We start from the raw sequence: 142,799 nt of genomic DNA on the forward strand, positions 1-142,799 counted from the left end.
GTCTTCGAAGAAACTCAATGATTTTTTTAAAATCAGTTCATCAGGAAAGTCACCCAGCAAAGCCACAAAATAAAAAGCTCTCAAATAAGTCTAGAGATGAAGGAGGAAAGCATGTGTTTTCCCAGCTGTTGATTATTAGAGCCATGAAACTTCATTTTTACTAAAACCACCGAGTAGATCCTCCCTTACATGCTGTTTGGGAGCTTGGTGGGTATGAGCACGGGCACACATGTGTGGGTATAAAGAGAGAACTTTCCCCTCTCCTGTGCACCATGGCCAGGTGAACAGAACCCAAGAATGTGTGGTTTGGAATAGCTGCATTTTCTGCTCACACTCAGGGTTTTTTGACATTGAAAGCTTCCAGCCTAATCCTCACAGAACCTCAGTTTCCTCCTCATCCTGTGGCTAAGTATTTATTTAAATGTGGCCCAGCTCTGCCTCTCCCATAGATGGAGAAGTACATCAGGAGAAAAAGGTGTACAGTTTTGCTAGATCCACAACACGTGGAAAGCAGAGTAGTACTCAGTAAAGACCAAGTTTGCAAGTTTTTGCTCTTGAAATGTAGCAAATTAATCAAAACCATGCATTTTAAACCTAAACCAGCCTGTCACCAGCTTTACATTATAAACTTTAGCTCAGGGGGTGCATTGCCAGAGGAATAATTCAACCAGAATGGCCCACGAAGCAGGCAGGCTCTGGCTCTGTGGGAGGTTCACTTCTTCAGGCTGTGCAGAGTTTGTAGCCAAAAAAGACAGTTCATGCACACACATCTCACTCTTCTTTGACCACACCACCAAAACCAGTGGCTTCCCCTATCGCATCTGTGGCCTTGCTGGCAGCTACAGATAAAGGAGTTAACTGAACAGGCTCCTCTGAAGGGATCCTCAGGGTTCAGTTAAGAGGAAAGTCCCTGTAGTTGAAGCTGCAGAGCAAGGTTAAACCTTTTTCACAGAATTCAGCATTTTTTTTCATCCCTTTCAGCTTTGCTTGGCACTTTTACTGCCAAGCTCTCAGATGCCTGCCTTCCCTCACTGCTGTGACCAAAACAGGAACTTTTACTGCAGGAAACTAAACTGAAGGCTGTACAAAATCTGCCTCTCTCTGCTGGGATGAGCTGTCACAAATAGAAGAAAAACCAAGAAACTTCAGTGTCTCAGGAACAGGCTGCCCAGTTCCCTGCTGTGTCGCTTCCTATGGAACAGTCATCAGCAGCTTTACCATTTCTCTGGATGGTTTTTGCCATAGCTTTGCAAGGATATAAAGACATGGCACAGATCCCAGGCACAGTCCAGCAAGAGATTCATCCCTGCCTTTGGTTAACAGAAGATTATTACTATTCTTAATAACAGCAGTAACAGTTCCTATTAAAACATCCTGCTGGCTTCGGAGAACAGGTTTCTATTTTCCTCAGGTTCTAATTTTAGAAGCTTCTGGGGACTATGTAAACATGGGAGCTGGAAACAAGGACCATATAGATTATTTGCTGAAAGCTTGGGGTGGGTGATCAGATCCAAATATCCTGAAGTCACTGCCCTGGACTTTTCCAGAGTAGTGTAGCACAGGATTATCGTGGGTCTGGCTGGGCCACTGTTAAAAAGAGGAGTTTTCCCTTCTGCTTCCCTGGGAAATGGCAAATTTGGGACAGATGGGGATATACTCAGGGCAACCAACACCAGGCAAACGCTCTCAGGACTGGGGAAAGGCAATGAAAATATGCACAGCCCTGTCTGGAAGCTCATCACAGTAAGAGAAACCCACTCCTGTCTGAGGCAAAACTCCTCAGCTCTCTCTGCCGAGCTGGTTGTGGCCCCATTCTGCATCTGCTCTGCCAAATCTTCGTGCCCACTGCTATGTTTAGAAAAAACTGTACTGGTGAAATGCTAATTTCGCATTCGTAGTAACAGTTTTCTTCAAAAGATAAAGCAGCTTTTCACACACTGAAATGAATCTCTAAATTCAAGCTTGTTCACATCCCATTCCTTCTCATTAATCCAGAGAAAAAAAAATAATCAAAAACTACATGACAATTTTCATCACACTTCTAACAGAAAAAAAGAACTGAAAAATCTTTGCAAGTTGGGTTTTTTGGCTCTTGATCTTACAAAGCACTTAAGCAGGAGCTTAATTGACTGTGTGTAAGCAGTACATGGCTCCAGTGGGACTATGTATCTGATTAAAGAATAAATGTAATTGTCTCTACAGATCAATGCCATAATTTATTCCTCATTGAGTATCAAATGCATCCTTATAGTCTCTTTGATAAACTCATGCAGTGCAAAATAATAAGTGATTCAGCTTATGAAACCAAGCACACACTACTGGAAATCTACAGCTAGATGCATATTAACATTATTGTTTAAGTGTTTAATTCCTATTACATTTCCTAGTTAAACAAAGTCCTTGCTTTTTTCAGAACTCTATATAAAGAGGTCATAAAAGCAAGCCCTCACCTTGTTCAACAGTGTCCACAAATTTTAAACCAAAAATTAATTTACAAAAATCCCACTAATCAGGTCAGACCCTACAGCAGGGACAGGCTTTCGAGACCCCAGAAAATAACTGCAGGTGTTTAAAAGAACACAAGGAATTTGTAAGCCAGCTATAGGGCATAAAATCTGATACTGGAGTTGCCTTTGTTGGTAGCTGGTGCTTTGGACACGTGTTCCTTCATCTGCACTCGAGGGACCCTCATTCACTCGACTCCCAAAGTTAACACATCCATCAGAGGGATGATTTAATGGCCTTCACAGCCAACAGTGACCCTACAGGAAGAATAAATGAGTATGTGTTGTTAGCTGAAGGCGAAGGCATGTTTTGCACACATGATGTCACTCTTGCAACTCAGGAAGAACTAATTGCTCGGCTTGTTGTAAAGTCTCCTACTCCTTGGGTTCACTTGCAAATTATAGTCGTCTGGAGAGCTCCAGCGTGTCATCAGCACACAACAATGTTGTCTGAAGCGTAATTAATATCTGCCTTTCTTTTCAAGTTCCTTATTTACCCTCTTTCCCCCATGACAAATATGTTAATGGCCTCTCCAAAACCCACAAGTTGTCATTTTCAAAGAGCCCCTGTCTTTCTGCCTTGAGCTGAACACTTGAGATTAAATCACAGAGAGCCTGTTCTTGCCCCCATTAAAGCTGTTGAGGGTTTTGTCAGTCACTTCAGTGTAAGCAAACTCTCACAGTCTGTGATGGCAGCGGGACCACAGACCTATTTGGTTTTGCACCTTCAGCTAGAGGAAAAAAAAACAACCAGCACACCAACCAAACAAAAGGCAGGGATTGCCTTACAGTTTTGCAGGATTTGGAGCTGAATCAGGTGCAGGGATTGCCTTACAGTTTTGCAGGATTTGGAGCTGAATCAGGTGCCCAGAGCAAAGTAAGGATTTTTAGAACATCCACTCTCATGGGCTGAAAAGTCTTTGTTGGGTTACAGGGTCTTAAGGCCACTTGTTTTGCCTTTCATTCTGATTTTATATATCTGAGGCTATTTTCAGCAATATTATCTGCTTGCCTGATTCTCTTTAAATACTTACTTGCAACAGGTAAAATACTGCCCAGAGTCTAATACTGTTACATAGGAAAATAAATATACAGAAGATATAAATGTACTGGTAGCCCAGACATAACTGAGGGACATTTTGATATCAGCTTATGAAGCACAGCTCACACTCATAAAGGACTTGGATAATTCTGAATGTGTGCCCATTTTTTTGGTGTGTCTTTACAAATGAGTCAGGTTTACAAATAATAAATGCATTTACACTAAAACCAGAAATAGGATCTCCTGTATTTAATTACTCACATCTACATTCTGCTTTTCTTTCTTATTAAAAAAAAAAATCCCCTTATTAAATCATCTGCCATACAGCAGAAAACTCCATACAACACACAAAAAAGTCCTATTTCCACCAGAGCATAGCTGTTAGTTTCAGATGTGAATAAAGCATTTCCCTTTCCAAGATTTAAACCCGTGGCAAGTCCCCATCCTGCATTTATCAAGTTTTCACACGTTTCTATCCTTCCACAATTAGCAAGGTGGAACTTCTGGAATTCTTACTGTATTACTGATATGAATGTACCTCAAGGTGGGAACTACAAGATACGTTATAAATTTCTTCTTTTGCACACAGAGCTGGAAAATAGAGGTTCAGACACCCCCTTTTATTTTTCCAAAACACTTGGTTGTTTTGTAAGTGTAAAACACCCACACAGCCCACACCTCCTCCTTACACTTCAGGCTGTGGTACAGAGCCTCAGTCCTGCTGACCATGAGAAGGAAGCCCATGGTCTGTGAGCACTAAAGCACAGTATTTTACAAGCCTCCTGCCATTTACATTTAAAAAAAATAATCTCCTATATTACACAGGTAGAGCAGCATAAAGGGAGCACAGTGTATAAACAATGCTGAGTGACAGGCAAAATCTGCTTCAGCAGAATTCTTTTTAATGACCTATATTGATTCTCATTCCATCATGGTTTAATGTGTTTCTTCAGCATTATGTTAAAACCCTCCTACATTCATCATTTAATAACGATAACCCCGCTGCATTTAACAGCATGCATAAGTTTATAGAGTCTGCCAGACAAGCCCAGTGGATTTTAATGATCTCCTCTCCTAGCAATAAATGGGCAGCTCATGGAATAGGGGCTGTGATTCAGGATTCTTGGGTTCTGGTCTTCATTTTGCAATACCAGTGCTGCCAAACTACACTTGACACCTCTGTGCCTCAGCTTGCCTGGTTCATAAATGGGCCCAGCAACACCTGTCACATGGTGTTAAAAGGCTGAGTTAATTGCTGCTCATAAATCATATTGAGAGCCTTGAAAAAGAGAAATATATATTATATATATGCAAAGCAGGTACGATGTTGTAATAGAACTGCATTGCTTTCAGATACACTGTTTAAAATTAACTTCTTGGGGATTCATACCTCTGGTATCACTGTGCTCCCCATTAGCATCAGGAATTGCTTCCAGGACATTCAAAACCTGCCCACGATATTTGTGCAATTCCAGCCAACACTGCCATGACACTGGAAGAGGAACAACATTCCCTATCCATCTCCTATTGAAGTGGAGTGAGTTCTGCATTCATTTCAAGGGCTGTGGGACCCAAATCCAGTCACCATTTCTAATCAGCCTGGAAAAGCAACACTGCCTCTTCATAAGACACAAATCCTACATTTAATAGCTCTGTCACAAACAAACGCTTCTCCTCCCTCCTCTGAACAAGCACACTGGGTGGCTGAAGGATTTAAAATTAGGCACCTTCACTTTGGGAAGTATTTCGAGATCTGCCAAGTACAAAGTAGAGTGTTAAGATTACCACTTTCACTTCATTTTTTTTCCCCCTCCCCTCTCCATGATTTACTTGCCATCAGCTCCAGCTGCTTTGTGGACAAGAAGCAGATCAGGGGGTTAGGAATGAATACTGGACCTTTCAGAGTGTCAGGAGTGAACACTGCACCTTTCAGGGTGTCATACACAGAAATGGAGTCTGCAGTAGCAGAAATAGGGTCAAGCTATGAAATTCAGATTAGATGAGAAATTCTCTAGTTAGACTTCAATTATTTTCAAAGCATCAGTTTTCCTTCTTCCCACTAGAAAGACAAGGGAACATTACAAACTTTCAATCCATGTCCAGAATCCTACAGAATCCAGTAGAGCTGTCTGTATTTGGGTTCTGAGATAGAGCCAAAGCCAGTCATTTCTGTGCCTTTTCCGTGTTGAAGTGGCACACAAAGCAATAAGGATTTGGGGATGGAGGTGCCCACAGAGACATGACTCCACTCCTCCACATCCCTCCCAGTGCTCCCGTGGCTTGGACACTCCCTGTGCTCCGGGCACTGCACGGGACCACAAGTGGACCTTGGGAGGAGAGAGGACTCGGATCCCTGCTGAGCTGTTCCATCCTGGGACGATTTCTAACCACACAACTATGACAAAACCCCAGACAGTGAGACCTTCAGAGCCTCCTCCTTCACCCCTACCCGGAGCACCAGGGATCTCCAGCTCAATTCCCAGAGCAGCTCATTCACTCTGTCCTACAACCCATGTTCAACAATCAGGTGACAGATGAGTATTTTCTTTAACCCTTTCAAATTGAACTATTTCTGGTTCTTTCTTGCTTACCAAGGAAATGTGAGGTTTGCTCTGGTGTCCCTGCCCATGGCAGGGGGGGTTAGAACGAAATTATCTTTAAAGTCCCTTCCAATCCAAACCATTCTGTGATTCTATGACTTTTTTTTTGTTTTCTTAAACGTTATATGTGGGGGAAAAATATTTACTGACAAGCTGGAAATACTTAGTAGGCTTCCCAAAATGAACCTGATGTCTTGGTGCTAGTATGGCAACTTGCCCCTGGTGCTAAATTTCAGTTTAGCAGAAAAAAAGCAAGTGAGGGCATCTTAACATTTTAGTAGCCACCTACCACCATATGAACAAATCAAGCTACGAGAACTCACTGTAATTTATTTCTTGCTTGAAATCAAGAGGAGCATCAGTTACCCAGATAGCCCAAATTCTGACCCAGATCTGAAGCACCCAGATTTTACAAGGGGCCTGGATGCTGAATAGAGCCATCAATGAGCTAGAAAATGTAAACAGAGAGGCAGGTAATATAAATAATCCATGACTGGAGGATTCAGCCCTCATTTGGGGGCAGAACACTGAAACTATAATTGTCCTTACGATGAATAGCTGATGAATGAAAACAATTAGTCATTTTATTTAAGCTGTTGTTAGTTCTGCCAGCACAAGTTTACAAAAGTCATTAGTCAGACTGCACGTAGAAAAAAAAAATAGAGATTTGATTTTAAAAAATGATGAGATTTAAAAGAAGCCCCACAACTGATAGAGATGTTGAGGCATTCACCTCCTCTCTGGTTGAGACAACAGGGACTGAGAAGAGGAACAAGGGCAGGTCACAGACTGAGTCCAGAGAAACAGTTTAACAGGGACATGGCAAAAAGACAGTGGCATTAACACCTGTGAGCATCTGAGCCCTCCATGGCAGATACATGTTTGAATGTGACAGATGCCAGGCAGAAAGGGGGCTGATTTGTTTGGCAGATCACAAGTTGTACCAACAAACACACACATTCAATAATCTGGAAAAAAAAAAAAAAGGCTTTTTGAAGGGGAAAATTTCACTCAAATTCTTTCTTCAGCTCACAGGTTAGAATATTGTTGCACTTCAAATGCTACTCCATATGAACAAAAATACATTGTACAGAATCCAGGAAGGTTCACACTGAGCTCAGGAAACGCTGTGCCATTAGCAATGGACAAACTCAACTTTCCCTTGCTTTCCAGTGGTGTGATCAAGTGTCAGACTGAAAGAGAGGCGAAAAAGCTCAGTTTTCTGCCTAAATTTATACAAGCAGTATCTAAGCTTCACTTTTTCAATATGTAAAATACTTACAATACCTTCCCTGCAAAGTACCTGAAGAGCCAGTGGGTGTGAAGAGCATCGTGGATGTGCAATTGAGGGAAAAACCCCAAGACTTGGACTGAAGCCTCATACACCACCTTGGCATGTGGAGAGGATCACGTAGTTCATCATAAGAGGTAAAAAACCTGGGATCCAGTTGTTCATTCAGCAATTAAAACTGCTGCTGAGGAAGAGGCATTTCTCCACAGCCATTAAAAATTAGCACCTGGATAGAGTCTGCATTCAGTACACTACGAGATATTCCTGATCTCCCTGACCCTCATGCACACATTCTTTTTGTGCTTCTCTTCAATGTGCCTCAAACTCCCATAACCTAGATATTTTTAATTCTTTTTAAGTAAAAGTTACAGTTAAATAGAATTAATAGCATGGAAAATTTAATGTGTTGAATGGTTCTAAAGAAAAGTCTTTGACAGAGTCTAAACAAGACTAAGTAACAAGTAAATGCAACTCATGAGTCTTTGCTTCAGCTAGACCATCTCAGATACCAGAACAAATGTTTTTCTTAAAGATGCTTCATGTTGTTCCAGCATTTCTAAATGGTGCCTAGTGCTCAGGAAAGTCACTCCACAGGTAATTTCCCTGGCTGGATATCTGTATGCTTAGAAGCAGAGAGGAGCATTTCTGCCACCCCTCTGTTTGAGTAAATCCCTGTGAATCTCTTTTGTCTGCTTGGATTGCCAGGAAGAAGCGTTGAATCTCCTCAGCAGTGTTTTAATTGGCACTGTGAGAACATGCTCTCATCACTCCCCTTCATTTTCTAATGTATCTTTCCAAAATCATAATGCCTATTTCTCTAATTACTTTATTTGGCAGCCTGAAAATAAGGGTAATTACAGTGTTCACTGTTAGCTTGTAAGGAGGACAGAGGAGTAAATCATTTGGAGGAAGGGAATAAAAAAAAAAAAACAAAAAACAATCAGACCAGTAGGTCCTGGTTATACTCAAATAAGGATCTCCAGAGGAAATGTGTGGTTGTCCCTGAAGTATTGCTGGCAACTTTGAGAGCAATTTTCCTTGAAACCAATACTGAACCAATACCCCAGCATGACAGCAGAGGCACAGAGACAATGCCCTATTCCCAAATGAGATGTTGAACAAATGTCTTTACCACATGTGGTCATTAAAGATTTGATGTCAAGATGAAAGGTGTTAACCTGGGAAGCCTGGCCAGACTCCAAAGTGGGTAATTACATTCTGCCTCCCTAAGCAGTTCTCTGGAGAGTTTCAGGTGGACATTTTGGATCTTGAACTGTTATGTGGCCTTGCCCTGAGCAGCTCAAGGAAAGGACTGTGACAACTCAACAAAATCTTGTGTCAATGACTCGTATTATGGAGCTGCAAAGCTGAGAGCAGTGACAAATCACAGCACAGAAGAGCTGCTCAGGTCACTGTGCATCACCTTTTACACCCAAGTAGCTCCAGGAATGCCATGAAACCCACTGAGCAGATAACTCCCATGGGACAAGGACCTTTGGAAAAGGAGAAAGGAAAATGTGTCTTCACCCACAGTGTCTGCCTTGGAAGAAGCTCATAGGTACAGACTAGGGTTGTGTTCTCGTGGAATGAACTGTTAGAGTTTGCATTGTGTCACAGTTTCTCATGGAAGCAATCCTGCTGGGATCTGTGAGTGCTGGGAGAATTTAGCACCACTGCCAAGTGTGAGCATGGCATTTGCAGCCTGGCCACTGGATGTACCAGCACATTAAGTGCTGCAGCACCAAGACCTGCTCTGCCAGCAGAGCATTTACAACACCAGGCACTTCTACAGGAGGGTTCCCAAGAGGAAGGATCCACATGGCTGGGCTGGGCTCCCTGCAATCCATGTCCCTGGGTACATTTGCCATGCACTGTCTCCGTTTCAGGAGGGATCTGCAAGCACAGCCAACCCCACAGGCAGCAGTTCCCTTTGGAAAGATGACAGGGCATGGCTAGGGATGGGAATGGAGCTGCACCCCAAGAGGTGCCCAGTGGGTTCAGACTGGAACCAGGGCAGCAATGAACTGCAGCACTGACACCATCACTCAGAGGGGAAGCAGAAAACAGCACTGAGGGTATTTTGCACAAGTTTCCCAAATGTTAACAAGGCTGTTGGTATTGCCATCCTTGTTATTACCAGATGCATCTTTTCCTTACAAAAGGGAATCATATTTTGGCTCGAGCAGACATGATTCCTGCAAGTCCCACACCAAAAACCATGGGCTCCATGCAAAACCCTGATACAGAGACTCAGTGGAGTCTTTCAGATTGATTTAAATGCAGGGGACTTCAAGGACTGCAAACTCAGACATATCACGGGAAGTTGTTGTAAAGGGGAAATTATTGACCATCTTACAAATACAGGAGTAGAAATAAATCCTTATTTATGTAAAAAACCCTAGGCCTGTCTGATTTCATATTGATTACCATTCTCTCTTAGATAGATTCATTTCATAAGACCTTTAATATAACTGTGCAATAACCAGAGCCAGGGATGAAATCCTTTCTATGTTAAGTTTCTGACACCGCAAAGAATAACATGGATCATATTCAGAAATTTTCCCAGTGCTCAACATGCCACTTATCAAATTCCCTTCAAGTATTCATCACACCCATGCAAATAATTTATTCTTCCCCACAGAAGCTTTGTGTTTGATCACAATGACAACTTGCTGCTGGTGCTGCTCTGCATCACAGACATTATGGAGCTTCAAACCCCAGAGCAAGAGCTAAATCACATCGAGGAAACCTATTGAGGGGACCTTCCTATTCCTGCTGTCCTTGCACAGTCACACCTCAGGAACTCACAAAGATTTAGTTGTGTCAACAAGGTCTGCAGAACCAAAGACCAGGCTTTTGAAAAAAATCAGTTGTTAGTCCTGAAAAGGATTAACACATTGGGAGATAAGCAAATGCCTCGCTCAAGATGATTGTTACAAGAAAGGCACTTTGATTATGAACTACATTTTTATCATTTAGGAGTCACCTGTCCTGCAAATACACACACATACTAATAATTTGTCTACGAAATCCCTGGGAAACCACAAACAGGTTTTAGAATCTGCTGATCAGGGTAAGTAGTCTGTCAGAATAGCTTAAGCAAATAAAAGAAATGCAAAATACCGAAACGTACCTAGAGGACAGAGTCTCCTGGCTGAGCAGGATTGCAGGCTGGGACCCAAATAGCTGGTAATTTGGGATGGAACGGCTCTACAAATCAATCAGTACAGAAAGCCAACATCACACAAGCTACACATTTACCAGGCAGTGTTTGACAGCAAGAAACAAGCTACAGCACAGAAAATTTCTGTGTATTTTAAGCCTCCATCCCAAACTGACTCCTCATACAATTCATCTGCAGGCTGTAATTTACTAAATCCATCTGTTGTTCCTACAGCTTGCTTTCTGGAAATGCTGCATTTCAAGGGTCTGCTTGTTAGAGAAGGTCAAAGAGTAAAGCAGGCCCTTTCATTTTAAGTGACTTGAAAGAAAAGGAAAGGAAATTTATATTTAGAAATAGCAATGATTAACTAGGGGAAATATATTAGAGTATTAAAATAAACTACATAGAATAGCTTTTACTTCCAATTAGGATGACTTTACTTCAAGAAAAATATTTATATACAAATATAAAAAGCTGGGGAATGCTAACCTACACTAAGATGAAAGCATCTCATAACATAATTCATGTTTAGCCATTAAAATGGGTGATCACATTTTTACATACTTTTTCTTCTTATCCTTCTAAAGTCTCTACTCCTGTGCTTTCTTCTCTAATCACCAAAACTTTTCACAGCTCCTCTTTGTCTCTTACCAGACTGCCTATGGCAACTGCACACCTTCCACATCTCCATAGCCTTCAGAAAGGCATCATCTGCTGCTACTGCATCATTCTAGATCAGAATGGACTCACCTCAGAGTTAAGGACATAAAAATTCATACAGTTCAAAACTGAGGGTCTTAAGAGCTAAAGTCTGGACAAGGGTCCACTAAGATGTACCCTGACTGCACTCAGCTTCTGTTATCAGCCCACTTACTGGGCAAGATAAAGAGCACCAAAGCCACTTAAGAAAAACAGAGGAGAGCTGTAGGTAACTCCTGAGTGTGCCCCATGGACAGAGGAGTGCTGGTGGGACAGTGCAGAGCCACACAAGACAGCTCCAGTCACCCCAGAGTGGGTCTCCAGCCCCCATGGACACACACAACAAGTGAGCTCACTCACCACCAGTGCTGCAGCCTCGCCAGGGAGAGGAGGGAGCTCTGAGCCCCCTGCTTAAATACTTAAACTCTGAGCAGCTGATGCTGGAGTCACCCAGGTGTTCCCTTTCAACTGATGAGTTAAAGGATCAGCACAACCAGCTCCAGAGACACTTCAGGGCTGTGGTACTGACCATGGTCACAGCTTAAAGGGGGCAATAATTAACACCAGGCAAAGTAGATGCAGGGGGAAAACAAAATTAATACAGCTGGACTTTAACCAGGAGACTAAAATCACCACCTGTGTGAGTGCAGAAGTCTCCAGGACCCTCACTGGCATGAGTAGTCAGGCTATCAGTCTGAAACACGTCCTAAGCTGGGGTGTGCTAACGTCAGGCAAGAACACTGGTTCAGTCCTGACTCAGAAGAACCTGTGTCACCTACTGAGTCACCAAAACCATCCCTTGCAGCATGGGTTTCCTTGGAGTCCCCTTTGTAAGCCCTGCTTAGGCCTGACCCTGTTTTGCCTGTAAGATTTAACACGATGGGAGCCAAAAGTCATATGATGCAATGAGCTGCAGTTTGTTTGTTTTCTTAGGGGCTTTCCCTCCCTCCCTCCGACTGCAACCCTACCAAAAGGCCTTTGTCTAAGGAGTAGAATAAGGAGCATAACACAGTGTTTGCATTTACTTATGGAAGAGCTACTCCAGCAACTCCTCTCAAGCCTCTGAAGTCAGCTCCAGTACAGTTACTTGGCCTAAGTTCATCTAAACTAAATGGGCTGACTTGGTTCAAATGTGTTGCACAACCAAATGATAAAATTGGAGGGGGGGGAATGACTGGTGATGACACATGTACTTAACACTGCATGTCTCCTCTTTCCAGATTAGGAGGAGCTGGCAAGCTTCACTCTGTCCACATGCCAGCAGCGGATGTCGGCACATATACAACACTTTTCAGAACAACATACTGTTGAAACATGTAGTTCAACTCCAAGGCACCCCTTCTGTTCAGCTAGCCCAAAAAGAGCTATTAGATTTGTCTTGCTTAATATGGTGGGATTTGTAACACAGCTTTTAATGCTGCTTTAATCTGGTTTCTTTATAGCCATTTCAGAAGCACAGAGAAGGAGGTAAGAGCAGCCCTGCCGTGCTCTGCACAAGGACCCCCACATCCAGTCAAACTGGAGGAAGAGATGAAACTGCTGGCAAGAGGGAAGTGGCAAGGATGGAGGGGATGGCATAAATGATACAGGAATATAATCCTCCCTTCCGCTTTTACACGTCCTCACTTTCCTTTCATTTTGCAGCCTGAAGTGCAGAGAAGCAGGATGCTGACAGGCTCACCCCGGCTTCTTGTCAGTGTGTCTCCAGAAAGTCATCAGTAAAGATCTGAAAGAAATAATGTCTGCAAAATAAGTAAAAATATATTCCAAGTAGTAAGGGAAGTGTTCTACATTCAGTAGCAGAAAGCTCTGCCTTGTTGGATTCAGATTTTTAAATAAGTTCAGTTCTTACCTCCTTTCCCTTTCGCTAATTTTGATGGGAACATTTATAAACTCAGCATCCCCCCTCATCCCATATTCTTTTCTATGCTTCACTTTCCTCCTCATCCTTTCAGTCATTTTATTCTTTCTCACAACAGGTAAAAATCATTAGGAAAAAAAAAACCCGCAAAATAAGGCAGGGGAAAAAAAAAACAAAATAATGCAGGAAAAACCACGCTAATAAGTGCAGAGAAAGGTGTCTTTTGCCATGGGGAGTGATGCAGGATGTACCTGAAGTGATCAATACCCCACACATCACATGGGTGGCTTTTAGACATTGGAATAATTTTCCTTTGGTTTCTGATCTGGCCCCTGTATCCCACCAGCACTATCCTGACAACTTCTCTTTAGTCTCACTTCCTACCAGCTGTTTCCATTTCATCCCCCTTTTCTTCCTGCGTGGCTCCAGCACTGGGAAGGAGTTGATCTGACTGCAAAGACTCAGGGAGGGCTTCCTGCCATGAGACCCAACTGGGTGTTGGTGTAAGGCAGGAGCCTGCCAAAGCCTCCAGCTCTGCTCTGCACAGGTTTGATGTGCTAATGTGGGGATCACAGGGAGAGCTGCAGCCAAGGCTGTCGTAATAACCCTAAACTCTTTCCCTTTTCCTCAGCAGCACCAGTCCCCACAGGTACCTCTTGGTGAGGCAACCTCTAGTTTGGGTCTTGTGCCTTTCACTGCCCTCTCAAGCATCCAGAGGCAGCAGTTCAGATGTCCCAGGTCCCCACGGCCAAACCCAGTGTCACTGTCTGCCACTCAGTCCAGCAGTTCATTGCTGCCACCCAGGCCCATTGGCAGCAACGCTCCTCATTCTGAACCACATAACCCAGACTTTCCAAGATGATTCTTAGAATCACAGAATCACAGAATCACAGAATCAGCAAGGTTGGAAAAGAGTTCCAAGATCATCAAGTACAACTTTCAACTGAATATCCCCTTGCCCACTAAATTATATCACAAAGTGCCATCTGAGCTTGTTTTTTTTTAAACACTTCACCATTTCCCTCCACTAACTTCTTGTTCATTCCCTTTTAACAGTAGGGCTGTCCTTTAGAAATGAGCTCATTCAGACAGAAGCAGGGTGGGGAGTGCCTACATGTGAAATTATGCTGCCCTGTCTGGTGGAATATGATCACCTTCAGTGGGAGATACACAAGGGAAGAAGCAGCTGGAAACTGGGTCTGGGTCACAACCTCATAGCCAGGCTCAACTGCAGCCTGGACAGCATGTCTGAGCAGAGCCTGAGCTAAAAGAACAATATTTGGATTTCTGCTGTACTTTGTTCCATTCAATGTTCAAACAGGAATCCCAGGACAAAGTGTACTTTATGTGAATTGTACCAAATGCACAGCAAGAGGCACCCGGCTTGGAAGGATTTGGTTAAAATGTCAAGGACACTGTCAGAGGAAAAAAGGAGCCCTGTACTTTGGTTTGGTAAAAAATAAAGCTTTATAGACCTGAAAATCAACATATTTTTCCCTATAGTTTACGGAAAAACGGTTGTGGAAGCAGTGAGTATGATTCTGCAAATCCATCTTCATGGATCCTTTTAATTTAGAGACATGAGTCATCAGAGCAGGGACTCCTTGGATGATTGTGTGACCACAGGATGCAGCCCTGGAAAAGTGTTTTTGTAAACAAATAAACATAGTCCTTCCTGTTGGAAACTCAGATCTTTCAGCATTGGGAAAGTGCCTGAGAACCCGACAGTGAGAGTAATAAGAAATATTAAATGTGATGCCAGTTGCTTGGTCCAGTTCCAACACCAAGAGGTGAACAAAACACACAGAGTGAAAAATAGATTAGTCTTTTAAAGTCCTTTAATAATCTGAAGTGTTATTGGTATCAGGAACAAAGAAAAGCCTTGTTAAGTGAAAATTGCTTGAAGAGATGGTCTCACAGTCTGACAAAACCAAAACAGAGGGTAAAAAAAAACCCAAAATTGGGGGATTTGATGATGGCTTGTGCCACATCGTGCCGTACACACAGGGCAAGATCCGAAGATCATAGGCTCCCAAATGGATTTCACACTGTGGCTTTTGACATCTGATGAAGTCTTTTGAGAGAGATTATCCTCTTTTCCTGGAGAAGGCAGGATGCTGGCCCCAGCCAGCCGACTGCAGTGCCTTTGCTACTGAACTCCCAGAGGGGAAAACCAGAGTCTCCAGTCCCAACAGCTGGAAACATTTCCAGAGAAGCACGTAGATATTCGAAAGCAACCGAAATACTGCAATGTCAGGGAGTCAATTTTCTGTTGGTAGTTTAAAAGCAAACTTTTGGCAGCTGTCAGGGAATCCTCTAAGTACATTTAGATCAATGTATGAAGTCAAATAAACACTTAAAATCCTGCAAGACTGAGATGGGCAGAGTGAATCCAGCCAGGAAACGGCTGAGAGGCTGCTTGATCCTTTTTGCTGTCACAGACCAACAGAACTGGAGGATGCTCCAACCCAACCCCAAATCCTGCTGTACCTGGGCACACACCAGGGAAGGAGGGCGACATGGGAAGGAGGACACGAGGCTTTGCTCCTGCCTCAGCTGGGTCGAGATGTTTCAGTTGCAAACGATAGATCTATTTTATGTATTAGAGCTTGTCTAGACTAAGGAAATGTTCCTGCTATGACTATGCTGAGGTAATTACACCAGTGTAAACCCCTTTGGGCAAAACAGAGCTTTCAGTGGCCTGATTTACGCTGGTCACTTGCCAGGATTAGTTCAGCTGGTACCAGCCTGTCCTCCAGGAGCTCCTGCTCCCAGCTGGAATCCTGCACAGGAGTTTTCATCCGTCTCATCTGAAACGTTGGCACTGCCAATCTATCAATCAAACCATCCTTATGGGATGGTTGTGCAAATGTTTCTCTCCAAAAGAATGGTAAGTATGTAGAAGACTCCTCTGTTAGTAGGTAACTGATTAATGTAGGCTACAAAAAACGTGCTGAAATAAATCTGAGTTTAAATTAAAGCATATTTGGATTTGTATATGGATGTCAGGGAAACATATTTGCTGCAAATGAAATAGGAAGGCTGACGTGGGATGTTCAGCCTGCCAGGGATAGATGTGTCCCTTACCCACATTAAATGAAAATGTGTCCAAAGAGAGTAAAATGGGAGCCACTCCAAACTGATTAATGTAAATGAACAACAAAAAAAATTAAACTAAATTAAATAACTCCGAGGAAGCCCCTTTTAAAGCACAGAAAGAGGAGAAATTTCTCCTTGTCTAGGAGAAATTAGTGGCAATATTTACACTGAATTTAAAGGAGAGGCTTCACTTACCATAACGTGTAAAGCCACACAATGCTGCTGTGCATGGCACAGTATGAAATACATGTGCTGAGTTTCACACACGGCATTCAGGGAACATGTTGATAAATGCAGGATGAGGTACAGGCAGACTAATAGACAGACTTGGTTATATTTTAATCTGGTTTACTGTTACCTGCAGGTGTTACAGTTAAAATGTTCTAAAAAGTTACCATACACCTTTAATTCTAAACAGTTACTGGAAGGACAGCTAGAAACTCTAATAGTAAAGCAAATATGCTCCTTTAAAAGTTTCCTTATTAAAAAAAAAAAAATAAAAAAGGGGGGGGAAAATATGTCTGAAGCACCAAGATGACATCAGAAAAGTTCCTCAATTCACAGATGGCTGCACCTTTCAAAAAAAATTAAAACAGGAACCCTGGATTGATTTAATCACCCATACAAGCGAAAAAACGTAATGAAGATATTTAGTGCCAAATTGGTTTCTTGGGACCTTTTCCATGTAAATAATACAAATCAAACCTTGAAGTTCAGCGCAGATATGATCTGACAAGTAAGCCAGGCTTTTTGTTTTCCTTTGATCCAGCTCCAGAAATATTTTATCCAAGGTAAAGTTGTTTTTAAGTGTTTTCCATTTCAGTTTTTAATTTCGGATATTCATCATATAGGAAACTCGCTTATAATGCTTCAGACCTCAGTCTGGCTGCACTGACTCACGGCACCAAACATAAAGATTTCCTTGTATTTGGCCCTAAGAGTGGGACCATCAAGAGTTCCCGATGTGACACGGGATCGATTTCCATTGCTCGGTTATTTTTAATGGTACAGGGAACATGGACAACCCCAGCTGAACGTTTCCAGTATTGTTTGCACTGTTCCACTTCTCACAGCTGTGTTGGGGAATAATACTTTTGAAAATAATAAGATACACAGGCCTTTGCTTTCTAAGTGATTGCCCAAATTCCCCACGTGATGCCGTTCCCTCAGGATGCCGTGTGGGAGCAACAGTGCCTTCTCTTGTTAGGTTTACTTTGATTTATTTTTTTTTTAGTGTTTTACTTTTATAATTCTGTTAAAAATAAAATTTAATTTTTTTAAAAAATCTCTTTCTACTCCATTCTAAAACTAGGATGAAGATTCTGCAGTTCAGAAAACTAGATATATATATATCAACCTGATGTTCACAATTTTCTGTGTTGTGTGCCTAAATACAGATTTAGGCACCTTGCTGAAGGCACCCAGTTTTCAAAAATTCAGCTCTTGTGAATAATGTAAAATCCTCTGGATTCTCTTCCTTCCACAAATTGGAATGTAGTATATTTAGAATTAACAGGGCCCATTTTCTCTTCTGACTCGAATATGTGGTGTAAGGTTAATGAAAATAAGATGGATCTTTTATTTTGGGTCTTAAATATAATATTATTAAATGTGCCCACCAGAAATGTAGGATAAAATATTTGCTCTGCTTGAAGATTATGTGATATTTGTATTCTAAGCCTCACCACAGTGGGTTTCTTTAAATAGAAGCTATACTTTACTCCTAAATTGCTTAAGGCAAAGGAAGCAGAGATGATGTTTTTATGAATGTTTAAATGCAAATGGAACTGAGAGTGAATGCTATGCTAGCTAACATCAAAGGCTCACCAAAGTCTCTGCATTAATGAGGCTCTTTGTTTCCTGGATCACAGATTACAACAGGTTTCCAACTCATTGCCAAGGCTTTATCTCCATTTGGGAGGGCTGTAAATCTCAGACGATTTTTTTCACATGCAAAACAAGAGGATCATCTGAAAGAAGAAGGGGGAAAAAAAAATCTTAAAGTAGCAAATATTTCATTCAAATGATTATTCCTCAAAGTGGCTGCATCTTGTTTTATTTTTGGGATGTTTAAAAGAATGGAAATTTGCAGACGGAGTTTCCTATGGGGCAGCTCATTCATTTGGAGGGGAAAACCGAGCAGGAAAAAAGCAAACAGCATCCTTCCCCCCTCTCATCTCCTTCAGCCCTGCATCAACTGTGCCCCTGAAATCAGAACAATAATTCTATGTCATGCAAAATCAGCAATTAGCAGAAAGACGGATTTTGCTTCATTTAAATATATTCAAGTACTTTTCAAAGTGGCTCCAACTAGTTCTTCTCCTCCCCAAAAAGTAATGAGATTATATCCCTAGTAATAATACCCTAATTAACAAGAAAAATAGGGGCCGAGATTTTTAGCTTCCTATTCAAGGGCTGAATGTGACAATATGTTGTATATTGGGTCATAAAAAACAATTTACATGGCGTCATTACAGTCTGTAGCAAAGTCTCCAGGACCCAGGGCTATCTTATGCAATCTTAATTAAGGAAAATAAATATCGGTGTGTTGTTTTAAGCTACCGGAGACATGCACAGGACCTGTCGTATGTGATCAGAAGAGATGGGGAGTTTCCTTTTCCATGGGAACTGCTTGAAAAACCCTCCGACGCCGACACACAAGTGTCTAGTGCCTCCGAAATTGGCTGCGAAGATGGTAATTTCGTGTTTCCTGACCCTCGGGGCCAGTCAGGAAAACTAATAATTTTCTGCAGCCCCACGTCACGTCTGTGCTGCCGAGGGGCCGGGGGGCGATGGTGTGCCCGCGGGTGGGCAGGGCACGCTCGTGTGACCCGCGTGTGTGCACACGTGTGTGGTCTGTGTGTGTGTGTGCACACGTGTGATCTGTGTGTGCACCCATGTGTGACCTGTGTGCCTGCACCCATGTGTGATCTGTGTGCACCCACGTGTGATCTCTGTGTGTGCACACGTGTGCTCTGTGTGTGCACATGTGCGATCCGTGTGTGTGTGTACACATGTGGTCTGTGGGTGCACACATGTGGTCTGTGGGTGCACACACGTGATCCACATGTGTGTGTGCACACAGTCATGTATGACCCATGTGTGTGTGTGCACTCATGTGACCCATGTGTGTGTGTGTGCACTCATGTGACCCATGTGTGTGTGTGCACTCATGTGGCCCATGTGTGTGTGTGTTTGTGTGCTGTGTGTGCCTGTGTCACATGTACATGCCCTGATGCGTATCAGCGTGTGCACACATTTGTCCTGATGCCACAGTGTGTGCATGTATGTGCTCATGTGTGTCTATCTGTGAACACATACGTGTCCTGATGTCTCTCTGTGTGTATGGGTACACGCCCTGATGTGTCTCAGTGCACACATGTACATGCTGAAGTGTGTTTGTGTGTGCACACACATACATGATGACGTGTGTCTGTGTGTGCACATGTGCTGATGTAATAGTGTGCACACATGCATGATGATGTCTGTATGTGCACAGCTATATGTTAATATGTGCATGTGTGCACACATGCATGTGTTCACGTGTGTCTGTGTGCCCACATCCTGATGTCTTACTGTGTACATATGTACATGTGTTCATGTGTGTCTCTCTGTGCACACACACATCCTGATATCTCAGTGTGTGACTGTGTACACATCCTGATGTGTCTCAGTGTGCACACACATGTGCTGACGTGCGTGTGCACACATATATGTCCTGGCGTGTCTCAGTATGCACACACGTATGTGCTGATGTGTGTCTGCAGTCCCATGTACGGCCTTCTGTCCTCTGTATTTGTCTGTGTGCTGCTGACCTGTGTTTGCAGACTCACGGGCAAATGTGAGCGTGCAGATGTGTGTGTGTGTGTGCAGATGTGTGTTTGTGTGCAGGTGTGTGTGTGCAGATGTGTGTGTGTGTGCAGGTGTGTGTGTGTGCAGGTGTGTGTGTGTGCAGGTGTGTGTTTGCAGATGTGTGTGTGCGCAGATGTGTGTGTGTGTGCAGATGTGTGTGTGCCAGACTGTAGCTGTGCACCCTGATGGGTACAGTTGTGTGTTCCTTTCTGCTGGTGTGTTTGGGGCTGTGTGTCGATCCCACTGCTGTGCACACATGTGTGGGATCACTCCCGTGTGCCAGCTGTGTGTGCTGATGTGTGTGCACAGGTCTGTGTAGCTGTACACTGACACCTGCAGGGACAGTGTGGGCACGAGCAGTGTGTGCAGGTTGAGTGTGTGCCAAAGTGTGTGTGCAAGCACGTGTGCAGACAGAGGTGTGCACAGGCGTGTGTGCAGGTGTGTGGGCACAGGTGCACGTACAGGTGTGTGTACACAGAGGTCTGCATGCAGAGATGTGTGTGCAGGCACGTGGGTGTGCAGAGATGTGTGTGAGGGCCTCTCTGTATGTGCACAGAGGTGTGTTCAGGTGTGTTCATGTGCAGAGATGTACGTGCAGCACATGTATATGCACAGATGCGTGTGCAGGCCTGTGTGTGTGTGCACAGAGGTGTGTTCAGGCATGTTCACATGCAGAGATGTACGTGCAGCACATGTATATGCACAGATGCATGTGCAGGCCTGTGAGTGTGTGCACAGAGGTGTGTTCAGGCATGTTCACATGCAGAGATGTACGTGCAGCACATGTATATGCACAGATGCATGTGCAGGCCTGTGAGTGTGTGCACAGAGGTGTGTTCAGGCATGTTCATGTGCAGAGATGTACGTGCAGCACATGCATGCACACAGATGTGTGTGCAGGCCCGTGTGAGCGTGGGCTTGTGCGCACACGCGGGCACAGGTGCGTGTGCCCATGTGCGAGCAGACACGCGTGTGCACACCTGTGCGTGCAGCACACGTTACACACACCCGGGGGGCCGCACCGAGCCCGCCAGCGCTGCCCACGCGCCGGCAGCCGGGCCGGGAGGGGGGTCACCCCGCCGCAGCATCCCTTTAAGGCAGGGACTCGGCGCGTGTGCGGCGGAGCATGTGTGTCCGTGTCCGCGCGTCTGTGTGTCCCTGTGTGTGTGTCCCCGCGTGTGCCGCCCCGGCCCGGCCTCCCGGCGCTTGCCAATCCACCCGGCGGCGCTTTGATGTCGCAGGCATCGCCCGCGCGCCGCCGCGGCTGCGCAGTCGGACGCGGGCGCTCCGTGCTCCGCCAGCCGCCGGCGCCCGCTGCTTCAAGCCAATTCCGGGCTTCGGGAGGGCGGGGGGGCGCGGCGGCACGGGGGGGCCCGAGCCCGGCATCCCGCGACTCCCTGCCGCCCGCAGGCTGCCGAAGCGCCGCCCGAAGAGCGCCGGAGCGGGAGGGGAACGGGGGAAAGCGGGGAGGGGAGGAAAAGACTGAAGAGGGGGGTAAGAAGCGATTCTGATTTGTTTGTTTTTTTTTTTTGTACTCAGAAAGGGGTTTCGAAGGGAATTTTGGAAAAGGCGGGGAGGCGAAATTAAAGGCAAAAGTTTAAAAAGTTCAAGAGGAAGGCGAGAAAAAACTTCTGGAAGAAAAACAGAAATTCAAGAGGGAGCAAGTTTTTTTACATATAGGTTTGGTTTTTTTTTCCAAAGAGGAGGAAAAAAAAATAATTGAGGGAGGGGGAAAAAAGAATAATAATAATTGCGGAGGGCTTGAGCCGGGAGAACAATACTCGCCGGGAAAGTTGCTGCGCGGCGGGGAGGGAGCGGCGGGAGGAAAATGCCGCAGCTGGGCAGCGGCGGCGGGGACGACCTGGGCGCCACGGACGAGATGCTGGCCTTCAAGGACGAGGGCGAGCAGGAGGAGAAGATCCCCGAGAACGCTTTCACCGAGCGCGACCTGGCCGACCTCAAGTCCTCGCTGGTGAACGAGTCCGAGGGCAGCGGCAGCCCGGCCGCCGCCGCCGCCGACCCCGAGGTGAGTGAGCCCCGGCCCGGCCCCGCGCGCCCCGCGCCGGCCCCGCGCCCCCTCCCCACCGCCCCCGCGCTGCCCCTCTCTCTCCTCCCCATGCAGGCCCTCCGGCGAGTGCAGGATCCGCAGAGAGTTTACCAGGAGAAGCTCCCGGACCACATGGATGATGGTTAGTCACGGCAGTCCCCGCGTGTTTCCGTGTGTCCCCCTCTCCTCGTTCCCGGTTCCCGCTGGTCTTCCCCCGTGTGCCCTGTCCAGTGCTCGCCCTCCCCGGGGTGGTGATCCCCCCGGTCCCCCAGCCCATCACCCTGTCATCCCCCGGGAGGGAGGGATGTCAGCCTGGCCACCACAGCCCCCCGTGGGAAAGCTGTGTCTGTCAGCACCGAGGCTTCCCAGTGTCCCCAGTTTGGGATCCCACACCCATGGGGTACCTTGGCACCCCTCAACACCTTCTCCAGGGAGTCCAGGACAAAAAGACTCCCACAGTATGCTTTAACCTCTTTGGGGACCCCCGACAGGCAGGGGAATCACCTGTCGTTAGGCCAATTTTGACAGGGCACGTTGATTTCAGCAGGTATGAAACATCAGGACCCAGGGATGTATAAAGGATCTGCATATTCCGGCTACCCTTTCCTGATGCTCTCAGATCCGTATCTGCCCAATGGATCTATGTCACCTCTGGTGAGTTCCTCCTCTCCTCGTGGAGAATTTTCATGGCCTCTCTCACTGCTGAAGTATGTTGTGGGTATTGTGCAGGCACCTACATGTGCTTTTTTCCCAACAAATGGGAGCCCGGTTTCTGCAATACCTGGGCGCTGTTCCGTCCGAGCCGAAGGGAGAAGCCATGGGAAGGGGCAGAGATGCTCGGCAGGAAGCGCCTGCTTGGCTCCGAGTTTGCTGGAGGAGCTGCTTTCCCGACCTCCCCATCCTCTAGGTTTGCCTTTACTCTTCCAGCTCAAACCCTGATGTCTAATGGAAGAATGCCCCTTCGTTTTTCTGGGTCACAGGCTTTGGAAGGAGCAGCTCCTGGTGTTTGTGTTCAGGGATATGTCCCGCAGCTGAAGTTGAGCTCGATGTGTCTGCTTGTAAAACAGCCAGGTTCTGGTGTGCTGTGGGTTAGGGCTCTGTGGTGGATGATGGCCCAAAAAGTGGGTCTTGTGCTTCTGAAATGGCAATAGAGGTTTTTAGGAAAAGGCTTCACGCTGCCGGAGGACTATTCCCGTCTTCTTGCTGTAAAGTTTTTCCCTCTGGGTTTAAATCAGCTTTAGTAATTCTGTGTGTCGTACTATTTCTAAGTTTTGCTACGTGAGTGATTAAACTAAAGGCTTCTCTACACAAGCTGTCTTTTCCCATCACCACCTCTATCAGAACTTCAGCAAACACTGTCCTGACTTTGCAGCAGTCGGTTGGGGCTGGTGTGGCTCCTGGGGAGCCAGCACTGCTGCGTTTGTTTCTGCTTTATTCTGCATCAGCCGTCGGCAAGGGAGGACAGAACGTAATTTGGTTTATTTCAGGTTTAGATTTTTAACCTTTAAAGGGGTGAGGTTTAAAAGGATCTATAAAACCGTCCTTAATTCCAGGCATTTGTTCACAAGAGGGGGAGGGTGTTAAACTGGTGTTATTTAAAATTGGTGGACTGTGGGGTATGGAACTCAATATTTTTTTGTGGGAATCAGTGCCGTACCCTCACACCCGACCCAGCTGGCCTGGGCAGCAGGAGACGGGTTCCTGCGAGACCTTCCTGCACCCAGCTCAGCTCTTCCCAGGGAATCAGTTTCTCTGGCTGCAGATTGCTGTGACTTTGCCAAAGTTTGCAAATACTGAGGCTCTGTCCCTAAATTTTGAAGTCTTCCTTCAGTTTACAACAGGAAAAGATGTGTTTGCAAGGCAGGACCAGTGTAACCCAAATAAACATTTCTTCTGGTACTTCTCACCTTGTTTCCCTTCATCCAGGTATCAGGTACTGCCCCATCCCCTAAAATATGAAACTGTTCACTTCCTGATAAATTTTAAATTATGTTAAATTTGTCTTATTGAAACACATTTAGTGTGCTCCCTGGGATAGAATCTGGGTGAGTTCAGAGTTACGTTAGTCCAGCAACTATTTGTTGTAGTGGAATATTTCTTTTAATCTTAAACTCTTCCTAGATGGGCAGCAAAGTGCAATAGCCTATTTATTAGCAGTTAGGCTGAAAAGTAGGTTGTGGTTTGGGAATCGCCTCTCCCCTTGATAATGGAATAAAATCCAAGTGATTACTGTCAGAGCAGCAGGCAGGAGTAAGTAGACTGTGCAGAACTCAAAGGGGAGAAAACTGAAGTAGCAGAGGAGGAATGATCCAGTCCCCTTGAGAGCCACTCAAATCATCCAGTGCCTCAGCCAGCTGCCCTTGGGCCTGCTCAGGTCCTGCCGTGGCTTATGTTGTATGACTTAAAGAGCTGATTTGATGTTTTCAGCTAAAAGTCTGTTACCTAACAGACAGGGGAAGATTTCTTCCTCAGATGAAGGCTGGTCTTGTGGTTTTTCAATTTATTGCAATAGCTATTCCAGTGTATTATTCTGGGCAATTTTGTCTTGTGTTTCCATTGACTGTGCAAAGGTTATCATGGTAAATTATGGATTGCTCTCATATAGATTTATTGCTGCTGTGTACATTATGTGAAGTGTGGGCTATAATCTGGTGGCTGCTTCCAATAATTGGGGAGGTCAGATCTGTGACCGAAGATTGCAGATACTTAACCATCCATAAAAGTGTGTTTAATTAACACTTTAGCACAAGTAGAGTCGGGGAGGAAGGCTGTGTGAGTGAATGGGATTACATATCACAGCCATGCGTGCTCTTGATAGTGGAGATTGTATTTTGGTTAATGAGGCTTCCTGGAAACGGTTGTTTGCAGTTGGGATTAATTTTAGAATCTTAAAAAAAATATATATAAATTAAAAGATTAACCCAAGAGTACTCTGGCAAACTTTCAGGGCTTTGCATTGAAAATAGTAATTTCCCTGATTGAGAACAGAGTATAACTCCCTGAAAGGCGAGGGGCAGCCGAGGCTGGGGCTGAGCCCCTGCCCTGCAACGCTCTGTAAAACCACACTTTTTTCGGTGGGCTCCCCACGAACCCCATCAGGGCCCTGCAAGCACTGCTGGAGCAGCCCCGGTGCCTGCCTGGGTGGGTGTGTTGCTACCGGCAGTGCTGCTTTCCTATTTGCTTTCTGATTTTCTCAGCAGCATCACTTCTGCTTTGTTTCCCTCAAGGTGGTTGTAGCCACTAACTGTTAGGCTGCTCACCCCAGCATCCTGCTCGGCTCCCCGCATCTCCCAGCCAAAATTGCCTCTTTTTACCAAAACACACCCACTCGTGTTATTTACGAGCTCTGGTGCCGCTCCAGAGCGATGCTCTGAAGGTGTCTGGGTACCTGCCACCAGCAGCAAGGCCAAGCCCAGCTGATGGTCCCTGGAGGGCCAGCAGCAGCAGGAGGGTGGCAGGAGCTCCCTGCAGCAGGGTGGCCACCTCGGCCGCAGGTGGCAAATGCCAGTGGGGGATAATTCAGCTGGAATGATGCTGCTTTGAGCAGGCACAGGTTTCCTGGACTGGCAGTAGAGCTTTCACAGGGGGTGCAGCCAAAGTGCTCCCGGAGCTGCTTCAAGGCAGTGGGCCCAGCCTGGGTTTTGGGAGCGAGCTGTGAACCCCATCAGCTGCTGGGCTGGGGAGGTCAAGGGTGTCAAGAGCCTCTCAGCACAACCCGTGTGCACCTGAAATCCCAACATTCTGCCAGGCCCCAGCAGAGCCAGCTCTCACCTGGCTCTCAGGTACTGTGTGTATGGTGCTTTATGGCTCCACTTTCACTCTCCCATCTCATGCAAAGTCCAGTTTTTTCCAGGAGTGAAATATATGGGATTTATGGGTTAAAAACCTGCGAGAAACTTCCAAAGAATATGAGCAAGTTGAGGAACTGTTTTTCTAAATTAAATATAAAATCATAAAACTATATCCTTTTTTAAATAGTACAAATGACTTTAAATCAAATTAAGGTACATCCTTAGTAAGAACATCAGCCTTTTAGGTGGTTACAAACATTAGAGGTCAGACATGGTCAAACATGTTAACACTTTGATCAGATTAAAATATTTTTCTTGCTACAGTTGTATAATTGAGTTTAGACCTGCGGGGGTTTTCTGAACATTGTTATATCTTGTACCATGTGGTAGTTAAATGGTAGAAGGAGCACTTATAAGTTCCTTTAAGTTCCTTTTGTAAATAGGTTTATAAAATAGGGGAATGAGCCATGCTGTCCTGTATGTAGGGCACAAGTTCTCCCCACTCCCATTGATGGAAGAGATCCCAGGGGTGCTCCTCACACCTTCTGTGTACCTCAGGTGTGTGTGCTGAGCATGTGAGGTGAAGGCAGGATTAAAATGTTCTATATGTGAAGCTGAGGCGCTGGGCTTTCTGTCTGTATGAAAAACAGAAGTCCAAGAGCCTCCATTTCTTTGGAAAACAGACACTGCCTCATTTTCTTAATTATTAAGTTGTCTAACCAGAGCTTACGTGGGAGCAGAAGGGTGGGGGGACCTCCCCAGCCCTGCATGGCTCAAGTCCCCAGATTAGACAGCAGGACTCACAAATAGTGCCCCTGCTCAGAGCCTGGTCCCCGTGGTCCGCTGGGCTCCTGGAGCTCGTTCAGAGGGTTTGAAATGTCCCCTTGGGCAGGGCAAGATGAAAGTGCAGTTACTGCTGGCCTGGGGCCACGGGCCCCAAATGTCTAACGCGAGGTCAGAAAGCACAGAGCTGCAGTCTGGAGCTGCTCTTTGCCGGACAGAAGCTGAGGCAGCAGCCCCTGAGCCCCGGGACACGGCTGGTTCTGCTGCATCCCCTTCCCCAGGGCTGCCCCATCCCCGGGCAGGAGGAGGCTGTGGCCCCCGCAGCAGCTGGCGGAAGGAAATCTGCAGCTCAGCTGCTTCTCTGCGAGGTCTCTCTGTCCTGACTTGCACTGTCAGGGCAATAGTTTAGTATTGCTTTTTCCTGTGTTGGGTTCTGATCTTGTTGAAACCAGTGGGAAAACTCCCCGGAACCGCCGTGTGACGGGGATTTGTCGCTGCGAGGGGACTGCTGCATCCCTCTCCAGATGTGCGTGGAGGGAGGGAGGGAGGGAGGGAAGGCAGCTGGAAGCCAACAGTAGCTCGGTGTGTTCCCAGCAGTGCCTGTTGCTGTGGGAGAGCAGCATCCCAGCCAGGTTCCCTGGCAGCAGGGTTTGCACTGCGGGACCTCGCCGGGACGGTGCTCTGTCCCCATCAATTGTCACATTCCCGGCAGAAAGCGTTAGGAGCGCGGCGGCTGCTGATGGACCTCCTGGCACACAGACAGATGAGTAATTTGTTCCCTCCTGACCAAAGCAAATCCAAATTCTTTCAGCTCCTCTACCTAGCTTGAAATAAGATAATAATGAAAATAATTTTTTACGTTAAAGCATAATGTTGGATAGGTGGATGTACCAAGGCACAGGGCTTCCAAGGTCATTTATTGCATGTCTGATTCAGTCTTGGTTCCCCCCCAAGGAAAATTCTTGTGTTAATTTCTGAGTTCATATCACACCCTCAATTTTGAAGCAGAACTTCCCTTTGAAATAAATTAGAGAGTTCTGCTTAAGAAGCAGTGACATGATACAGCACTGCCTGTGTGTGGTCTAATATAACCTTATTTTTAAAATTGTTTGGAATGAAAAAAAGAGAAAGAAAAATGTCACAGGGAAACAAAAGCAAGTTTTATGTAAATCTGTGCATGTGAATAAGTGTGTACGTGATTCAGACAGTTCAACAGTATCTGCTCTCCCACTGGGATTCCTTCACAGGCTACCCTGGAACTGGCTTCCCAGGCATGGGATGCTTTGGGGGGGGGAGTTGCTATGAGATGTGTATGGTAAAGGCACCGTTCCTGCAAGCTTCCAACTGTTGCTGTTTGTGAAGTGTTATGAGCTCAATTGGCTGAGAATTTGGAGAGAAAAGCAAAAACTTAACATCAGCTCAAGTTCTTGAAGCTCATCCATGTTAATGATTAGTATTTTTGAAATTTTAACTGTGAAGAACAAAGTGATTGGGGTTTGAGTGGCACGTCCGAGATGAAAGTGCAGAACTGGTCTGGTATGTGGAGCTGTAACCCAGAGAAGGGAGAGCAGGAGGAGCTCTGCAGTGCACTCACATTTTCCTCAGTCCTGCCATGGCTCCACAGACACCATTAAATTCCTGTGTTGGGGTGAAGCCCCTGACCAATCCGTAGGGTGGGATGTGCTGTTCCCAGGTACCCAGCCCAGTAACCCTGGTGTGTTCCTGTGACTAAACAGACATTGCTGGCTCCGTAGGGATGACTCCCTTGCCTGCTGTCAAAGATCATCTGCAAAGGGCCAGATCCTAATCACAGGCTGAACCCTCTCTATCTGTGGTGTGATCTGCAAGGGAAGCAGGATTTCGGGATTCAGGTGGTGTGAGCTGCACGCCTAAGATCCCAATCTGGCGTGGACTGTGTGTGTCTGTGTGTGCATGGCATGGTGGTTATTGGGAGAGCAAAGTCTAGTGCTGAGAAACACCACCAGTTTTGCCATTTTTGCCATTAATTTCGTGCCTGCAGTTCTGCCTTTTGGCTGTGGTTCATCAAGGCCAAATTTAGTCTTTGTTTCATAGGGGTTGACCTTTGAGCCCCCTTGGCAATTCACAGAGGAGGGGAGGAAGGACCCAAGCACCTGTGAGCACAGGGAGGCTCTGCTGGACAGGTTGGAGTTGGGTGAACAACAGTCAGGCACATGCTGCTCTTCAGTTACTAAAACCTCCTGCACCACGTCTGAGTCACGAGAAAATTTCTTCAACAAATCCTCAAGGATTGTCCTCTCCTCTCTGTTCTATTGATCTGAAGAGGGACTAGATGACAGACGTCCTCAGCACTGTCTTCTTGAAGGCATTGGCAATGTGGGAGCTTCTCTTCATCCCACTCCTCTGAGGTTTTGGGCTGGCCACAGCCACTGCAACTCCCTCTCCTTTCGTTTGCTGCTCATTTCATAGAATCACAGAATGGTTTGGCTTGGAAGAGACCTTAAAGCTCATCCTGTTCCAACTCTCTGCCATGGGCAGGGATGCCACCCACTGGGTTGTTCAGGGCCCTTGGTTTCCCATGCCTTTGCCACTCCACCTCATTGCTCTGGGAGCCAGGAGATGGCTTAGGTCAGCATCTCTCCCAACCTGATGTACACATGCTCTTACCTCATCCTTTACCAATGGTGGGTGGAGGGCACAGCAATAGGAGAGTAGGTACAAGTTGCTTCCTGAGCTCTTTGCAGAGCCACTGTGGCGGGGAAAGCTGCTCAGCCTGATCAAATCCCAGGCTGGTGCTGAGCTGGGACGTGAGTCCCCCCCCCCCCCAGGCTCTTTCATGTGCTATTCTTCGAATTTCTCTTTAAGAAATAGGCTATAACATGATCCTTGCTCATTAGACTCTGTGTCTGGAGGATGAAACAAAGGTTTGGTAGGAGGACGGGTGACTCAGAGGGTTGGTAACAGGATGCAGAGCTGTTCTCTTCCTACTTTCCAGTTTCAATCCAGCTGAATCAGTGGAGACTGTTCCGCCTGCTGGCTTGTCCAGCGGTGTGTCCGGGAGGGCACGGCTCCCTCCAGCCCCTGGGTACTGTGGGTGTTTCATGGGGTGAATGATGAGGTGTCCTGAGAACCTGCAGAGTCTGGACCAAACCCTCCGTGAACGTCACCCAAGGTCCTGTTCTCACCGTGAGCCTGTCGGTTCAGCCCATGCTGGTGGCTCACAAACCCACCCACTCCATCCCTTAAAGGAGGGGATTGTAACCTTGTGCTCCTCTGAGGCTTGATTGCAGAGGGAACTGTTCCTTGGTTACTGATCTTGGACAAGGAGCTCTCACCTTCACCTCCTTGTGGAACAACTTAGCGCTGCTTTGTCACTGGTTTTTGCCTTTGGGTCTTTACGATTTAGGATCATAGAGTCATTTATGCTGGAAAAGCCCTGTAAGATCAAGTCCAGCTGTTGACCCAGCACTGCCAAGCCCACCACTAAACCGTGTCCCCAGGTGCCACATCTACATGTCTTTTAAATCCCTCTGGGGACGGTGACTTCTCAGGACAGCCTGTGCCAGGGCTTGTCAACTTTCTCAGTGAAAAACTTTCCCTGATATCCAATCTGAGCCTCCTCTGGTGCAGTTTGAGGCCATGTTCTCTTATCCTATCACTTATTACTTGTGAGGAGAGCCCGACCCCCACCTGGCTCCACCTTCCTGTCAGGAGGGAGTGAGAAGGTGACCTCTGAGCCTCCTTTTCTCCAGGCTGAGCCCCCCTGCTCCCTCAACTGCTCCTCATCAGACCTGTGCTCCAGACCCTTCCCCAGCTCGGCTGGCCTGCTCTGGACACACCATTTATGACCATTCCAAAAGTTATAAAGGACTATTCCACCACCACTGCCTCTGTGATTTTATGGGGGAAGTGAGACACTTGTTCAGTACTGAGAATGATGACGGTTAGCAAAACCTGGCAAAATCAGCTGTCCCCATGCAGAGCATCCTGCTGGCTGGAAGTGCTGGGGAAGAGGTCACCAAAGTGTCTTTAAACCACTGCTCCTCTCCCGTCCACCGCCTCTGTGCTAAACACAGCTCAGCTGCCACGAAAGGAATCTGCTTCATTGTGTTTCACGGGGTCCCAAAATTAGTATTTTGTGAAAGAAAACAATAAACTCAACAATGCTGTGGTAAGTTTCTGAAACCAAAGTAAAACTGGATACTAGAATCTGGAGCACTTTTCCCCTCCGGTTATAACAACTTTGCATTTGATTAAATGATAGGCAAAAAACCGTCTCAACAGTATCTCCTTTGTTCCATTGAAGAATCTGGAACTATATAATATACAAAGTACACGTCTGCCTTGAAGAGCTACACAGTAATCATGGACTGACCAAAAAAAAGACCTTTTTTTTTTAAGTGATTCAACTTGTCTGCTCTGTGCTGAGTTTGTGGTTTGCTCCGAGGAGTAGCGTAAACTGAGGTTGTGCTCTGAGGGGACTCACACAAAAGTAAAACGTGAAGGCCCAGGGTTATAAAGTGTGTTTGAATGGGCACAAGAGAGATGTGATTATAAAGGCACTTGTGGAAGGAGTGCTGGGGAGAGTCTCTTTGCAGCAAAATGCTCAGAAAGGAGCAGAAATGTGGGATTTTTATTCTGACACTGAGGAGACGGCGCTGCGGAGGTTCCTTTCATGTTTAGGAAATAAACCATCGTAAGATCTACCACATGAAAATTTGTTGTTCTTAGCATGGAGAGGCTGATGAGGTGGCTCTTGTTAACGTGCTGCTGCCCTGGAATTACTGGTGCAGGAGTGGAGATAGTGGAGAGGAGTCATTGGCTTTGGATTCTAACACGGGAGACACAGCACAATCCCTGACACCACCATACCCCAGGATGAAAATTGTCCTTTGAGCTTTGGCTTCCTGCTACAACTTACAGAGTGTGGCACTGCCAGTTTTGGAATCTCACCATCCAAAGGGATATGTGGATTCCGAAATCCAAGTGATGTTTTGCAAGATCACATCGTGCTGTGCCGAGTATTCCTTGGGAGTGCTTAGATAAATTAAATAAATAGATAAATTAAAATATGTGTATTAGCCAAAATCAAAACTAGAGGCAATAATATAAAATAAGAAATAAAATTTAAAAAAAAAAATAAACACCCAAACCTTTTAGTTTGACTTTCTCTGATATAAAGCAATTTCTCCAGGACTGTGCACCATATGAAACACATTATAAATGCTCTTGTAAAATCCACATCATTATACCACATGAAAGACCGGGTCCTAAAAATAGCCATTCAGAGAGGATGCAGGCTAGTAGCAATTTCGGTGATCATGAAATAGTTGTGTTGACATCTCTATGCATGCACACCCACAGAAAGCTTTGACTTTTGAATATTCTTAGCAACATTTGTGCTTTATGGAATTTTCCATGTTCTCGTCCCATGAATAGTCCTTTACCCAGTGGCATTCCTTTCTGATCTTATCCCCATGTTTCTAACCCTGATTTTATTGAGAAAATGGGCAAATTACTTCTTTTTTTTTTAAATTTTACATGAAACTCTTTCTTTGCTATCAGTTTGGCAGTGATCGGCAGCATCAGTTGTATTTCCCTGTCTCCTAGCAGGGAAATTATTTTCTTTTTCCTTCAGCAGACACACGCATCCCTGGTATTTTGGGGAACTAAGTCTTAGAATGTAAACCTGGAGCATTAGGTGATAACACAAGAAGCTGCCACATCTCCCCAGCCTTTGTATCTGCTGTAGTATTCAAAAGAAAGTAAACGAGGTAAATCTGCAGTAATTACACAGCAGTGTATTCACAACAAAAGAATTTCTTCCTCATCCCGGCGATCAGAACTTGGATTTTGTTTTGGGATATGAAAGGCTGCAGCCTCCTGGCTTCGGTGTGTTCGCAGCAAAGCCCTGGCTGGGATCGACTGCCGTAGCTCTGGGACACACAACAGAGTCCTGCCAGCTGATATCGCTCGAGATCTTTTTGAAGAGCTCATCAGATTTGACTTTACTGCTGTTGTGTTTCGGTTTTAGCTCGTTATTTGTTTGAAAGCATCACTATAGGGATGGTTTTCTGAAGAACGTTGGAATCTTCGGTGCTGATCTCTCGTTTGCATTTTTCTTTTATAAGCTACGTGATTATGATGGGGATGTGCACCTTCACATGAGGGTGGCTGAAGGCTGTGGTTGGAGCCTGTCCTCGATTTTAAGTGTGTGGCCCTTCTAAAACCAGTTGGAAACAGTCTGTATCCTCAAAATAAGTTTGCTTGTGGAATTGGAGCAAAATCTGTGGAGATGGTGAGTGAAATAACAGGGTGCTGTAGAAAATTACATTGCTTCTGAAATAGCTGGCATTAAAATCATGAAGTCTGAGGTTTCATTCAAATCAGATGTATCTCTGGTTGTCGTGGGGCAGGATACAAACTCTCCAAGGGATTTACAGGGAGCCATACAGTAGTTCCAGGTTGTTTTAACTTCAGGGCAGCTCTTTTCCCTTGTCCAGGTCTGGAGTCCTCTTCCAGTGCAAACAGGCTCTCCAGTTTTTAGCTTGATCAGTCGATTTTCTTGCAGGCTGTTGGAAACTCTGAAGAACCAAATGCTGTAAAGTGACATCACAGAAGTGGGTTTACTGTTGCTGACTTAGCTCCCTGGAACATCCTGGACTAGGGGACATAGGAACACTTTGACAAGGCATTAGTTTTATAGAGTAAATGCATTGATTTCCACACTGTCAGTAATTTAAGGATCTATTTGCAACTAAGTGCTAAGACATTTTGGCTCCTGTTGGCATCATGCTCTGTATAATGCAACAGACAGTGGGGTTTAGAAAAAGCTAAAAAGTTTTTAATGCTTCTGGCTTGAAGCTGACATTGTGCCTAAGCCCTTTTCTTTTCTCTATGATTAATTTGGTGGCTGAACCTGAGGTTCTATCTGGCAAGTTAAGTTTTTCACTACTCAGGTAAAAGCACTAAATATCCCTCACTGGGACTTAGGACAGCACTTGAATACAAGAGCTGTCGTAGGGAAAATCTAATTTCTTGACTCAAGAGGACAGAAAATTACCTGATATGTCAGTGCTGGTTGTTTGGTTAATGACATTTACTGGAAATAGTATATAACTACATGCATGTATTCGAACTTCACGAAATAAGATGTTTTCAAATTATAATGTGATATTTGTACCGAGATGAGTTCAGTTGGTTGGAGCATGGTGCTAATAATGCCAGGGTCACAGGTCTGATCCCTGTACAGGCTATTCAGTTAAGAGCTGGACTCAGTGATCCTTCTGGGTCCCTTCCAGCTCAGAATATTCTGTGATTCTGCTCACCTTACACACGGATCTGCATATAAATGCACAGTGATGGATGAGGCAGGCTGCAGCGAATCCCTGAAAGATCAGTTCCCATATCAAAAGGAATCACTATTGACCCAAATTTCCTTCTGAAACCAGTGGTGAGTGCCTGGGTGCTGGGTGGGTGCGTTGCTGTGCCCGGGGGCGGGAGCTGCCTGTCTCCTGCGCCCAGGAGCTCGTTTGATACGGGATCCTCTTCCCCGGGAGCACCAGGTGCCGTGGCAGACGGGGTGAGTAGCCAGATAAACAGACACGAGCAGCACCAGTTGTTTGTGTGCTAACACAGGATGTTCTCAAAATCAGGTAAGAAGTGAGGCATGTTACCAAGTTTTATAGCAGAGGAACCGGATAGTCTTGTAACTGCCGTGCAGGGCTGTGGCGGAGGAAGCGTGGTTTTATCCCGGCTCCTGCTCCCGGTCCCGCAGGAGCTTGTTTTTCTGTGACTCAGTTTCCCCCAGGAGTGTTGTGGAGCTGTATCATTTCATGTGTAAGTGATGTTTGGAGAGCACTGCAGGGACAGCCACATGGATACTGAAAAACACCATAAAATCCCGCGCAGGGGACTGCGAGAGGGGCTGTGTCAGAAGCGATCAGAGAAGGACTAGCCAAAAAAAAGTAATCTGTGCTGCTTGTTAGACCATTTACTTCAAGATATTAAACAAATTGCAATTTCATAACCTTCTAGGGAGTTGCAGGTGGCCTTAAGACCACAACTCCTTCAAGGCAATTGGCATCTTTTCTTGCTTTAAAAACAAGTCACCTTTTTGGCCTAAGCAGTAATTTCATAGAGTGGCATTAGTTGGATGGGAACAGTGATGGGATGGTCCAACATGTCTGAAATACACAAGCTGCACAAATCCTCCTTATTAAACCAGGGACAAAATGTCATTTATTTACCCACTTGTAATATGGTGATGAGAACAACCTCCAGGATCACACGGCGTAGCTTTTGGACACATGTACCAAACCTCTGGATGCATAATTCAAATTCCTTGTCATGAAGAATGAGTCTATTTATCTTGGAACCTTTTTTACTTAAACAGTAATCTCTAGGAAATCATTTGTTAACAGTAGTTCCCTGCCAGTTTGTCAGCTAATGGCTTGAGGCAAAGTCTGAAGTGGATGAAATCTTTTCCAGGGAGATGCTGCTGTCGCATGGGGTGCAGAAAGGTTTACAGCAGACAGCAAGTAGTGGAGGCGGTCAGATGAGTTCAGTCCAACTTCCAGAATCCCAAGGAAACCCGGCACGACGGGATAAAGATGACTGTTCTAGGAGTGCATCACTTGTAGAATATTAAAGCCATCAGTTGTGCCTGTGTCAACTTCCACGCCTGAACTTTCCTTACTGGCGGCTCCAGGTGTGAGTGTGGGGAGGCCAAAACCACACGTGTCTGTGGTGGCTGAGGTTCTGCATCTCTCTCTGTATCCCAGGCATCTCTGCATCTCTGTGTCCTGGGCATCTCTGCATCCCGGGCATCTCACCATCCTGGGTATCTCCATCTCTGCATCCCGGCACCTCCGCGTCCCGAGGCATCTCCCCACGCCAGGTGTGGAGGCAGCCGGGCGGGAGGGCCGGGGTGCAGCCCCCCCAGCTCAGCTGGGGTGCCGCAGGGTGTCTGCCAGGGCAGCAGAGTCCTCCAGCTCGCAGATGTTATCGCCCTCTCCAGCAGTCTAGCAGCGAGTTTCAGTTAGGTAATGAGTTATCTGATTTCCCTTTAATCTGGGCAGCATCACTGCAGCGCGACAGCCTCGCATCGCTGTTTATCTCACGCTCAGGGCTGCAGGGAGAGAACTGGTAAGAATGGGTGAAAATTCACTGGAAAAGGAGCTAGGAAAAGCCACCCTGATCTCCTGGCCTGCACCAAATCCCTCCTGTTTGCAGCAGGAGCGGGTGAGAAATAACTGCCCTGAGCCGAAACTCTCCCGAAAGGCCACAAAATCCAGCTGAAGTAAATACCACTTCCCTGCAGCATTATCTCCCACTCGGTGCTGTCTGCCCACAGAGGATGGTAGGGTGTAGGAACTGGCAGGGGATTAATGGCAGCCTGGTTCATAAAAAACTCGGCTGCCAGAAGGACGTGGGACCCAGACAGAAGTAAAGAGGGGCTGGTTCTCTCTGCAGATGCCCCCAAGTGCTATTTGTCTGAGAGCAGATTTTCCCACAGATCTTTGGCCTTCATATTATTTGAAGAACCCCCTCTGCAGCTGCAATCCTTCCCTCCCCCGAGGGAAAAACAGGGTGGTAACTTTGTGAACTGAATGGTGTGGAGGTTTAGGAGTACTGCCATGGGAGGGGAAGATTTGGCTCATTAGCGTGGAACATTGTGTTGCCAGGAACAGAGTTTTGGGGCAGAACTAATAACATGGAAGCAGATGCAGTCAGCTTTTATTAAACTGGTTTGTAGATGACTCTAAATAGGCAACAGTTGTATCTGGGGCTTTCCTTGCGAGAGGCAGAATGGCAGACCCCAGCAGCAGTAGAGCCTGGCTTAGGTGCTGGATAAAAAGTACAGAGAAGCCAACCAAATCCCTGGATGTTAGGAAAAATTTCTCTCAAATGTATTAAAAAAAAAAAAAAAAGAAAAAAAAAGCAACAGAAGTCTTTGTGATTGTGTTATAATCTTTAGACTTTTAGAGTCCACACATGACTTTGAGCAAGGAGCAGCTTTAGAGCCGTGGAGTTCATAGTCTGAAGGACCCAATATTGTATCACCTTTGCTTTACCATGGTGCATCATCTCCTCTAGGCCATGGACTCCCGAGTTTCACTCAGTTACCCCAATAGCTGGACATGAACTGCTTGACAGTGCATTGCAGGTAGGGATGGATAAATTAATTTCCAAGCCAAGTTTTGAAGCACTTCTCTCTTGAACCTCCCTTTCCATAGCACCCATTAACTCCACAGCTCTTATCAGCACCAGTGATGGTCGGGTGCCATTTCCTGACACATGGCATTCCATGGCCACCAGTAATGATGGGCTGAACTCGCTCTGTAATTGCCTTGCACAAGTACACAGCTTGGAATGACCACCAGCCAAATACAAACTGCCCATCTCAGCCACCTCCCAGAATCAAGTGAGACCGTTGATACCTCTGAGGAGTCACCACAAAGACCATCCATCCTCTACCAGACCCAGCAATGGCTGTTGCTGTGTGTCCTCACAGTGTCCTCCTGGTCCTTCACCACCTCTGTGCAGCCATGAGGGTGTCGGGAATGATCAGTCTCCATCAACACAGCCGAGCTCACAAAGCTCTGTAGAGGTGCCCGTTGGATTGCTCACATTTCCATAGGTACCTGTTAGTTGTGCCCTCCTTCTGTGCCAGCTCCAGCCACCATTTCATGGAGCAAAGAGAACCTTTCCTTGCTCCACACATCCAAGAGCAGCCTGGCATACACACCGTGTGCTCCCTCCTGTGCTCCCAGCAGCCTCATCCTCCCGGTCTGGCTGAATAAGGCAGGAAGAATCCCGCTTGGATGCTCAACTCCATCCTGCCTTGGTTGTGCAATACTTTTTTTCTCAGGCAGTTTCTAATCTAGAGATTTTCTGGGATCTGTGCACGGCATAGAGGGAAGTCTCCTCATCACCTCAGGTTCTGTCTTTCGGTACCAAGTGTTTAAGACATAATTCCAGGCGTCCAGGGCTTGCTTTCTCTTTGTGTCTCCTTTGCTGTTGCTTTCATTTGCTAACATGTTGAACTTCAAAGTCTATTCTTTCTCCTTCCTAATTTTTATGGAAAAAATGGTCTAAACCCCATTTGCATTTCCTCCCTGAGGATACTGGCAATCCTTAATCCTATATATTAAAGAATCTCAGTTTTCCCAGAAGCCTTTTATTCTGGGACTACTCTTCCACTCTGTTTTCTCCTTGAAATCCTCTCCTGTGGTTCAAAATTGCTCTTCACGGTGCCCCTGACCACTGTCACTTGCTGTTATGAGCTATTTGCACGGATGTTTGATCACTTTTTAAACCCTTTTCCCTTCCCAGCCTGTCCCTTGCAGGTAATTTGGGAAGGTTTCATGCCCGTGGCAGTAGGTGCCTGTTTGCCCTCGGAGGTTGTGGTGTGGGGCTGTGTGCTGTGCAACCAGCAGTCTCCAGGACCTGCTGGAATAACTATTTATAGAGCCAAGAGATAGCAGGATGAAAGGGTGAATAACTGGGTGCTGGTTTATTCAGGGTGATTTTAATTTCACACCGATGGTCTCCGTGTTCCAGTCGAGGACACAGCTCCCAGTGACTGCTGCTTGAGAGGAGATTGTCACCCGTCCTTCCCCAGCTGTGATGTGGGATGGCACAGGGACCCTCTGCCTGTCAGTCCCTTGTCCCTCTTCCTGCTTCCACACAGGGACTGCGGTGATTCCCTGCGTTCCCCAGCCCGTGGGAGCTGTGGGAAGCAGGTGGGATGCCGACTGGGCTGGCCGTGTGGATCCGGGGACTTAGATCACGCAAAGCCAGTGCTCTCTCCTACAAGCCATTCTCAGCGATGTTCTCGGGTAATTAGCATGTGCATAAACACTTCGTAATCTTGTGATCATGGCTTGCAGATTAGCTCTTTTGCCAGCTTTGCGATTTCTTTGCCAGTTTTAGTTTTAATTGCAAATCCATTACTGCCAGCTCCCTTGCATATTGTAGCAATAGGCAAATTAAAACACTTGGACACAGTTGGGCGGGTTTCAGTTAAGAAATTAATTGTTACTGCCAACCAGTGCTTTTTAATGTGAGGGTGGCATTTGAGTTTGTTTTTGAGGGCATAATCTCCAAGACTTGCTTTTTTCCCTTCTCCTCCCCCCTCCCCAGACTGCGTTGCCCTGTCGAGCAGCTCCCCAGATGGCACGAAGCAAATGCTCGCCTCTTTGATCTCCTAGTCAAGAAATTTGGAAGTCGTTCTGAATTTATGAGAATCCTGTCTGAAATAAATCTGTCTGTGCACAGGGCCACACTAAGGCAACCCGGAGCTGCAGGCAGGGCTCACCTGAACCTCCCGGGGAGGCACAGGATTACATCCCACAAGAGCATCGTGTGATGCTGCAGCGATAAAGAGAAACTTCATGCATATTGTTGAACATGAAAAAGTCTAGACAATCTACAATTTACCAGTCGGGGTAATTGGCTAAAGGCTTAATCCACCCTGATAATCCAGTAATGGTATTGTTGGCAGGACATTGATGTAAATATCACTCAGCAGCGCTGGCAACCGCTGTCTCCTGTGATTGCTGCTGTTCCCAATTCCTTTTCCACAGTCGTTAGGGAATTTTCAGAGTTCTGCAAACTTCTTGTCTTTGCTATTTTTTTGAAAAACTGTCTGTGCTCAGTGTTTGTTTTCCACTCCGTTTGTTGATTAAGTAACGTTTTTCACCAGGTCAGAACTTTCACGAAACCATTCATCAAGAATATTTTTTTTTTTCCTGGACGTACTTTTTTTCCCTGGTGTATTTTTCACGTGGCTCTCTCCAGCCTCCTGATGCTGCTGTTGCACAGTTTGCCATCGCCCTTCAATACAAACAACATCTGGTTCTGCAGTGGACCCGTGCCAGCACTGTGAGCCACCTGCCACCTGCGTGTCACCACCAAACCTGGTGGCATTCACTGAGACTTTGGTGGCATCGCTCTGCTCAAGCCCGAGCCCTGACATGCCACCAGCTTGGCTGGGGCTGCAAACGCTGGTGGGGCACTTTGAAGGTCAGTGAGCTGAGCAGGGTTTTAAAAATACATCAACCTCCCCATTTTTCAGGGGTGTTTTCGATGCATGTCCGTGTGGCCTGTGGGGACAAAGAAGGGGGTTGTGGCACCACAGATGCAGGGGAGGATGGACAGAGTCCCTCCTCCAAACGTGAGGCTCCCACCACTGCAGTGCTTGTCCCCATGTGCTGCCTCCCAAGGCCTGTTGATGTGTCAGAGCATGGCTGGACTTAAGTGCACACTAAAATTATTGTCTAATTGTGCATGAAGCCAGTGGATAAAACACCTGTCCCGTTCTTGTTACTTTATTCTCTTTAACTCATTCCCCCCATTTGCCTTGGTAAAGAGGGTTGTTTTCAGCTGCCTTTACAGCTGAAGGACCCTGCTGCAAATCCACACAGCACCAAGCACAAATGAATCCTGCCAGGTGCTGGAGTCACAGAGTCACAGAATCACAGAATGGTTGGGTCAGAAGGCACCTTAAAGACCATCTCGTTCCACTCTCCCTGTCGTGGACAGGGATGCCACCCACCAGATCGAGTTGTTCAGGGCCACATCACCCCTGGCCTTAAGTCCCCAGGATTTAATTTATAATAGAGTCACATTTGTTAACTGAAAAGCCACTTGATTGTTTCTGGTCACTGGCCTTGCATGCTCAACCCAGCGACTAAGATCCAAGTTACTTTTCTTCTTTCTGTGCATCACCACCAAATCACACCCTGAGTATTCTCTCTATAACTTCTCTGCCTTCAGAGAGGTTGTGAATGTGTAATGGATTGAAGCTCAGCAGAGGATTCCCCTGATGACCGAAGCAGAACCACCCTGGGAATTCCTTTTCTGCAGGAGGGTTGACTCTGTGCTGCCAGCCAAAGTATTAAAAACCCTACACCTAATAATATATAAACTTATTTTGGTCACTAAACCCAGCTGAGATGGCTGTAAATCCTTGACAACATTTTTAAGGCAGCCTGTAAGGGGTTTTTTTGAAGATTGCCTTTTTTTTCTTTTTTTTTTCTGCTCAGAAAACAATAGAAGCAGCACAGTTCCGCTGCAAACAAAACCTGAACATGCTCTGACTTACATGTGAAATATCAAAGAGCCCTCATTCAGCACACATCACCGCCCTTCCGTTCCACAGCAAACACCTTGTCACGGCCCAGAGGCTTTGGGAAAACTACATATAGTGTGTTGGGGGGAAATGTCACCCTGCTAATTGTCCCATAGCTCTGGCTCCATGGTGTTGTGGCTAACAAATCCAACTTTAATTGTTCGTGATCTCTATCGGGGCAGACATCGGGTTTGAGTTCAGTCGGTACAGAGTCAGGAGGAATAAACACAAACCTACAGTAAGATCAAAGCAGCAGAGAGGTGCACATGTGCTAATAATAATAGCTTATGAAAGCTCATATTTTCCTTCAACAACATCCTGTCATTTGTGTATCAGCTTTGAAAAGGGTAAAAAAAAAAAAAAAATTCAGCGTAATTTACTTCAGCAAAAAATGAGATAAGGCAGATATTTGATTGCAGCAGCTCGTGTGTGGTTTGCTGCCAGGATTGTACATGCATCACAGCCTCCAGTGCATGTGTGAGGGGAGGGTGCAGAGGCTGAGCTGGCTGTGACCGAAGTACCATCGTTATCTGATTTTTATATACAGCTGGTGACAATGTGATGCAGAAGGGAGGATGAGGTAAACGGTCTCAAAGTCGGTAACCGCATCCACACCTGGTGCACCTCGATAAAATGTCTGTAAACAGTCTGGATAGAGTGAGGTTACGGCGAGGCTGAGGACGTCTAACGGCTCCCGGAGACGCAGGGAGAGGCACACGGAGGTTTGGGGATGGTGTTTTGGTCGGGGTGGAATTGCCCAGGGGATTAAGATGGGGATTTTGCCCTTCCGTGGCCGCAGGCAGCTCTGCTTTGCCGGCTGTGTGTGGGACAAGCGGAGCGTGGTCGGGGTGACCGTGCCCAGGAGGCTCTGCCTGAGCGGGGTCAGGCAACTGTGATTTCCCCTCCACAGGACGTGACCTACTTAGGGAGGTCAGCCCTCAAAGCTGGGCACAGTGCTGACCATTTCCTCTGTCCTCTTACATCAGATTTTTGCTATCAGCTTCTCAATCTGGCACAGCGGCTTAAACTTCCGTCGGGGTTTTGCCCTGCCTGGCATGGGGGTGCCTGGTGGGCTGTGGGGCACCAGGAGCTGGGGAGCTGTGGGAGCAGAGCCTTGATGGTGATGCTGCCACCGGGAAGGAGATTCAGGGTGTTGCGGATCCATCTCTCACGCTGCTGTGGTTGTTGACGTTCGGTTGTGCCTGCAGTTCTCTCTGCAGGCAGGAAAGTGTTTGGGGTTTTGGTGAAGGGAGGAAGGCTGACAATAAAAGGTGACAGAGTGACCCACTTGAGTATTGAAGCTGGGCTGGCTGAGGAGGGAGAAGGTTGTTTAGAAAGAAAACCGAGGGGAAGAGGACAAACAGGAGCAGGTACAGGAACAGTCACACTTTCTGCTCTTTCTGCACAGGCGCTGTGTCTTTGGGTACCGCCGGCTCCTCGGGCAGGGCGTGTGGTGGCCATGGGGTGACAGTAACAGAGAACAATCCCTGAGCTGGGAAGCTGTTTTTCAGGGCTGTGGGGCTGAGAGTCTATCCAGAGTCTGCAGCGGCTGAATTGCAGCAAACAGGGACTCGTTAAGAAAGTGGAGCAAATAATAATGATCCATATGTTTAATGCAGCTGAAAGGCGTACTTCAAAGATAGTGTTATCCTAAAAAAGCCCAAGTATAGAGGGGAATATACTTGATCACGGCTTCCAAGTTTTGATGGTAGCGTTGTAAGTAGGTCAGCAAACGGTAATATTTAAATTAACTCCTCTTTCTGGCAACTAGATGGGAATGTAGGTCTGGAAATGGGTAGATGTAGATTCTCTTCCCAGCTCTGCCACTCTGACAAGTCACTTCATCTCCTCGTGCCTAAGGGAAAAATACACCTTTGGGCTCTGCCCAGTAATCATCAGCCAAATGCTTCCCCACCTATCTAAAGGGTTTTAGAATATGTGATTGAAAAGTGCAAAGTGTTATTAACGTTGAATTAATGTCTGCCATTACAATATGTAATGGAGTATTTCTGCACACACCCCACTTCCTCCTGCTCGAATGTTTTGTCAGACGAGTCCAAGTGTTTACCAGCTTTATAGCTGGCCTGAAAAGAGCCAGGGAGAGCTGGAGCTGCTGGTCGCCTGTGGAGCTGCTGGGCTGGTTTGATGGAGCGATGGTCGGGGTGCAGGAGCTGCCAGCAGAGCCCAGCTGTGGGCACACAGCCACGGCCCCAGATTTTGGCAGCAGGGTCGGGGTGCCCGGGGTGCCCCATCAGCAACCAGCTCGGAGCTGTGGGCACATCTCTTGTGAAGCCCGTGGCACCCTGCCCACGCTTCCTGCCAGGGCTGGAGAGGGCCAGGCTGGTCTGAGGGCAGGGGAGATGTGCTGCTGGAGCACCTCCCTTCTCCTGTTTTCTGGGAGCTGAGAGTCACAGCCTTCCCACTGCACATCCCATCGACTGATGGCTGCATTTGCACTTACCCAGGCAGCACTGATGGCCTCTGTTTCTACCTCCTCTAAATATATTGATTTTCTCTGTGCAAATAACAGCTGCATGTTTGTTGACCCACAGCTATATTTAAGGATTCCCATCCCTGGAAGTGTCTAAGGCCAGGTTGGATGGGGCTTGGAGCAACCTGGTATAGTAGAAGGTGTCCCTGCCATGGCAGGGACTTGGAACAAGATGAGCTTTAAGGTCCCTTCCAATCCAAAGCCTTCTGTGATTCTGTGATATGAACCCAGACCTTTCAAAGCAGCATTCCTCCTTTTCGGTTGTCTGCTCATCCCAAGACAGACCCTCCCTGCCTGCCTTGCACACACAGCCCTGCCTTCTTTCTCATTATCACACCCTGCACAGACATTTCCCTTCTTTTCTAAAATATCTCAGCACATGGTGTGGGTTACTGTCTAGACTGCATCACTTGAACCAAATGTATTAACTAATATAATGTATTATTAGAGCTCGCTAAGAGTAACAAACAAAGTACATTTCTTTGTTCACTCTTTAATTGTTTGTTCATTAGCTCGCTTGCTGATTCATAAAATATGAAAACCTCCAATAGGGTATCTAGTCACTAGTGCAAATTAGCTAGTTTCTAATGCACATAAATAAATTATAACCCTGCATTTACAATTTGCCTTTAGTGTAAGGGCTGTGCAGAGGTGCTTTATCTCAGCACACAAAATGACAAGCAAAGGCAGAAGCTGGGAGTGCTGTATCCTACACTTGCAGAACACGCTAGTGGCAAAAATTATCCCTTTGCTGGTGGGTAATTTGTTTTCTTTAGCTCTGAAGGTGGAATATGACATCCTTGGGTAGCTACCTTTGTGTCTAGGGCTGGATGTTGTGCTGGTGTGAGTTGGCAGGGGCATGCTCTGTGTGCTCTCCACAGCTGGGAAAGCCCTGGAGCTTTCGTTATCCCGGGGCTCTGCGTTTTCCCTGCTTTATCTGATCCACTGCTGTGCTCTCTCTCTCCAGCAGCAGCTCTTCCTACTTTTTGGTTATTCTTGTTGCTTGTGAATTATTCCCAAAAAAAAAGAACCACGTTCATTCCCAAAAAAGAACCGTGTCCTCAGATTCCTAAGAAACTTACTTCCAGGTAGTATTGTGCCCATGTGTAAGGCTCCCAGAAGGTCTAAGATCATCTTTTTATGGTGTTTTTATCTAGCCTGCAGATTTCTGTGGCAGGGAGTGTAATTCTCTAATACAGTTCAGAGATGGAATTCTTTACTCCTTTCCATACCATGATCAACATGCTCATGGCAAGAGGAATCATTCTCTAAAATCTGTGTAGGTTTTTAGATATAATTCTGCAGGCAGCTGTTTCATGATTGCATGTTATGTTGGTTTAATCCCTTTTCAGTTCTGTACTTCTCTTCAATAATGAATACAAGCTGTCAAAGTCCCAAAGTCACAGAATCACAGAATGGTTTGGGTTGCAAGGGACCTTAAAGCCCATCTCATTCCACCCCCTGCCATGGGCAGGGACACCTTCCACCAGCCCAGGTTGCTCCAAGCCCTGTCCAACCTTGCCTTGGACACTTCCAGGGATGGGGCAGCCACAGCTTCTCTGGGCAACCTGTGCCAGTGTATTAATTATTAAAAGCTTGAGTCTCATCTGATTTGTGTGGACACCAGAGATTTACAACTGTAAATACCTTGTGTTGCCAAATTGATGGTTGCTGCCTCTTCCATGGGCAACGTTCCCAAAGTTTTCTCTGGGTGTAAGGCTCGGACCTGCAGATGCTCACGTAGGTAAATGGTTTCACATTTATGGATTTATTGAAACCAGCCCAACAAATGGTGCATAAAATTATTTGTATGTATTTGTATTTGCACGTGCTGGATCTATACCTGCAAGATCAAGGAATTAATTTGTAAACTTTTTTTGTTTTGCTACATAAAAGCTTTGCTGACTGGGTACCTGCAGGTCTCTGCTGTCTAAGTCCTGTTGCATTTCAGTAACAACCACTCATATATATGCCTTTCTTGAGCAGTCTCAGGCATTTATAAAATTTTAAAATTTGTGATAAATTGTAGGACATTCCAGCAGGTCAGCTCCCTGTAGGATGCAACATTTCCAGTGATGTATTTCCTGCAATCAAGACCCAAAAATGTCTGGTTTTGACAGAATGAAATACAGACTTTTTTTCTCAGCCTCTTTCAATGGCATTGATTAAACAGAGATTAGTGGATGTGGGATTTGTATCTTCAGTTATTTTACCTCAGTGCTATACCATTGCTTTAACTGACTTTACCACAAAGCCTCTCAAACTTCCTTTTCTTTGCTAAATTACCTTGTGAATTCTCCACTTCCTCACATGCCCAACACCTCCACCTCTGAGGAGGTGGGAAAAGCCTTTTATCATTACATGTCCCAAACACTCCCAGGCAGTGACCCTGGTGCTCCCCATCTCTGCCACAGGCTGTGGCTTTTCCAGACACTGCAGACTGGCTCTTGGGAGGGGACTTCATCCACAGACAGAGTGGTGAAAGCTGAATCCCAGACCCGAAGACATTTTAGGACCTCTGTGGTATCAAAGGGGACCATTTGTCTTGCATGTTTTGAATTTGAGAATCCTGAGGCACGATTCATGTGGTCTGGGAGCTGGCAGGGCTCGTGGTGCCTTCTCCAGATGTACCAGGAGCCTGCAGTCTGCTGTGCTCCCAGTGTGGGCAGTCAGGCCATCACACTGAGTGAAATCTTGCTTTGGAGAGTCAGGGGCACCTTTGCCTCCCAGTTTGGCCCTGTCTGCATTTCACACGAGGTTTTTTCTTGCTTGGTCGGTCATGGATTTCTGTTATTTTGTCAGTATTGAGCTTCAACAATGAAAGAGAATTAGTTCTTCTACTTAATTAACCCACAAGTCTATAATCTCTAGTTTATGAAGGAAAAACACAGAAGTGGTAAAATCTTGTGTCCTGCTGTTGGAGCCAACCAGGCCGTGGTGCTGTGAAGGCCTGCAAGCGACTCCAAACGGCGTCACTCGGAAATTCTCTTTCATCTTCATCTCATTCTGCTTGAATTTCTGCATTTACTCGTTGGCATCGTTGGCTGCACTTGCCTTCTTGCATTTTCGGTTTGCCATGTGTGTAATGCTACCCAGGTCTCTTTGCAGATGACCAGATTAGGTGGAAGAAAATGAATTATGCTCATTTCTGTGCTTTAGGTGGTTTTTCATGTGCACTGCCCTATGCAAAACAAGGAATATGATTCTTTAATGTTTTCTTTAGATCCTGACTCTAATCCAGCCTCTCCAGCTCTACCTGAGTTCCATGTGAACGTAGCTTTCTTTGCTGGACATTTTTTCTACATGGTTGAAGCTCAAGGTTCTTGCTGAAGAGGTAGAAAACTCTAGATCAACATCTCTTTAGGTTGCAAACATCAGTACTTTTTCTGACCATTCAGTTCTCTGCCTTCCCCTCAGTGTTAGGAGCAGCTGTGGTGCTGAGATTTTCTGAATCTCTGTGACCATCAGAATTTGATTCCAAAGGCCACCACACAGTTCCCTGAAGAAGGAACAGCAGAGAACTTTCATTCTCTGCTGGTCCTGTCTGGTTTCAGGACAACAACTAAAGCAAAATATTTTACTGCAGATACTGAGGGTTTTAAAGTCCCAAAGCAAGCTTGCATTTATAAGGAAGAGTTGCTAAATTCAACATGCATAATTGACGTATAATTTGAAGTAATAGCTTTGCAGGAGTGTCTGCATAGAATCTGACCTATATATTCCTTAGAATTGGTGACCGGGTGGAGGAAGGAGAGAGCCTGACCCAGCTTGACATCCAGATCCCAGAGAAAGGTTGCATGACTAACACTGAAGAAACAGCCTTGGAATTGCATCATGAAATCACAGGGCTGACAACCTTGGAACCCAATATGGGCATTTTCCAGAGTCATTTCCTGATGCTCATCCACCTGAATTAAGACAAAATAGTTAATTACTTTATTTTGGAAAGCAGCTGTAAGTTTATCTCCTTTTAAGCACTTTGCTGTGTTAAGAGCACCTCTTCTGCCACTGAGGAGGATTTCGGATGTATCTTTGACTCACACTGTTGCCAGGTGGTGGTGATCCAGCCTTTTCAAAATGCTTCTACATAAAATTATCCCAATCCCACAAACCACTCAGTATTATTTCATTGATGTTCTGCTGGCAAAGAGGCCTCTAAGGCTTTAGAGACTTGAATGGAGGCAGGTGCCTTTTTTATCCTCCAGCCTTCCTGGAAAAATCTAGTGATGCTGTGGGATTTCCCTCAAAAGAATTCCCTCCTTGGGGGAAGATGGAGGTTAGAGTGGCAGTGGGGGTATTATTTGCGTCTTCCTGGGGCAGAGGATGGTGCCTGCAGTGCATCCTTCTCCTGCATCCCTGTGCCCCCTGGTGCTGAGCCCTCATTCCCCGGGTGCATCCCTGGGCCACTCTGCCCTCTCCATGTCCCCATTCCTGGCGTGCTGACAGCAGACAGATCACACACGAAGGGAGGAGGTGCAGCAGCACAGAGAGTGCTTGTGAAACAGGGAATTGCTCCAGTGACACGGGTGTCCCAGGTACCAAACTCCCAGGGGAGCACACGAGGTCAGAGCCTGAGGACAGCAGCACCCAGGGATCCCAGCTGGGGCTCCGTTATTCCCGCAGCTCTGCAGCACAGCCACTCTTGATCAGCTTTATGGGAAGGGCTGTTTGGAATCAGCTCTTGTCAGTCGCTGTGTTTCACACGTGTGGAATGCCCTGACTTCCACACGCAGCACAAATGGCTGCCGGGTTTGTCACTTGGGTTGCAGGACGTGGGTGCTGTTTAGGGTGAGTCACTGGGGCGCTTTGCTCTGCCCCTCGGGGTGTTTGGTTAAGACAGAACACGTTCCATGAGCTTTGGAGCGGGAGGGAGCAGAAAAGGAGCAAAATGTTGCTGCTCTGATACATTTTTTAAAACTCGGCTTCTTAAATGATGAGCAGAGCACGCTGAGAGCTGCTGGGTGTTGGTCTCTGCTTTCCCCCTCCCTTCACAGCAGTTTCACAGAGATTTGGATTTTCCCTTGAAAAGAGGGTGGGTGGAATCAGCTGAAAAGGAGGGAGTCAGCTCTGCTGCCTGATGGAGAGAGCATGGGTGAAGTGTTCTCCTCCATGAGCTGTGGAGATCCAAGCTGGGTCACTCAAAAAAAGCCCAGAGAGAGGGAGGGGAGAAGCTTGAGCTGCTGTAATCACAGGTAGGAGTGGAAATGCCTGGAAATAATCCATCAGCGAGCAGTGGGTCGCTCCTTGGAAAACTCTGGAATGACTCCTGTGCCCTCCCAGCGAGTGTGTGCTAACCTGACCTGGCACAATACTTTCCTTTTCAGTCTGGCTAATACCCTCAGCAACACATTCAGACAGATATTTATATAAAAATCTCTCTTTATGTTTCATTTCCAAGCCACCACACATGGATTTAGCCGTGAGTAATGGATGAGTCGACAGGGTATGATGCTCATTACTCACAGGGAGCACGCAGGGAGGTACTTGGAGCGGTGGCGAGGGCCGGGTGTATCCCAAATTCATCCTGTCCCCAAATGCTGGGCATTGTTGCCTGGAGCTGCCACACTGCTGATGCTGCAGAAGCTGGAATGAGGAATTCAGCTCATTTTTTTCTCCAATTTTTAGTTCACTTCTGTCGAGGCAAACGAAGCCTGTGCCGTGTCACAGAGTGCAGGCCAATGATAAAGTCTTAATTTCTACATCTTCTGCCTTCCACTGCTGTTTGTGGAAGGGAGGTAACAAGTGAGGTTGGACAGCCACAGCTCTCTTTTAAATGAGGATTACATTACCTACAAAGAATGTAGGCAAGCCAGATTCAGTGGCGCAACTTTCTGAAGAAAAGCCTGTCAGCCAGTGCTAATGAGAGTATCTGGTCATTCACAACTGGATTAATCTTCTTTTCCCTCGGTCAAATGTTTCTGCTTAAAGCACCTGCTAAAAAGGGAGCGATATAATGAAGTGTCTGGGTGGTAAAAAGTGTTTTTAGAGCCCTGGGTTTGCTTCCCATTCTTCAGGCAGTGTATAGAGCAAAGAAAAGGCTCCCATAGCATGGGAGGCCGGGAGCAGAAATGGGGAATTAGGATCTGGAGAGCCTGAAATACCCAACCTGCAAAATCTCATGCTGCGGGTTGGGTGGAAGAGAAGAGCAGTAATTGAAGCAGAGAGACTGAATTTAGGAACAGAGCAGAACAAATTAATGTGTGGTCCTGGAGGGTGATTATTCCTGCTCCTGTGCCTGAGAACGCCTGGGCTCATCCCATATCACAGGGATGCACAGGGGGAGGGTGGCAAAGGATTAGCTTCTCCTTCTGCTCAGAATACAGTCTAGACCAACCCTAGCCAGACCAGAAAGACAACATGGCATGGAAATCAAAACACAGGTTCCTATTTCTCTAATGGTGCACAGGATACAGTGGGGCCAGTGTGAGGTTTTTTTGCTTGTGGTTGAGAATTCAACTTTCTTTTTTCTAACGTCAGACACTTTGGGGGTGAGGGTTTCAAACGAAACAGGATTCAGTGCATGCAGAAGTTGCATGTTTGCAAATACAGTGATGTGAGTTTAAACCCTGTGTGGTTTACCATGGAAAATACAGACATGGTGTTTTTCACCTGAACTTGGCTACACACAGACCAAAGAGGAGAGCATGTATGTAGCTCAGGCAGTGAAGAATTTCAGATGTGAAACTAAAATTAACTTCCTCGGTGTGCACAGAGACAAATACAGATAAGCACACACCTGCCCAGGCTGCTGTAGGGTGATGTCCTCCTACCATTTTGGTTTGCAGAGCAGTTGGGTTGGAGTGAGCAGCAGTTTGTGTCTGCCTTAGGGCAGTGAATGAGTGGAGCTCCAGCCCCCTGAGCTGTGGAGAGAAGGTTCTGCACAGCAGGAGGGACTCAACTCTCATGGAGGTGACTTCAGCCATATCCCAACATACTGGGCACACATTTAACCTCTGTTTAGCCCTAAGGGTGCTCAGGCCCTGCCACAGGTCTCCCAGAGAAGCTGTGGCTGCCCCATCCCTGGAAGTGTCCAAGGCCAGGTTGGACAGGGTTTGGAGCAACCTGGGCTAGTGGAAGGTGTCCCTGCCCATGGCAGGGGATTGGAACAGGATGAGCTTTAGGGTCTCTTCCAACCCAAACCATTCTGGGATTCTACAAATCTTGGTAGGCAAGGTCAAGTCTTTCTAATTCTTTAATTTGTAAGTGCATGAAAATCTTCCTTGCTTTTGCTCATACAAGACCTATACAGTTCAGCATCCCACGTGGATGACACTGTCTTTCCAGCTTGGAGAGGGCAGGGTATGGCCCTTGTGCAGGAGCTAAGGGAGACAGGAAGGATTACTTGTGCACAGAACTCATTTAGGCTGCCTCTACTCCGCTTCCAAATACACTGAAGATCAAGATCCAGGTTATAATGCCCAAAAATGCAAGGAGGCTCAAGAGCCCTTTCATGCCTTTTCCTTGGGAGCACAGTTACAGCTGCTGCCCGTTTTCAGTGACCTGTGCCTGTGAAAGGAAGGCCAGGGTGCAAATCTCGGTGGTGGTTTTATTTGTTTGTTACTCCAAAAAGTCAGGGGGGGAAAGGGTGGTTGACCACATTTACAAGGCATCATCTGGAGTGGAAAGTTTCCACCTTGGGAACTGGGAAAGGAAAAGAGACCTCCCAGTACAGAGCTGTGCAAAGGACGCTTGTGTGTGTTTATCATGGTGCATTAGTGGGGTGGGTGAGGGAACTGCCTTCCCTCATAATTGCTTTTACTTTTGATTCCTCCCGCAGTGTTGAGGGTTTACAGTCTGTAACACAACACGTGTGGGTTTCACAGGTCACTCAGCCTGCCCTGGAGGAAACAGGTTCCCTGGGTAGTTTCTCATTCTCATTTACTCCTCGTATTCTTAATTAGCACAAAGACCATAATGAGCTGGCTACAGAAAATCAGCTGGGACAGCCAAGACATCATCTTTTCACGTGGCAACAATTTTGTGGGGATTTGGCTTGAAAGTACAATTTAGGAAAAAAATGAAATCTGGGTTTTTTTGAGTTAGGATGTGTTTTAGGGTGAAGGCTTGGGCTGGTAGAGACCTAAAGCTGGAAGGGAGCCTGGGAACCAGGACAGAGCAATGACCTGCATGGGGGTATGGGCTGCTGGGAGACACTGGATAGGAGGGGACAATTTTAGGATTAAGATTTGGGCTGAGAAAAGCCATGACACAGTGTAGGTGCTTCTGGATTCCCATGGTACACTATTCAATTGGCACTTTCTCTCTGAGCTTTACCTACTGCCTTGAGCCTTGACCATCAGTGCCTTGCTGGCTGTGGTTGGAAGTGTGGCCCAGGGGCACTCAGCAGTTCTCAGGTTGCTTTAGTGATGCCTGTAGTACAATCTGTGATTTCTCCTCGTTCAAGCCCTTAATCCTACACTCAGTGTCAGCCCCAGAAACCTCTCCCAGTTCCCAAACTAAATATAATGGCTCTAGATGTGGCAGCACATTCAGAGCCCACTCTATAATCTGCTGGATTCAGACTCTAACCCTGACCTCAACCTCAACCTGTTCACTGCTCCAGTGACTCCCGGTGACCCCAGATTTCAAAGGAGTCACAGGCTGACTCAACATGAGCTTTCAATTTTGATGCTGTCTCCCCCAAATCCCTTTACTATCCTAGCCCATCAGTTCCTTCTGGACCTTCCCATGCAGCCATCACCAGTGCCAGAGGAAAATGGTCTCAAAGAGCTTCATGTCCTCTCCCTATGCTTTGCTCATCCTCCTCCACTGAACCTTCTCATGACCCAGCTTCATCTGTTCTTCCTGACCTGGATTATAATCCCAACACCTACTCCAGCCTCAACACCATCTCCTACCCCTTGCCAAATACTAATCCTGGCCAAAACTCTCACCCCAGCCATAAAGGTGGAAGCTATATGCAGCCTGCCTTAAATCCAGAGGAGTCTAGGTGGATCTGCTAGAATGTTTTTTCTAGGTAGAAACTACACTAAGATCCAGAGTGCCATGAGCTGGGACTGGAGTTGAGTCTGGGATTAATGTTATTCTCCAAATTAATTTAGGATTTAGTTTAGGCTCCTGTTTCACAGGAGCCATGAGCTAGGAAAACATGGGACAGTGCTAACAGTGTGCCATGTCTCCAGTCAGTAGTGCTGGTTTCCCAAGCGAGTGGGTTGTGAGTGTCCTGTCCCAGATTTCCCTGCCAGCTCTCACATGGCTAAAATAAACATTGGTACCATAGGTGCACGCTCTGATGAAAGTCTTCCTTGGAAAAAACAGGCTTCAAGGAAGATTATCTGATGTCATCACTGTGAGATGACTGGGCTAGAACAGTTTCCTTAATTAACCTGTAAATAAGATGTTTGATGGACTGCAGCTCCACAGTGGTGCAAGGATCTGTTTCTGAGGAAATTCTTCTGAATTCCAGAAGAGATAAAGATGCTTTGACTAAGAAGGGACTGTATCCAATAATAGCTCTCAAGTTTCCAAATAAGTCTTTGATCTCTTCTGTTTCATGACTCCACATTGCTTTTGAAAGACAGCTGAATCTTCAACCCCCACAGAAAATTTCAGCTTTTTTTTTTTTTTGTTTTATCCTACTTACAGCAAACACAGGCAGGTGGCAGGTCCTGGTGTGTGACAGGCGTGAGGGAGTGACCTTCCCTTCCTTGCAGCTCAGTGACAAATGAGAGAGACAGAGGAAAAGAAGAACAGAACAGAATAGAATAGAATAGAATAGCATGGCATAGAATGGAATGGAATGGAATAGAATCGAATAGCATGGCATAGAATGGCATAGAATGGCATGGAATGGCATAGAATAGAATAGAATAGAATAGAATAGAATAGAATAGAATAGAATAGAATAGAATAGAATAGAATAGAATAGAAAGAATAGAATATTTCATTGGAAGGAGTATGACAGCTACTCCTGGTTTACATATAAAAAGAGGGGTTTGGATTTATGTTATCAACAGTTTGAAGACTCTCAGAAGAAGAGAAGCTCCAGGCTGCTTGCATGCTTGCTCACAACTGAATGCAAAGCAGCTTGAGGCCCAGGTCCATCCCAAAAGCCCCCCGTGCTGCAGAGCACCCCCACCGAAGCTGTGGGGATGCAGTGCTCGGTTCCAGCCCCGTGCCGAGTGACAGTCACCGGGCGGCAGGGGGGGTGGCCGGCCATCTGCACACCTCTGCGGGGAGGAGCACACAGCTGCGAGCACATCCCTTCTCATTTGATGCATCACCTCTGAAAGGGGGAGGCTGCCATTCCAAGCTGGCCCCGCTGTGCCCGTGGCCGTGGGGGACCAGAGCCGGGTACCCAGGAGCGAGTTCAGCCAAGCGCTCGCAGGTTTTTTTCCGTTGGTTTTTCCGTTCAGGCTCCCAAAGGTGCTTTTTCTCCTCTCCGAGTTTTATAAAGCGCTGCATACACCTACTTTCGGGCTATAAATAAGAAATAATCATGTGCATTTAACACTTATTAAAATTCTTTTTAAATTTATATGCAAACGAGGAGCAGCCACAGGCTCCTGGCAGGTTGCCGATAAAGCCCTTTGTTCTGCAAAGATTCTACACCACTGATGAGGCAGATAAATTTGTCTTCAGTGCCATAGCCTTGTCTTTGCTCTGAATCTTCTTTATAACTACTGGAAGGTGTAGGTTGAGAAATGCTGGTTTGATTAGCTGGGCTTGTGGTTGGTCCCTTTTCATGCCAAAATCATTTAAGTGTTCCAGACATGGCATACACCCATGGAATCTACAAATATATCTCTCCCCAGTGCGTCATAATTCCTGGGGTAGTAAGTGATGAATCATCAGGATCTAATGTGAAGATAAGCTAATTAGCATTAATCAGAGCTCCTGCCCGAGGTGGGAAAATGCTAGGTGAGCAGTCTGTTGGCTGCCATCTGACTTATTTAATTATTTTATTTTCATTTCTTTCGATTTTTCAAATCGGGCTCTTCAGAGCTTCCAAGCTCGTAGACTGGTAGTCTTTCGTGCCGTGCAAAATTGAACAACCTTTTGTGTCCATCCTGCCCTGATCTCACTTCTTGCATTGCCTGGAAGTCCACAGGCTGTGGCTGGGTCATGCTGTGGTGTGGGATGGCTGCTGGTCCTAGAGGTTTCTCCCTGCAAGGAGTCTGCCTGCAGCCCCCTCCTGTTAAAAATGTTCAGTGACTACCTCCAGAACTGAAGTTAACTCTTACCTTATTGCAATATGACAGAAGAGAGAAGCCCCATCATGTGTAAGTAGGGGGTGATGAGAAGTGGTTCCCTTATGTTGTGGTATCGGGCGATGTTCCCTTCTTCCTACTCTGTAACATTTTGTTAGAAATACTTACAATTATATTACAGCATTTTTCTTCTAGTAACATCCCTTCCAGCAAAAAATCCCATCATCAGGGATGGCTGTAAATACTTCCTTACGTGTCCCTACCCTGGTCAGGGCAGGGCTGTTGCAATCAGCGTTCAAGTCCGTGGAGCAGGAGCAGGAGAAATTCAGTCTCAGCAGAAAGATGCCATCAGGCCTCACCCTCCGTGAGTGCTGGCCCGTTTGGAGGGTGGTTTGTGACAAATTCCTTTAGGTGTTGGCATCTGCAGCATGGCTCTGCATTTTGAAATGTGTTGGCTTTGGTGGTGTGTCTCCTCGCTCCTCATGTTTGGTAGCAGGAATCCCAGCACAAAGGGAACCAGGATTCAGACTAATTCAGCCATTAGCATAAAGACAATTAGGTTGCAGTGAGACCCAAATTCTCTGAGGAAGTTTTTTTTAAGATGCTTGGGCACTCAATATACAGTGTGGCACCTCAGGGAAGTCGGGGCTGTCCTGTGGCCCCACAGCCCTGGCAGCAGCAGTCCATCCCAATCATAAAATCACAGAATTGTTTGGGTTGGAAGAGACCTTAAAGATCATCTTGTTCCAACCTCCTGCCATGGGAAGGGACACTTTCCACTAGACCAGGTTGCTCAAAGCCCTGTCCAGCCTGGCCTTGACATCCACCTGATGTGGCCCATCCTCTCCTCCATGGAACAGCTCCTGTGCTCTGTGGGAAGCAGCCCCCAGCACAGTGGCAGCCTTGCTGGAAGGTAGGGAATGTGTGTCAGCAGACCCCCAGGGCAGGAAAAAGGAAGTTTGCCGGTCTGTGGGCCCAGAGTCCTACAGAACTCCAGTCAGTGTGGTCCTTTGCTGTGCTGTCCAACACGTGTCTGTGCCACCCAGACAGAACTGAGGTTATCTTCCCTTGAAACTGCTGGAGATCTGCCACGGGAAATGCCTTGCTTTGCTCTGGATTTTGCCATGATCCTGTAACTTATAATTACACTAACTCTTCCACACCGGTGAAACCCACCCCTTCCTTTTTTTACCCGTGGCACACGGGATTTTTGGAGAAACCACGGAGGCTTTTCAGGGCAGTGCTGTGCTCCATGGACTGCTGGGGTGGGTTGGACAGCCTCACCTCCTGAGCTTGCTCAGGTGTAGCAGAATATACTCAGGTGTAGCAGAATACTGTTCCACGGCTCTGGAGGAAAAAAAAATACCACAACAAACCCAAAAGTGCAGGAGCACATAGCTACCTCTTTTATTATGATAAATGGAATTACCAGGGCCAGCTGAGGAGGTTTGTAGCCACCAGCAGATGTCATTGCAGCCAGCACAGAGTAGTACACGTCAGGTGAGAACAGAGGCACTGCAGGTGTTCAGATAATACCCAGTGGAGAATGAAAATTAAAAAAAATAAATCGTGTAATCACTGATTGCCAGGTAGCTCCTGCTTAGATCACTGGTAGCTCGTTTGTAGTAGATAGAGTAGATATGAGGGATTAAATTCCACGCTACAATTTGTTTTCTGCTGAATAATTAAGATTTATTAGTCCCAAGCACAAATTATAGTAATTTAAAATATTAATACTTTTTTTATGAAAGGAACATGCCGGTGGATTTTGTTTAATGGGAATAGTTGGGTCCTGATAACCCAATGAGCCTGAGGACTAATGAGGGGGGCTAGTGAGGGGCTCCCCCTCTGCTTGGCAGTGACTTGGGGTGTCCCTGGCCATGGAAGGGAGGTTGAAACTGGAGGAGCTTTGAGGTCCCTTCCCACCCAAACCATTCCATGATGCTGTGATTCCCTGGTGCAGGAGGAGAGCCCTGGCCTGCGTGTTTGTGCACGTGTTTGCCCTGGCATTCGTGTACGTGCACGTATTTATGCTCTTGCTAACCAGTTTGTGATCCTCTCAGCTTTTTATGCTGGTGGCTATAGAGAGGCAGACAATACACTCCTCTTGAAATCAGTGGCAAAATTTGCTCTCATAAAAGACAAAATAAGGAAAAGTGCTCATTTGCCTCTGCGACTGGGTAGTTTCCCCACTCCTTTTTCTGGGGTCAGCAAGCAAACAGAGAAATGTCTCTGAGCTGCCTGTCAGACCTTGATCAGTAACTGGTAGTTATTATTACACTATTGTATCAAATATATAGAAATACTTAAATAAAGTCTCCTGTTACAAGCAATATTTACTGTTTGCTTGGTGAAGATCACAAGCAGAAGTGAGCCTGCTGAGCTGCACGTTGTTCAGATGCAGGAGATAACAAGTCTCCACCCTAAAAATACACTTTACAGTTAAGAAATGCAATTTCTGTTAAATTCGAATATAGACCCGTACACATAGAAACAGTCCCACTGAGGCAGAGAGATGTGATGATAAGAGAGGTGGACTAAAGGCAATGTTTTATAGCCATGTCACCAGTCTCCCTGTAACACAGCAAACAAGTATTCATCTCGGGGGAAAACTCTGGCTCTTCCCACTTCTGCAGTCACTGGTGAGGAGGCATCTTGAGTTCTGGGTGGAGTTTTGGGCTTCTCACTTCAAGAAAGACAGTGAGGTGCTGGAGTGTGTCCAGAAAAGGCCAGCAGAGCTGGGGAAGGGTCTGGAGGACAAGTCTGATGAGGATCAGCTGAGGGAGCTGGGGAGGCTCAAGCCTGGAGAAAAGGAGGTTCAGGGGGACCTTCTTGCTCTACAAAGCCCTGGAAGGAGGTTGTAGCCAGCTGTGGGTTGGCCTGTTCTCCCAGGTGACAAGTGATGGGACAAGAGGAAACAGCTTCAAGTTGCACCAGGGGAGGTTTAGATTTAACATTAGGAAAAAAATCCCTTCACCAAAAGGGTTGTGAAGCCCTGGCACAGGTTGCCCGGGGCAGTGGTAGAGTCACCACCCCTGGAGGGATTTAAAGGCCTGGGGGACATGGTTTAGTGGTGGCCTTGGCAGTGCTGTGTTAACAGTTGGACTCGATGATCTTTGAGGGCTTTTCCAGCCTAAATGAGTCTGTGATTCAAGACCTGAATGGACACCTGCCAGCACTGGAGGCAGTGACATGTCCTTGGCCTTAGATGAGATAAACCAGTGGCAAAGCTTTCACTTTGGCATGAATTGTATCTTATTTTCAGTCCTATGCATTTGATTGTTACTCTTCTGCTAAAAGGGCCTGGAGATGCCCCAAACACTTCAGGTGGGGACTTATGGGATCACCTGTTCTGAGATGGGCTTTCCTTCTAAAGTCCCAGGTTGCTTTATGTCCTGAAACAGTGGAAAGAGACAGCCAAAAAATTAAAGGGAAAATATTATATTAAGAATGTCTCTTAAAAAGAAATTGCTTTCCTTGTGTAGCACCTCACTTAGAATGGAGAGGTGTAAAAAGGTGTAATCCTCTGTAATCTATATGCTTTTTACCTTTCTGAGGAGCTTAGATGACGGCCAGAAGATAGCTGAGTTTATTTTTTTAATTGCAAACTTTGCTGGAAAGAATGTAAATCCAAACCCAAAGGCAGTAGTGTTTTAATTGGATTTTTCAGCAAATGTACAATCTGTAGGTAATGAAGAGAACTTTTACTATGGAGAAAATGCAATACTAGTATAGAATTTAATCATGTAGCAAAGTCCTGAAGCAAGGATTTCTTCTGCCTGTGGATCATTGTCCTGGTGGCAAGATAAGTTTTTCATTCCTAGGTTGTCAGAAGGCAGATGTGGGACACGTGGACTTGGAGCTCAGGCCCTAAATAATACCTAAGCTTAAAAATGTCACTGTAGGCATGTGGAGGTTGTATGCACACAGGTGTTTTGGGGTATTTTTAGTATGATCTATGTTCTCTGTAATCTCAGTTTCATCATTCAGCAAATACAGCTGCCAGTTATTGCAGTAGATCAGAGGCCGTGGCAAGTAAGCTAAAAAAAGGTCTGTGTTACAAAATGACCTGCAGTTAAATACCTGATCCCTGGTGGTGGGTTGAGTTGGTTAATTATCTGGTTAGGAAAATACCTATGCCAGGAGCTTCATATTATCATTTGCTCTTCTTCTTTCTTCTTGAATTTTTTTTCTTCTCCTTTTCATCCAAACGGGTGTAAATGCTGGGGAAGTTGTTGTGAGTCAGTTTGTATTCCATGGGAGCTGCTGGCACAGAACAGGCCCCAGATCAGTGAGTTCATCAAACTCCTCTGTGCAAACCCCGAGGTTTTTCTTGGGTCGCAGAGGGCTGCAGTCCCCACGTTCTCCTGTGGTGACCCCAGGAGCTCAGAAACCCCCTCCACTTCCCAGAAAATCCCACGAAATGAGCTGCCCCAAGGAAAACAGTCACCTGCCTTGGGGACACTGCTGGTGGCACCAGTGCCCTGCGTGGTGCGGGCAGACCTGGCAGAGGCACCAGAGCAGCAGTGACCTGCTTGCACGTCAGCCACCCTGATCCCTGCCTCCCGTGGGACCGGCTCCACACACCCCCTTCTGTTTGCCCAGTTCTGCTTTGTTTGGCTTTTCTGGAAAACCTTTTCCATGGGGTGCCGTGTCGCGGCTGACCGCGGGGCAGGGCGAGCTCCCAGGGCGAGTTGTTTTGGAAAACAAGTCTGACCTCAGCCAGAAAAGGTGGCATTTTAACATTTTCCCCCTCGCTGCCTCCGTGAAATGGTGACACCTCCCAGCTGGGGTGATGGGAACAGGGGGGTGCCTCCAACCACCACCTTGGGATGCTTTCCCCAGTCAGGGACTGGCCACTGGGACCCTCTCCATGGTCAGCCAGGGGTACAGCCCTGGGGGGATTTACTCTCAGATGGGGTGAGGTCCTTGGGTTTGTTTTCTGTTTCTTCCAACCAGTGATGTTACCAGATAGTGGGATCTCCCCTGAAGCTGAGCTTTGAGACTGGCAGATTTAAAAGGAAGAGAATAGAATAGGAAAAGAAAAGAGGAAAAAGAAATAAGAGGAAAGAAAAGAGAAAAGAAAGAAAAGGAAATGAAAGAAAGAAAAGGAAAATAAAAGAGAAAAAAGGAAAGGGAAGGAAAAGGAAAATCTCATCAGAGATGGGAATCAAAGCATGAAAATACAAAGAAAGGTTTGGGATGAACGTGGCTTGTATCTGGCTCTTCTGCCTCCCAGGAAGGCGAGCACATCAACCAGGAGGTGGCTCAAGTCTCTGTCCAGGACTTAAAACTTCTCCCAGCAAAGCTGTTTGATGCACCCTGCTAGGAGTTGTGGTTTCCATGACTTGGTTTTTCAGACAAAAATAAATGTTTCTTAAAATTCCTGACCCCCTGCAGTCCTGGGCCAGGTCATGAGCTCCCCCAGGAAGAACTAGATCATCAGAACTGTGCTAAGATCTCAGCCCTCGTGGGTCTGTGCCTGTGGCTTCTTGTATTCTGATGAACCCCGAACTCAAAGCAAAACCAAGTTGAAAGAGAAAAGTTTCATTGATTATTTTTCTCATGAAAACCATATGAAATTGTGACTTTCTCGTTCTTTCAGTGTGAAGCCTTTGATCAGTCCTGCCTTGTGAACTTTTGATTAGCCTGGGTTAAGGTGAAATCCAAGCCTGGGCACATTTTGTGTGGTCTCTGGTTTCGAGGTGAAAATTTTTTGTGTCTGTCCTAATCAGGTTATTCCTGGGCTGTTGTTCACAGTCACTTTCATAAAGCCATAGCCAAAAAATGATGGGAGCTCTTAGTAAAAATATGCTGAGAAGGCAACCCAGCCATAGCAGGATTCATTTATTATTTATTATTTAGCATAAAGTTTGCTGCATTCATTACTAGGCCAAGTTACAATCCCCCGTTATGGCATCTCCTGGCACTGTATTTAGCTGTATTTGGAAAATGAGACTTTCATCCAGGCTCTGAAGTTTGGAAACCAACTCTCTCCAACCTGCTTTCCATGCTGAGACACAAAGATGAAAAAAATCTCATGACCATCCACTCCCGTAGTAAAATCTTACACAATTAAATCCGTGAATCTCAATACCTGAAAAACAGGATTTGATGACACATGACAAGAGCTGAGTTAAAATATGTATGACTTAATACCAGCATGGTGGGTAATCTTTATCATCATGAGTGTGGAGAAGATGAAATCGAGGCATGGGGTGGGGATGCACAGCACTGGAGTTACCTCATTTATTCCCCCCCTCACCTGTAGTCCCATTCTGAAAAAGACCCCAGAAGTGTTGCTAAACAGACAATACTGAAAAAAAAGCCATGGAAGAGGATCTGGAGAGATGCTTGTATGGAGTGGGGGGTTGCTGTGGTGCTTGGTGCATCCCATCTCTCCTGGTTTGCTCTCTCATTACCTACTTTGTCGTGAGGAATTAGGAGTCTGAGGCAGCAGAGCTGTGTGTTCCCCTTTAGTCTTAGTCCAGCTCACGGGATCAGACCTCTCCATCCTAAATCTCATCCAGGAGCCTTCACCCCGTGCTGCTGAGGCCACCAGGATTAGCTGTCGAGCCTTTAAACTGCTCCTTGTTTTACATCTCATAGGAGGTAACATTTAAGGAACTTCTAGAAGTCAAGTGGCAGGACAAGATTAATTAGGATTCCTTTCTAATCCTAATTACAATGATATTTGCTTCCCACGATAGGAGTTGTTCATTATCATATGTATAAGTTTGCTTCTTTAGTCTGTCTGCTTCCCTCCCCCCAACAAAACAAAACCAAACAAAAAAAGTTTAAATAATATTTAATACATTTTTACAGTCATTAAAAAAAATCAACTCTTTTTAATCTGGTAAAAACATCAGATGGGCAGAGGAGAAGCCCATTCAATTCCCTATTAATTTCCCTTGCTCTCTAATTATATGCAAATCCACCAAGCCCAGGTTTTAATTCAGCTGCTCGCATTAAGAGATCAGAGGAAGATTCAAAATGGGAAGGCAGAGTTTGACGTGTCGTCGGGGGCTCAGACGAATTCGACTGGAAGATAAATTCCACATTTTAATTAAAATGTTTATTCCGCTCTGCACAATAATGCTTGCTTGCTTTCACAGAGGGAAAAAAAAGGGTATTAGGCATTAAAGGAACTAATTCCTCCTATCGAGAAAATTAGGATTTCTCCCAGGCAGACACAGGGTATCATCCAGGATTAGCGGCTGTAGCATTCTTTGTAAACATGTCACCCTTGAAAGTGAGCAGCCAGGAAAGCTGCTATCGCCTTACTGCTGCAGGGTGTCCAGAGAGCGTCCCTGCGGCTCCACGGGGGATTATCTTCCCTCCACGGCCCCCGGGGAGCCGTTTGTCATGGAAACTGGGAAAGAAATGTGAGTGAGGTTGGGATACCGTGGGGGTGGCAGCGGGCAGCTCCCCCCTCTCCAGCCCGGGGGTCCCCAGAGGGGTCCCTGTGGGGAGGGAGGGATGCCCCTCACCCCTGCCCTTCACTTCCCTGGTTGGCAGAGCCAGTGCCAGGGTGGGAATGACACCCGTCCCACATGGGGCTGGCAGGGAGGCTGGGGAGGGTCTGGGAGGGAGCCCAGGGAAGGCTTGGTTTCGTTCCTGGCCATCCGTGTTGGGAATGCACCCCATCATCTTTATAAATGGCCAAGCACAAAAGTCCTGTGATGTGTCTCCTGCCCATGTCCCGGTGTGACAGGGGTGACACCAGCAGGATGGTGTCACCCACGGTGGCCTTGCACTCTGGCACTGTGATGTGGAGGGGCAGGTTTCACCCCCTCTGATGTTTGGTGAATCGAAACGCCTCAGATCACATCAGGGTTTTTTGGGGGGTTGTGTTTTGTAAACTCCCCCGCTCTCTTTCAAGTACATGGGCTGGTTTTGTTTTTGTTTTACACGGGAAGAAAAAACGCAGCCAGCAGCCAGGAGCCCTCTGCTCATGCCCAGGGATTCTGTGAGCAAACGTTTGCCTCCAGAAAACTGCACATCCCTGGCACCTGGAGGGTTCCTGCTGGGCTCGTTGGCTGGCCCATGGAACCAGAGATCTCACAGGTTTTTCCATCTGCTGCTGCAGAGCGTCCTTGGAGAGGAGGGGTGTTTTGGGTTGGAAGGGACCTTAAAGCTCATCTCATTCCACCCCCTGACATGGGCAGGGACACCTTCCACTAGGCTTCTCCAAACCCCATCCAGCCTGGCCTGGAACACTTCCAGGGATGGGGCATCCACAACTTCTCTGTGCCAGGGCCTCACCACCCTCAGAATTTCTTCCTCATACCTAAGGATGTGACAACCAGATGCCAAAGCCATCTGGGTTCAGATCCAAGACCCAGCTAGAGCTGGGATTTGCAAATGGCTTCTCCAAAGAGGTGAAAATCCTCCAAACCATCAGCACCTGGGACTGGGACACAGCTCTCCCAGTGCAGACCCTCAGCCTGTGCACCCTGAGGTCTGGCTGGTCCCGGCACTGCTGGGCACACAAGGGAATGTCCCTGGTCCTTCAGGAAGTGGTGTCTCAAGCCTGACCACAGGGTGAGCCTCACCTCTGTGACATACTTTTGTTTTGCTTTCCTGCCTTGCCCTCTTGGACATTTTCCTGATTAATTCTGGGTATTGGAGCGAGCGCTCGCCGTTGAGAAGTGAGGTAAAGGAGGTCAGATCCTATCAGCCCCCGCAGGTCAAGTGAGAGCCTTGGCATTCAGAGCCTCAGAGTTACCAGTAACTCCAGGGTTTGCAGCTCTTGATTCAAATTCTCAGAACCTCAGAGCACGACGGGGCCAGAAATGTTTTTTCTCCATAGCCCAGAACACGAGAGAGCCAATAACCAGGGGTGGGGTTTGCAGAACAGGGGGAATAGCTGCGGGTGGGGCAGCCCCTGGCATTATATTGCCCTGGTTTGGGGAGGAAACTAGCTGGGGTTTGGTGCTGTGGGGCAGCCCCTGGGCTATACTTGTTTCCATGAAGCCACATGTCACTGCTGCACTCTGTGGCAGTGGCACATTGGGACTGGGGGGTGATTCTGTCCCCTCCTGAGCAGGTGCTCTGAGACTCACAGCAACAGCACTTCCCAAGCAAAGAGAGCCTTGCACAAGAGGACTTTCTGCAGGGTTGAGGAAGCTTCTGGAGTGAGGTGGCTTTTCTGCTGAATGGGACTGTGAACATTGGGTGGTGATGCCTAAATTTCTTTTTTCTGGGGGTACCACCTGTCTGGTATGGGGTGTAACTGCCCCTGTCACCCTAATGCAGCAGCCTCTGGGAGGGACTTTTGATCTTTATTTTTCCATGCCTTTTTTCTTTTTTTTTTTTTTTGGTAATTTTCACGAAGAACCACCTACATCTTTCTCTTAGAACATAAATACTTGAGAAGTGAAACAGCTCTTCCTGTGCCCGTGAAAAACTCAGCTGATTTCCCCTGAAGAGTTTAACTTAAAAATAATAACCATTATTGCTTAAAACCAGAAACCAGCAGCAGCACAGAAGGTCACTGAGAAGTTCTAGAAGGGTTTTAAGTTATTTCCCTGTGTCTCCCTCGTCGCTGGAAGTGTCCAAGGCCAGGTTGGATGGGGCTTGGAGCAACCTGGTCTAGTGGAATGTGTCCCTGCCCATGGCAAGGAGTTGGAACAAGATGAGCTTTAAGGTCCCTTCCAACCCAAACCATTCCATGATTCTGTGATTTGCCCCTGTCGTGTCTGGATCTCGGTGCTGGGACATGGAAGGTGTGAAATTCCAGGGAACTTGTCCCCTGAGGCACATCCCAGTCCCAGGGGAGTCAGCACCAGGGGAGCTGAGTTTGGCTGCTAAGGAGAGCACATCCCCTTGAGTGTGCAGAGAATAGTGGGGCTGTCTGTCCAGGTGCCCCATCAGCATTTTCAAAGCAGAGCTGCATTTTCATGAAGCTGAAAGAAAGCAGGGGGAGAGGGAAGAGTTGAGGGAATTAATGCTCCATCAACCACAAAACGTGGAGTGCAGGGATAAAAACCTGAGTGAGGACAATATTTGGATAAAAACCTGAGCAAAGACAATATCTGCCTGTGTGTGCACTGTGTCTCTTAAACCAGTCAGCTCCTTGCTGCGATTCACATGCAGAATTAATGCAAGAATTAAGAGCTGCATATTATTACTTTCCTCTTCGTCTCACTGCTGCTCATGAGCACTTTGGGGCCAGCCAGGGATGGGGTGCATGGGGCTCCTGTGGCCATGGGGCAGGTGTTGTCTGGTCCCTGGAGGAACCCTTGGTGGTGCTGAGGGTGAGGACCTGGTCCAGCCCTCGTGCCGCAGCCTCTCTGGTTGGCCCGGGCAGGGGCCAGGGAGATGCTGATGCTGCAGCTGCAGCCAAAGCTGGGCCTTGCTGGAGGGGTGCATGGCTGGATGAGGGCGTGGGTGGCTTTAACTTTCCCTGTTTCCTCTGTGCTGCGGCAGCGGGCTGGGGCGCTGGGACTGCAGCAAAAGTGAGAAAGGAGAAAAGAGCGAGCTGAGGCGAGAAATGAGTCGGCGCTGCCGTCGCCCGCGGCTGCCGAGGGCTCCGGTCCCGGCAGTGCCACAAACGGCCTGCAGCGGGTGTTTGGGGTGATCTGTTATCACAGCATCTCCTCCTGTGACACCCCGGGGCAGTGAGGGGTGAATGTGTCTGAAGGTCCGGGGCTCTGAGCTGGGAGGTGTTTCCAGAACTTAGAGGAACCCTGAAACTCTGCAGAGCTGGGTGGAAGGTGTGAGCTCTGGATCCCCGAGTGCCCCAAATGACAGCGTTCCCTTGGGAGTCCTCCTGTGAGCCCTCCTGGGACATGATGTACCTAATAATGTCCTTAATAATAGCATAGAATCACAGTGCTTTGGGTTGGAAGGAACCTTAGATATCATCCAGTTCTAACCTGCCTGCCATGGGCAGAGACACCTTCCACTAGACCAGGTCGCCCAGGGCCTCATCCAGCCTGTCCTAATGTCCCTGATATGTCACTAATCACTTGCTAATTTGGATTGATTGATGGGCAAAGAGCACAAGGCACAGTCCCACCAGTCACAGGTACCTTCCCCAGCAGCAGTGCATGCTCGGTGCAACCTGACCTTCTACCTTTCTCTGGCACGATGACTAATTTTGCAGCTAAGAGGAATTTTGCAGCTTGGTAGGTTTTGTTTCTTGTAGACGATGCATTGACTCATCTCACCCCCTCTGAGAAGTGACGTCGGAGCAAACGCTCATGGGGCAGCTTGTTGGGGCTGGACTGGAGCTTGTGTGCAGGGCAGAGGAGCAGGGGTGGAGCTCACCCCACCCATCTGCCAGCTCTGAGCCAGGAACAGCCTTGGGGATGCTCCCAGCAGCAGGACACAACTGGTGACACAGGGCTCTGGGACTGCCAAATCCCCACTCTGCCGTGGTGGTGATGGCCACCAGCACTGCACAGCTGCCAGCCTGAGCTCCCATGTGATGGCCACCAGCACTGCACAGCTGCCAGCCTGAGCTCCCATGTGATGGCCACCAGCTTGGCACAGCTGCCAGCCTGATCTCCCGTGGTGGTGGCCACCAGCTCGGCACAGCTGCCACCCCGAGCTCCCATCCATTGCCCAGGCCCCTTGCCCCACACTGGCCATGGCCAGGCTGGCCCAGGGCTCTTTCATTTCTCTGTTTTTGGGGCGGGCCATGTGGGGAAATTTGAAAGTGATGTGACTCATCTCACCTGCCTGTGGCTCAGCTCCCCGGCGGGCTGGGAACCACAGCACTCCCCCGGCCCTGCACCCTGACCCTGCGTGCTGGGGACTCAGATCCTGCACCCCCAGGGTGCTCCAGCCTGCCCGAGGCTGGAGGTGCTGCCAGGGCCAGCATGACCAGGGTGATGGGGGCACCTGACTCTGGGATGCCCAGAGGGGCCCTGGGGCTTCCTCCTCTCTCCAGACTCCTGTGCATCCCTGGCTCCCACAGTGCAGGGCTTCCCAGCAGCCTCCTCCCTGCTTTCCTTGATTTTGGGCTGACCACGGGGCTTTGGGCTCTCCAGGGTGTTGGCTGATGCTATGGGAGCTGTGGTTCATGCAAGACAGGCAGCACCCTGTTATCCTCCATGGGGAGCACAGCATCTTCGGAGTCTTGTCCCCAGAGAAAATCTAACAGCATGAAATGTAATGTTTTTCACCAAACTGGGCACCAGTTCTTGGAAGGGGCAGTAGAATTCAGCTGATTTATTTTAGTTGTGAATTGTCTTCTATCAGAAAATTAATTAAAGTCATTCCCATCCACCAAAGCAGCTGTTGGGTTCCTTAGCAGATCCCCAGGAAGTTTGGTGTGACCAATTCTGCCTTTGATAGCTGTGTTCAGTTGTAGCAAGGAATACTTTTCACAGGTTTCAAAATATTCTCTTCTTTTTTTCCATTTGTTTCTTTTCCTAAAGTGATCCAAGCAGAAAAAAAAAAAAATCTTCAATTTTTTTTCTAATATTTTCACAGAGTTAAAAACTGAAGAATTTTGCTGGCCATGGAAATTTTTTTGTTTGATCATTTCACTCAAATTTTGACTTTTGACCTTCTGTGATACATTTTGTTAAGACTGGCTTTAAAGTTTGAAAGAAAAATCTTTAAAAGAAAATTTCTCCATCAAGCCAGCAAAGCAAAGCTACTCATTTTTAGCATGTCATGACTAAATACATCAGTCTTTAAAAAATGAATCAAAATGCTTGCTAACACGAGGTGCTTTCCAGAAAATGTTTGATTATAATCTCACATGATTTTCTATTGAAAAACCCACATTTTGACCAAAACCCCCTCATTTATAGTTCTGATCAACCAGCAGCTTATATAACCCCAGTGCTGCCCACAGCCAGAGCACGTGTGGTGTGGGATGGGAGTAAAGGCGAAGGATGCTGAGCCTGGTCAGGCACCTTGGAGTCAAAAAACACTGGAGTTCTGATGGTGAGGGTGATCCTCGTGTGAAATACCTGCTGGGTTTGCGTGTGCTCAGCACAAAGAGATTTTTCTAGCTAGCCTGGAGCTCCCATGGCAATCAGACACCCGGGCATGAGCGGTGTCTCCTAATTTTTTCTTGCCAACAATTAGTCTTCCTTAATAATTAATGCAACTGTGTTTTCTCTCTGCTCCTCCAATTACCTCTGGTTATTAATGTCACTTCTTGGCTTCGAAGTGGGATCTCCTTCCCTCACAATAGCGTTGGGGTTTTTGGTTTCAGGGAGGGTGGTGGGGGTGGTTGGTCCCAGGAGGGGGATGTGCTGCACGTCAGTGCCTGGCCCAGCACACGGGCACCAAGCAGGCAGCACTTACCAGGGGGTGGGCACTCAGCAGAGCTGCAGATTAGCAAATTTGAGAGGGAAAAAGGCCCTCCAGGCTTGCAAACCCCATCCTGCTGCTCCAATACCATTCTACTGTTGTTGTAAAGGTGTCTCTCCATTTCTATATGAGGGCGTGGCTGCACAGCTCATTCTCTGACCTGCCCTCAAAGGGCTGTGCTGGAGAGGTGAGGCAAAGCTGTCCTTGGAGCCCCTTCATGGCCCCCCATGGCTGCTGAAGGACAAGAGGTGACAGCTTGGGGTTGCCCTGTGATCCTGGGCACCAGCTGTGTTATTCTGGGGGGTGGGCAGTCAGCAGCTCTGTCACTGCAGCTCTGGGCTGTACTGAAACCCAGCTTTGGGGAAGAGACAAAAAAAGATGCTTCACCAAGCCACAGCAGATCCCCATGAAGTCCCAACCAGCAGCACCCCACGTCCTCCCAGGGGACCTGCTGGGAGGACACCAAACCACTGCCCTCTTGTTAAACCTCCACTTGGAAGAAAACATTTACATCAGGTTATTTTTATGGCGTAAAACACTGTCAGCTGCTAAGTCCTGGCTTTGAACAGCCTCTTCAAGGTTCAGGTGCTGCAGCTGATCTGCAGGAATGCAGTCTAGACCTTGCAAAAAAGAGGAATTGATCCCATTTCTCTGGCATATGGATTTCTATGAGCCAGGTGTGGTTTCACAGCACAGCTGTAGGAAGAAAAGGAGCTGCAGTCCTGGCCATGGACCTCAACCATTAGCAGCTGTGGTGTTTGAACTGGGGACCAGCACTGAAGGAGTTCCCTCTGTTTCTCCAGATGTTTGTGCAGCATTTCCTTGTTCCATTGGTTGGCTCGTTCCTGTGACAGACTCCTTAATGGAGGAAGGGGCAGGGGGATAAACAGCCTCTTGCAGAAATTTTTCTGGCTTCCTTCCTGAGCAACCTTCCCCACCAGATCTTCATGGCTTTAGAGAGCAGAAAAGTTTTTGAGTGAGGCAAGGGCAAATGTAGAAGGGCCATGGGGATGGCAGCTCTTGCTGGTGCAGCATCTTGTTTGCCATCTGAACCGATGGAAAATCTGAGTAGCCGAGTGCAACCTTCTTGTAACACCAGGTTACCATAGAATAACAGAATTATTTGAGTTGGAAGAGACCTTAAAGCTCATTTCATTCCATCCTCCCCTGCCATGGGCGGGGACACCTTTCACTGACCCTGTCCAACCTGGCCTTGAACACTTCCATGTTCTGCTTTGATGGAAAGCAGGACAGTCCATGCCTTTGCAGTGAGCAGCTTTGCTCTCTGCTTTTCCCTGTGGAGGTATCCTGTGGATCAGCATCAGGACTGTTCCTCTGCAGCTGTAGTGGTCTGTGTCTTCTGTCATTGCTCTGAGAGCTGTTCTCAGTCATCAGGCAGCAAGACTGGCTGGTGGCTGGTGCTGTGCTTTGGATCAGGCACGAGGCAAATGGAAAGGAAGATCTGCCCTGCTTTGAACAGCAGAAATGCTCAAGTTTAGTTTTCAAAACAGCCCATCACGGAGCTCGTTCTGCTCCAGTGTCATGTTCAAATGTACATGTAAAACAGCATATCCCTCATTTGGGCTTTGTGGCTCTTAAACAAGCTCAGCCAAAGCTAATTTTAGAAATATCACTGAAAAGCTATTCTTTGTCTCATTTCATGGCTAAGAATAGAAAAAGCTCAGAGCTCCAAACATGTATTTAAGTAAGCAGGAGCCAGTCCAGCACCACTCTCAGTGGGAAAACCACACAACCCATGGCCCTGCTGCAGGACAGGAACGCCTGCACCACACCAGTCTGTGCTGGGAAGGGGGGTTACATTCCCACTATCCCACTGTACACAGTAAATCTACCCCTGTTAAGCATCAGGAATTAGGGTATTCATTCATTCTCAAATGCAAACCTGCATGCCTCTTGGTTTTTATTTGCATGAGCAAACCTTTGTGGGAAAGACAGATGTAAAGTGGCTTCTCCATCGGCCTGTTTTCCTTTCCGCTTCACGGGTTTCCTTCTCAGAGCAGGGATGCAAAACACAGGACTTGGCCAGGACTCCCAATCTGCTGTGCAAGCAGCTTGGAGCAGCTGGGAGAGGTCCAGGACAAGTCAACCAGAGCCCTGTGTCCGTCTGTGCCACCTTCACCAAAGCCAACTGGAGCTTTGTGCTCATTCTGCCTGAGCAAAATCATTACCAAAGTGAAAGGCACCAGTGAATCGAGTCCAGGGATCCTAAATGACTTGTCAAAAGTCACACAGCAAATTATCTGCAGTCCCTGGTGGAACCAGAGGTCTGACTGGCAATACCCACAGCTCTTAGCCCCCGCAGAGCTGTCTGACCTGCTGTTGCCATTTTCTCCCCATTTTGTCTATCTGTCCTGTTTCTCTTTCTGGATTTATCTGGGACAAATCCTAACACTCCACCACCAAGGCTTTGCCCTGTCAGTTTGGGCTTAAAGGCAACCCTGGGCGAAACCAGACATGTAGGGAGCAGTGCGAGACGCTCGGGGCGAGGAGGCTGGTGTGGATGGCAGAGAGTGAGAGTGTGTGTGTGTGTGTGTGTGTGTGTGTGTGTGTGTGTGTGTGTTTGGTCCTTACAGCTGTGCAGCTCTTTGGAATAGGTTCCCCTCTCTTTGCTCCAACACACAGAAGTACTTCCCATTATGTTCCCCAAAAAGAGCCTTTTACAAGGTGTTGGGCTCCGAAGGCCTCACCGTGTTTAACCAGGGGCAGCTGCAAGAGGAGACAGGTTTTTCTTTGCTTGGTTTCTTGGTGCATCCTCAGTGCTGCCTCAGCTCCTCCTGGTCCTTCTCCCTGAGTGCTGGACCTCATTCCAAGGGGGATTTCAGCCCAAGGGCTCACTGGTGACCACGTCGTGTTTTCAAAGGCGTTGCCCTCAGTGTTTAGTGGTGACCTTGGCAGAGCTTGGTTAATGGTTGGACTTGGTCTTTATAAGGACTTTTCCAACCTAAATGATTCTGTGTCTGTGCCTGCATGAGAGCCCTGGTTAGGAAAGCCCGAGCATGGTTTTGAGTGAATGTGAAAGATGTGAGAGTCCAGATTTAGACCCTGTGGTAGCGCACAACAGAGAACAAGAGCACTGCATTGGGTAACATGCTTGTAGCATTCATCCTGGAATAAAAGGTACTGGAAATGAATTAAAAGAAAGTTCTGAATTTTGAAAACTTCATGCTGATTTTATCTGTTTTCCACCTATCCATGTAATCATATCCAGCTGTTGTCCCTGCTTCATTTATGGATTTTTCTAGCAGGGTGCTGTAATGTTGATTTAGTGATTTGTTTAGTGTTTTTAGTCATTCCAAGCCTCACCTCTGATCACAGGACTGCAAAGGGCCTGGACTCGATTCACTGGCCCTTTTTGCTGATGGATCCTGATGATTTCTGAGTGCTCTCCCTCCTTGTGTCTTGCAGTCCAACAAAGTTCCCGTCGTGCAGCCGTCCCACGGAGTCCACCCGCTCACCCCGCTCATCCCGTACAGCAACGACCATTTCAGCCACGGCTCCCACTCGCCCCACCTGCCCGCTGACATCAACCAGAAACAAGGTAGGGGCAGCGCTGGGGGCCTGTGTGGTGGGAGGGGGACAGTGCTGGAGACCACTGAGGTGAAGGCTGTCACCTTCCTGGTCCCAAATCAGTGAGAAAAGTCAAGAGCTGGGGTGTTGCTTAGCAGTAGGAGGTTATTTCGCTTATTGGCAATGCCTTGTAATCCTGGGCAAGGGCAGTTTGGTATCCAAAGTGCCAGCCCTGCTGATGGGGTGAGTTCAGCTCTCTGTACAAGCTGTCCTGTACCTTGAGACCAGAGCAGAGGCTGCGCGGTGATGCGCGAGAGTCAACCAGAAAATGGAAAGTAATCTTTCCTTTGACTCATACCCAGACTGTTGTCAGGTTGTCGTTTTGAGAAAATAAATGCTTGAAACAGGAAATATTTTGACTAAACAGGATCGGTGTCTGATAGCTGACTGGATTGTGACATGTGTGTCCCCGTAGCCGCACGTTGTGTGGTTGTCACACGGTTTGGCTCTTCGGGTTCCTGTGTGAGCTCAGGCCACGTCAGCTGGCTCTTGAGGCTGCAGAGGAAAGTACAGTAGGCAGAGGTTAAACCCTGAACTGTAAGACATACCCTGAACTGTGAAAGACAGGTATGTGCAGAGGAATTCACCCCAGTTTATCGTTCCATCATTCTTCATGGGTTACTGGCAAAGTGAGTGTAAAATCAGACTTTTCTCAAGCCTACATTAGTGCAGAACTTCTCTTCAGATTATCCAGGCTTTTACACAACCATGATCTTGATTTAGTGGGAAAGCATGCAAATTCACAGTTTTGTATTCAGGAAGGAGTTCAGGGCCCATCAGAGCCCAGAAATCAGTGCCAAAACAGAGGCACAAAACCAACTGTTGTGATTTGGGCAAAGACCTCCACCTAGGAGAGATCCAAACTGTCCTGGAGGCATCAGCTTCACCAAGTTAACACTGTTGATAAAACAATGGGCTGTCAAGGATGCTCTTGGCTGAGTGATCCCTGGTCTGAACCCAGAGGCCACGTTCTGGACTCACCAGGGATGGCAATGGGTAGGATTTAGGTCTGGTGTAAGAGATACCCAGGCACATCTTGGTTGTCATCCAGCCAACACTTTGCTTGTCAGCCACAAGAGCATAATAAACTCAGTAGAAAAATTGGAAGAGTTAACAAAATAAACCTGTTGAAGCTCAGCTAACAGCAGAGTTTGAGTCTCGAGAGGAAGACTGCAGATTTCTGAGTCTGCAGGGGAGGTGACCCGACACACCCTCCTTCACTCTGCCTTGGCAGTGCCTGGCAGAGCCCTGCCCCTCGCTGTGAGCTGCCTCCTGGGACTCACTGCCGGCCTGGGAAACCTTGAGCAGCACAAGAGCAGCTCACCCAAGGGATGAGCTGGTTGTGTCCCTCTGTGGAGGCTGCAGTTGGCACTGGGGCAGTCCCTGAGCGTTCTGTGGGGGGTCAGTAATTCTGGGAAGCTGTCCTTGGGCTGCCCACCCACGTGTGCCCTCAGTGCAGGCACTGTCCAGTCTCCCCTTTCCCGTGTATCCTGTGCATTTACAGACACAGAGAGTCTGTCCCTCCCAGAGACCTCCAGGTCCTATTTGTGCAGAGGTTCAGGCCATCATCCTCAGCTGGGACCTGCCTCCATGGTGCAGCTGGGATCACGCCCCATCCCTGTATTGCTGGGTGAGGGTTTTCTTCCCTGTTCCTTCTGGATGTGTCCCATCTCTGTTTCCATCACTGAAGTAGCTCCCATTATCACCCAGTGTAAGCACTTGAGAGTCACCATCATACTCATTCTCCCAGCATGCCTTTAAAGTATTCACAGTAGCCCAAGGACACGCAGACAAGGAAATACAAGCAGGAATTCTGAGTCAGTGGTTGGTGCCCCAACCACTGGGCCAGCAAGAATAACTCGTGCTCTGGCTTATGCAACTTGCACTGTTGGAGGTGCAAATCTCAGGATATTCCAGCAGCTGCCTGACGTGAGTGCTGGTTTTGTTTGACCCTCAGAGGGCTGCTGAGTCCCACTTGAAGCAAATCTCATACTAAGTTATATGTTCCTTTCAGGTCAGTTATATATTTATTTTAGCTACCTCCTAATAAGATGCTTGGAATCTGTTGGTGTCATTCCTAATTAATAATTAATCATTAATACACCTAAAAAAATAATCCAGACTTCTGAGTTTGCAGCTGCTTGCGACTCATCGCCAATTTATTCCATGTATTCATCACCCAGGACAGCCAGTGGACAATCCCTGTCCCCAGTTTTTGTCTGAGGCTGGGTAGCAGCCAGCATTACACCCCTGTGCAGCAGAGCTCAGCCCCAGTGCCCCTCCAGTCTCCCAGTGCAGGGGTCAGCTGGAGGCTGTTCCTGCCAGCAGCTCCCTGGTTGTCTGAGTCCCACCCTCAGCCTCAGGCTCTGCAGGATGTTTTCCAGTCCAGGTGGAAAGGGAGCCGTGCTGGGCTGTGTCCCCTGGCCATGCTGCCCGTGCCAGCGGCTTTGAAGATCCCACAGGGATTCCCCGTGCGAAGGGTGAATTCCCAGCTGGCACCATACCCACCTCCACAGTTCCTTGGCACCCACAGAGCCCACGGAACAATTGTTTTGAACTCGAATTGTTTAAAATGGGGATAGAAGTGGTGCCTGCTGGAGCATCCCCACTGCCTGCTCACGGGGGGTCCCACGGGTGACTGATGGGGACGGGGCATAGGAACGGCTTGGACCATCCATTGAGCACCTCATGAGGCTCTCTGGGAAGGGCAGAGGGATGCCTGGAGTCAACTAAATCCTTGGCAAAGCAAGTTACTGCTTGTCCTCAGGGTGGCATGGAGCAGGGATGATGCTTGTACAAGAACGAGCTGCATTCCCCACCACCTTACCCGAGTTGGTGATTCTGCAGCAACATGAGTGACCCACCACATCCCCACGGAGAGAACCACAGCAAATAAAGGGGAATTGCAGTATCCTGCCACTTGCAGACAGATATTTCACATATATATGACCTGCTGGACAAGTGTCCATAGATGAAGCAGCCAGGGGACTGGGCTGGGAGTGATCCATGTCAGCTGGGGGATGCGGTGCTGGGTCCATCTGATCTCCTTCTCCCTTCTTCCAGGAGTGCACCGTCCTTCCCAGACGTCAGACATCCCTGGTTTCTACCCCCTGCCCCCCGGAGGAGTGGGACAGATCACGCCCTCGATGGGATGGTGAGTGAGGAGGGCTCTGCCCACACAGCCCCACCCGCCGGACGCTCCGCACGGACGGGTCACTGAGCACCCACAGTGCCCTCCCTGACCTCCACGGTGCTTCATCCCCCCACAGCTTCATCCCTCCTGTGTGCTGGGGGAACAGGCAGAATTTAGTCCTGTGTCACACATGGGGAGCAGATCCGTGCAGAGGCTGAGGGCTTCATCCCGGCACCCCTGGAGAGGTGTTACAACCTGCCTGAGCCAAAACTGTCTGCTGCCTTACATCCAACTGCCTGTGTGGATTAGGGAACCCAGGGAGAGGTTCCTACCTATTCCTCCTAATCCCAGCAAAAGTCTCTCTCTTGAGTGGGAGGTAATTTTCTCCCATGATGGAGTTTGCAGCACAAATAGTGCTTTTCCTTAGCCTGCCACCAGCACAGTGTAATCCTGTGGGATGATCTATCTGCCAGGCCATGGTGTTTCTTAGGGTCTGACACACAAGGAAGAAGTACACCGTGGCAGAGACCTGCCCAGCAAACGACCCCCAGTACCCACAACCTGGCCACAGCACTGCTGGCTCGGTGGGAACTGCTGTCCCAGTGGGGATGGGGAAGGAGGGACCATGAGCTGGAGCGCTCCCAAAATGTCCCTCCTGCATGGGCCAGCCCTGAGGAGCATCCTGCAAAGCAGAGTCTGTTGGGAAACCTGCCCCAGGCACACAAGTTAAAAATGCACCAGTGTGTGCTCTGTGGTCGTGTCCCCGGGCTGTGTCCCCGTGACCGCGAGCGCGCCGGGGGAGCGGGGCTGGCTGGGGGAGCGGGGCTGGCCAGGGCTGCCGTGGGGGCATCGTCACTCCTCGGGTTAATTTTTAACCCCCATTGAGGACACGGAGGCGTGGCAGAGGCTGACAGAAAGGGTGGTGGCTGCAGGTGGCAATTCAGGGTGGTCAGGGCAGGGAAAGAGTGCAGGGAGGGTGATGGGGGCAGGTGGCCAGATCCTCCCAGTGCTGAGGGATTTTTATCAGCAAAGCCCCACAGATTGCTCCAGGTACAAGAACCAATTGCAGAATGGGAGAGGGGAGCTTTTTGCTTTGTTTTGTTTATGAATTTCGTGTTCCAGATATTTAACCACAAGGAAACAGGAGCTGAGGCCTTTGATACAGAGTTCAGCTTCAAAGAGATTACATTTCACCTTCTGTGCTAAATCTGCTACTCTTGGGTGATGATTTAACTCCTCAGATGATATGATTCATCCTCAGGGAAAACAAGGACTGGGGCGACTGTGCTGTAACATGAAAGAAATAGTTGGGAGATGGAGAGAAACGAGCCTGTTTGTCAAAAGGAAGGTCCACTCCTGGGATGGGATGGTATTGTTCAGGCAGCCCTGGGTGAATGGAGTTAGAGCAGTGTGGCTGTTGTGGAGATTTTGTGGGGTAGTTGGTGGTAGAGGGAGTTTGCATGGCTGAGAGCTTCTTCAGCATCCACAGGGTTTGGCATCCTCAGATGCCTTCATTAGTGACTAATAGAGCAGATATGGTAAAGCAACCAACGGCCTGACATGCAGAGAGCAGCACCTCGAGGCACGTGTGCCTAATAGAGCTTTTGCTCGTTCTTTTCCTTGCCTAAACTTTATGGAAAGAGCCTCAAACCCACTCCTGGAGTGCCCAGTTTTCAGCTGAGGCTCAGCACACCAGTGTCGGCACCAAATCCCATCAGGTTCATGGCAGCAGGGGCTGTGTGCCAGGGATGGTCATGCCAAGGATGCATCCCAGAGAAGCTGTGGTTGCCCCATCCCTGGAAGAGTTCAAGGCCAGGTTGGATGGGGCTTGGAGCAACCTGGGATAGTGAGAGGTGTCCCTGCCCATGGCAGGGGAGTTGAAACTGGATGGTCTTTAAGGTCCCTTCCAGCCCAGTCATTCCATGATTCTGTGCCTGTGCCAGTGCCACCAAGTCAGCTGCTGAGCCAGGATGGCCACACACAGGAAGCAACTTTTCCTGCACGAGCTGGCAGGCAGGAGCTGGGCAGAAACGGGTTTTGTTCTCACCGAGCGCTTCGGGAGGAGGAGCTGCAATCACTCTCTCTGTAATTAGCTGGGATGACAGTCGGATAAAAGCCTCTGAGAGTCCAGTCAAGTGAGTTTTGCTCATGGAGCCTGGCAGTTCACCTTGGCCAGGAACCTGCACATGGTGTGACTCTCCTGTGCCCTGGGCAGAGTGTGTTGGTGCCCTGGCAGCCCCGGCACTGCCATCCATGGCTGTGTCTGAGCTGCCCTCCCAGCATCTGTGATAGTGTGCAGATACTGAGAGAGCTGGAGCTGTTCAGCCAGGACAAGAGAAGACTCTGAGGAGACCTCACAGCCCCTTCCTGTACACAAAGGGAGCTTATAAAAAAGGAGGTGGACTTTTTATATGGGCAGATAGCGATAGGACAAGGGGGAACAGTTTTAAACTAGAAGAGGAGAGAGTTAGATTAGATACTAGGAAGAGGTTCTTTACTCAGAGAGTGGTGAGGCCCTGGCACAGGTTGCCTAGAAAGGCTGTGGATGTGCCATCCTTGGAGGTGTCCAAGGCCAGGTTGGACAGGGCTTGGAGCAACCTGGGATAGTGGAAGGTGTCCCTGCCCATGGCAGGGGGTGGAACTGCATGAGCTTTAAGGTCCCTTCCAACCCAAGCCAGTCTGTAATTCCATGTCACGGGCTGCAGTCGTGCATTCCCAACCATCAGGGGCTGACTTCACAGCTGCACTCATTTGCACGTCAGAGGGACTTCGGATGAAGCTGCGAGTGCCCGACTCCGTTCCTATCCCGGTGTATCCCAGCCTCTGGAGTAACGCAGGTCGCTTCTGGATTAGCTCCGAGTGTTTTCTCGGCCCTGGGGCAGCCGCCTCCAACTTCAAAGGCTGTTTGGGTTTCCCGGTGCGGCGGCACTTGGCTGTTTGTTGGTGTGTTTATACCCGCCGACATCTAAGGGGTGGGAGAGGGCTCCTGCCTGGCAGGGTGTAAACAGCCCCGGCTCCTTCCCTGCACACAGATCCTGCAGATTTCGGTCAAGCCGAGGCACAGCAGCTCCCTGAGCTCCCTGGGCAGCTCCTTCCTGCCCAGCGTGGCTCAGGGGCATGACTGCTGCCCCACTGTCATTGTTCCTCTGCAGGGCACAAACTTGTCTTTGGCCCTGAAACATCCCAGGCACCCCAGAGCTCGGCCCTTTGCAGGGCACCACACTTGATGATAGTGGACTTTTGGTGGGGTTTTTAGTTATTAGAGCTGAAAATAGCTGGTGCTGGTTTTAGGCACAGCTCTGTGCAGCCCAGCCAGAGGAGCACAAGCACCAGTGCAGGTGTAAGCACCCCATCGTGCCCCAGGTTGGACAGGGCTTGGAGCAACCTGGACTAGTGGAAGGTATCCCTGCTCATGGCAGGGGGTGGAACAAGATGGGCTTTGAGGTCCCTTCCAACCCAAACCACTCTGTGATTCTATAATCTCAGTTTCCACGTGCAGTTTTAGGCTGGAAGCATCTTTTGGTGGGTTTGCAGAACAAGCCAAGGTATTTTTGAGCTATTTCCATATGAAAATGTGGGGGTTCCCTTGCTGGGAACAACAAGGAACTTCCTGCATAGTTATTTTACTATCTCAGAAATAATTTCCAGCTCCAGGTCTGGTACATGCCCAGTCCCCAGTATGAAAGCACTTTGAAAAGGAATGAGCTTTTGGCTGTTTAAAACTGATGGGCATCCTTGAAATTATATGCTGGGGAAATCAGAGTATCCCTGAATACAAGAGAGTAGGTACTTTTTCTCCAGACACCAGGAAGTTCCATGATCACAGAATCACAGAATGGGTAAAGCTGGAAGGGACCACAGAGGGTCATCTGATCCAACCTCTCTGCTCAAGCAGGGCAATCCCAGAGCACATGGCAAAGGATTGCATCCAGATGGTCCTGGAATATCCCCAGTGAGGGAGACTCCACACCCTCTCTGGGCAATCTGTTCCAGTGCTCAGTCACCCACACAGTAAAGAAGTTCTTCCTCATGTTCATCCTCCTGTTGCAGCCTCTAGTGCACTGCACAGAGACTCTGACCAGGCTTTAGGTTTTTGGTCAAGCTGTGCTCTTTTTAGCAACTTCTTCTGTGCAACAGCAGCTGATTTTTCAGCACACACCTCTGCATTTTGCATTTTAACCAGATAAACTCAAAGCTGCAGAGCTGCTCAGCGCCAGGGTTGGAAGGGGGGTCAGAATCGAATCCAACCTTTGTGGGAAGGCCCAGGTTCTCTCAAAATAATGTCCGAGTCCTGCAGGGCCCCTTGAATCCAAGGGACAGCCTGAGCGTCCTGCCAGCCAGGGGCATCGGTGCTCCGAGTCCCCTTAGCAAAGGATATCTTTAGGAAACACCACGTAGCTGTGGATACTTTATAGCCTCTTTCTTCCTGATCCCAGGCAGAGCCAGTCTGTCTATCCGCTCCCGTCATGTGGATTTAGACAGCCGTACTCGTCCGCGCTTTCTGCCGGGGCTTCTTTCTCCAGGTGAGTATGAGCTGTGTGACACAGGGCAGCAGCTCGGCTGCTCTCGCAGCTTGCAGTGTGTGCAGCAGGAGCTTGCAGCAGACCACGGCCCCCAGGGACAGCCAGGCACCCACCCCGGGGCAGCCGTGGGGAGAGAAGGCGCTTTGAGGCAGTGTCTGGTCCAGAGGGTGCTCGGGGGAACATCGAGGATGAAGGATGCAGAGCAGTTGGGTTTTAACAGAGCAGAAGTCTAAACAGAGCCAGAAACCCCAGCCCTCAGCATTGGGAAAAAGGGCTGGAATCCATTGCTCAGGATTTTGTTCCGTGCCACTGACCCTAATTCCCTGCTGCCACCACCACTGAGCTTTCCTCTGCAGAGGCCCCTCTGTTTTCCTGGTCTCTGCTTTAAAAGCAGGACAGGCCATGGGCAGGGATTTGCTGCCCTCCCATCGGGCACAAGTCAGTTCTGTGAGACAAAAGCACAGCTTCTGCCTTCAGGTGAGCACAGTACATCCCCTGTGGATGGGCATGACAGAGCCCAGCCCTTCCAGGTGTGCTGCTGGGCAAAACCCCTGTGGCTCCATAGGGGTGTCTGGGCTCATGTACCAGCTTTTGCTTCTGCTTCATGTTGTCCTGAAGAGCTTTTAGTGGAGATTTCCCGCAGGAAAACCAGGCAAACCCTCACTCATGAGAGCCCTTAGCCATGCAGAAACCTGGAACCATGCAACCCTCAATCCATGCCATTCATCCCCCATCCATGGAGCCCCTAGTCCTGTAGAAGAGGGGAGGGAGTGCTGCCAACCCTCCTTGCTCACGAGGCATCAGCCTTGCACAGCCTCGAAGGCGAAGGCAAGAGGAGCTAACGGTTTCCCCCCGGAGCCCCAGCAGCCTCCCCGAGCTCCTGCTTGCAGGATTTTGGGGTGGATTTTGCAGCAGTGCTGCAGCCGAGAAAGTACACCTGGTCAGATAAGGATCAGACTGTGCTGGTGGATTAAATTAAACAGCTTTTCTTTTCGTGCCAGCATATCTAATGAACAGTTCATCTCCCATGGGCAATTCTGCCATCTCAAGCTGCAGTCATAAAGTGGCAAGCTTGGCAAAGCTGACTGTGCTGGCTTTACCCTCCAAAACTCCGGAGAGAGCTAATGAAGCCTGAGAGCGAGCAAGACCTCTCATGATCTCAGCCTGTGTTGTGGAGAGCATTGCTCAGGCAAGGTGCACCTCCTAGAGTTGCAGTCGGGTTCGTGTTCAGACTTAGGCTGTTTCTGTTTAAAGGAAGGTGTGGGGTGGTCCTCATCTCTCCCATCCAAAGCCCCGGTTGAGCTTGTTGTTTCTTTGTGCAGTGCTAATAAGATATTGCAGCAACAGAGATCTGAGTAGCTGAAGCTGAAGTTGGAAGTGCCCTGGACCTCGGCCAGGCCGGCTCCCGCTGCGGGCGGTTCCCTCGCCGTGGCACCGGATCCTTTCCAGCCGTGTGCCCACGGGGGTGACCCGGGGTGGTGGGCACTGCCCACCCCCCGCCAGCCTGGCAGCACCCACGTGCTTTCCGTGTCCTCTGCTTTCCGTCCGCTTCCGCCACGTCCGAGTGCCATCCGTGAGACAGCGCTGGCACGGCACAGCCCTCCCGGCACGGCTCACCCGCTCTCTGTTGCAGGTTCACCCACCCGCTGATGCTGGGCTCTGGCATGCACACCACCGGCATCCCGCACCCCGCCATCGTGCCCCACTCCGGCAAGCAGGACATGGAGCACTATGACCGAAACATGTGAGTTGGCAGTGCAGGCAGGGCTCGTGAAACGGCACCTTGGCACCCATTGCATTTATCCCTCTTAATGCCCCTTTGGGGGCAGGGTGGGTGAACACCGAGCTCTGTCTGCACCTGAGGTGCAGAGCTCTGGCCCCCCGCCGTCAGGTTGGTTTGGGGGGGAGTTTTCTGCTGAGCCAGGCTGGGGGATGGCTCTGATGCTGACAGCTCCTCCTTTGGTCCCACCAAGGAAACCTCAACCAGAACCAAAGAGAGAGAAGGAAGCCAAGAAGCCCACTATCAAGAAGCCCCTGAACGCTTTCATGTTGTATATGAAAGAAATGCGGGCGAAAGTCATCGCCGAGTGCACCCTGAAGGAGAGCGCTGCCATCAACCAGATCCTGGGAAGGAGGGTGAGAGCTCGTGGGGCCCAGCACCACCCCCCCAATGCCACATCCCCATCCCTTGCAGCTGCTCTTCAGCACATAACAAGCATCTGCTTCAAGGCTGGGTGCTCTTATCCCTTAAACACGCAGGGTCGGGTGTGCCCCGGGGCGGGATGGCCGTGGTGGGTGGGCTGGGAGGGGGCAGCGGGGCCGTGTCTCACTGCTCTGTGTGTGTCCCTGCAGTGGCACGCGCTGTCCCGGGAGGAACAGGCCAAGTACTACGAACTGGCTCGCAAGGAACGGCAGCTCCACATGCAGCTCTACCCTGGCTGGTCTGCCAGAGACAACTACGTGAGTGCCCGCCCTGCTCGGGCCCCCTTCCCTTGGCATGGCCCCAAATGACCCCGGGGGTGACAGCTGGTGTTTGCCAAACAGCCCGCCGGGCACAGGCAGGTTCCTGGTGGCACCAGCGCTGTGGGAATTCACATTTGAGGAGTATTTGGAGCACCCTCCTGGTTTATTGCCTGTCTATAGGATGAATGGTACAGCCCCAGCTACCACAGGGGTTTGTCTGCTTATTGTCCAAGCAAATACAAGGAGTAAGGAAGAGGAGCTTTGAAGTGATGGGGATGGTCCTTGGAAATACAGTTTTATGGAAACATAAAACATCTTGGGCAGCAGCTGAGGTATCTGTAAGGATGGTAAGGGAGGGAGGTTGCCCAGAGAAGCTGTGGTTGCCTCATCTCTGAAAGTGTTCAAGGCCAGGTTGGACACGGTTTGGAGCAACCTGGGCTAGTGGAGGGTGTCCTTGCCCATGGCAGGGGTTTGAAACAGGATTGTAGGATATATTTAAGGTCCCCTCCAACCCAAACCATTTTAGTATTCTGTGGTTTAAAATAGTGGATATTTTTGAAAAGGGCTTTTCCTTGTGACTTTCTTGACTGTTGTGCCTAATGAGCTCGTTAGAGACCTGAAGAGAAGCATACATAAGTCTTCAGAGGTCTGTCCATCCACTCAAGGACTCTGTCCCTTTGATCTAAGGCTCCATCATTTCCCTCACAGACAGTTTCTTTCCCCTGGGAGCTGCCCAGTGAGCTCCCATCCATCCCACACTGACCACAGCCCTCCTTCCAGAAAGCCCAAACTCCACCAAAGGCAGGAAAACACCTTTAAAGAGCCCAAACCACCCCCAAACCCCCTAAAAACAGAGGGCAGAGCTGATGCAGAAAAAGCAGAGGTGAGGGGAAACCCCCAGCCCACATTTTGGTGGGCACACATCTGGAGGACATTAACACCTGGAGGGCATGGCACCAAGACCAAGCACACCCTCCGTGGAAATCTCAACCTGTATCATCATTCATCTGGTTCCTTGGGGAATCACGGGCTGGTTCCTTGCTCCAGAAGATGGATATTGGTCCTCCCAGCATTGCAGACCAGCTGGTTTGGGTGTTGTGGTTGTTGAAGAGATGCTTTTCTCTGCGGAGCTTGAGCAGGGAGGAGGAGGAGGAGAAGGAGGAGGAGGAATGTAGGTCACTTCTGCAGCACGTGATGCGGATATTGGGCAGGAAATACGGTTGCTCCCCCACTGAAGAAAAAGCTCACCACAGCTCAGAGCTTTCCACCTTCACTCAAACCACAAGAAGTCATATAAAAAGTCACAGGTCAAAGGCAGCCCTGTGAGCTGCTGCTCCTCACAGACAGATTTGCTCCTGCACTGCTGTGCCCTCATTAATCAGCTCATTAGGGCAGGAGGGGAGTTGCTGCGTCTTGTGAATCAAGAGAGGCAGTTTGGGGATAAAACAGGGCTTTCTTGTTAGTGAAAGAAGAACGAAAGATGGGTCCAGAGCTGCAAAAGCACTGAAATAGGTCAGTGTGATTTGAAAATAAATTTCTGGGGATTTCCTTAAACGTTCTTTCCCGTTTGAAATCAGGGAACGTTAAGGAGCAATTTCTGTTTGGGTATAAGGCACCACAGTAAAGCATGTTTTGGAAACAGGGAAGGTGCTAAAATGGGCTGAGGGTTTTTTAGAAACATAAAGAAGGAAAAGGAACAAGAACACAGCAGGAGCATCAACTGTTGATAGATAAACTGGAGCAGTTCCTTTGCAGCCTTTCCTAGTTCATCTCTCCCTGGAATGGGCTGAGCCAGCAGCACCAATCCAGCCCCAAACACCCTGCACAGCACCCTCCTTCTCCTGGAGCACGGATAACAGCCTTTCCTTTGATTTCCCAGGGGAAAAAGAAGAGACGAACACGGGAAAAGCAGCAAGATTCCAACTCAGGTAAACTCGCGTGTGTGGGGTGGCTGTCCCTGCATTCCCCCTCAGAGGGGATAATCCAAAGCAGTTGTTGTGTTTTACCATGTTTTCCTTTATTCTCCTGAGTTTAACCAGAGAAACACACATTTATTATATTTTTTAAGAAATGGCAAATTAACATTTCTGTGACTTTTTCGTGAACGTGTTTGAATTAGAAGATGGGGAGTGTGTGAAAATGGAAAAGATTAGATTTTGGTGAGTGTGTAACTTCATATAAACTATCACTAAACTTAATCTATTGAAAACATCCAGGGTGCATGTCCCCATCAGTGTCATCAATTAAAGAAAGCTCTCAAATGCATCAGGAGTGGGGGTGGGATGAAATGCAGTGACAGGATTGAAGATCACCCATGGGGCTACCCCAAGTTTGGTTTTCTTTTCAAAGTAACCAAGGTTGAAGCAAAGTCATACTAAAACCCAGTACCAGCTGTCTCCCTGAACCCCAGTGCTGATGAGGAAAGGCCCCTTTGACAGATTTCAGACATATCCCCATCATCCAAAGCTATTCCTGGGCTGATTTCTGAAGTATTTCTGCCATATCAGGAACAAATAATATCTGTACCAATAAATATTCGTTATAAACCATCAAGAGACTGTCCTTGCCCCACTGTGGCAGCACTTACACATGAAGTTAGACTGTTTTTCCCAGTGTTTCCATTCTGGGATTACCTATAGAGTCACAAAGAGCTTTTCCCACTCTCCAGCTCACCAGTCCATTACTGCTCATTGCTCTTACTTCTGGATGAAACTGTGCCATCCATATGATAAGCTATTGGCTGTCTAAGCAAATTTATTAATTTAATGAATCACCACTAGATGACATCTTCAAATTGTCCATAAAAAGCAGTTCCATGACTGTGTCACAGTTATATCTTCACTTTAATTAACACTACTGATCTTACTCAGTGTCTAGACTGATAAAGGGAATACAAGTTTTCAGGCTTATATGTAGTGTGTATATATATTTATATATCCCTATATATGTCCTATCTGTGTGATACAAAAATGATAATGGATTGAAACCAACTGCTAGTCACACACAACAGCCTGAGAGAGGGAGGCTGAATCCAGCACAGAAATATGCTGTTCAAATCCCATTCACAGCACTAGAGAAAAACAGGATGTACCTGAAAGCAAATAGGGCTTCACCCTAATGAGTCCCCTAATTAAACAGTAAAACTGCAACATTTTAGAAAGGCCATGGAGAAGAGCTTTTCCATTGAAACTGGAAGGGGAATGATGGGGGGGACAGAGGGGAATAACCTGGCCTAGGTCTCCTCGGTGCTAACTCTGCTTTCAGCTGCTTCTGCAACGTTTCCTCCTCTTTCTTCCGTGCGCAGTCCGAGCTCGCTGGCAGCCCTGGCAGTCACTGCTGGGAAGGCAGGGAGCAGGTAAGGATGCAGACACAGGAGCCGGGTAGTGCCTCTGAAATTTGGCAGCATCTCCAAACTTAAGAAATTCGAAGGTCCGTGGATTTCCCCGTAATTGCCCACGTTTCCCGGAGCTGTTTCCCAAACCTCCTCCTCCAGCTGCCAGCAGTGATCACCGATATTTACCTAACGATCACTTTTTTCCAGGAGAGGTGGTGCCAGCAGGAAAAAAAAATGGGATTGTAGTCTGTTAGTCGTGTGTTCAAGTGGCTAAAATGATGTTGCCTCTTTTCTTCCTCCTGCTCCTCCTCCTCTTTGTGCCTCTGCCTTGCCCATTCTCGCCGCGCATGCTTCTGTGTTCAGATCCTGCCTCTCCTAAGAAATGCAGAGCTCGCTTTGGCCTCAACCAACAAACGGACTGGTGCGGCCCGTGCAGGTGTGTATCGGCATCTCCTCGCTGCTGGGGTGCTCCTGGGACAGTGGGGGCAGCTCCAGGGTCCTCCCGGTGCCGGCGGGGGCAGCTCCAGCCGGGCGGGGATGGGTGTTCCTGGGTGTTCCCCGGGTGTTCCTGGGTGTTCCTGGGTGTACCCTGGGCATCCTCCGGAGCTGCTGCCTGAGCTGCAGGGGTCAGGCTGCACGCTGGGTTTCTCACACCCCCGGGGCAGTGTTGGTGTAGTGCTGTACATATTCCTCAGCTGATGGAATTCCCTGGTCTTAAAAGCTTATTTCCAGGGTGGAGACCTCTGTGACCCTGATGTGGGGCTTTTTCCCCCCCCGTTAGTTATTTCCAATCACATAATCAGCACCCTAGGGCCAGCAGTGAGGAGTTAGTGGGTTTCTTTTTCCCATTTATACTGGGCCAACCATGTATTTCAGGATCCAGCTCTTCCTGACCCTTAAATTTCGCAGTACCCACCATGGGTGGGGTGGACAGCCTCGAGCAGCAAAACAGTGCAGTGCCCTGACCCTCAGGCTTCCAGGGAATGGACATGGCCAGGAGATAGGAAAGTTCAGTGCATCGACCAAGTGCTGCCTGGCTCAGGGGGGCTGCAAAGGCAGCCAGGCAGAAAAAGCTCCATGGGGGCTTCTGGACCTGGGCACTGGAGCACAGGGAGGCTCCAGCCTGGACAGAGGTCTGTGATTCACAGCACATTTTTATACCAATGCATTGAGAACTGTAGGAAAAGCTGGAAGTAAAGTATTGCTTGATGTGCTTAATGAAGCTTGAAGTGACTGAAATCATTCAGTGCACCCAAATCTGGCCCAGACTTTGCTGCACCCCGAGCTCTGGTCCCTGTGGCTGAGCCCCAGCTGAGCTCCCCTCTTGCACCTCGGGGTGCCACAACAGCAGAGCTCCCTGCTCATCTTTTACACCCCAGATAGTGTCATCACGCACCATTTTTTAACTGATTGAGAATCTGGACAGAGCTCCCTTAGTGTCTCATTAATACCTGAATGTCCAGAGGGAGCTGTTGGAGGCCCCCATCCCTCCTGCAGCCAGGCTGAGCACCCTGTGCCTCTGTGGGCAGTTCCTCCACCTTTGCTCTGCCTCCACTGCAACTCTGAATTCAGCTTCTCCTCTGCACGGCTTCCCAATTAACACAGGCTGCTGGAGTGCTCAGAGACCTTGGCATGCTCTTACTGTGTCCCCTGTGTAACCAAACCCTGGTCAGCCAGAGCTGCTCTGCAATTCCTGCACTAACACTCCAGGGCTCCTGTCCTGCCTGCTCTGCTCACCTGCAGAGAACAACTTCCCCGGGAGGGTTTCCATCCACAGGAGAGGTTACCTGGTTAAGACAGGGTGTTGCTGCTTTAGAGCTTTCACCCTCTCTCTCACACCGTGGACAAACACTCCAGAGTGCTGTAGTTCCTACAGGGAGAGGGATAAGTTGCTAAAAGGAGGGAGATAAACCCCTTTAGCTAAAGGGGTTAGATAAACCATCCACCTCAGCATAACCCACGGACTGGTCCATTACCAGCAGTCTGTAGTATCACACCTGCTCTTTTCTCCCCATTGCTGTAAATCAGATCAATGAATTGATGGACAGATTCGTGTCATCTCAAACAGGTCGTTGAAACTCCATCCTGCAGCTACTCCTGAGGTGTCTGTGGGGAACACAGCTCCTCCTCAGGCCTGTCTGCCCTGGGGAATTACCACCCGTGGAAAATACCCTGCGAGTTAAAGCCAGGCCGTTGTGTTTCTATCGCATTAATTGGGTCACCACGGCTAACGATGGCACTGACAGCAGTAACAGCACTGCTCCTGTTCACATCCAGTGAAAGTCATGTTTAATACTGGACTAGTTCATACACATTCTCACACTGTCTGGTTTTTCATTAGGGAGATCAAAGAAAGGTGTGTGCCCGCATTAGCAAGTTCTCATTTGATCTGTTTTCCTCAAATGAGACAGCCCAGGCAGGGAGCTGGGTGGGAGGAAGATGTTCTTCTACCTGTTTTAGCTGTAAAGTCATTAATGCCATCTCCAGCAGAGGAATTGTCCCCTCGCTACTGTTAAGGTGACATCTTGAGGGCTCTTTTGTTTGAGGATCTCTGCAGAGGTGCTCAAGGACCCACAGCAAGTGACATGAGGGATCTGTCACATGGAGAGAAGGAAAACCAGCTCAACAGAGTGTGTAAAAGACAAAACAGTGTGAGGGACTGACTCTGGACAGCCAGGGGTAGTTAAAACAATCAGGTGCATGAGATGACACCTGGAGTTCAGGGTAAACACTGAACAGAACTGTCCAGGGATGTGGAGGAATCATGTCCTAAACCAGCTACAGCAAGAATGATTTGTGACTTGGATTTTTGAGACCCCCAAATCGTGACATCCAAACAAATGGGAAACCTGAGCATCTTCTCCAGGAGGGATGAGGGGAGGCTGGTCCTTGCTCTGAGGTGCTGCTGTCTTCAGGACCTTCCCAGTCCCAGTGGGCTTCTTGCCAGAAGAGCAGGGCTGGGGGAGGAGAGCTGCCATGGGGTACTTCCTGGAAAAACCCTTTTGGTCAGCGAATCCTTCCCCAGCTGCTGAGCTCTGTGTGTCACACTCCACAGAGTGGGAGCGTGGAACTGAGTCTGGCACCATTGCAGGGCCACTCAGGTCCTGCTGCCAAATCTGTCATTTTGTACCTGGACTGCTCCAGCATCCAAAGCAACACCTCAGACAGCCTCTGACCACCTCCAGCCAGTCCCAGGCCATTTCCTTCCCTCCTCCTGGATCTCTGTTGAGCACTTTCCACTCAGCTGCATCACTGAGTTGTTCTTGGAGGTGGGAGTGTCTGGGAAATACTTAGAGATGCACAAATAGCTGAGAGCAGGGGCTCCTGCTGCCAAAGGAAAAGCTGAGAGCTCAGACCGGGTTGGACAAGGCTTGGAGCAACCTGGTCTAGTGGAGTGCCCCTGCCCATGGCACGGGGTTGAAACAGGATGAGCTTTATGGTCCCTTCCAACCCAAACCAGTAGATGATACTGTGCACAAGTCTAGGAAAGTGCTGGGAAATGGGCTCTTGGAACCTTCAGATTTTGGGACGAGAAAAGCCAGGGCTGGTGTGAAGGGCAGTGTCCCACCCAGCACTGCTGAGCACAGGGGTGTGACTGACCCCTGGCACCAGCACACGTGTGTCCCGTGGGCCCTGGTGGGCTCTGTGGGGAGGGGTGACCCCGGGGGGGCAGTGCTTTGGTCCTGAACTCATGAGGTGGTCACCCCACAGCCTCCCGGAATTTGAGGAGCCGGGGTGGTGGCTGGTGAGGAGTGACCTCCCGGGCTGCTTTTAATTCTTGTTTGGGGCTTTATTATTTTTATCGTGTTTAGTATTATTATTTATATTCTTATTTTATTATTTTATATTGTTCCGTTTTTTATTATTATTTTCATTTTGCGGGTTTTATTTTTATTATTATTTTGGGGTTTATTATTTCTCTTTTTTCTATTTTCATTTTTATTACTGTTTTTTGATTTTGGTTTCATGACGTCCTCCTCTCCCCACGTTACTGGCAAACCCCTTTCCCTTGGAACCCTTTTCCCTTCAAACCCTATTTCCTTCGAACTCTTTTCCCTTGGAACCCTTTTCCTTTGAACCCTTTTCCCTTGGAACCCTTTCCCTTCAAACCCTTTCCCTTAAAACCCTTTTCCTTTGGAACCCTTTTCCTTCGAACCCTGTCCCTTGGAACGCTTTTCCCTTCAAACCCCTTTCCCTTGGAACCCTTTCCCTTGGAACCCTCTCCCTACAAACCGTTTTCCTTTGAACCCTCTCCCTTCGAACCCTTTCCCTGTGAACCCTTTCCCTTGGAGCCCTTTCCCTTCGAATTCTCTCCCTATGAACCCTTTCCCTATGAACCCTTTCCCTTGGATCCTTTCCCGGCGCCTCCTGGCGGTGTCCCCGCAGCGCTGCAGCACCGGGGCTGCCGGTGACCCCCCCGTCGCTGACCGAGCCCTCTCTCCCCGCTGTTCCAGGAGGAAAAAGAAGTGCATTCGGTACCTACAAGGAGAAGGACGCTGTGCCAGCCCAGTTTCTTCCGATGGAAGTGCTATAGACTCGCCTCCATCCCCTCCGGACGCACTCCGATGCCTCCCCTCCGCCTTCCCGTCAGAGCAGCTCGCTAGCCCCCGCCAAACCCGCGCACCGCGGGACGCCGACCCCCCCCGGTGCCCGCGCAGCTCCCGCCCGCCTCCCGGCCCCTCCAGGACCCGGCCTCCGCCCCTCCAGACCCGGCTCCGGCCCCTCAGACCCCGGCTTCCCGGCGCCTCCGCGGCCCGCGTCCCCCGCCGCCACAGCCGCGGCCCCGCGGGGACATAGTCTCCTGCCGGCCCGCCCGGCTCCTCCGGACAAGGACCAGGGGCCCGGCCGAACCCCCAGCTCACCGTCAAACACGCAACGGGATGACCCTGAGGATGATGGAAAAACTCCTCTGGTTGGGGTTGGTTGTTTTTGGAGGGGACGGGTGATAAAGGTAGAAAAGCGATTTCAAAAAAAAAAAAAAAAATTCAAAAATAAGTACTTGCCAAAATTTAAAGTGCTGATGAGTAAACAAGCCTTTTGTCCCTGCCCTGTGCTGCTTTTTTTGTTTTGTTTTGTTTGGGGTTTTGGTTTGGTTTTTTACTGCATTATCTGGCAGCGTGGCGGAGAGCAGAGCCCAGTCCCCAGCTTGCTGCTGTAGGTGGTAGGTGCTGTCCGTCTAACCCTGGCTTCCACCCCCTGTCCTCTGAGCTGCTTCAAAGTGTAGTCACTCACGGATCTCTCCCAGCCATTCCACCAGGGAGCTGGAAAAGCTGGAATAGGAGCGTTTTTTAAAAGCCCTTCTGTCTGAAAAGTAACTGTAGCGGTGCCAGCGCTCTGATCTGACCGGGTTCATAGAGAAATGAAATACTTCAACCAGCCAGGGGAATTTTTTACACTTCTTGTTTGAGAACAGGAAGATATTGTTTACAGGCAACACAGACGTGTCCCATTCCACGGTGGTGCAGCACCAGCAGAAGGAGCATGGACTGACCCCGGGAAGGGCTGATGGTCACTGGGGGCACTGGTCAGGGGCAGGGTCTCCCTGGCTGTTAGATTGTCTTCTGCAGATGAGGACGGTCAGAAATCCCACCAGACAGGCTGGGCAAAGCCTCAGAAATCCCTGTGTTGATGCTGCAGGCCCTGGCTGACTGTGCCCCTCCACAGGGGCGGCCCTGGCAGGGTGGGCCGTGGGCAAGGCCCTGAGGATCCCACTGGCCCAGGCGGCCCCTCCTGGTGAGCAGAGGCTCTGGGGAGAGGGTGAGCTCTGCCCCAGCACAGCTCTGCCAGCCCCGGGAGAGCAGCACTGCCCTGCCCTTGGCTGCAGGCCAAGTCTGTCCGTACCCTCGGTGAGATCAGAACCCTGCTTTTCATGATTCAGTGTGTAACTTTTTAAAAAACCTTATTCTAGCTTTTTCTGAAAGATTCTCCCCCCGCCCCCATGACGACGCCAAATGTTGATGTGTTCTCTCCAGCTTGAAAACGTTTGCCGGTTTCTGGTGTTGTATTTATATTTTGAGTTTGATAAACAAAAAACACTGTGGACGGATTATGATCTCCCCGAACTGGTGTAAATCCCAAATAATTCCAAGTTCTGGATTTACTTCAGGTTTACAGACTTCTCACAGAGGTCACAATCTAGTCCAGTGCAATTTTTTTTCCTGCTTGAAAGAAATATATTCCAGACTGCTGAAGAGAAAAATGACACCACACAAAGGAAGAGGGGGGTCTATTTTTTTCCTATTTGATAGATAGGTTCTGGAGTACTGAATACAAATTATGTAGTAATATTATTGTAGAACTGCGAGAAATTTAAGATGACCTTTATAATGTACAAAATATTTTTATATTTTTTTTCTTAACGCAAAAACACAAACCCTAATTTTTTACATTGGACTAAACATAACTTTTTAAACAAGTTTACGCCTCAAAGATTTAAAATTTAAAAAAAAAAAAAAAAAAGCCAAACCTGATTAGTTTGTAGAGCAGCTTTGGGTTTATTCCCTTTATTTAGGTAGTTTTGCTTACAGCAGTGTAGATTTTTTTTTTTCTGGTTTTAGTTTAGAAGATCTAATCCTATTGCTTTATTCCTCTCCTGTGTAAATGTAACTTCAGAAGCACTGACTGAAAGCTACGTGCACAAACCTGATGAGTTTGCAAAGAGTCATTTTAAAGTTTGAACCATTTTAACCCTCAGAGAAGTAGCATTACCTGACCCAATGCCACCTGTACTGACTGCACTCACAGGGTTAATTACATAGCACTAGATCAATATGCAATCTGCTCATTTTAAATTATTTTAGCAAGCTTAGCCAACAGCATGTTCCAGTGCTGAACAGAGGAACTCAGCAGACTTTTGCCAGATCTGACATGGTCTCTCCAATCACTTGATTTAAAAAAGAAACAAGACAAAGTGCTTTTTAAAAAAAATGGCCATGTCTCAGTTCAGCATCTGGTTGCTGTGAGCCCCTCTGCTGTAAGGTGCTGTACAAGGGAACACCACAGACAACAGACCAGCCCCACAGCGGGTGTAAAGCTGGTGTAACTCAACACCCCACTGGTACTCGGTGGTGGGGTGGAAGATGGAACTTAGCAGCAAAGCAAAGGCAGGTGTAAAGGAAAAAGCAGATGGGTGTGAGTAAGAGCAGAGGGAGCTGAGGGGAAGGCCCTGATCAGTATTAACCTGGCCGAGGAGGAGGCAGCGCGAGCACCCAGAGCAGCCCTCACTCATTTCACACTCTGGGACTTTCTCCCATTATTTCAAGGCTCCTCTGGCCCCTCCTCGGTGTTGTGGTCCCTGCCCCGACCAGCCAGAGGCCCGTCTGCATTACAGCCTCCTCTCATTGTTACTCCACCCCACTGCTGCCAAATCTCCTTAGTGGAAGTACCACTCCCCTCTCCAGGAGCCCCTCCTTGTGCCCTGGTGGCACAGAAGCATTTCCAGAGCCCCAGAGCTGGAGCACTTACACCCATCTCAGCCACGGCCTCGTCCTGCCCGTGCTCTGCTCTGTACATACAGGTTATAGCCAGACTGACCCACAGGATAAACTCAGAACACTCCCTTGTGATATGCTGTAATCAGTTCATACTGGGGTAACAGAAAATTGACTTATTTTTATCCCAAAACACAGAAGAGATATCTTCTAAGCTGCCCCTTTCCAAGACAAAACAGCACAACTGACTTCTGTTCCATGCCCCACAGCTGATAACTGATGCCAAAACAAAGTTACTCTTATTAATACCAAAAAAAGTGTCTTTAGAACTGCTATATGAAGTGTTGCTATTTTGTGTTAATATTCTTTTTTAATAGAAGGAAAACTTTGCCCTTACGTTTTTATCTCAACAAGAATTTTTTAGTTATTTTACAGCAATTTTAACTCTTCCTGAAATACACATTTAAATTCCTGAAATCAGTTTGAATGTAGAAGTCATGGAAGTACCACTTCTTTAAACCAAGTAAAATCACTGTATGTATGTAGCAGGGATAAATGTTTTGCAGCTGTACTTTCATTTGTCCAATGACTATCCATCATTTGTTGTAATTTTTTTACTTCACTGAGTTTGTATTTTTTGGCTTTTATGTTCAAAATATGTTTATAGCTTTATAAATAAAGTAATTGCCAGACTGGCTGTTCAAAAGAGGCCACTGGAAATTATAATCCTCTCAAACTCTCATATAACTATTTCTTAGCATTCAAGAGGATTCCTGCTTGCCATTTTTTTCCCCTTCAGCATTTGCATGTATGAATAGTTTTTAGAATAACTGCCAGTAGTCTTCAATGGGTAAGACTGCAAGAGTAAAGCAAGAGTAAAAAGAAATACACCTTCTTCTACAATCCCTATTGCTACCCAGCCTTCCCCCACGATTAATCCCTTCAGCCAAGAGAAGCCTGATCCCTGATCATGCCATGACTTTAAAAAAAAAAAAAAATAAAGTTAAGGAAGCACCACGCAAGTTAAACAGCAACAGAAAGTTTAACAGTGGGAAATCAGTCTTCCCCTCTCTGGAATGTCAGAGTTCCCAGGCAGTGTCTGTTGGAGCAGCAGGCAGGGAACAGGCTCAGCTGAAGCAGGAAACACAAGGCAGCCCAAGCTGTCTCAGCACCTCCCCAGTGTCCTTCTCTACAGCACAGCATAATGTCACTGGAGTGGGTGAGACAACTGAGAGATTTAAAAAACCCCAAAGTTCTCCTGCTGCCATCCCGGCCAGGCAGCTACAGAATGTGAATCTGGCTGAAGCCTGAGTCACTACTACAGGGGAATTTCAATTAGAGAAAATAACCAGGATGGAATCCTAACAACCTACTAAGAGTATTAAAAATCTGTCAAAGCTGCAGAATGCCTTGAGCACAGAGCAGCCCTATCCTGCACCTCCACAGCTGCCTCAGGGTCAACAGCCACCTGTCACAGCCTGGAGCTTCAGCAGAGGCTCCTGGGCTGCAGCGTTTGGCCACCACGGCTTGGGCTTCGGGCCAGCTGCTCTAAGAACTGCCAGCTTTTATCCAGGTGTGGTCATGGCATGGCAAACAAAGTACAAGCAATGCAATGAGGAAGAAAACTGCCTCTTCCTTATCCTACAGCACCCTGAGGCCTCGTGCAAGGCGGCGGCTGCTGACACACATGGACACTGTCTCATGACAAGCACCTGAAGGAATTCACACAGGTTCCTACCAAACACAATTACAGGACAGGCTTCTGCATGAGACACACAGCACTCTGAGGGTGAACTGCAATACTCTGGAGCAGTACACACACGGATTTATTTCTTGTAAGAATCCAGGATAAACTGAATATTCAGCTGCAGCCACAGAAACATCACGCGAAGGTTTTTCTCTGGGAGCACTTTTAAACTGAGGTGTATTGTTTGCAATACAGGCTGCTGGAGAGGCTTCAGCATGTCCAGGAGCAGCAGTGGAGTATTTTCTGCCCACTGACAATATCTAAGACACCCACACAATACACAGCAGCACAAGGGCAGGCCCAGCACCTCAGGAGTAAGCAGATGTGAGCAGCAGCTGCATCCAAAGCTTGGGTTTGAATGCTGCTTTAGAGAAAGTTATTAATGCTTTCAGAATGGTTACATCAAGGACTACTTAAAAGTTAGTAAGCATCAAAAAACATATCCATCTGGATATTTAACCATCACTCAAATTCATCTGAAAGTTACCCACTGTCCTGCATTAGTCATTTAACAGAATCTTTACATCTGCTTTATTCCAGTCACCCACTGCCTCAGTGTTGTTATTTGTACACTCAGAAAGAAGTGGCAGCAAGATTGTCTAGTTCCAAATAACTAGGACCGTTTGCAAATGAAAGTTTAAAAGCCCTTTATTAATTCAGAAGTGAAACACCGATATTTAAAGTGAGATAAGTATGTTTATTAAGGTTCATTCTACTCTAAGGTTTATACAGAGAATGGAATGCAATACAAGCTAAGAGCACACCTCAAAGATCTACCACACAACCATCCCCTACTCCCTATAAGGGAACTGTAAAAAAAAAAATAAAATAAAAATCAGAAAACCAGTTACTGTTTAACTAGTTGCAAGTGGCTTTGTCCAAAGAAGTTAAGCTTGATATTGCATTAGCTTTGTATGCAATAATTAAGTCTCTACAAGCTGAAGTATCACATACAGAGGCATAAGATTTCCTGTGGACACATGAAACCATGTTTTCAAGAGCTACATCACAAGGGTTCTTTAAAACTGCCTAAAAACCAGCCACTAATGGCATGCACAGGTCAATAATATTAACTTTGGTAATGTCAGTCATTTTTGGTCAAATCTGGGTTCCACTTTTAACAGTAACATGTATAAAAACACACCCATCCTGTGCATAAAGCAACACACTTTATTTGCTACCAGCTAGAGGCAGGTCTTCAAGACATGGCTGAAGTATTCAAATTTAGCTGTCAGGAGCTTGCTTAGTTCTAGATCACATTTTCACTAGTCTATAAGGCAAGACTAACAGGACAAGCAAGTGGTCAAATATTTAATTTTTTTTTTTTGTTTAAATGCAGGACAAGAACCACCTTGAAAATTATATAGCTTTAAGTAACACTAATTTTTTCCACCATGTTTTTGGAAGAAATCCAGTAACTTTTTTTTACATTACCTAGTTCCCCAAGACACGCTCTAGTTTGGTTTTCTTTCTGAAACTATCAATACCCTGTAAATACAAGTGTTTTGCTCTTCTTGAGGAAGAAGTCATAGATGTTTTTATTTACAATGGAGTCAATCCTCAGCACTGTAACTGGACTTGAATAGTTTAAAAGTGTAATGAAAATGATAACCTTAAGTGCTACTTCCCATACAGAATCCACACTTAATTCAATTTTATTCTTTGCAAAGTAAAAAGACATCCAATTACGCTAGTAAAAACTCAGAAGATTTAGATTTGTACTCAAAAAACCACTACACATGCAAAGGGAACAATATCCTGCTAACACAACTTCATTTGCTGCTGCATTTGTCTAATATTAACAATTATGAACAGGGCAGTGCAACTAGTATTTGGAACAATCCTTACAGTGTTCGAGTATCAGGCACAAATACTTCACTTCTCTTCACACCACTGGTTCTCTTTACGTACCTGAAAGAACAGTTTGAATGTTACTATGTTGCAGTGAACTCCTAAGAGTTGGCTGTCAATTCCCATAAACATTCAGGATTATTTCCTGCAGCGAGGCATCAACTTGGAGCAGCTTTAACTCTTCATGCAGGGTTTGCAATTAGAAAGTCAGTCTTCCAAACTGACCTTTTTATCAGTGTAAGCCAGGAAACTTATGCCTAGATTTGAGCAACACTGGGAAATTTTCCACCAAGTAAAGCAAGTGGATTAGTTTAAGTCTAAGTTGCTCGTTTCATGACATAGCACTGAAGACAAATCCAAGTGTCCAGTCACTGCCTGTGTATTTAACCAAGGCATCTTATTCTGCTCTTTCCCAGCTCTGCCATTTTGCAGTTGGTTTGCTGTTCAAGTTTTAAGATCAACGAGTTTGTTAAAGATGAGAACCCAAACATCTTACCTTTCCAGCCACACAGGGCAGTGCATCTCCAGCACTCCGACCACAGCTCCCAAACAGCCAACTAGGGCTGCCACAAACAATCCTATACACTTTCTTACCAGGTACATGTTGGAGCTAGAAAAATCAATATGCTGTTTTGACCTTTTCAGGCAATGGGCTGCAAGTGCAGTAGACACCAAAAAGTTTTCTACCAGTAGCAATCCAGTTATGAGAATTTTATGCATTAGTTTACATTTATCAACGAGTCAATTGTATGACATTAAATTCTGAAGCACCACACACTAATCCAGCACAAAAAGCCAGCTCAATTGTAATCAAACCCAGATCAAGTACCTGTGCTTCTTCCTCTTCAGTGAAGTCATTCTTAATATTGAATGTCTTGCGAATTTCTTCTGGAGTTTTCCCCTTGATCATGTTTGCAACTGTCTTGCATGTGACATCAAGCAAACCTTTGATGTCCAAGTAATTTGCAGCCTGCAGAAGAGTTGCCAAATGTAAAGCCTCCATATCAATATTCTGCCTCTGCAGATGTACTACCAAAGTCATGCTTACACTGCAATTGTAGAACACTGTAACTGCAAAGAGATCATCTCCACTTTGAGAAGCTTCTAGCTACAACCTTCAAGTGACACTACCTACAACTTGTTTGCCAAACAAAAGGGAAAGTCATTTGTACCATGAAAAATACACACTCCTGCTGCTCCTTTTGCAAAGGGCTTTCAGGAGTCTGCAAACATCCAAGATCCAAGGGCTGCAGTCCTGTTAACTAGCCAAGGCAGGTAATGTGGGCTCACAGGACCATACAAGGTACAAATTTGTAAGTCCAAGCTGTATTTTAATTTGTGTGCAGATCTCCAGAACTCCATTACTAGAAATAAACCCTCAGCTCAGACTCAAGAGCCACAAGAATAAAAGACAGCAATATTCAGAAAACTGATTGATAAATGAGTACAATTAATGCCAGCATTACACTGACAAGCATTCCAACATCCTCAGCAATTCTAGTCAGTAGTTATCAGAACCACTTCCCCTCCCCACACCCCCCTCCCAATGAAGAAGTTACTCAAGAAGCACAAAGGCTGTTTCTCAAGTGCACTAACAGAGATCACAGGCACAGCCTTTGCACTTTCTGAACATACTCACCAGGATAAGTTCAAAGAGGGTTCCTTGGTCTACTTTCAGAAACTCTTGATCCCACACAGGGATGTCATCTGTTCTTTTTTCTTTGTTCTCATCATCCTCAGGAGGAGGTGGATCATCCTTGTGATGGGTGCACCACTGAATCACCTAATTTTTGACATTAAAGTTTTTATATTAGAGTTTTATCCAAGTGATTCTCCCATTAGGCCCCAACTATAAAACTTAACTTCATTTAGGAAGAAATGGACATTTTTTTCGAGATTAATGTTAGAATCCTGCATGAACATGCTCAAATCAACAATATTTTAATTTTAGAAGAACTGATCCCCAATCCCCAATTCCCAGCCTTCAGGAATCTCAATGAGTCAGTAGCACATTAATTACTTAATCTTAAAAGCCAGCTGCTGGTGCTGTAAAGTTATTACACCCTGTTATAACACACACAGGACCATACCAAGAAAACTAAACTTCATTTTGCAGTGTTCAATCTGTTTGCAGAAACATAATTTTTATTAAGCAGGATACTCCACAGGGGAAGAGTGCAGCATGGTAACAGCTACCAGCAGGTCATGCTCACCCCAGAACAAAGTTCACCTGGCATGTTTGCCTTTAAAAAACAACCAAACAATACAAGCTTGGGAACATGCAATCTCATCACCAGACAATTAAAAGGAGAATGGATCTACAGCAAGCAAAATCCTGCTCCATTTCACCAATCCAAGAGACTCCACAAGTGTGAAGTTATTTGTGTCTGTTCACTAGGAAAGAATTCCCAACCCTGTATTTACCCCAAAACAGGTACAACAGACCAGTGCTTATTTTGGCACTGCACTTCCTATTTCAAAGCAAAAAGCATCTCAGACAAACACACACTACCCCACTTTTCTCTCGTGACTCAGTTCCATGGCCTGGCAGTGAATTTAATGCCACCAAGTGCACACAGTGTCCCTTGAGCTCTGTCACTGCCACCCAGGCACAGCTACTGCCACTGCCTGTCCTGAATCCTTTCTCTGAACACTTGCATCTCATGAACAGCCACCTCAGTGCACAGAATCCAGTTAAAATCAGTGCTTTAACACCATGAAATGCCCGTGTGCACACATGTCCAGCACCACCCCAGCACCTCAGGAAGCCTGTCTGGCCTCCAGCTGTTGTTCCAGGTCACCCTGTGTGTCCCCTCTGCCATTAGCTCCTGCCAGCCTCACCCCACTTCCCAGATAACCCAGATCCCATGTTCATGCACATGGATTTGGTTAACCTTGTAGCCAGCACATGAAAAGCATTTTTTATCCAACAGTTCACAATACCCAACTCCCAAGATGAAGTTCACATTCCATTACTGCCATACAGTACTAACCACTTCCAGCATCTTACCTTTTTTAAGATAGCTGCATTAACATTTGGAAGAGGGACTGGGTCATCATCACCTTCATCATCCATTCCCAAATCTAAAAATGGAAAGATGACTAAGCAATTGGCAGACAAGACCATTTACTGAACTGGGATGCTTCACCAGTTATTCACTGTTTTAACAACACTGAGGCTGAATGACTGGTAGCAAAGGATCTCCAAATGGTGAAATCAGGAGCTTTTAGAAAGCTTTGTGGAGCTATGGTTGCATTATACATCCCAGGTTATACCAAGATTAGGCCAAGTGGCTAATAAAGCTGCCTCATCACATAGAGCATCAACAAACCACCACTCAGAAGCAGTCAGGTACTTGTTAGAGCAGAACTTGCTAGTTCAGTATTCTGGGAATAGGGAACATTCAACAATCTGATAAATGTTTACATATTTTTACCACTTACAGGGGTCAATCCACAAATTCAAACTGAGAGCTCCCATTCCAGTGATTGTTAAATAAGAATTCAGATCTACTGTGGTAAGTAGAGACAGTGCCTTGTGCTCTGTATGAGCAGTAAATACTGGAGCCACAGAGATGCCATTCTCTGGCTCTGAAGCCTTGCACTGATCCTTCCCAGCTGAAAAAGTTCACATGATAAGACAGCAGCACAAACCCTTTCATCAAAAAAGCATTTATACAGCACACTTCTGACACTCCTTGTTTTAAAAGCTTGTCAGCATGCTCCAGACAGTTTTGGATAAAATTTGTCACTCTACCCTCTTGATATAATTAAGGAATCGAAGTAAAAATTGAGAGAAAAGCACAATTAAAGTTTGGATTTGATACACAGAACAAATAGCACATTATCCATCTTTGGTTAGAGAATATGCTTTTTTATTATCCAAATGCCAACAGTTGGATGACACCCTGGCTGTCAAAGACATCTTGTAATTAGTTATGTAACGAACTATACAAAACTTCACTCGTTACATGCACAGATGAGCCAATTCTACATCACCAAGGAACTCCATTTTTAAGACCATACAATCACTGTCACTGATCAAATTTGAACATTATAAAAAAAACCCATGTATTTTTTCTGTATTTAGACAAGTCAGTTGTTGTTACCAGTGGGACATTAACACTACTTTTTGTCTGAAATAACCAGCTTCCTCAATTCAGAACTAAAACCCTGCCACTAAAAGGTGCCCCCAGCTAATGGAGACTTCAAAAGCAAACTTTGAGCATAGTGGCAGATCCAGTGTAAGAAGTGACCAGTCCAAAATTGTTGGTACATGGAAATAATTCAAGCAATATCTCAAGTTCAGTCAACTCTGCTCGACTTGTCACCATCACCTCCAAACCAGCACTGTCACCCATTATCAGAAAACTGGTACTTTATTGGTGGTCCTCTGATACCCAACACAACCCACCCTTTCAGCTCTTCCCCTCTCAGCTGCAGCACCCAAAACATAACCTGAAAATGCATTTCACCTACTGGGAGACTGGTTCTCCCCCAGTTTAGCAGAGGCAAGTTTATGGTGCCCAGCTCACACACTCCCGTGTTTATCTCCCCCTCCATCCCCACCTGAGTGTCACTGGACACCAGCAGTGACACAGCTCCTGCAGGAGAAAACTGAGAGGAATTGTGCTCCCTAATGCATTCCATTTCCTGCTCCTGCTGCCAGTCATGTTCCACAGCATCTTATTAACAGAAAAAGACTTCAATGCCTGATGTATCTCAACCCTATTCCCTATTTTTACTGTTCTTTTAAGGTGTCACGACCGAAGATTTATAACCAAGAACATCATTTGAACTACATCTACAGAAATATTTTTTCCTAAGTTAATTCAAGAATACATAAAAAAAACTTGAAAAAACCCCCAGTAAACAATGAGGATTTGCACTGGAGGGATTAGACACAGTTTGCTCTGTATCTCAGCCATCTGGCACATTTCCCCTCCCCCGCCACGAGTTCTTTTGTTTCAAATTTATGTCAGCAGGAGATCAGAACTAAGTATTTATCCCAAATAATTTAACTGCTTCTACCAGCTCACAATATAGGTTTCACTTCAGCTCTTTATTGCATTATTTATGATCTCCCACTCCCTTTAAGTGATATTTACATTCTAAGATTGGTTTGGGTGATTAAATAAACCGAAGTTGTTAATATTATTAATGTTCTGTTTGCTCAGCTTTCGCAAAACCGTAGGCAGTGGGGTGCTTATATTTTACTGGCATCCCTGTAAGTACTCTTAACAAGAGCTTTTTGCAAGAGCACATCCACCCAGAACAGCTTCAGCTACAGCAGCAACTGCTCCAGCTGTTCTGGCAGGACACACCAAGCTGCTCCAGAGGGCTGGGAATCCTTTTCCAGCATAGTGCCAGTTTGTCTCCTCTGGTCACAATTCCTGCTCAAGAGGCCTCCTTGAACACACTGTGACCCCCAGGGTCTCACACTTACCTTCCAGCATAGTCTTTATGGTCACAGACTGTTTTGCAATCTCAACATCAACTTCGAAGATCTCTCCATCTGAACTCTGCAGTTTAATTGAAGGCATCTACAAGAGAATTTGACAGTTATTTCCACCCAACATTCAGCAGATGTTACAAGTTTAGCTGACCCAAAGAGGTACATCACCTTTGCTGTTTATATTGCTCCTTCTCAACAGCAGAGCCTGGTGCCACTTAGAGCACACTCGGATTATTCACTGCTTGAATCAACAGCCCTAAACTCATTAATCCTCACGATTAAGAAACACGGATTGATCAAAGCCTAACACTAGTTTAAGAGCTTTTTTCTTAATGTGAAAGCATAAAATACATAGAATTCATCAGTCAATAGTGCTTGTATTTTTATTTTTTTTTACAGTGCAACACTGGAGCTATTTTCTCTTGAATTAATTTTCAACACTCCCCAAACACTACTTATCTCCAAATCCAAACAACTGCTACTCACTTTGCTCAAATGATGTCAGATCTCAAAAGCAGTTTCAAATGATAGCCTCTGGAACAGAATGACAACATTGAGGTTGGAAGGAATTACTCTAGACAACCTAGTCCAGCCTCCCCTGCTCCAAACAGAGTTAAACAAACCAGGTTACTCAGGATCAAAGACTTTCCCTTCAGAACAGTGTTTGGTTTTCTCAGGAGATTAAAAAGCAATACACCCCTAGGAGGAAGGTTTCAGCACTCACTGCTGCTCTTGCAAAGCAGGAAGTTAGATCAGCACTTTGTTAGTACCTGACATGACCATGCACTTTAACAAAGTTTTTCAAACAAACCGTGATCATACCTACAATAAAAAGCAGCAGGCTTTGAAGATGTCATCAGCAGAAATACAAATTTTACAAGAAAACATCTTTCTGGATGTTTAACAACTCAAACCCAGAAGTAAAGCACATGACACAGCAGCCAGGACACTGCACATGCAGAGTGGGGGGGTATCACTGCACTGGAACCAGCTGAAGGACATGATAAACACGACTGTCTGCCCGTATAACTTTCATAAACTGATTCTCAACCAGCTAGTAGGATGTGTCCTAAGCTCCTTTGTTAGCAGCAAACTGTTGCAACAGTTTCATTTTTTCCCTGGAGTTACCTGCTTCAAGATCACTGAAGCATGTGTTTGTACAGCCTGCAAGGCACTCAACAGCTCTAGGAACAAAGAATTTCAAATCAATCTCAATTTTCCAACGTCCTTCCCCTACCAGACTTAGGAGCCTTGCACACCAGTTCCTGGCAGCAGTACTTGAGCCACCAACAGTGAATTAGCTGGGCCACTTGCAGCAAACTTGCATTACCCCTTTTTGAAAGCTCATCAGTGTGGCTGAGCCTGACAGAGCTGCTGCAAAGCCAGGCCAAGGGAGGCTCGGCCAACACACGTTATTAAGCAGCTCACACCAGCCTGGAGCCCTCATTGCTTTAATTTCCATTTGGCAGTGAGCAGCCAGTTAATGTTTACACAGCAATGAAACCCTATATGACAGTGCTACTTCTAATTAAGATGGGTGTTCTGGAGGGGCACAGTCATGATTGTTCCAAAGGTACAAACGTATAAATACACACACGTGCACAGAAATAAAACCTGGATTATAAATAAAATAAAATCTTGGGTTAGCAGTCTGAGTGATGCTCTGGGGAAAAGTGCTGTAGGCACACACATCAAATTTGATGCATCTGTTCTTGCAGTGGCTGCCTGGGAGCTCTCCAGAACAAACCCAGCCTCCTGAGCCTGGCTTACATAATCCTGCTCAGCAGAGCCGGCCAGGGGGGGATGCTGCCCGGGGATTTCCAGCGAGACCCTCGTGTCACCCAAACCCGCTTCTAAACAAGCCCTTCAGCTCCTGCTGAGGGTCTGAAACAGTGAGAATGAAGTTAATCTACTGCCTTGTCACTGATAACAAATTGGGGTTTCACCCACATTTCGTTATTTTACACCACAGAGCTCAGTTGCGTGGAAAATATATTTAAAAGAGTCGTTTTCAGCAGCTGCAGCAGAGCTCTGGCAGGTGCCGGTCCCTGGGCAGCAGCACCGCTGGGTGACTAAGCAGGAGAGTCCTAAAAGCTTTATTCGACAGCAGCAGGACAGGCTGGGGGGGCGGTCAGAGCCCGACCTGAACCACGGCGATCACTTACACGGATAATCCCGGGAACGCCGCGCTCAAGGCCTCATCTCCGGGTGGAGTCCCTTCCGTGTCGCGTAACTCAGGTGACCCAACTCAACCCCCAAAGGCCGGCCGCCCCGGACACAGACCGGAGGGTCCGGGGCTCTCCGAGCAATGCCCCCCGCGGGCTTAGTCGCTCCCATAACACTGCGACCCTCGAAGATTAGACGGCGTAGAACCCACACTGGACTACCTGAGAGCTTCAATCCCCTCCCGCCTAGCGCGGCGGCTCAGCCTCAGCCTCCGCAGGGCCAGGAGCGCCCAACGCTCCGCCGCGCCACCCGCAACGACCCCACGGTGGGGCTTTCCCCTGCCCCCCCCCCCCGCGCCAAGGCCGCTCCCTACCGCCACCCTCACGAGTGTCCCCCTCGCTTCCGTGGGCACATCCCCAGGCCCTCGGGCCTCACCTCTGAGGATGGATGGCGGCGGTTCAGCCTCCGTTCGCACCTGTGAAGGCAGGTCGGTGGTGCGGGCGGCGCTCGGGCTCGAACTGCGGCGGCGCTTTTATAGCGGGCGGGGGAAGGGCAAGGACCCGCCGCCTCGCACCGACGGGCTGCGTCCGCCGCGACCCTCTGAGCGGAACGCCCCGCCAACCGCGCTCCGAACGGGCCGAGCGCGGTCAGATACGGTGAAAACGCGTGGCCTCGCGCTGGGGTCTTCCGCGGGGTGCATGACGGTGGAGAGGGGCAATGGGGGATAGGCGGGAGCGGAGCGAAAGGTGCTGACGTTTGTCAGCAGTGTGCGCGGGCAGGGGGCCTCCATGAGCGCTCTAGGCGCCAGCCGCGGGGTGTCCCGGAATCGGCCGTGAGAGGGAGATCGCGGGCTCCCGACGGGCACCCCTGCTGGGCCACGAATTGCCCTCTCACGCTTCAGGCTAGCTGCCCGTCCCGGGACCTCCTCTGCAGCTGCGCGCAGTGGCAATTCCCCGTCGTGTATGGTGCAGGAAACATTTATCAGTGTCTACAGAGAGAGGACAGAGGATAGACCAGGTTCTGCTCGGGGTGGGGGGCCCGGCGATGGCACAAGAAGAACGGGCAGGAACTGATGCCCAGGAAGTCTCACCTGGACACGAGGAAGAACTTCTTTGCTGTGCAGTGAACCCAGCACTGAACAGGCTGCCCTGGGAGGGTGTGGAGTCTTCTCAGTGGGGATATTCCAGAACCTTCTGGACACAATGCCATGTGCTCTGTGATGGCCCTGCTGGAGCAGGGAGGTGGGACCAGATGGCCCTCTTTGGTCGCTTCCAGCCTGACCCACTCTGCGGTTCCATGAGGTGTCCAGGGCACTGTGTTGTGCTCTCACAGCACTTGCTCCACACTCTGGTGCTGAGCCCTCTGTGGCAAAGTGGCCTTTAAGTAGGGAAGATAGTTACACAGTGACAACCCTATATCACATACATAGAGTGTGAAGCCTCCAAACTATGTCTACTGAGACCTTGTGATTGTACCTTCGTCACATTTACCTCTTTCCCCCTCAATCACTCCATCTCCAATGCTGAGAACCACATTCACTCCATATAAACAACACTGCCTTTATTTTCTTTTTATTTTCCTTTTATTTATTTTATTCCTTTATTTTCCTTTTATTCCTTTATTTTCCTTTTTTCCTGTTTGTTTTTTTGTTGTTGTTGTTTGTTCATTCTTTTTTAATTTATTTATATTAATACTCCTTGGTTTAGAGGATCAGAGAATGACAGCAGGTGGTCTGTGGAGAACATATCTGCAAAATCCTCAATCCCCTTTCCCGATGTTGCCAAAGCCCAAGGTTTCTGATTTGGCTCATGACCAGTGAGCACAAGCTCTCAGACTGCAAATCAGGCTCGGCCAAGGGGGATGGGGTTCATCTCACCAGGAGACAAACCTCATGGAATCTCGAACAGGCAGAGCGCGAAGTTCCCTCCTTAATTATAGCTGCGGGTGAATTAAATTAAAAATTATACTCCTGATGAGTTTTATACTTGGTACAGCTCTCTACAGCTTTCCAAAGGAGAGAATTCCATCCTCGGGGGATTTCGCTGTTGAATTCGAAGTCTGGGAAAGTCAAAGCAGCATAAACACCGCACGGCCCAAGAAGAGGCAGCCGGCTGGCACAGATATGCCAAATGCCGGGACGGCACCTCCCGCTGTGCCCCACATATCGTACAAAGAACCTCCCCGGCGCCCCAGATGCCTCCCGTTATCTGCCCTGCAAGAGCAGCTGCTGCGGCGCCGATAGCCCGAGTGCTGCCTGCGAGGCAGCGTTAATGGCACAAAAAACCCGTCCTTGGCTAAAGCTGCGAGGCAGAGAACATGACTGTTCCGAAAAGGGCCGGCCCGATTTCCATTGTGCCGCGCGCAGGTAACGACTGTAACGCAAAATAATCCTCAATGCGAGCATCGCCCCCCGAGCGCAGAGAATCGCACCGTGTGCCGGCCACGGGGACGCCGCAACTGAGGTAAAAACCGCTGCGAACGCAGCCGAGGGAGGGGGAAGCTTCACACTAAAGCAAATACCTGAAAAGATTGGAGCAACTGAGCTTGGTTTAACGCTTAATCAGATCCAGAAGAGCTCTGACCTACATACTCGCAGCATCCCCGGGCTGGGGCTCAGCCGGCTGAGCGGGGGAAGGGGTTTGAACGCGCCGAGCGGGGGGAGCAGCTCCCGGACGCAGCCCTGCCCCGGCTCCACAGCCCCGCATTCCCTTCCTGGCTGCTTCTCCCAGGCAAAAATCACGGAGCCTCCCACCCCTCCGAACACCTCGCATTCCACTTTGACTGAGAAACTGCCTCTTTTTTTTGCTGCTGCTGGGTGATTTAGAGACTATGGAGATAACACACTGATTATTTTTCAATACTGTGAGCGTGACATGGGATTGTCAAGGTCTAATGACAATCAGGCTTAAAAGGGCTCAGCTTTGCTCCATGAAACTGCACAGAACTCAGCCTGGATTCCCTGAACCAGAGAGAGGTTCCCTGAGCCAGGTACAACCATGGAATCTGAACAAAAACCTCATCTACATCTAGGGGAGAGTGCTGCAAAAATCCAAAAATCCTCTTCCCCCCCCCCCCAATACAAAAGATAAGGAACGGTTTTTTTTAAAACAAGCAGCCACATCAACAAGTTTGAAAACAATTGAGGTGACTGATTCAGTGTAAAAACAGAAAACATCAGAATTATTCATGTGAGAGAGATGGCAGGAAGACACCACTGAGCTCAAAGGCCTGTGCCACTGTTGTTTAAAGCAGTCTTGCAACAATGCAGTGGCAGAAGAGGAAAATTCTTGTTCTCAGTACAAATCTGAAAGAGCCAATTATATGAAAAGCTAATTATTGCATTTCCACTTCATTAAAACTTCTGTTGCAGCAGCATCCTTGAGAAGGAGTCACTTTTCATTCCCGTTGTACCCCAGCATGAGATGGTGGGTGACAGAGCCCAGCACTTGGGTGAGAGTCCAGGCCATAGAATCAGTCACAGAAAGGTTTGGGTTGGGAGGGACCTAAAGCCCATCCAGTTCCACCCCCTGCCATGGGCAGGGACACCTTCCACCAGCCCAGGTTGCTCCAAGCCCCATCCAACCCGGCCTTGGACACTCCCAGGGATGGGGCAGCCACAGCTTCTCTGGGCAACCTGTGCCAGGGCCTCCCCACCCTCACAGGGAAGAATTTCTTCCCCATATCCCATCTAACCCTGCCCTCTGGCACTGGGATGCCACTCCCCCTTGTCCCCAGTCCCTCTCCAGCTCTCCTGAAGACCCTTTAGGGTCCTGGAAGGGGCTCTCAGCTCTCCCTGGAGCCTTCTCTTCTCCACATGAACCCCCCCAGCTCTCCCAGCCTGGCTCCAGAGCAGAGGGGCTCCAGCCCTCGGAGCATCTCCTTGGCCTCCTCTGGACTCTCTCCAGCAGCTCCACGTCCCTGTGCTGTTGGGGGTTCCCAGAGCTGGACCCAGCACTGCAGGTGGGGTCTCATGAGAGCAAAGTAGACACCAATGGACTGACCAAACCCAACAACCAAATTCTGCCAAGCAGACACCAACTGGCTTTTTTTCATTATCAGCTTCTATTTCTCCCTCTAACTCTGCTCACATTCCCCTTACATAACTGCAGGGATTCAAGATAGTTTAAAAAACTAAAGATGAAGGGGGGGAAGACTAAAAATAGAAACACCTACCTCAAACCTATTTGCAGCATCTACTTCCTAACCTCATCCTCCCTCCACCTCCGCACACTTTTAACAGTGATTTTTGTACCAGTTGTGCCTTGGCATCCTCTGAAATCATTTGGACCGTTCCAGAGGAGCCCAGCCCGGAGACAGCGCGTGAGAGCCTCGCCTAAGCAGGGTCACGGCAGGCCGGGCAGTGCCACGCGGTGGCGCCGGGGCTCGCTCCGAGGGAGCTCAGCCCCGGGAGATGCGCTCCCGAGCATTCCAAGAACGCCGGGAGAAGCGCAGGCTCGCTGTATGTGGCCTTAAGAACGACGTTAAGTGGTAACGCATAGAACTGTGAATATCCTTGATATATCCTTGATATAAGCACGAGGGGAAGGGAACTGTGCTGGCTCTACAGGGCTGCCTGGCACTGGTGTCCAACCCTGGAGCTGTTCAAAGTCCAAAAAGCAGATTCCAGGCTGGCTCTGACGCCACGGATGATAACGAGCAGTTGCTTTGAGGTTTCAAAGTCCATGGGAATAAAGACAGTGTGTTTCAGGAGTCAGGATAATTCAAAGCATTTTTAAAAGAGATTCCAGGGAAAAAGGGGCAGAGCTAAAGCTGGATAAACTCATGACCAGACAGTCAGAGAACCCATCCCCAGCCTCTCTCTCTCTCTCCCGGGAAGCTGTGGTCCCCCTCCCTCCCCCGGCACGGTCCCGCTCCAGCAGCAGCCGGCTGTGCTCCTCTTCCCCGAGGACAACACGGCGCTGGAAAAGGAGCAGAGCTGCCTGTAAAGTGGGTCAAGCGTGGAATGAAACACCACAGGATCCTCCCAGACAGGGCTTTTTCCTTATAAAACAAGGAAGAGAGCAGCAGTCACTGCCCACTCCTGCACTGACTGCCGCGATAAAGGGTTTCCCACAAGGTTTAGGGTTAGGCTGGGTGTGGGGGGGCGTTTTTTTAAACTCCTGAAAAATAAAGGCAGTTGGGAGCCAGCCTAAAGCCTTTCAGCCCAATCGATCATGCAATTAGCAATGTAAACAAGTCACATTCCTCTTTGACAGTTCAGCGCTTTGGGTTTTAAATGCATAATCCAGAAAACAGGTTATAGGTTTAATGAAACAAATAACTAAAAAAGCCCCAAGCACCCAACCTCCAAAAATCCAGATGTGGTTGGGGGAAATCTGACGAGGAAGATGAACACAGAAGTCAAGACAACCAGATAGCAAAGGTTTAGTTCAATTTATACAACCTTGTGCAATGATATGAGGAGCTGCAAAAAGGAAAGTTTTCTCCTCACAATCATTTTCCTGCAAGTCTTCATCCAGGATGCTCCATCACCAGTCCCAGATACTATGACCAACTAATGTTTTATACACCAGCAGCAATCAGTTTAATTCCCACCCCAAAGCAGTTCTGTTCACCAGAGAGTAATTAAGAGATCAGTAGTTCAACCCATCTTAGAGAATAAAGCTTTTAAGCTGCAGCACAGGTTTTAAAAGGCTAAAACATGCAGCACTGCTTAATTTCAAACCTAAAGTGTTGTTTCAGCCTTTTTTTCCTGTCCATATGCCAAAGCACTCTGGTCCCTTGCTCAAGAGAGCAGCCTGCCTTTATTCCCATCCAAAAAGGAGCACAGCCAAATGAATTAGAGCACTGAAATAACTTTTTGTAAAACCACAGAAGGCTGACTCATGAACTGCTGACTCTGCAGGGCTTTGCTGGTGTGTTCATGGGTACTGAAAGATTTTTATACAGCCCAGTGTGACTTTTACTTGGCTCTCTACCTGTTTCCAACCTTCTCCTGAACTTGCAGAGCACCAATACTCCATGTTGAGATTGCTGTAGCACACAGAAGGCACCCAATGCCTTCTACAGGGCTTCAAAAATCGTTGCTTGCATTTGGCTCCAAAATCCAAGCTCGTGAAAACCATGTACATGGCTGCCAAAAACCATGGAACACTAAAAAGCCACTCCTCTTGGGTAAAATTTGCTTAAACTTATGCAACAACCTCTAAAACACACCTCGAGTTTCAATGAGTGCTCTGCACTCAGAGAAAACAGGCAGCAACTCAAGTGATAAATGAGTGTGTGACAGGTACATAAGGAGGTGGGGAGTGGGGCCACACCTTCAACTCACTGAACTTGGAGAAGTATTTAATCTGAAATTCAAAGCTGTGATTGCACTTGCCTCTTCTTACAGACCATTTTTCCTGAATGAACATTTATCCTTCAGCCCCCTCCTGAGGTCACAGCTTCTCCAACAGCAGGAACTGCACTCCAGTATTACTAAGGAAACAAAGGGGTGAGAGGGGGAAAAACAGATGAATGTGTTTATCGAACTATGAAAAAAAGGCCCAAAATAAACGCAGCCCTTGAGTAACAAGGTTGGCTTTGTCTTGTACAGGAGGAAATTCTTTACCTTTAAGACTCAGGCTGAATTTTTAAATTGTCAAAGACTTTGTCCCAGGCTCTTAACCTACAACTGCTTTATGAAAATGCCTTTCAGTATTTCAGTTGACTACTACAAAAACAAAACTCCCCTCTCATGGAACATGGATTGGCAGCTCTCAGCAGTTTTTTCTCTATTTCCAGATGGATTTTGACAGTAAGCAGACTAAGATACAGGCAGGTAAAATGTCCCAGCTTTCAGCAGAGGGGTGTCCCCTCACCACCTTTTCCCCAGTGCAGACTTTGTTCTGTTACCACCCAGACACATGGGAAGAAGGAGGCAAGGCTCTGTCTTCCCTCTCTCCCATGTATCCAGTATCTTTCCAAGGTATTATCAGACCTAAACCAGGTAACACTGCCCAAGCACTTGGGATACTGAGTGTGTATGGAAGCATCAGCAGCTGGAAACAATCATCCATGAGCAGGAGGTGACAGTCACAGACACTGGTTACCTTGGAGAAACATCCCTCTCCAGAGGCAGCTCAGTCACAGCCGAGCAGGGGCTGTGGCAGCAGCCAGCCCCTATCCCCAGGGAGGCCATGAGCAAGAGGGAACAAAGCACAGGGTGGGAAGAGGCAGAAGAAAGGGGCAGAAAGAGGGTAAAGGGGGGAAAAAACCCTGGCAAATCCACGCACTTCAAATCTGTCTCATTTTTCCTTTCAAAACCAAAGTTACTTAGATGTTTTCCTGTGTAGGAGTGTGATTTGGTCTCTTGATTTAATGGTCCCTTAGTTCAGGACAGGCCTCCACCAGTGCAGGGTGCTCACTTCCAGCTGATATGGTCAAATGTCTAAAGCAAAACACAACAGGGAAAACCCAAAACCCACCCCCCTCTGTCCACCAGGATTCTCCGGGCTCTGGCCAAGTTCTGAGAAAGAAGAAGGAGAAAGTCTTTAAAGTGGTTCACAGAAAAGTAATTTCATTCTCAAAACTAAACCCCAGTGTCAGCCCTGGGTGTAACATTCCTGCTTGAACACTGAACTACCACAATCTGGGATTCTCAGCTACTATTGTGCATTTCTTGGAATTCATCAGTCTTTGTCATGACAGAGGAAACATCACCACTGATCTCCAGAACAAGGACAAACCCTAATCATGCTCCTTTCTCTGCAGCCAGTGTCCTCACAGACTGAAGTGAAGGAAGCCTTGCTCAGGTGAACTAATGGATCAGCTACCAATAAATAAAACACCAATTTGAAGTTTTCTTTCTCCTCTTGAATCTTGCCAACACACTTTTAGCTGGTTAGTACTCCAGCAGGGTAACCAGTTTTTGCTCACAATGTGGTTTTCTCAATGGAATCTTCACACAGACCCTCACAGCATAATTTGGGGAAAGCACAAAAACTGGAGTGACTCCAACATTGTCCATGGACTTTACTAACAAGCACTTGGATTTGTGTACAGAAACTGAAGCAAGGAAGGGGCTCAGAGCAGATGAGTCACGCCAATTAAAGCAACAAGGAAAACAGAAAATAGGGCAAAGACATTCCTCTTGAAGGAATGGTGTCAATGAAAGCACAGTTTTATCTACACAAACACAGGGAATGGCAAGCGACAGGAATGGAACGTGAACTGCTCTCCACAGGCAAAGGATTGGTTTTCAACAGCAATCAAAGCAAAAGCTCCCAATATACTAAAAAAAGCCACTTCAGATGCACTTATTTTTAGCATGCACTTCTTCCTGCAAGAGATCAAACTGCAGCAGACTGAGCTCCCCAGCAGCCATTTGGAACCCACCCTATGACACGAGGCTGAGATTCTGCTGAAGGAAAAGTAACCCCTTGAGCCCTTCTGAAAGGGGATGAAGGAACATTGTGAAATGCAGCACCTTTTTTGCAAGGCAAAGAATTAAGTGGGTCTTCAGCTTTTCAGAAAAGCAAGAAAGCCCCAAAAAGCATGTCTAAGACCAGGCCTCCAGGTGGGTTGGAAATCTACAAAATTTCAGTGCATTCCCTTAGAAACAAGCAGTAGAAAACAAATCTCCATGTTATTACAGAATCTACATTGTGCCCAAAATATTTAAAGTCTCAAACAACATGAATATTAAGAGTCCTCCATAAAGCCAACATCCCAGTGTGTCTTTTCAACATGCCCAAGAAGTTTGAAGCACAAGCTTTAAGAAGGCAAAAAATTTGAATTTCTGTTTTGAACAAAATTATCAAATTGGGATTCTAATTCTGAAACAAGTTAGTAGAAAGGAAATATTTGAACAGAAGTTAACATAAACCACATACCACTATTTTTCAGAATAGAAGCTTGGGCAATACACGTAGTACTAAACTTCACGTTGTTTCCTTTAATATTTAGAAAACTGGTTTTATTCTTAAGTTTTTCAGAAAAATGATTTTAAGTATTAGCACCTACATTGTAAATGACTCAAACTTAGATTTACACTTGAAAATAAGCCACACAATCAATTAAGTGATCCTATATTCTTCCATTTTTGAGTATTTCAGTAGAGCACCAAGAGGGAAAGAGCAACATGTGAGTAACCAGTGAGCTGTTCTCAGCTGCAAGACACAGGCCCAGGATTCAAAAGGTCAGAGTTTTCCAGCACACTCCAGATCACCTCAGTTTTAGTTACTTAAGGTGGAAATTTCTATGCAAGTTTATAAAACCCATCCAGCTACATGTTAGTTTATTAAACCACAGTTGACCTGAGATGCAATTAGGATTTTGACATTTTTCCATACTTAGTTCACAAGTTTATTATGAAAAACACTGCAGCTCTGTCCTGCAGTAACAATTGTTTTACAGAAAAAAACAGTTCTGTTCAAAGTAATTCACTATCCTTGGACAATTACAAGGGACAATATGGTAGGGCAGAGTGGAAAAGGGAACTGAGTGCAGACAAAAAAAAAAAAAAATCAATACAATTAAATTAAACAGTATTCCCTGAAAATAAAACAAACAAACAGTTTCAGAACAAATATGAGGCCTTGGTACTTATTTTAAAAATGTTCTTTAAGCTTCAATGATTGTTTGCTGCTACCCTTATCTACAGTCATGCTGAATAAAGCTATAGCTAAATGGAAAGTTAAATGTATTCACGAGGTGTTAATGTCTACATCTTATTATTTGCAGTCTCTCAGAGAAAGCAAAAGTAACTACAAATAGCGCTATGCCAGAAACTGGTTTCTTGACCAACAATGTTGCTTCAGCATGCAATGAACTGGTTCATTCTAAAGTGGTCACAGTTGTTGACGACAAGAGGCTTTGTATTTGAATATGGCACGTCTTTTGGTCCATGTGAAAACAAAGTTTGAATGTTAAATATTTTCTGACACTTTGGAGTTACTGTTGCTCTTCCCATTTTCTTTAGGTCAACATATGGTTCATGGCAATACTGTACAGGTCTAAAATCTCTTTACAGGAAGTAGTCTGGGGTGCGGCGGGTCACATGCGGTTCCCCTCTGCGCGGCGCCGGGTCGAACTGCAAACTGAGAGCACACAGCAGTGAGGACACCAGGGCTCAGCTTCCCCTCAGGTACCTTCCAGCCCCGAGTTACAGCAGCAGTGGTTTACCCCAGGTAAGGCTTTCCAAGTTTTACCACCCAACTGAAGTCCTGCAGACCAAGTGTTCAACCTCTTCCACCCCTTCTATCAGTATGTACTTGTAATCCCCACATTTAAAACTCCTCTTACTAAAAGGTCTGGAGAGGTATTAATTTTAGCTTTAAGACTCAAACTGGTTAAACGTTAACATATATTTAGAAAGTTAAAGTCTCCAGTAATTGTCAAAGAGGTCAGTTTACACTAAGCTTTTCCCCCATTTACTAGTGAAGTTGTTGCTGTGGTAGTTAATTAGAAACCTCACTTAAAAAGCTGACATCCCAACATCTGAAGAATTCAAAGATTCCAAAAGTCTCTTGGCCTAGACCTACAGGAGAGCATTACCTCAGATGTGACAGACTACTCCTACTCTCAAATCACATACCTCTGTAGTAATTCATTAAACTCCAATTAGTTATACAAAACAAAAACGAGGAGTCTCACTTTTATCTGACAGAGAAGATCTCAACAATTGTCCCAGATATTTGACTCCAAGACTTTAAATGTGACTAACCCAACAATACCACACTCACTCCACCTCCAAAAAGCATAGAGGAGGAAAAAAAACCCCATACCTTAACACAATAATTAAATAACTTGCTACAACTATATCTTAAAACCACAGGCAATATAATTCTCGTTTTTAAACATACTTACAAGGAGTATTTTAGAGTATCATCAAGTTCCATAATTGCAGCCTGGTTGCCACAACGGTAACAATAGTTTGGAGCACTGAAAATTGTTACTACATTCCGATCATGGCACCAGTTATACCCCTGGAGAGGGAAAGAAAAGAATTATGACAGTCAAGTTCACTTGTTGTACCCCACATAACCACCTGACTACTCATTGAATTTTTAATGTGCAAAGCTCTAAGTGGCACTTGTGGCACCCCATTTTAAATAAGGGTAAGGCCATGTCTTTATTTCACTTCTGGAGAGAAAAAGGAATTTTGGCCTTCACAGGTTGCTTCTTACTAGTAGATGTGAGTTAAACATTAAAAAAAAAAAAAAACAAACAAAACAAAGCAGCAAGAATTTGCCATTGCATTAGTGTTAGAAAGTTAAAACAGCAATTCTGAAGCACACAATCTACTCTGAACCTTCAGCTGTGATCACCAAAACCAGAATCCAGACATACATTTAAGGATCTGAACTGCCAGGGATAACTACAGACTGACAACAAAAGCACACATGTAGGATAAAAAGAAAAAAAACATCTTTTTTCAAGGAACACATATTTAAGAACCTTTTTATCTACACAGAAAGCAATGCCACATCTAGTACTGAAGCCTGGTTTGGGACATTACCGTAAATTTTCAGAAGAAAAGGTCAAAATAAAGGTTATCCCATTGTCAAACTGAGAAGCTCTTTCAGTAGCACATCAATACTGTCAACGTCAAGTTTCTGGAAGAGTCTCAGCTGGACCATCAGTTGTGACAGCAGCACATGCACACCTCTGGCACACAGAGAATTAATGGACCAGGCACAGAATTCAAGGTTGGAACACACAGGATGTCCTGCTCACCTCCATTACCAACTGATGAGCTCTTGAAACCAACGTAAGGCCATTGGCATGGTTAAAGGTTTCTGAAATATCCTGTCCAAATGTATAACCTGCACCTCGAGGAGAAATTCCCCAGCCACCACGATCATCTGGATCTGACCATAGCAAGTCACACATTGGACCCTGTAAGAGATGCAGAAGAGGTTTCAGAGGTGAAGTACAAAATACCAAAAAAACCCACAAAAAACTTGCACACACTCCCCTCCCACGCAACTTGTTGCGGCAACACTTTGAGACTTAATATGTTTCTTTCTTTAGGCAGGTGTCCCTCACCTTTCCTTCAAAAACCCAGAACAGGAAGACAGGCACTTTCTTATTGCTAAGCTGATCTGAATTTCATTTTCAGCCTGTGAACCCAACCACCCAATACATGCTGAATCATGAAACTCATTGGTTTAGAAAATGATTTTTCAGTACCTCGTGGGGAACTTCCTGCAAGCGATCAAGTGCTCTGATGTGATCCAGTGTATCTATCGATGGAGAGAGGCCACCATGTAGACAGAAAATCTGCAAGAGTTCAGACATATGAAGTTTATTTATTTAATGAGTGCAATTATAATGGTTTAGAATAAATGATTAGGAGAAAATCTGCACAAGATTCCTTTACAACTGAGAGCCAACAGAATGCAGCATTAGGAGCTCTCTTTACAACCAAGAACATTTAACTCTGTCAAATGTCAACATACCTGGCCATCCACCAAGGCAGTTAGAGGCAGGTAATCAAAAAGGTCTGTGAAGTATTTCCAAACATTTGCATTTCCGTATTTTCTTAAACATTCATCATAGAACCCATAGACTTGTGTGATTTGCCTGCTTTCGTGGTTCCCTCGGAGAATTGTGATACGTTCGCGGTAACGGACCTAAACACAGCAGTGCATGGGAGAGGCATCAAAACACGTGTGGCTTCCCAAAACCACAATTTGCACCCCTTAATCCCCATCAGTAAAGCAATTAAAACCAAGCCCTTCTTAAGATTAAGGTTCACCTATAGCCTTTGAGAAAAAAAGGAATAATTTTTAACTGCCAAATATTTCTGGGATTAATTACAAATTGTATTTACTATTACTAGTGGACTTCAGTACAACTGTGCATTAAGCTGATCTCTCTCAGCAAATTCTTAAAGACTGCTACTTAGGCAAGTAAAAAGTACTCATTTTAGATAAAGCTCAGGCTTGCATTGAACATTAATTTATTTTAAGGAGTGACTTAGAAAACTAAAGACAGCCAACATGTCAGTTTGTGTACCTCTAATACCAGCGTAGTGAAAATCATAATAGATAATAAGTGCAGTCAGCAGAGTAATTATATATGTTTATACAGAACTGTGCAGCTGGGAAGAAAAGTTACCTTAAGAGCTACAAGCAATGTGACTGTTTCCACTGAATAATAGCCTCTGTCAACATAGTCCCCCATAAACAAATAGTTTGTGTCTGGTGATTTGCCTCCAATTCTGAAAAGTTCCATGAGGTCGTGAAATTGTCCGTGGACATCTCCACAGACTGTGACTGGACATCGCACTTCTTGTACATTAGATTCTTTTGTCAAAATTTCTTTAGCCTACAAAACAAAAGACACATTCATTGTGAGTTTGTCTATGAACAGTTGTTTTATTCAAAGCACACTCTACCACTTCCTGCTCTCTACTACCTGCTCTCTTCAGGAACTCTTGTCCCTTCCTTGTCTGAGGCATTTGAGATAAGAGTTTCCCTTTACTTAAAATAATATTTTGCTTTATGCAGCCCTGTATTAGCAACAGAAATTTGGTTTGGTGGGGGTTTTCTCTCCTTGAGAATGGTATTTCAGAGGTAATTTCCAACTTCAGTGAAATTTCAGACTGTCTACAAAAACATAAAAAAATTATCATCACTGCTGGAACTTAAAAAGGTTTGTAAGTATTTGGAAAAATTAAATCTAAAAATCCTGCCAATGTCCTCCAAAAGCCCAAACTTAAGACATAGCTAAAACACTACCAACATCTTGACATCCATCTGCACAGACACCAACTCACCCACAAAGGCAGTGAGTCCTACATGAAGCAGAATGAGAACATAAGCCCTCACTGGTACCAGCAATTACAGAGCAGGTAATTACCTGCACAAGCTCTCTCAACAAGTTTTGTGTTTAAACACAGACTAATAACATCAAGTTGTGTCCTTATAAATCAAAATTGGGAAACATCTTTGTCATCACCATTTTTTCCCCACAGAATTTTGTACATAAAACTTGCACACAAAGGCAATTTGTATGAAGCAGCACAGGTTAAATATAGCATCAGAAAGGTAATTTTAAAATAGCCAAAGACAGTTGTTACAGTTTGTTCTCAGAACAGTCACCAGACACATGCCACAATAATTTTCTATATCAAGAAGGTATTAGAAATATAAATAGTAACAAGTTTACAAGTTACCATCTACAAAGATTTCCCTGCTTTTCAACCGTCAGTGCTCCTATTCAGAATGACAAAGAACTGTATTCTGTTCTATAACCCAAGGTATCTACAAGGTATCACAAGACAGTGGCTGACTCTCCCACCCAAAAGCGGTCTCTCTGTCCCCTCACATCATCCTAGCTGACCACCATGGTCACCACTTCAAACAGAAGCACCACACAGTTTAATGATGGAGGTTCATGAGATGGAACATGAAATGTTTTACTGAACACTGCAAAAAAATAGAAGCGTGTAACATGGTTCAGCACCCTGCACAGCACAGAGCTTGAGATGCCCCAGCACCAGCCCAGGCTGGAACCACTCTGCAGACGCATTTACAGACATATTTACAACAGAAGTCAACCCCCCTGTGACAATTTCCACTCGTGCTGTGCCTCCTACTAAAGATAGGTCATTGCTGGCTTGTGGTAGATGCTAAAAGTGTAGATTTATTTTAAGATAGCCTGACTTAAGTTCATTTTAATGCAGTGACACTCACCGGATGTTTTGAAGGTGTTTTAACAGCTTTAGCCTCTTCTAATACGCTCTTACATTCAGAAGCTTTAGCCAGCTTAATTATCCTTTTGACAGAGAATCTTACAGATGTTTATAGCACCCCAATAAAAAACCCTACTCTTTAATTAGACTGCTTCTACCACCGTATTTTCTTAACACACTTGAAGCACTGCACAAAGAATGCAGCATTCATTTTTCATCAAAGGTATGCAGCGTTTGTGCTGACTGAGATGAGAATGGCAGAACTTCTCAGCCATGGAGCTGTTGCTTCCTTGGTTTCTGAAATATTAAATCGCTCAGATACTCACGTGACCAAACACGTAGATAACTCAGACAGCTACTCTGATGGAAAAAGACTGTTCCAGGTCAACTTGCAGAACAGCAATCTCTATTTAAATCCTGCAGTGGAGGAATGCTGGTGCAGGGATTCTAACATCTCCATGTTCTAAAACCAGTTTCATGCAATACTGTGTTACTAACTGCTTAGTCCATTTACAGCCTTATGTCCCACAACATTAAGAGTGGCACATATTAAAGTGATTAAGCACTCCAGAAAAGAGGTTTGGCAGAGCTGAACATGGGAAAAGTAACATCCTGAAAACAAGCCACCAACAAGCGGTCCATCAACCAAACCCCAAATTTCCACATTCGTTCCTATGGAAGGAACACAGGTTGGTAAAACAGCAGCACATGGAAGACCCAGTTTCACAAAGGGAAGTGATCACTAACACCACCACTGCACTCTCTGTGCCCCTGACCTTGTACTGGATCACACACCACCCTGTGCAACCTCACCTAGATCCACTCCCTCTTTATTGATCCTCTTGCCAGATCCATGATGATGCTACTTACTCAGCCACATCACACAACTCCCTCCCTGCCCATCCTCCCCTCCAACAAATGGACTTCCACCAGCAGCTCTCCTGCACTTCCTCATGGAGAGGAAGCAGCAGAGCAATCTTCAGCATCCTTCAGCACAAGGCAGAAAACAACTGATCCGACCATCTCACAAAGGTGAACTAAGAAAGAGAAAGAAGCACACCCACAAGCCCTTGAACTTCAAAAACTCAGTGACTTATTGCCACTAAGGATAACAGTGCAACACACTGCAGTATTTTGACATCAACATTTTGAAATGTCCAGGTTTCATTGTCTATCATCAGGACAAACAACTATACAATTCTGAAACAGATTTTTCTTGGACACTTATTCTTTTGTATTTCAGCCTTTTTTCAGTTCTTAACAATTCTTAGCATTATTTCTGTACACCTTCAACCCTTGTAAGTACCCCACACCACAGAAGTTTGACTTGTGGTGATATTCTACAACTTAAGCAAAAACTTGTTACCAACAATCTACTACATTACAGTTGTAAGACCCTAAACTCCAAATCAGTCCAACTATTTTTTCTCAGATTTCAAAATCAAGTGCAAACAGATACAGACTAAGATGAAAAGAACACAATTACTTCAAGCTGGTAAATGCTGATTTTACATCCAAGCATCAATAAAGTCTAATGCAAAAAACTATGTTGCACAAGAAGAGCATAAGAACCAAGTGCAATGCTGTCACAACACTACTGCTGAGGTGGAAAGTCACGTATTTTACTTAGAACAATCTCAAAGTTCACACAATAAGCACATATCAAATACACCTCAGCTTAGTCACAGCAACTGGAGTTCATTCTCACTTGATACTGGCTTGCTCAGCCATTTTGCTGACATTGTAAAAAGACAACTTGTATGATCCCAAAGCATAACAGGAATAAAACCAATATTGGTTTAAACACACAAGAAAACAGCGCATTTTCACTTTATTGTGAAGCAAGCAGCACTGCATAAAAATACCTAAAACCTAGTGTTTCAGAATTAAACTGTTCCTGGCCTGCTGCACAGCATCTAAAGGGCCAGTGGAACAGTACCACACTGTTTGGGTGCCTCTGTTTACAAAGCACATCTATGCAAAGCACTGTTCTTAAAACACAAAGATCAGCTTCATTGTTTTAAGACAATGCAAGATCCAAGTGAATGAACAGCCATGGATGAGAATTTAAAAAAATGCATGACTACTAAAGTTATTACAGTATGATTTTCAGAGCCTCACAACATATTTCATGACATGCAGGGGTTGTGTGTATGCAGACATCTCTCTTATTTCCCCTGTTCCCTATATATAATTTTATCCTCTATGCCACAAATTAGGGCTCAGAGTTGTAAGTGCCACAAAAGCCATAATCCATCCTTTTCTTTCTTTCTCAACTCTCGCTACACTGAGGATAAGCGAGTTTCCCTCTTGAGCAGAGTACCTCAACCTTGTCTCAGAGAATTAATTTCAAGTGATCCATTTCTGCAAAATCCTCTGAATTAATCTGCAACCAAATTCCTCTGTGTTTCCAGAACATACCAGATATTTCTTATTACTCCAGCCCCTTCTTAAGTCCCTACATTGTAGCAGGAGCTCTGACAACTCAGCCCAGTTACCTACCCTGAAAAACTCTGGGGCACATAAAAGAAAAATAACAAGACCTAAATCAAACAGTGAACACCAGTGTGTCTGTGTAGACTTGTAAATCAATGCTTGAAGCAGCACTATGAAGCACTTACCAAAAATCACCACTAACTCAGTAAAGGAAATACAACCATTCTTTTAATTAGACAACACAGCTCCAAAGCCATGGCTGCAGATGGTGAAGTGTCACTCCTGGCAGACCAGAATTCACACCTGCAGCCCACCACGTTGTCTAGTAAAGTGTGTGATGAGAGGCATCCACAGTAACCCAGACAAATAGTTATTGGGAGTTACCACAAAGACATTTTGATGAGTTCGAAGCCTTCGACCACACCCATGATTTCCTGTGGCCAAGGTGCACAGGATGTGACTAAAGGCACAGTGATCAGCTAATTGGGATGAATACTGGTCTTAGCTGGCCAAACATCATGACCTGGAAGAGATTCCAGTCCCAAGCAAAGTCATCCATTACAGTCAGCAAGTTCTTCTGCAGAGTCCACGCTTTTCAATGTAAAGGTTTCCCCCCCATCACCCCTTTACTTGAGGAGGAAAGAGAACGTGTTCCAACAAAAAGTGGACTCATTTTTAAAACAAAAGGTATTTTCATTCACTGTCTGACATTTTAAACAAAACTAGGTAAATGAAGCCTCCAATATCACCCTTCTGTGAAGAAGCCATGGCAGCAGCCAGATTACACGACACAAATGGGGAACTGATTTCTGCTGAACTTGGCAATCCACTAAGGAGTTCAATGTGAATGTATAAGTAGGAACAAAATTAAAATACAAAGCTCCCTGCTGACATTTAATTATTTAGTATTCCAAAGTAAGTAAAACCAGGATTTCCATCCACAGAGAAGTCACAGCAGCAAAATACTCTTTTGCCAGGACTGAAACAGAAGATGACAGATCTGCTTTCTCTCCGGTTCTGACGAGCATCTAAACATTCAGTTCTCATCTCTTCTGTTTGGTTCAAAGACAGACCAGTTTAAATACAAGATGTTAGCCAGCCAGAAGAGCAATCTCAATGCCAGTACTGCAGCTAAGATTGAGATAACCACCTTCCTTTATCTCCTGTCAATTCTAGAAGGTCTACAAGAAAGCATGCAAGCACTGAACTTCTGCCAAATAACCCTGTATGCCTTTGTATCATGAAGTAATGACTGACACCACTTGGAGCCCTGACAGTCCCCTCAACACTTCCATTTGGAAAAATCAGTAGCAGTCTTACAAACTCAGTGTAACTGATGGAATATTCTTTCCCTCAGATGCAGATATAAGAGAAGGAGAACTGCTATTTAACAATCAGTAGTTGAAGGAAGGAGCCTCTCTGAAAAAATTCAATGTCCTTATTTTGCTTAGGGTGTTTAATTTTAAATTTTAAAAAAAGTCTAGAAAAGCTTTTTCAAAACATAGGGGGCCACATAGCTTGGGAAATCCAGATGCCTTCCTCCCCTCATGGGACTTCCAAGAAACGCAGCCAGGGCAGTAATGCAGAAGCTGACCACTTACACTGTTTTCAGTCCCATCTGTAGAACAAGCTGTATTCATTTTGAATCATTCCAGTTGTAAAAAAAGAAACAGGCTAAAGCCATTCCTAAACTAGTTGTGCCTGATATCCACAAGTCCAGCTTCATACAATGAACTCCAAAGGTTTTCAACCCTTTTGCTCCAACAACTCCAACCACAGCTTGGCACAGTGATGGTGGAGGTGCAGTCAGAACACCAGATGGAGGATGGGGCAGGCACGTGTGTCAAAACCCAAGAGAGGTACTTCAGAGCTAACCAGCACTGGAAGGTATTTTCAAATAGGAACTTGCTCTGACTTAGGAGTGCTTACTTCTGTTAGCTTAAGCTATCCCCAAAACAACCCAAATCTCTCTCACTCCTATTTGATCACAACTAATGCTGTAATTAAAAACCAAAAAGCCAAAACCAAAACACCTCACTGCCAGCACAATTCAATTTTTACAGAATTTACTAGAACTGAAAAAAAAGCAGAAAGTTGCTGATGCTACAATCACTGGCACATACAAGACTAAATTCTCACATGCACATCAAGGTGTTGTGAGTATAATCAGGACTAGGTGAGAAGACTGGAAGGCTGACACTTCAAATGCCTTCTGTTTAAAGAATTTCCATTTTATATTATCAACCACCACAAAACAAAAAAAATCAACAACAAACCAGGACACTGGGAGTAAAAGGACTGACTTTTTTTGGTGAAAATGTTCTGGAATAATCGAAACCAGAGTTATTAAAATGTTACAAGAGGCTCTGTACACTACACTTGTAACTCTTCAGAGATGGAAGGTGTAACTACATAACCCCCATCAATGACTTGGCCCCTGGGGATGTTTCACAAAGCAGCAGTGAAGGAGCTCTAAACCAACCTCTGGTCTCCCAGAGCCCCCTGAACAGCTCCAGAGGGGCCCTCCTGCCACAGGCAGCAGGTGAAGGGTTCCCTCGGTAGAGAATCCAGAAGCCAGTGCAGGAGCAAGGCAGAAGTGCAGTGCTGCACCTTCCTCTTGTGCCAGGGCCAGGCTGGAGGGACACACACCTTGCCCACTGCACAGCCCACCACACAGATACTCTCACTACCAGGGAATTCTGCTGGGGCAGCTTTTTTGGCTGATCTACAGCAAGTTCAGACAGGAACAATAATTGTCACAATCATCTTAGTCTGAAGAACAGTTATATGTGATGGATATGGGAAGCTAGCTAATGGAAAAGCCCTTGCAAATGCAGCTGGAGACAGTTTAAAACATTCACTTCTGGCCAAAAATAATCAGCTAAGAAAGGTGACTCCTGAACAGCAGAGGAGGCAGAAGGGAGCATGTGCCTCTGTCTGAAAAAGAAGCTGGGCAGACAACTCAGCTAAAACACAGGAGTGAGATCCACAAAACATGCCAGTCCTATGCACTGGAGGAACTGAACTTTGATTGCAGAGGCTTTTCTTGACCCAAAAGAAAGCTTCACCAGTAACATACTTGCCCTCTCAGAATTAAGGCACTCAAGCTACACAAGTTGGAGCAGCTCACACAGCTGCAGTAGGTACAAGCCTGTTTGGTTAGAGAAAATCTAACTTGGAATATCAGGTGTTAAACAAATTCAAAATTCTGCAACAGGAAAAAAAAAAATCAGAAAAATACACGATGAAGAAGGTACATACCAGAGAACAGTATGGCCCAGAAACGTATTTATTCTACGAAAATTAGCACTGATGACAAATCAAAAAGCATATGTAACCAAGATCATTGTTACAGATCAAAAACTGCAGGAGACAAAGCCTGAATCAAGGTTTCTTGAATGCCTTTCCCAGTATCAGCCCTTTGTTTAGTTTAAAAATATTTTGGCTAGCAGCACTGCCCATTCAGAGGCATTTCACCAGTAATTCAAGAGCCCTGAACACTTTACACAGCTATATGACCCAACTGTCCTCTCTCTCTAAAAACCTGATGCTGTGCTCAAACCCAGTTAATCACAAACTAGTGTTTCCAGGGGAGACACTCTGACACCTCTGCCTCCACCTGCACTAGATCCCTTCTGCAATAACCAAAGGAAACTATCCACAAATTCAGCTCATTCCTTTGTGCATTTTTAGACTGTCATCCCACCTTCCTGAGCAATGCACCACACCCCCAACCTCCTGTCATAAAGGCCATCTATAAACGAGGCAACACCATTTCCCTCTACCCTCACAATGTATGGAAAAGAAATTCCAAACCAGCATCCTTTCATTCAAAATGGCCAGTGGAAAAACCCTCACCTGGCAATAAAGGACTTCCTTTCTCCTCTGTCAATAAACAACTCAGTGTTAACAGGACAAACACTGCTGACATGTAACAGTGAACTATACTGGGCATATTTTGACCACTTTTTCAGAACTTGCACTTTAATGCTGAAGCAAAGCACACACAGTCGGTCACTCAACTGATGCAACATTAAACACACAGCATGTATTAAGCCCAGAATAATTTAGCTGCCACTCAGAGGTTGATATTATTTCAAATCATCTGTGAATGTATTATGTATTATTCATGGTTACAAATTACTCCCAGATTTCAAAGACATTTCTGCCCAGTTCCCACCACCACCATCACCCAGGTAACCATGGCTGATGTAAGATGCACCAAGACAGTAACTGGGATGCACAAAAGGCCACACTTAATTATCATGCTCATAAAATGCTGTTATGTTCTTCAGGTATCAATACTGAAATACAAGAGAGCCCTTAGGCTTGTTCTCATTACACAGGCACCACACTGCACACATGAAGCCCCAGCAGATCAAGAAATACTAGTCAGGGAAATCATCCCATCCACATGTTATAGGGGAAAAGCTCTCACAAAGATATTTTTTATTTGTTTATTTTAACTAGCCCTAGCTACAATGAAATGTGGTGAAGAACAACAGTTCATACCCAGTAGGGTCTCTACTGTCCTTTGGAACACAAGCTATATTTGGCATTGCCCTTAAGACATTAAGCTATTTGTGGAAAAACCACCTTTTGGTGTGATTACATCCATGAAACTACTTAAATAGTCCAAACGAAGCACAACTCAGTGAGGTTTGAGAGTCAGGGCTGGAGGCATGGAAACACTTTCAAGCAGGTGCTGTCCCTCAGCAGGAAGGTGCAGAACTCTGCTCATGCCCTGCTTCCACAATCACAGTTTCCCACTTGAGGGGCAGAGACAACCTGATGGAAAACTCAGACCTCAAGGGCCTGCTTCCAATTCCCTGCATCAGCAACCATGTAGAAACTAAACTACTCTGAGCAGAGAGTCCCAGTAAATCCATCTGTAGTTACCAGCAACAAATCACCTTTCTGTGACATCCCCAGGCTGTGGCTGTTCTCTGCACAGTGCTGAGCCCACACCCGGCACACACAGGGAATTCCATCCCACTATCCAGAGAACAGCCACCTTTGGTCTGGAGCTGCTCACAGACACCCAACTTGAGACAACCTGAATGTTGCTACTAAATGATATTTTTCAGGTAGATTTCTCTCAAACATTCTCCTGGTCTCTCATGTCAACACCCAGCAGGTGGACACACAACTTTCTTTTCTCCTTTACCATTAGCTTAGTGATGAGCATTACACATTTATCCACAAATAAAGCTCATTTCCATTCTTCACTGGGAAAAAATGAAAACGTCATCTCGTGCAACAATGATGACTGGGACTACTGTATCCTCTGTAAGGAATTTCTAGTGGCATGCCTGCTCCTCACTGAACCAAAACCCCCATGAACTGAAAGCTTCTTGTATATCCCTCATGGTCCTGCAAGTTACCATCCAGCCCCACAAAACACACCCACTCCTGTGGGATTCAGGACTCTGCACCCTTCAGTTTAGAGATGATGGCAAGTGACACAGTCGCCTCTCAAACAAAGCAATACAAGGAAGAAGCTGGACCACTGTCATTGGAGAAGCACATGGAAACATCCAGGCAGTGACATTGCCACTTGCTCGCAGCTCCGTTTAAAATACACAGCCTGGATCAAACGGAAAAAATGTCGAGTTGCTGGAATACAAGTGAACTAAAATCTGTACTGGAGCAAGAACCCGTCTGGCCAAAAGTTCTTTATTAGGTTCAAAGACAGTCCTCTGGAAACAATTTGCTTCAAAAACAACATGGTGTAGTATTTGAAGGCATGATTCCAAATTTAAAATATTCTAACTACTTTCTGTGGCAAGTGTGGAGGCTTCTTTAGAACTCAGTACAGTGATAACTCCCCGTATTCCTTAATGTCCAGTTCCCATACAATTCACAAATATTCCATCTTTCAGTTTAGGAATGTAAGAATACACAAAACCCTCAGTTAAAAAAAACAAAAAAAATCACCAAAAAAAAAAACCCAACTCAGCTATTAAGTTACACCCAGAATTAGAATCCAATTGGAAAATGCATATGGATGCTACCAGAACAAAATTTTTCTTGAATTTCCAAAAGGCAACCAATCTATCCTGGGCTGGCTTTCCAACCTTTCTATGCCACAAATGCCTGAATCAACACAGCTCTCTGTAACATCCGAGTTCCAATGTTTACCATCCATCACCTTAAAAACACATCCAGTTATGCAGGATCTCGAACGTTTATTCTGTGAATTCCATGAAATCCAGAACCTCATTCAGAGAAACCAAAGCCCTGATGCCAGTTTATTTTTCAATGAGCTATAAACGTATCGGTGCTTATTCATATCATGAAAAACACAAAAAGAAAAAAAAAATCAAAGCAGCAGCTCTTTAAGGCGTGTGATTTCCACCCCATCACCGCAAGCTTTTATGTCCATTGTGCCCCTCTCGCTCCGGGGGGTGATTTACCGTTTCACCCGGGGGGTCTCTCGGGGGTCTCTCCCGAGGATCCATCGCGGCCGCGGCGCCATTTTAGGAGGCGCTGAGCGGGCGGGAGGCGGGGCCGCGGCTCCGGCAGCGCGAGCGGCCCCGCGAGCCCGTGAGCGCTCCCGATCGCTCCCCGATCGCTCCAGCCCCGCTCCCCGGCCCGCCCGGCCCCGGCCCCCGCATTCGCCCCCGGCCCGCCCGGGCGCACCCCCGCCCGCGCCTTCCCGCCCCAGCTCCCGCCCGGCCCCGCACCCTCACTTCGCGCAAGGCTCTTCACCTGCCCTCGGAGAGCTGCTCTGCATCGTTGAGCTGCTCCACCCATCTGTCAGCTCCTTGGTTGAAACCTTCTCTCCATCCCGCTCTCCCCCTCCTCTCCTCCTCCTCTTCTTCGCCCTCCTCCTCCTCCTCACCGGCTGCTGCGCCGCACCGCCCGCGGCCCCTGCGATCCCGCTTCCCACAGCGCGCGGGCCGCGACGCTCAGGCGGCGCGCGCGGCGCGCACGGGCTCAGACGCGGCCAGCCCGGGCCTCCGTCGCGCAGCGCTTGCCGCTCCTCGCTCCGGCCCTACCGTGATACATGGCCGCCGCTGCTACGTCACGCCCCCCCCCGCGAGGGACGCCGCGGGGAGCGCACGGCCCTGCGCAGCGCCGGCGGCCGCGAGTGGGGGCGCGCTGCAGGCGGCCGCGCCGGGTGGAGCCATGACGGGGCTAGCTGCGGCTCTGGGGCTGCTCCCCATCTGGCAACCGGGAGCGGCGGTACCGCCGCGACGGGGTCGCTGCCGTGGCCGTGCCTGCCCCTCCTGTCCCCGTGTGCCCAGCGCCGGCTCCTCGCGGGGCACAAGGCGGGACGCGGGTCTCCAATGGCTTTGTGCGGCTCCGCAGTGTTTGTGGTTCTCCCTGTAATTAATGCACATAAATATCTCCAATGAGACGGTGCCAGGCTCTCTTCAGCCACACGACAGGGAGAAATGGCCATAAACTAAAACACAAGAAATCCCACCTCAGCATGAGGAAGAACTGCTTAAGGCTGAGGGAGTCTCTCCCCCTCAGGAGACCTTCCAAACCCGCCTGGACACGTCCCCGTGTCACCTGCTCCAGGTGACCCTGCCTGGGCAGGGCGATCTCCAGAGGTGCCCTCCAACCCCAGCAATTCCATGATTCCGTAGTCCTGAGCACCGTTACCCTGTCCTCCAGGGAACAGGGAAGGAGAGGGCACTTGCTGGTGTTGGTATTTAAAAAATAAAGCTTTTCAGATTTAAATCGTAAGCATAATATCAGCTCGCTTGTACCACCATGTAGTGCTTAGGTTAGAAAGGCTGTGTGGCGTTTCTTTAAAAAGCAATTTATATTGAAAGAGTTCTTGGAAGACCGGGGTTTATTCTGACCTTTTTGGACAGGAGTAATGCACAAAGTGCAGTGTAAGCTTTCAGTAAAGGTGACTAGTGGTGGACCTTTCAGGAACCTTTCAGGAAGGTGGACATTTTTCAGGTCCTTTCAGGAAACTAGCGGTGGACCTCAGCTACCTTAGTGCTCTCAGATGCTTCCTTTCTTCCTAATGGGAAATATGTCAGTAAGACAGGGATAAGATGCAACAAAAAGGAATGGAAGAAAATAGGCATCAGCGATTTGTAATAGATTATGTGTCTTATTGCAATTTGCATCTTAAATGGGAGAGAAATCAGTCAATGCAAGATTTCCCTCAAATAACTTCCAAAAGGCATGAAACGATCAGTAAAAAAAAAAATAAATTATTTTTTCACTTAATGGGTCAAAATTTAGACAAAATGTTGATTTGTTCATTTCAAGAGGGTACAGGGACTTTTCCTCGTTAATTTGCGCTAATTGTCTTGGTCATCAGTTGCCTAATACAGAGTCTGACTTGTTAAATTCTTTGCCTACTATTGAAGCAAATTAAGGATTCCATAGTGAGCAAGGGGTAAGGAATGTTTGCTTTCGTAGGTCAGTCTCGGTTTCTTGGTGTCATACTCTCCTGGTAGACATGGGTTTGTTTGAATGACCTGACTCAGGTGCTCTGTTTTCCTTCCAGAATGTTGTTGCTCTTTTTAGATAGGTTCCCATCTTCAGATGTACTTAGTTTTGTGCTTAAATTTGTAGAAGGAAAAGTGTTATTCACTGAGAAGTGATAGGTTTCAAGAATTCACATCTTCCTTAGTAGTCCCAAAATAATCTTGAGCAAATAATATGAAGCAATAACATCAACTCTTGTGTAACTTGCCAAGCAAAAGTTCATTTTCTTTAATGACTGCTGACCTTCTGACATAGTCAGATGTTTGAAGAGCACATTTAGCTCTGTATTTTCCATACAGATACTGAAATTCTTGATGAAACTTGAGGCGATTACATCTTTGAACTCCTTGTGGTGTCAGTCAGGAGCTGTGGGGATGGTCCAGCTTGGGTCATCAGCTGTAACTCTGGGGCTCTCTGTGGCAGGCAGTCCATCCAGCTGAGAAAGAGGGTGCTGGGTACCAATCCTAGAGCTCAGAACGGGGCAGGATTGCATTCCCTGCACCCATCTGGGTTTCTGGAAAAGGAAAGATTGAGCGAGAGAGGAGACATAGAACCTTCTCAGCAGCAGGAAACTGTTAACCTGGCTTGTTTGCTGATGGAACTGCGCCTGAAGTCCTGCGATGTTTTATCTAGTAGGTGTGGGGAAAGCACAGCCAGTGTGGATTAGCCAGGGCTCCTCACAGACCGAGTAACAATCACTGCTGTCTTCAGAGCAATTGTGCTGGTTCCCGGGAGCACAGTGTTAGAGAAAGGAACACTTTCTGTTTGAAAAGGCTCAGTCATAATCAAAAGACTCAGTGGCACAGTCACAGTGACAAATGCCACTCGGGAAGGGGAAGGTGATTCAGCACTCCCTGCTTGCAGCTGAAGCCACTGACTAGGGGAGAACTCGGGACTCAGCAAAGGAAATTTGGGATTCATTTATCTGGACAGTCACAGAGAAGGGGAAAACTTTGGTTTCCATCTCCATCTCAAGCATTAGCTGTGCATTTTCTCCTCATACTGTTTTGAAGAGATCAGAAATCAGATCTCTTTCCTCCCTCGTGCCTGAGAGTGATAATCAATAGTTTAGAGAATCACAGTTGCTTTTCTCTTCTTAGATAGTTATCAGAGCCTTCAAAGGAGAGCACAATAATGAAAGAATACCTGCTCTGTTGCGTAAGGTGGGGGTTTGTCAGTGCTTCAGATGCACGGGAAGATTAAATTGTGAACTGTGAGATGGCAGTAATAAGTCATATTTAGTATGTGAATATATGCCAGGCTTGTGTGTGTGTGGTTTGTAACCAGGGAGCTGCTGGGTGTGGCTGCCCTGATGACTCAGGGGTAGTGAGGCCACAGTGCTGTGCTGACACCTGAGTCAAACCTGTGTGTCACACGTGTGGCATTCCTGAGAGAGGTGAACTGGGCACTCACTGCACTGCTGTTTACACACATCCAGCTGTAGGTTATTCAGCTTTTTGCAAAGCCACCTATAGTGCCAACTAATTCTGTAACAGTCTGAAATTAATCCCAAACTCGTTGATGAGCGTGTTAGCAACTGCAATAATCCTATCAGTTAATGCAGTAACACCAACATTTCCATTGTACTATGAGACATCAGTGTTTAAACTATGCAGATTTATATCACATTGTCCAACTATGCAATGTAGTGTCAATTAAGCATTGTAGAGTAAGGAACACGTAAATCAGTTTTCTTCACACTTGTCTCTCTCTGAATATTTTACTGACTCTAAATTATCCGTCAATGCATGTCCCAAGTGTCTGTTGCTATGGTGTTTTAATACTAAATGCAGAATTAAAAGGCCATACAATACAAAGACTATACTATACAATTAAAAGGCTATACAATGTTGTAATAATGAGCTGCCACCTTTTGATGTAGGGCTGCCTTCTTTGATTAATATTTTTGATTAATATTTTTGCAAGCAAAGAGTATAGCCACTCATCCATCAGTATGGGAGTCAACTGCCTCTGTGGGGAAAGGGATTCTTCCTGGCCGAATGAAGTCAGAAGTATATATCATGTAATCTCTTGCTTATTCAGATATTGGCCACTTACTGAGACAAAATACAAGTTTGGTGTCTTAATAGTCCCATTAAGTCAGACAAATCCTGTCATCTTTAGTAGAATGATTGCAAAAGATTGGAAGAAGAACACAATTTATATCAGATATTTGTTACATCACCATGAACAAATACTATTTCTGTATATTTGACTCATGTCAGAGTCCAGATAGTACATGACAGAATCAGTGACATCAATAGTACCACTATCAGCAGAGGCCCACTCACTTCAGCTGAACAGCTCCTGTAAAGGATGGAATCTCATTATTAATCACCTCATATACCACAATACGTATTACTGAGATCTGCTAGTTCATCCTCCCTGGTGTTGCAGATAAAGCCGGAAGAGCAGTGTCTTACTGAAAGAAGAAATTACAAAGTAACCATGAAAATCACATTTTCAAATCACTATGGTTACAGATATTTCATAGTCAAGAATCTTTAAAAGGCTGAGAACGGAGTGCTCGTTCTCAAATGTTAGGGGTTTAGTATTTTGCTAATATTTTATGCCCTGCTCTCTCCCCAGAGTGTGGTACTTTAACCTTTGAGTCCAGCCTGGCTGGCTGGAAGGAGCCTTGGGGCAGTGGGTACATCCCTGTGCAACTGAGCACATGGTCCTTCCCATCCACCACCTAACAGCTCTAATCCATAGAGCGCTGGACAATGCTACCTCTGCCAGGACAAATACTGTCACTTTGTGGCCAGGTGGACAAACACGTGGCTTCAGCCCCGTGAGGAAACAGATCCTGAAGTTAATTCACTTTCCAAACATGACAGTAGCATTTAGAGTCGGGATTAGAGAGCCCAGTTCAATAGATACTTAGGCCCATCCTTAAATTCCTTCCTCTTAAACAGATAAGCATCTGTGAAACGTCCTGCTAAGCTCGTGCTGGGAGGCTCTAGGCTCGCTGATCGCTGGTGTGACTCTGATCAGCACAGCTTGCCTTACAAGTGCTTGCTTTGGAAGAACTCCTATTATTCAGTCCTTCCCATAGGCTCTGTTTAAGCACACAACAAATTATTAATACACACAAGCAGTTGTCATGGAGATAATACGATCCAAAGTGGTTTTTTTATGAGTGGTACAAACTTGGCACATCCCACATGCCTTGTACAGACAATTCCTACGTAAAGCTTCCTGTGTCAGATATGGGATAGATATATTATATCTTGGCTTTTTGTGCCAGCACCCCATGGAGGAACCAGTTTCTGGCTTTCAGATGGTTGGCTTTAGGAATCTGAAAAACGTAGGACTTGTAAGAGGTGGGGCTTTTTAAGTTGCAACACCTTAGCAAGGGGCTGCTCTGCTCACTCCTGTGAACAATACAATGAGGCAGCCGAATTCTGGCTAAAACCTCTGCAGGATGCATTTTCTCTCTTCCTCTTGTTACACAGACTTAGGCCAAAATGCAGGAATTAATCCAAAAGAAGGCAGCTGGCTAATGTAGCTGGGGAGGCTTCAGGGACATAACGAGGATCGTTTTCCTTGGAATGAGACTGCTATCCCATTAAATGTCTATAAATCCAGGTGACGTTTTGCCTGTGATTATCATAACATTTCTGCTCTTTAACTGTGCCCCTGCAAAGTCGTTCCCTGTGCACTTAACCATTCTTACCTTTATTCTGTGCCTCTTGGAGATCCTGTTACACTTCAGCCAAGCAACTGCTGGAGCAATTTTGTACCCTGTTTATTTGGGTGAATGCAGAAGATTCTTTGCATATTAAACCTTTTTTCTTTTTTTTTTTTCAGATATTTACTCATCAGTTCATATTATATCACAGTTACTGTCTTAATGACCTTGATCTGGGTCAAGCAGCTAAGCTACAGAAACTGTGCAAAAAAGAATTGCAGCAAGAAAATGTGAATTATTCCTCCCTCACTTTCCTGCCACCATCTTGAAGTGAAGGAAGCATGAACCCAGTTGGGGAGAACCCATGACCTCTAGTGCATGTTAATGTAATATCCGTGTTGGTTTGGAGATGTCACAGGTGTCTTGTGTGACAAAATAGGTACACATGACCTGCTGAAGATGGCTTGGCTAAACTGCTGCCTTGCCATCCAGCTCTCAAGCTCAGTTCCAAGCAGTGCTGTGTCCTGGCTGCTGCTTAAATGCTTCCCCTAAATAGAGAGCCTGGGGAGGGGTATTTTCTTTTGAAATCTCTTTGTGTGTGTGCTAAAGGACAAAGGAGAAATGCACTGCACAGGCACACTTATTCTTAGGTCCTGATTTTGCTTCACTGTGGTTAACAAGTGTATTATTAGTAATAGCTAGTTACAAATAAGAACCTGACCTTATTTTTAACCTAATACTGAATCAGATCTCATTGTAACAGGAGGGTTCACTGCTGTGCTTTGCTCTTTAAATATTCTCATTCAGAATTTCACTGCCTTCCATCTTAGGTATTACAAATAGGTGGCAAGTTGTATAATTATTTTTATTGTTCCAAATCTCATTTGCAGCCTTACGTAACAGCATTCCCACCAAAAGCTTTATTTTAAGGGTGGTCTGGAAGAACATGCTGTAGCAACCTGAAATTATTTGCACTATTATATAGAGTCTAGATAGAACTATCTCCTCTTTTTTTGAGATGTCATTTTCATATTAATAAAAATAAAGATATTAATTAAATAATTAATTAATATCTGAGTGTGGACTGCCTCAGCTTTGGAGTTACAAAGTCCTGTGAGGTCAGCCCACCTCAGTCCTGAGCATGAGCATCCTTGGAAATCCTACCTTGCCTAAGCAGAAACTACCAGTCATTCCAACTCAATGACAGTCAAAATATTTGTGAGTGTAAGAATAGTAAATATATAAACATGCAAAATGGAGTAACAATGGTAAATTACTTAGAATAACCCCCAGGTGGATAGAGCTGCACTTGATAAACCTGAGTTTCCTCATTAGTAACACTGTGTTCGTACACAAAGTACTGTCTCCATTTTTAGTAGCTGAGACATTCACCCTTCCACCCCTGAGCTGTGTCACCTTTCCCCACCTTTCCTCATCACATCCACCAAACACATGTGACTTGGGAAGGATGAAAAATGTTGGGAAGAGGTAGTGATCAATCCTGCGAAGATTAGATGTCATAGATGTAAGATTACAGTACATTAATATTACAATTAGATGTGTTAGATCTATTAGATGTAATATTCAGCAGTAACAAGCTTCCCTGCTCTCCCTGTGATCACAATAACAACAAGCCCTGATCTCTTCTATCTGAAGAGCAGATTTTATTTTTTCATGTCCTATTTTGTTGCATGCTGTGACCTCCCTCTTTGATCAATGCCTTTATCACATCAAAGCTAGCACCCATTCTTCCTGATTACTATTCTTCTCCTCTATCCCTCTCCCTGTCCATAACTTTCTTTTTTCCCCTTTTCAGTCTCATAGAATTGGATTTGGCCAAATGATCCACAATACCTCATGAGCTCTGGAAATGTCATTCTAAACTGGCTTTTCTCCCTGGAGTTGAGCATAAGGCAAATATCCTGAAAGTTAAAAATACACTGTTGTGAATTTGACTGATGAAAATCTCACACTTGGCAAAAGAATGAGAAATGGCCACGAAGGGTGACACATTAATCTCACTGGAAGGTGGTAATGCCAAAATTCCTGGCATTTCAGCTGGGACTGGGATCTTACTGCCAGAGCATCTGACTTCCTCAGTGATGTGTATGGCAGCAGTGGGAACTGCTGAGCACTTTCCCTGGCAAAGTAACACTCCTTGTGTTGGCCCCAGGGTGCACAACTGCACTGCATTGTACTGCCTGTCTGTCATGCAGATGTCACCCCCTCCTCAGCTGTTGGAAGCCCAAACCAACAAATCCTTCAGGTTTGCAGGTTAAAAGCTGGGTTTGTGCTGGGCTGCCCAAGTGCACACTGACCCTGAGCTGAGTAACCCCCTGAGTGTCACTCACAGGCACTGAGGGCATCCAAAAGCTCAGTCTCTCTGCTCAAAGGCAGGAGCTCGTACTGACCTTGCTGCCCAGGCACAGAGAGATGTACTCCCAGGTGTACATATCCAGCACAAGCACGATGTTAGTTTGTACACTTCAGCAGTGTGGTTTTCCTCCTCAGATTAGAAACTGAAAAGATCAGTGAAATTAGGACTGTTGTTTTCATTGGGTGAATAATTACTCCGTAGTCAAATAATGTTATCAGGTATATTATCAGGGAGAAGAACTGGTTTCAGAAAACTGTCATTAACTTGAGCAATCAGAATTTTTCAATTCCATAATGAATGCATATTTATCAGGACTGAGTGAGTGAGAGGCAGTGCAGGGTCTATCACAGCAGTGCTTGATCTCAGCCATGAAGAATGAGAGGGAGGAGTTCCAGCTTCACAAGGGAACAGAATCACTGGTCTCATGCTGGGGGGCACTGCCCAGCAAGTTTAATTTTGATTCACACTTTACTATAAAAAAAAATCTTTAAAAAATCCATTTGAACTTCTTCAGAAGAATGTTTATTTCAGAAACATCACCTTCCAGGCATCAGAGCTATAACACAATTTATTCTCAACAGCATAAGTGTTAAACCAACCATTCTTGTAATGCAGCTGTTTCCTACATGAAGTCTCTCAATGTACCTTTTCATAAATTTCTCTCTATATATTTACATTTCCCTTAACAAATTTTATCTCTTACACCAGAAAATCATTCATATTTATTCTTTTAGTAGTCAGAAAAACTTCCCTGGTATCGCTACTACAGCTCCATTTTTTTGACAGTGTCCAACTGGGGAGTCAGGAAATGCACCAAAATCTGTCAAGAATTACTCATGTGTAGATAATACACCAAGTGAAAGAATTTCCATAATAAAGGTGTGTACGTTGCAGTAGCCTTGAGATAGGGCTGACTTCTTCCAAAACAAGTTCTTCTGGTTTTATGTGACTATTTAATGCACTTCTGTGTTGAAGAAAATAACTCTTGTTCTCACTCTGTACTATGAAACCAGTATAGCAGGAGGCACCACGGGCTGGTGAACAGATCAGGAGACAGGAGATGTCTCTTGTATCTGTTTAAAATCTTCAGGGCCATTCCAACTCCCACTTCCCCTTCTGTGAAGTGTTACAGCTACTATTACTTTTGCTACTTATATGAGCAGATTTTTTTAAACTGAAATACACTTTCTTCAAAGTATGAGGTGTCTTTAGCAGAAAAGTAATAACTATTAGGAGAACAAACTCATTATTATGTCTGTGAAAAGGCTTCTGGGCAGTGTCACTGAATGCAAATACTTGCATTTTGTTCATCTGTTTTAAATGTTAATGCTCTCTACATATCATCCAGAAGGAATACATATATATACATATATACATCCCTTTTAGAGAGGGCAGCCTCTCTAAAAAAATACTGACAGAGGGTATGTGTTGCTTTTCACTTGCCCCAAAAGGTTCTGCAGTGTTCAATGGCTTGCAGACACAAAGGTATTTTCACTTGTCCTGAAAAGCAGCTCTGTCTAAGGTAAAGTCAGAACCACAGCACTGGACAATAAGATTTCTAGGCGAGGGAATGACTAAATTTATCCATTTGAAACTACTAATATGTATTTTTAAAGCAGGGGTGTTACCAGCAAAGTACATCTTATTGTCAAACATGCAGCAGATGCTGGTAGTGCATCCAAATCACTTCTACTTCCCTTTTTTTATCATGGAATTGTGAATTGTGCTTTTTTGGGTTTGTAATTAAAGGGTAGAACAGATGGTGAGAACCTGAAGAGCTGCATCCATTAAATTAATGTAGAGAATGTCCCCACGTTATAATTTAATATAATGGGATTTTACTTGAGTGAAATAAAACTCCAGTCTAGTGCTTGGGAATGTTTACTATATGAGAAGCTTCACTGTTGAAAAGATTTCACTGAGTCATGCTATGAGTCTCTGCCAAATACCAATCATATGACCAACCCAGCTAGAAAAGGGTGTTTCTCCATGCCAGTATAGTTCACATGCCACCCGACAGTGAATCTTTTTTTGACTGTTCACCTGTGGATTTTATGTGACATGAAAAGGGGACAATGTATTCTGCCTGTGTTTAAAAAAGGAGTAGATATTCAGAAGCACAAGCTTGCCTGTCCAGTATGAAGACTGGTGTAACAAGAGGGGTCGGGTTTGACGTGGTTTCAGAGGCAGGTTTAAGGCAGACAATCCAAACCAAACGTTGATACTGGTAAAAAAATCAGTGAGTGTTTTGCTAATCCCAGGAATCAAGATGCTACTCTCGAGATTTCAGAAGTTCAGAGAGCAAACTGTCTTACTTCTGTTGAGACAGGGTTTTTAACTACTAGAGCTAAGACAGAAAAAGAAAATCCAAAAGTAGGTGAATGAATTTTATAAGCAGCAGTGGACACTGCTAGATTTTCTTAAATCTCAGAAAATATTTATACTTGACTGTAAATATTTGAGCGAGACCTGTCTAAGCTACACTTGGGGAATCCTCTGTTTTATTACTGAAATGTTTTTATCTATGGAAAGCTACAGCAAATGTCTTGTATTAGTGATTCTTTACTCAGCAAGCTCCAGCTGTAGATACATAATACCCGTCTCCCACACAGCTCCACCATGGCCTGCAATCAATACATTGTCTCCTGCATACAAAGGCTATTTCTCTGATAATCAGACACTGGGACAGGGATGAAATCATCAGGAAAAATAGTACTAGAAAGAACACAAAGGCTCACAATGGGCCCAAGTGTCTCTGCTGCAACCCTTACTCCAGCTAAAATACACTACAGATTAACTTACCTTGGTGACTATTGAGCAAGAAAGTTAAAGGGATGAGCACACACAGCACAGAAAGTTTAAATTGCACTTCCCCTCAGTGTGAAATCACTGTCACACTGTGTGGGAATAATTGAGAGGTCACAGGGGATTATGTGAGCATTTATGTTTCATTCTGGCTTAAGTGATATCAACCAAATTGTTTCCGTCTTCAGTAATGCTGCATTTGCTTCAAGGCCTTGAAAGAACAATACATTTATTAACTGCACATATTTATCTGTCACAGAGATCTCAGGTTTTCAAATGTTCAGCGTTCAACTCCTGAACACACTGAAGTTTCTCTACCTGGGGTAAGGAAATGAAAAACAGGATGGTTAATGGTTTCAGAGCACAACACATCCCACCTCCCTCAGAGCAAGGCAGAACATTGCTGTAATGGCAGCAGGTTTTGCCAGGGAACCTGATATGTGGTGCTCAAGTCTTCGCCCACCCCTGCATGAGATGTGTCGCTCCCTTTTCCCTGTTTTCCTTTGTCTTCCCTGTACTTCCCCTGCAGCTCTCAGCTGAGGAATGGCTCCTGCACTGCCTGTTTCTTGCTTTTCTACTTCAACAATTAGCTTGTCCTTCCTTCCCTTCAAAAGGCAGGGACTTCTGGTTTGGAGAAACGTTCACACCATTGAAGTAAAGCCTCTGGTTTTACTGAGCAGCCTCTCCTTTGGGTTCACACTGCAGCAGAACACATTCCATGAGGTAATTAGCAGCTGTATTCAGGGGACTCCAAGGAAGATCCAGAGTGCTGAATTTTGAGAGGATGTTTGTATATCTGAGGTAATTTTGTCTCATCACAGCCTGTGTAAGCTCCCTCTGCAACACAACAAAGGAAAGAATTATCCAATGAGTCCAAAATACTTACACTGGGAAAATGACTATTTTCTTTCCAACAGCTGGAGTAACTGTTCCTCCATTAGATCTAAAGAGGGCTCTTCATCAGAGGTGTAAGAAGTACAGCTCTTACCATCAGTAACACCCCACAACCAACTAGAAAGGAAATCTTTTAAAGCCCTTCAAAGTGTAAATAAGGTACTCTGCCTGACACAGTCCCTTAAAATCAGGCTTTTCCCTTGGAAAACGCCCTTCTGCAGTCAAGCAACTGCGACGTGGTTCTTAAACATTTATCCACAGGGGCAATAAAATACTTAACAATTTTAATGTTAGTTCCTCTGCAGAAAATAATTAATCCCAAATAGATAGAAAGAGGTGGCAAAGAGCAGAAGCCTCAGAGCTGCTGGGTTGGTGTGACTGTGTAAAGCCTCTTGCACAGCCCCTGGAGGGCAGTGCTGTGACCCGGCAGTGCCTTCACAGAATCACTGAGTAAAACAGATGTCCCTGCACTGAGTAGTTATTTCCACCTTTTTCCCCCCAGTTTTCTTCCAGCAAGAAGGTTCCTGCTTGTGTCAGGATTTCCTCTTTCCATGATGTTCTCTTTGCTGCCTCTGCAGAGTGGCTGGAGGCACACAGCACTTAGGCAGAGAATTACTGATTTCCCAGGGCCACAGCATTTAACAGCAGAGACAAGGTGATTATCTAGTCTCCTTTGACCACCCTTTTAAACCTGATAATTGCTTTTACCTGAACACACTGAGCACATTTCTACAATAATTTAAATACTGGTCTTTTATAGGGAAAGTGCACATGTTATTACCAACTCCAGAATAGCATTTTGCATCAGTAGCTCTCAGTGGGCTTTGCAAAGTCAGTACCACTTCACAGATGGGGAATCTGCCCTGTTCAGCAATGAGTTTATTTACCCCAAACCATCTCAGCCAGCAGCACAACAAGGAAGGAACATGATCCAGTCAGCCAGGATAGTGTCAGATCCAGCTGGCCATTTAAGATGGAAAATATTTCATTATTTATTCTGGGAGGATTTGCTAGCTCAGCCTCCCTTTCACACCTTTTTATTTTTTTTTTGAGTGTCATAGCTACTCTTATTCTTTCTGGGACCTTCAAGGTGTGCTCTTCCTTCTCCTCAGCTGGGATGCAGTGGATGAAATCTGCTTTTCTGAGCTCTCACCCCAAGCCCACGCAGGCTTTTTCTGGATTTGGTGACTTTAAGCCCCCAGTTCCCTACTTACCCCAAGCCCTCAAAATAAATTTTTAGATGGGATTATGTGGGAAAACGCATTAAGAGAGGAAGAGGTTTTAAAAATAGCCTAGCAGCTAAATGTGGGTGTAATCTCCTCTAATTCCCCCAGTATCTGAGCACAGGGCATGGGGCTGGACTAGCCTGGTGTTGGTAAATTTGAGCCATGTGCAGGACATACACTTCACAAATAGTAACAGCTGGCAGCAAACCACAGGCCAGAGAGCATAAAGGAAAGGGCAGCACGATCCTAGTGCTTAAGTTTAATCAACAGTGCAAGGATAAAGAGGAAAAAATTAAGATGCGCCCAAATTATCTTAATTGTGATGGTGTGACTTTTAGTTGCCATGAGACGTTGTACAAAACTGTTCACATTTCAAGATTTTATATTGTAACTGCTGAATTTAAGTACTTATCATGCTATAAAGCCCCCCAATAAAGGAAATATTTATTTTAAACATAGTAATAGGGCTCTTTATTTTTTAACATTGTTTATTTTTGTCACATTCCAGGCTTTTCATAGCCTTTTACTGTGTCCTGCTATTAGGGTGTTTGTGCTTTTTTTCCCTAGCAACATCAGTGACCACCTGGAAAATGCACAGGGGAAAGCTAATGAAAAATTTTAAATATGTGACAATAAATAGGAAACGTGATTCCAATAAGAATTGGAATTTGCATCCTAATTGCTGTGATCAACAAAGACCTGTAGACTTCACAACTCATTAACTCTTCCAGTTTCCTTATTGCACAAGCTTTGCTGCTCAGCAACATTCTTTAAATACTCCACAGACACCTCTTGACACCAGACTATGTGATGGAGCAGAAATCACTTCTCCCAAAAAACCCAGGAAGGACAAGAGAGCTCCAACAACACTTCCCATGCAGCCTCAATAACACATTTTCTGTGTCACCCAAACTCCTTCCAGTTTCAGTTAAACACGTGGGAACAGCAGTTTAATTCACCTCCACTAAGTATTTTTTTAGTCCCAGCTTCTTTTGCTGCCTCTGCAGGTAAATTATCCTCAGTTCCAATCCTGAATCACGCTGTGGTTACTTGGCTGTTGATGGGTAACTGCTCATCTTGCTCGGACCCACCATCAATCGAGGCTGCTAACAGAAAACACAAAGATAACTATAAAATACCTATTAATTGTGTTAGGAGTTTTCTTTGTTTGTTTGCAATTTGTGTTCTGTAAGTCGATCTTCCTCCCAGAAATGCATGTTTTCCCTCATCTTACATTACTGTGCAGATTCCTCATGTGTTACCTGTGTGTACTAATCCCCGTAACATGCCATTAATTCACAGTACACTCAGTTGGTTTAGGCATGGATATTGGAGAAACATAATTAAAACAAGACTGCAGTGTCAGAGCTATGCAATTTTTTTTTGTTTTCTTTAGATATTGAAGGGGTCAAAGTCACTGTAGGGGTTTCAGATTGTGAAGCCAAGCCTGTGGCTCCATGTCCTGGGTGAAGCTGCCCCTCTTTTCCCTGTGTCCCTCCCCAGGCCACTGTCTGAGCGGTGCCACAGCATCTCTGGGAGGCTGTTTTGCAGGAAAAGGATCCAAGTTCAAAATACCCATGTTTGGTCAGGGTATTTTAGTCCAGATCAGCCCCTTGACCTGGTTCACTGCACAACCCCCCGTGCAATCAGGCCAGCCCAGCTTAGGGAAAGATGTGGGACTGCAAACAAACAGCACGACTTTTTGGGCTGCATCAGCCAGAGCTGCTGCCAAAAGAAACACTGATCAAGCTGTACCAAATATTTGTTTTGAAACAATTTTGAAATATAGTTTCAGAACACTTGTAGATGAAGTGTGTTTAGCTGGGATAAAAGGCTACAGCCAAAGCTAAATCTGGCTCTTGATTATACAGAATAAACAGATACAAAATTGGACTGAGGAGCCTCAATAGGTAATTTTGCTGTGCATATTTAAATACTAGCTATTTAACAACAAAAAAATTAAATTAATGTTTTAAATCCCTCATGCTTGTCATCCTCCTCCCCAGACTACAGCCTCTAATCAGTGTTTAGGAGTAAAGGAGGTTCTGGGCAATGCTGGACCCCTCACTCAGGCATTTCCTCACATCACTGTAAAAGTATACAAAAAATAGCTTTTGGTTAAAATGTCCCTTCTCACTTTTCCACATCAGCTTTATTTTTGTTAATGATGCTGAGGCTGGAAAACTTAAGAAACAGTTGTAGTTGAGAAACCATACTTGTAAAAATATGTTGTTTAGCAGGTAAGAAAACACCTTTTGTTCAGTCTATATGTAATGTTTTTCATCTGACAACTGTTTTCCCTTTAAATGATAAAACATTAAAACCTGAACTAAAAATAATCCTGTTGACTGTTCCAGTTCAGGAAATTTCTATGAGCCAAGTTTTGTTGTTTTTTTCCCTGGCTGTTATTCCAAGTCAGCTCAGCAATTGCTGACTCCACAATCACAACTGCTTTTGTACAATCTTCATTTACTTTCTTTTATTTTTGGAAACTATGACAAAACATCAGCTGGAACACTCAGTCCAGTGTTTTCTTAACTCACCTGGAATAAAACAGCAGATGATCATCTGCAAGAGAAATATAACAACTCTGTAACAATGCAATGTAACCCTAAAGGATGTCTCAAATCCCTACCTGGAAGATGCTTTAACAAGTGAGGACGTTTCTGATGCTGGTGTTTAAAATCGCCAGTGGGTTGTAATTACAATAACAATTTTAGGCAGCCATAAATATTTGAAGAAGGGCAGTTCTCACCTTCCCAAATCCTTGACCATTCTGGCAGGCCCTAAAACCAGCATTTCTCACCTTTTAGTAGTTCTACATCTTTGTAGTTCCCTCTGT

General features: G+C 46.4%; 3 protein-coding genes across 4 annotated transcripts; 1 reads left to right on the forward strand and 2 right to left on the reverse strand.

The window, feature by feature from the left end:
* The first annotated feature begins 21,819 nt into the window (after window positions 1–21,819).
* Window positions 21,820–89,449, forward strand: TCF7 (transcription factor 7). Of its 2 annotated transcripts, XM_018081079.2 has the most exons (11): window positions 21,940–22,137; window positions 22,234–22,300; window positions 22,703–22,812; window positions 71,215–71,347; window positions 74,440–74,530; window positions 78,946–79,032; window positions 80,666–80,776; window positions 81,006–81,168; window positions 81,385–81,492; window positions 83,375–83,423; window positions 89,284–89,449. In XM_018081079.2, exons 1-11 carry the CDS (start codon window positions 21,940–21,942, stop codon window positions 89,361–89,363), a joined length of 1,197 nt encoding a protein of 398 aa, XP_017936568.2. In that variant the 3' UTR covers window positions 89,364–89,449. The 2 variants fall into 2 exon arrangements, with proteins under 2 accessions (XP_029818845.1, XP_017936568.2); XM_029962985.1 differs by lacking the exon at window positions 78,946–79,032 and having other exon boundaries at window positions 21,820–22,137; window positions 89,284–89,363.
* Window positions 89,450–94,636: 5,187 nt separating this feature from the next.
* SKP1 (S-phase kinase associated protein 1) lies at window positions 94,637–101,846 on the reverse strand. The gene is made up of 6 exons (XM_008922179.2): window positions 101,799–101,846; window positions 101,304–101,400; window positions 98,868–98,941; window positions 97,497–97,640; window positions 96,687–96,827; window positions 94,637–95,917 (listed from the first exon to the last, which is right to left on the reverse strand). The coding sequence occupies exons 2-6, from the start codon at window positions 101,398–101,400 to the stop codon at window positions 95,882–95,884; spliced, it is 492 nt and encodes a 163-aa protein (XP_008920427.1). The 5' UTR covers window positions 101,799–101,846; the 3' UTR covers window positions 94,637–95,881.
* Window positions 101,847–109,791: 7,945 nt separating this feature from the next.
* PPP2CA (protein phosphatase 2 catalytic subunit alpha) lies at window positions 109,792–116,778 on the reverse strand. Its single transcript, XM_018081120.2, has 7 exons — window positions 116,547–116,778; window positions 115,886–116,059; window positions 115,617–115,706; window positions 115,161–115,322; window positions 114,291–114,409; window positions 113,453–113,521; window positions 109,792–109,919 (listed from the first exon to the last, which is right to left on the reverse strand). The coding sequence occupies exons 1-7, from the start codon at window positions 116,661–116,663 to the stop codon at window positions 109,880–109,882; spliced, it is 771 nt and encodes a 256-aa protein (XP_017936609.1). The 5' UTR covers window positions 116,664–116,778; the 3' UTR covers window positions 109,792–109,879.
* Between the last annotated feature and the right edge of the window lie 26,021 nt (window positions 116,779–142,799).

Source organism: Manacus vitellinus, unplaced genomic scaffold (genome assembly GCF_001715985.3).
Source record: "Manacus vitellinus isolate BGI_N305 unplaced genomic scaffold, ASM171598v3 scaffold_51_pilon, whole genome shotgun sequence".
Classification (NCBI taxonomy): Eukaryota; Metazoa; Chordata; class Aves; order Passeriformes; family Pipridae; genus Manacus; species Manacus vitellinus.

What these genes read in the sequence shown, in the direction of transcription:
- TCF7 (XM_018081079.2), top strand. Translation starts at nt 21,940, where the DNA reads ATGCCGCAGCTGGGCAGCGGCGGCGGGGACGACCTGGGCGCCACGGAC. An exon ending in ATCACGCCCTCGATGGGATG is followed by an intron (nt 74,531 to 78,945) that starts GTGAGTGAGGAG and finishes TCCTGATCCCAG; the next exon opens with GCAGAGCCAGTCTGTCTATC. An exon ending in ACCAGATCCTGGGAAGGAGG is followed by an intron (nt 81,169 to 81,384) that starts GTGAGAGCTCGT and finishes GTGTCCCTGCAG; the next exon opens with TGGCACGCGCTGTCCCGGGA.
- SKP1 (XM_008922179.2), bottom strand. Translation starts at nt 101,400, where the DNA reads ATGCCTTCAATTAAACTGCAGAGTTCAGATGGAGAGATCTTCGAAGTT. An exon ending in CATAAAGACTATGCTGGAAG is followed by an intron (nt 98,942 to 101,303) that starts GTAAGTGTGAGA and finishes TTCCATTTTTAG; the next exon opens with ATTTGGGAATGGATGATGAA. An exon ending in ATGCAGCTATCTTAAAAAAG is followed by an intron (nt 97,641 to 98,867) that starts GTAAGATGCTGG and finishes GTCAAAAATTAG; the next exon opens with GTGATTCAGTGGTGCACCCA.
- PPP2CA (XM_018081120.2), bottom strand. Translation starts at nt 116,663, where the DNA reads ATGGAACTTTTCAGAATTGGAGGCAAATCACCAGACACAAACTATTTG. An exon ending in CATTGCTTGTAGCTCTTAAG is followed by an intron (nt 116,060 to 116,546) that starts GTAACTTTTCTT and finishes TGCTGTGTTTAG; the next exon opens with GTCCGTTACCGCGAACGTAT. An exon ending in TGCAGGAAGTTCCCCACGAG is followed by an intron (nt 115,323 to 115,616) that starts GTACTGAAAAAT and finishes CATCTCTTACAG; the next exon opens with GGTCCAATGTGTGACTTGCT.